This window comes from Manduca sexta, chromosome 18 (genome assembly GCF_014839805.1).
Source record: "Manduca sexta isolate Smith_Timp_Sample1 chromosome 18, JHU_Msex_v1.0, whole genome shotgun sequence".
Classification (NCBI taxonomy): Eukaryota; Metazoa; Arthropoda; class Insecta; order Lepidoptera; family Sphingidae; genus Manduca; species Manduca sexta.
The window spans coordinates 11,542,422-11,663,542 of NC_051132.1; the positions used below are offsets into that span (position 1 = coordinate 11,542,422).

General features: G+C 35.7%; 3 protein-coding genes across 4 annotated transcripts; 2 read left to right on the top strand and 1 right to left on the bottom strand.

The window, feature by feature from the left end:
- The first annotated feature begins 8,348 nt into the window (after positions 1–8,348).
- On the top strand, positions 8,349–44,786 carry LOC115441620. Its single transcript, XM_037440198.1, has 20 exons — positions 8,349–8,726; positions 9,794–9,926; positions 10,312–13,337; positions 28,594–28,732; positions 30,464–30,804; positions 30,975–31,343; positions 31,928–32,066; positions 32,289–32,440; positions 33,348–33,486; positions 34,020–34,201; positions 34,574–34,709; positions 38,817–38,981; positions 39,053–39,153; positions 39,445–40,038; positions 40,249–40,365; positions 41,028–41,094; positions 41,477–41,577; positions 41,935–42,096; positions 42,323–42,467; positions 42,591–44,786. The coding sequence occupies exons 1-20, from the start codon at positions 8,609–8,611 to the stop codon at positions 43,642–43,644; spliced, it is 7,380 nt and encodes a 2,459-aa protein (XP_037296095.1). The 5' UTR covers positions 8,349–8,608; the 3' UTR covers positions 43,645–44,786.
- A 7,911-nt stretch (positions 44,787–52,697) lies between these two features.
- LOC115441648 (serine protease filzig) lies at positions 52,698–82,630 on the top strand. Its single transcript, XM_030166508.2, has 8 exons — positions 52,698–53,041; positions 75,079–77,219; positions 77,498–77,633; positions 77,920–78,106; positions 78,709–78,893; positions 79,696–79,811; positions 80,747–80,866; positions 81,299–82,630. Exons 1-8 carry the CDS (start codon positions 52,906–52,908, stop codon positions 81,464–81,466), a joined length of 3,189 nt encoding a protein of 1,062 aa, XP_030022368.2. The 5' UTR covers positions 52,698–52,905; the 3' UTR covers positions 81,467–82,630.
- A 619-nt stretch (positions 82,631–83,249) lies between these two features.
- Positions 83,250–106,635, bottom strand: LOC115441582 (histidine decarboxylase). Of its 2 annotated transcripts, none has more exons than XM_030166429.2 (19): positions 106,564–106,635; positions 101,977–102,025; positions 96,346–96,518; positions 95,761–95,874; positions 95,285–95,407; positions 94,678–94,846; positions 93,985–94,094; positions 89,916–90,055; positions 89,470–89,559; positions 89,091–89,161; positions 88,882–88,901; positions 88,452–88,745; positions 88,142–88,240; positions 87,808–87,886; positions 87,559–87,723; positions 87,212–87,319; positions 86,824–86,994; positions 86,150–86,290; positions 83,250–85,558 (listed from the first exon to the last, which is right to left on the bottom strand). In XM_030166429.2, the coding sequence occupies exons 2-19, from the start codon at positions 102,002–102,004 to the stop codon at positions 84,972–84,974; spliced, it is 2,682 nt and encodes an 893-aa protein (XP_030022289.2). In that variant the 5' UTR covers positions 102,005–102,025; positions 106,564–106,635; the 3' UTR covers positions 83,250–84,971. The 2 variants fall into 2 exon arrangements, with proteins under 2 accessions (XP_030022289.2, XP_030022290.2); XM_030166430.2 differs by lacking the exon at positions 86,150–86,290 and adding an exon at positions 85,846–85,884 and having other exon boundaries at positions 85,470–85,558.
- Positions 106,636–121,121: the final 14,486 nt, after the last annotated feature.

Sequence of the window (121,121 nt, forward strand, 5' to 3'; positions counted from 1 at the left end):
TAAAAATAGTCTTGGGAACAAATTCAAATACTTACATATTGAGTTCAAATACATTTGATCATAGGTCTCTTAGGATCTAGCAAATATTGCATAGTTAACTAAATACCTCGATGGCTTAGTAGACTATTGCGCTGAGGTCTCGGGTTTGAATCTGTCTGGCAGTGATATTGGGTTTTTCTGCTCAGTGTCAACCCGAAGTCAGTAATTTGTGCCCGATATGGCGATAGGCTCGCATCCTACTATGTGAGACCTCTCAAGCGTACCTATACCTAGCTACCTTTATACGCAGTCATATATATACTTCCTCCATTATAGCTCAGCCTAAACATTCCGGGAAAGAAAATTACTCCATCACGGATGCAATAAGTTGATGTTTCATTTAACTGAAACGATAATAATAGTAAATAGATCCGCAATATTTTATATCCAATGTTATGAATGCAAAAGTATGTGAACATGTTTACAAGTTTGTTTGAAGTAGCTTACTATGGTATGATACTATGCAATATTGAATGAAGGAATATACAGGGCTATCGAAATATGGCGTTTCTAACTGAAATCACATACTTATCTTGAAAATAACACTTTACAATTAGTTACATGGATCGTAGATGAAAAATAAAAATAAATATTCATAAAGAGTTCTTTTATTTCTACGCACCCTAATAGCACTACTACCCACTGCTCTAAGGGAAGTCGTCGCAGTGGCATTATCACACTTTTAATCAGATATAGAATCACGCACACGCCATGTTTGCCCTATGCTACAAAAGTCAAAATTATAAAGAAATCAGAAGAGTAAAACTGGGGTATTGGTGAAAATATTTGTTACCATCAATTATTTTTGGCAGAGGTAAAGAGTATGTGGTTTAATTTATTAAGTCATTGTCAAAATCACCCAGTATATTGACGAGATACAAATTTATACGAAAGGAATATGTATAAGTAGACTAAGTCGGCAAGCATAGTGTAGGATGCCTCTAGCTAGGTGGAGTGACGATTTGCGAATGGTCGCTGGCAGAAACTGGATAAAACAAGCCGACGACAGGGTGTAATGGCACGAATTGGAGTAAGTCTATGTCCAGCAATGGACTATAGGCTGATGATGATACTAAGTTATTTAACCCAGTATTTTTTATTGACCACTTCTTATCACGAAAATGTGCCATAGGTAGCTTTTATTCTTACAAAGGATTTCCAACCGAATGGAACCGGAGGTAAAACCTAGTCAGTAATAATAGCAAATATACGCCCACGGGTCCGTATGCGTCGATAAGTCTAGATATAGCTTCCGTTAACCGGAGCTATAATGTATACTGGTAATTCATTTAATGACATTTGTGAGTAGAAGGGTTAATAAAATGACATTGGCTGTGGCTGAAGAGCGAAGGTTTGAATCTCGTGTTATATTGGGATGACGTACCTAATTCTCATCTTATTGGTAGATCATGAAATCTAATTTGCAAAATTCAGCGTACCGTGATTGTTAATTCGTTTTAAAATTGCTTGCGTTAGTCGAATTCTGCAAGTTTACTTTGTAATATAAATTTCGTTGAAAATTTTGTAATCAATAGAAAGACCAACTGTATATTATACTCTTATTTGAGTAAAAAATCACGATTGTAGACCCAACAGTTTCAATTACAAATGTTAGTCATAAGTCGACTTTCATTAAATTTTAGATAAATTTATATCACTAATTACAAAATTTCGAGCAACATACATGGGGGTTAAATTGATGCACATTGAGATCCTCTTATCTATTTGCTTCGTTTAGACAGTCGATGGTGTTACACTCTGTATAGTGAATTTTACATTTCTTTCCTTGCGGATACATAATATAGATCATATCAACCACGAAATGTCCTATAGTTTTATAATGAATTTTAAGACCAGAAGCTTAGAATTACCAGTTAAATATCTTGTTTGTCGACATGGGCCGCTTTTCATGCGAACAATTTTTCGCACAACCGTTACGGGGTGTAATCATTAATTATCATTCTCAAGTATTTTAACCTGTACAGAGTTTTTATTGCATTTATATTGCGTACGAGATTTCCATAAAACAATTAAGAACAAACGGATTTCACGGTCGTTGACCTTTATCTCAATAAAGGGGCTGCCACACTCGAAGATTGTATTTTGCGTTCCTTGATTTAAATACGGGTGCTCACGCCTTATATCCTGAGGGAGTAGGTAGAGGCGCAACTGGAGCACCCACTTTCCACCATGTGTTTTGCGTCCCATGGGGCAAGCCTATCGCCATACTGGGCACTAATGCCAACCCCCAGTCTGATACTGCTTAGAACGACTTAATATGAATTTGCGCGACCGGAGGATTGAACCAAAGACCCCAGCACTGCAGTTGTACCGTAATACAACTACGCCACCAAGGCAGTTGACTACCTTATAAAGATTGATATAGAAAGAAGAAGAAAGAAAGGTTTTTATTGTTGCAACAAGACAAAAACAATATCGACCTCGTGTCCATATATTTACAACAGATCCATTTAAAATGTTCAGTTAACAATTCTCATGTACCTAATTAGATATTGAAAAGCGTTCTTTGGTGACGAAAAATTTGCTATAGTGATTGTTGACGTGGTCAACGAAGTTAAAAACTTCAAATATGATAGGTTATTCAGTAAGTAATATTTGTGATACACCTAGGCCTACAAAGTTGATCATCGACGTCATATTCGGGCTATACGGATTCAATTAGTGTAAGAACTATGATGTTTTATCCCTGAAGTCCTCAATTTAGTCCAATGATCAGTAACATTATTTTAAACATATTCATCGCAGAAACAATTTGACTTAGTTTTTACAACCGATCATCCATACTGGATGAGTATCTGAGTACGTATGTCTGTAGGTACTCACACAACTATAAAATTACTCAAAACTATATTTTCATTTTGTTTTTCTTATGTCAACTTTAATAATAAGTTTTATTTACTGTAAATTATGTTTACCACCCAATCTGGGGCCAATATTCTTTTTTTCTTTTTTCAGTTTAATGTCTACCCAAGTTGAGGATTAAGACTAAGCATCTGCTTAGTTACGTAAATAGTTACAAACTCATAGGAAGGATTGGATTGGTCTTTTCCCTCACTGGGCCAATGCGTGGTTGTTAAGGTGGTAGCTCAAGGTCCATTTTCATACATTTTGTTTCGGCTTTAATCTGGGTAACTAAACAAGTATTGGCAAGTAAAGAATTAAAATTCACGTCTAGTTAGTGATTAGTTCTCGCAGTTGAAAGAAAAATGTAAAAATAATTAATAATCATGGATATTTCTGCCTTTAAAATTTCGTCATATTAAATTTTAAAGGCCGAAATATCCATGATTATTAATTATTTTACGTTTTTCTTCAACTGCGAGAACTAATCACTAACTAGACGTGAATTTAAATTCTTTACTTGCCAATACTTGTTTAGTTACCCAGATTAAAGCCGAAACAAAATGTATGAAAATGGACCTTGAGCTACCACCTTAAAGTGAGTATAGTTACTAGGGATTGTGTGTTCGAATCCAGTATCCGAGTGACAAACGCAGAACCATGCAGATCCTTCTTCATATATAAAGTCCTCGATTCTGTCTCTATTAAGGTATAGATAGACAGGGATTAAGTTTTGATTGGTGTGTCTTAAAAGTTTAATAAGGATATTATAATACCTAGTATATTGTTTGTATGACTGAGCCTTAACATAAACAGGTGTTCAGCCATCTCCAGACACCTCTTCGCGGCTTGTTCGCGTTATCTTCTGATCGCGTGGCGGTCAGAATTCACGGGTCACCGTCTTCGGCTCTTGCGCTGGGATGTCCGCTTATCGATACTTTTAGATACTTCCGCATTCAGTTAATGAGTTTTATGGTTACGGAGATCCGGAATATGTGGTGGAATTCTTTCTTATCGCGTACTTAATATAAAAATGATAAATCACGAAGGCATTTAAAATATCTTTTAACATTAAAAAAATGCTGCACTAGTACTTGACAAAGAAAAGATTACTAGAAATGGTAAGATTTGATACTTTTGATGCGCTATACCTTATCCGCTTTCCAAATATTATTCTTGGAAAATACTATTCAACATCAGGGTATACGAAATGTTCATTGCCGATGAAACTAAGTGCAAAGCTTACAAGATAAATGATAAATATCGACACAGTTACATCACTAAACTAGAGCCATTATTAAATTAATCATATTAGCGGAATCACTTCGCAGATGTTACGATAGTGCCTTTATACTGGACTCCAATTATCTACACTTGCGATATTCCTTTGTCTTACACCAAAGAATAAAGAGGATTAGCTGTATGCATGGAATGTTCAGATAGATAATATAACATTTTAAAGTTAAAATTATTTAATGTAATGCTGTAAATGCTGCAAAGTCATCGAAACGTCGGGAGAAAACTAAAACATTAAAACCGCGATAAAATCCAAAAATAGTTTAATTTTAATGTCTAACATTTGCGTACACATAAGAAATCATTACATTTTAAAGGATTCGCTGATGCGAGTATGCTTGTGCAGCGACCAACATACACGAGATATAAAACCAACCATACTAGCTCACGTAAGTATCGAGTTCCGGGATCAGTCTGTATATATCCGGTGTTGAATGGGCCGGCATAATTGTATTAACTGGGAAATCATCTCTAGCTAGTCGCTCTATGTGGAGTGTGGACGGTATTCCACTTATGAGGTTGTGAAATGTCTGCCACAATGCCGTGTTTGTGTTAAAAATAATACTTAAATAGGGTGAAGGGCTCGGTTAGATCTTTCTACATCTTTTTAGTTGTCTTATCCCCCATTCAACGTGGAGTTACAGAAGTTTAACTTTTTATAAATTTGGTATAAAATTATTCCGTATTTAGAACTTGACTGCCTATAGAGCGTCTCTGTGGCTGTACATAAATAAATACAATGTTAGGATTATAAGACGAGTACCTATAACTATAGTAGGACCCAGTAACCTGTGAAAGACTTAGATCACTCTTGTGTAAAATATAACAATGCCCTAACGTTTTTCTCATTTTTTTTCTATTTTACCTTAGTTGTTGTAGTATGTACTCATGTTTATTTTAATTAACCTTATTATAACCTTACCTTATCTTATGCAAATGCCATCTATATAAATCCAAGCACCATGATGTGGGTACTTAAAAATAGACATTGCAGAACTTTATGGTTAGAATTATTTTATCTAAAGGATGAAAAAATAGGTATTTTCTCTTAATATATGCGCTATATCTTTTAAGACTGCCATGATCGCGTAGTTATAATGCGTAGGATGGTAAAGTACGACTATCGCGTTGAGGTCCTGGGTTTTAAACCTGAGTAGGGCCAAAAATGACCGTGCTTGGGTTTTACCATCTTAAAAATTACTCAGTCGCAGCTCGGAGTCCGGAAGTAGGCGGTGTCATACCATTTATTTCCGGTTCTGCCTGATCGCCGTCTCACGGGACTATGAGAGGGAAGGAACAGAGCGTGCACCTATGTATTGCGCAAACACTTGTACACTTAATATCCCCTGGCTGAGATTGGCCGTCGTAGTCAAAATTCTACTGGGAGGGATTCATTAATATTTTTTTCATATGTTACCGTCGAGAAATTTGAATAATAGGGTTTGTCATAAAAATGTATTACAAATTTCATATATCTACTAACGCCTGAAAGCTACATTTGCATTACCTTTATTGGTTCTTTGATGCTCTATGGATTATTACTTTAATTTTATAAGAGTCTGTAGACTTATAAAATCGACTAAAGATCTTGTAAAACATGAAATAATTAGTTACGGTTATCTATTGTACTTATTACTTTGCACGTGCGTGCAAGTATCAATAAAGGTTTTAAGTTTGTGTTTTTTTTACTTTTACTTTGAGAGACAAAAAAATATTTGGAATATTTATACAGACGGGAATATTTAGAGTTCTTCTGAAGAAAGTAAATTTAAAGTATTTTTTCACGCTGAGTTTTCTAATTTAAGTCTTTGTCTTTACATTATATCAAAGAATAATGAGGATTTTGCTTACATAATACTAGGTGTTATTAATTTAAAAAATCCTTAAACGCTATATGATTTTAAATAAGCACAAAAACTCTAATGAGTTTGTTATAAAAATAATTATATGCCAAATTAACTTGCATAATATATTTTATTTAAAATGTCTGGGTGTTTTATTTTGAACTAAGACTTTTAGTTTGATGAACTGCGCGGGTAATTACACATCTGATGCCGAATGATTTCTTATATTTACGCGAATATTAGATATTAAAATAAAATTAAACTATTTTTCGGATTTTATCGTGGTTTTAATATTTTACTTTTCTTGCGACGTTTCGAAGACTTTGCAGCCTTCGTGGTCACGGGGGGGACTGAGGTGTTGTTCATCCGTGAAGTCAAAGTTACAATATCTACCTACATTTTACAATTATACAACTTTTTAAACTTTTTGCTGTTGGTGGTCCGATCTACACAGAATGAGCTCATAGTGTCTTGAAGTCTATGATATGATGCCGTTTCGATATCCATAAAATTTTCACTGTCTTCTACAACTATCTTCTTGAGGACGATATGTGTAGGGATGCATCCAAATTAATTAATCAATACAATACAAATTATATTGTTTTTTCGTTTAATGTCTGATTAAACATCTAATTATATATGTATTAAACCATCTTATCCACACATAGCTCCTAACCTTCTAAAGTTCGTTCGTTAGCCTGCTCGATTTCAGACCAACAATATGTCAGGTTTCATAAAACAACCGTGAGAAAGTCTGCCTGAAATGAATCAGATTTCTTTTTCGTCAGAAAGTTAGCTCTTTGTACATTAATGAGTCATAATTACAAATTAACGTAGGTACTGTATTTTGTGTTAATGAGGTTTTTGAATGTAACTGCTGTGGAGACAAAGGATCCGAAAAGTTCTACAGCAAAACATTGGTAGTAATATTAAAATACGTTTTACTCGCGGTTTTAACCGCTTGAAGTTTATTTTGTGATCCTATGGTAACTTAGTAGTAAATTTAATTAAAATTGATTTAGTGAAAAATCGCAACTCTTCCACTATGACTATGCTTAAAAACGCGACAGACTGGCAGAGTTACTTTCTCATTTATTATTAACATGGATCGCATTGAGTACACCATTTACAACTATTTTCCTTATTTTGTGCTTTTATTGCTCTACTGTGTCAAACTTCACCAACGCCAAGTAGCTACGGATTTCTTCTATATGGGAAACCTAGTAGAAGAAGAAAGAAAATCAACGAAAGGCCTGCACACCAAGCGAGGCCTCTGTAATTGCAAGGCTTTTTTGAGGGCGTGTAAACACGTTCTTATAGTGGGCACCACCCACTCTTGTCTCCTCACTGTCTACGCTTATATTAATATGTTGTCTATTTATCACTCCACTAAAACCAAAGTAAGCTATTTTTGTGCCTAAGTGTACATTTCTGTCCATTCGAAAATAGCATACCTGATCACTACAGCATGATTTAAGTATCCCGTTTACATTTTACGGCCTCTGATTCATATAGTATATTTTTTGTTAGTCATTCATTTAATCTACATGGTCCAAGTAGCGGAGCGCAAACTTATGTTTTTTTTGTTTTTGTTAATTGTATTATTCGTTTTTTTTACACGTGACTAGGGTTATATCTATGATATCATCTTAAAGAGCATTTTATGGAACAATATGGTGAAACTTTCATACTTGAATATTTCAGATCCTTCCACTTATAAACTGGAATAGGGTTTAAACTTTAAAGCTTTCTATAAATTGTGTTTGCATGCTATACTTATTTTAAGTGTAGGATGTTGGTGTCGTCTCTGGGCTATGATGTAATGTTTTAAAGGTACATATAAACCATAGTTTACAAATTTTATATTTTTTCGGCTAAAGGCGTAGTCCCGAGTATTTGATATACATTTTAATTTGTTAGTTCTACGCTTTCCTGAAAAAGACTGACTTGATAGACAGAAAATGATCCTATAAGGGTTCCTTTTGACGCCTGGAAATATTGAAATACTACTGGTTTCCTATAACTTTAATTAAGCAAACATAGTTAAAGGATTTTTTTTTAAATAACGGTCACTTAACCGTTTTTGTTTGCATAACTGTTATTGTTATCTACAATAATCTAGAGTAGTTAAGGTAGACTCATCTCCCATCTTTGTATATATCTAAGCATCTTTTCCCGCGATTAACAAACTTCGGGTTCAAGACGCTAAGGAAGTGTGGTCGACAGCAACGGAGCGTGAAGTTGTTAGTCAGACACACCCAAGTAACATTTACGCCACATTTTATTTGAAAATACACCAGTGTGTGGACGTCTTTGCTAAAAGAGTGAAAAAAAAATAGTTCGAATTTCAAACGTTTTGGAACGAAGGAAAAAGCGCGCGAACATTAATGAACGTAAATTATTAAAAACATCAATATTAATATACCTGCAAAATATTAGTTCTAAATAATGTTTTTTAAGCATTTAATAATCGTGCTTGCTTGTTAATTTTTCCATAAAATAATCAATGTTTTTTCAAACATTATCAAACCTAGATTTTATTTAAACAAAATGGCGGGAATTTTGTAATGATGGTTGTTGGTTTGTTTATAAAGATGTATTTCATATTAGTTTTGTGCCCGGTTTTACTGGCAGCCGGTGTTCAAACACTCACAATCGACTCCCAATTGGGAACTTCGATTGAAGGTAAGTTAGTTGCATCTTGCAATACTTAGTTTTATAATGTGCCACTAGATGGCGTTGATGTAAGTAATGTCATTTATGAACATTGTTCTAAAATATATTTGGTGTTTATTACTCAGTGGAGTTGTATTACTTAAAAAATATACCCTGTGGGTTTTTGCGAATCCCATTTGTGTACTTTGTATAAAGAGTTCTTTTTAGCTAAGTCAAGAGATATAAGTTGTGCATTTCAAGACGAATGCCAATACATAGCACTGGAGATTGAATAATTCTATCATTTAGTTATTTTGCTGCTATTGAAAAATATTGCTAATATTATAAATGCGAAAGTTTGTGAAATTTTTTGGTTGATTTGTTAGTAGTAAACGCAATAACAAAGAAACTGATTTGGATAAAATTATGGCCGCATGAAGTAACTTAATGTTATACTTATACATATTAATATACTTCAATTCTTTTTGCATTTTGTGCTTATACTCTCGGCTCTGTAAAGGTTGATATTAAAATGGTTTGCAAGTTGATTTATTATGCGCAGTAGTGCCATCTCTCATTAGTGTATGTTGAAGGAATGTTGAAATTTCGATCTTCATAAGGCCATTGCAATTTGGACATAGGAAATTGGGTAACGGAATTGTATAATTTCAAAATTAATAACATAGTCCGAAAATTGTCGTAACAATGGAGTTTGATGAAATTATATTATTATAATTATACGGTTAATTTATCTTGGTGACATTGACTTATTGTTGTATAATTTGAAAATATTTTTAATGTCTTTCCTCAAATTCGAAATGGATTCGGAATAAATGGTCATAGATGGATATCTACGCTTATTTAACTTTGTACATCTTATAAGAAAAGCATTTCATTGGTAGTATTAGTCTCGATTTATCAATACATTGGGTTAGACAAATATTTGTTTGTCTTTTTATTATAATAGAAGACAAATTCCATGTTCTGTGTGTGTAGACTAGTTATGTGAAAAACATGGATAAGAAGTCATTAATAAAAAAATAAATAAGACTTGATAATTATAACATACTAATTATGTTACTTGTTTTCTATTGCAGATTGCTTTGAAAGAATATCTATCGGCGAACAAATTCCAGTAGACGCCATCTATCGTAATGTGACTGAACTAACGACTCGCGAGTGTGAGCAAATCTGCAAACAAGATAAACAGTGTCAAGCTTACGACTATGGGTGAGTATAGTATGATAATTATAATAGATGTCGCTAGTTGTTACAGTTGTGGCAAAGAGCATTACCATACTATGGAAAAGTTGTGGTCTTTGAGGGTTTTAAATTCAATAAGATATAAAAAACAAATTTGCCGTAAAGAAGGACTTTTCTGATAGCCCCTGAAAGCTTTTTAGATTATACGGCGCCATGCCTTAATATTATGTCAAGAAGAATAACCATCGCACTGTTTCATTAGTTGTGGACCAAACTTAATTGTCGGTTCCCCTTTTGTTGATTTTGCAAGTTTTTTTAATTAAAAGTTTTTGGCCATAAAAAATAAAAAAAATGTAATTTGTAGTAGGCAGTTATTTCATTTGAGTTATTAAATATATCTTTTTTATTTCAGTGTCGGAGCTAAAGGCAATGCCACGTGTGAACTGAGTAACCTAAGCGAAAAGGAAATAAAGGAAAAGAATGTGTTATCGCGTAATCCGGATTATGATGTCTACGTCCGAAGGTTCCAATGTGAACAATCACCTCCAACACCTATTCAACCGCAGTTCGATGATCCATCTCCAGATAATCCGGGAGGACCAAACAGACCACAAAGACCCGAGAGACCCGTAAGACCGGAAAGACCTGAAAGACCTGAAAGACCAGAAAGGCCAGAGCGACCAGATCGACCCTCACACAGACCGGTTTTCCGACCGGATACTGATAAGTTTTCTGATGATTACCTAGTCTCAGGTGATCTGAAGCCGTATGAACCCGGAAGACCGTCGCCGTATCGGCCTGACGATTACTCAAATAATAAGCCCGATGAAGATTATCCACCAAGTTACGGAGATCTTAAACCTCAAGACATTCCTTATAAACCAGAAAGACCGTCTCAAAATCAGTCGTATAATCAGAGGCCAGCAGATGAACTTAATTTTCAAGGTTATGGGTTAGCGGGAAAGCCACAAGATCCTTATAGTCTTGAAAAACCCGAGTACCAATACATAACTAGGCCAAACCGAAGACCTTATCAAATCGAAGAGGGCTACAGACCCGATCCATATGGTCAAAATGAACCGGCTGCCATAGGAGGGTACGGAGTAAATAGTAATCGTCCAGGGCCTATTGGACCTCCAGACCGACCTTCCAGACCCAGTAGACCTTACGATAGACCAGATGAAAGGCCAGGTTATTATAGTCACTATGCTAGTGCATACGGTCAAAATTCCCAAACTGAAAATTCGCTACATGTTGAAATTCACGACCCGCCTAGACCTTACAAACCGGTTGAAAAACCGTACGGTGTTCAGGGTTATGGGACATACTCTAGTCAAAATTCATATGCGAGCAACGCACAATATACTCAAGGAACAATTACAGAAATTAGTGGTTATGACCAAACCCGACCTGCAGACAGTCACAGACCCGATCCTATAAGTCAACGTCCTGGAAGACCTTACGGTGGTGACAGCGATGGAGGTGCAAGTTACGGACCCCAAAAACCCAGTAAACCTACTAAACCTTATGGTGAGAGTCAAAGTTCTCACATAAGCAGTCAAGGGTACGGTCAAAGTTCTAGCAGCCAAGGTTACTATGGTGGAAGTCACGGTTCTTACGGACAATCCCAAAGCCCCGTGTATGATAGACCGACATCTGGTAGTCAAAGTTCTTACAATTCTGGACAAAGCTCTGGAGGATATGGCAACCAAGATAACTATGGCAGTTCTGGTGGTGATCGCCCTTACGAAAATGGAGGTGGAAATAAACCTTATGAGCGACCAGGATACGGAAACAAACCACAAAAGCCAGCCAAACCCAGTTATGGAAGTCAAGCAGGATACGGAAGCCTTGAATATGAGAGTCAACATTCTTATTCTTCAAGTCAAAGTAACCAGGAAAGCTACAGCAGTCAGTCTTATGGTATTAGTCGACCATCACAAAGTGGTTATGGCCAAAAGCCGGAAAAGCCTTATGATAAGCCTGCTTCATATCCTAGCACTCAAGGTTACGGAGGCAGTCAAGGCTCTTATGGGAATAGTCAAGGAGCTTATGGAAGTAGCCAAGGCTCGTATGGAGAAAGTCAGTCTAGTTATGGTACAAGCCAAGGATCCTATGGATCAAGTCAGACTTCTGGTCAAGGTTCTTATGGAGGTCAATCAACTTCTGGTGGCAGTCAAGACTCGTATGGAGGAACACGTCCTTCATATGGCGGAAGTCAGAGCTCATACGGTAGTAAGCCGTCTTCTGGAAGTGGTCACGGCTCTTATGGAGGAAGTCTGTCTTCGTCTGGAACTAGCCAAGGATCATATGGTGGAAGTAAACCTTCCTACGGTAGCAGCCAGGGATCTTATGGTAGTAGTCAGGGATCCTATGGTAGTAGTCAATCTTCCTCTAGCCAGAGTTCTTATGGGGGTAGTCAGGGATCATATGGAGGAAGTCAGTCTTCTTCGGGTGGTTCTTATGGTGGTAGTCGGCCGGCATATATTGGTAACCAAGGCTCGTATGGGAGTGTTACCGAGGGTTCTTACGGGGGTAATCAAGGTTCTTATGGAAGCACGCAAGGGTCTTATGGTAGTTCTCAGGGATCATCATACGGGGGATCTCAAGGATCATATGGAAGCACCCAAGGCTCTTATGGCGGCGGTCAGGAATCATATGGTGGTAGTCAGTCAAATTATGGAAGCAGCCAAGGTTCCTATGGCAGTAGTCAATCATCATATGGTAATACAGAAAGTTCTTATGGAAGCAGCCAGTCTTCTACACAGGGATCATATGGTAGTCAAGTATCTTATGGAACTAGCCAAGGCTCCTATGGAGGTGGCCAAAATTCGTATGGGGGCCGCCCTAACGACAAATTTAGTTCAAAGCCAACTTATGGATCGGACAACTACGGTCAGACACCAGGATATAATGAACGGCCAGATTCGAACTACGGACAAAAACCTGGCTACGGAGAACGACCAGACAGTGGTTACGGCCAGAAACCAAGCGATAATGAACGGCCAGATTCAAACTACGGACAAAAACCTAACTACGGAGTACGACCAGACAGCGGCTATGGCCAGAAACCAAGCTATAATGAACGACCAAACACCGGCTATGGTCAAAAACCTAGCTATAATGAAAGGCCGAGCATTGGCTATGGACAGAAACCCGATTATAATGAGCGACCAGGCAATTACCAAAAACCCGGAAACAGTGACCGACCAGACGGTAGCTATGGTGCTAATGAAGATAAACCTATTTACGGAAGACCGGGTAATGGTTCCGAGTATCCTGGCGTTAAACCGGTCTATGAGTATGAATTAGAAAAACCGGTTGATACTCCAAGTTATATAGTTAGACCTGAAGGGGAGGTGGTGACTTCGAGACCGGTGGTGATCGGAGATTATGGCGAAAGACTCAATGATCCAGCTAGAGAAGACACCTATAAAGGTAAGTGATTAAGATTATATACTCTAGCTGATAATATTTCAAAAAGAACATGGCATCAATTTATAAAAACAATAAACTTCGTGTAGAAGACAAGCTTTAAAAATTAATGAAATAAATATTTCGTGATTAAACTTAATATTATGTCGTACACGAAGAAGTCGAACCAAAATTCTATTAAGCATATTGAGCGTTCATTGCTCATTGTGTACCGGTTTAGTTTTAATAATAAAGATGTCGCTTTTAAATTTTTTAGTTAGCTGTTCTTCTGTTTCTTACCACCAAACGACAAAATTCGACTTTTGAAAACTCACCCCTACTTCATTGTTTACGACTTGGTTGATTAAAACAAAAATAATTTCGCTATACCGAGGTCACTGTCTGGATTCGTAATGAATTACATTAAATTCACATATGACCACGATGCGTTAAAATTTGAAACAAAAGAACCACCGGTTCATGTACTGTGGCCGGTTATTAAAGGTCATTCGTTCGTAAATCCTTTTGTGTCACATTTCGATCTCTAAAGCGCTTTAAATATTCATGGTTGGATTAGAATATTTCACATATTTTCAATTAATTGGATTAAATTAGGAGCCTTTCAAGTATTATGTAACGCAATTTTTGAAGATTTTTGACAATGTAACGCGCCGTAACGTTTTCCTGTACGGCCCCGCCTCCCTCCAGAAGTTAGGTAACTCTAAATTGACATTTTTTTTTGCAATATTCTCAAGTATTTTACGCAAAATACCAGAAAGTCGCTAAAATACTTTCGTAATTGTTTTAAAACAAAAAAAAACAATGTTACGTAACGCTTTGTAAGAGACCCCGCTCCCGTCCCTGTAACGCATCGTAACGTTTTACAAGATCCTCCTGCCACTCAAATTGCGTTACGTAATACTTGAACGGCCCCTTAGGATATTCTAGTTTTGATAATTAGATTGTAATTAGTCACAAATTTCATACAATCTATCAACAAACTATTCTGTCACTGTTTCTGAATTGTCTTCTTTACGATCAACAATTTAAGAGGCTAAACAGTAAGCACTAATTTACTGATGGTAGGTCTCTCATATACGAGAGTCTGTCTGGGTAGGTAACACCGCAATGTATTTCTGCCGCCAAGCAGACTGCTGCTTGGCGGCAGAAATACATTGCGTAGTTACATACATACTATGGGTAGTTACTGTTCTGTTTCGGTTTGAAGGACATTGTAGCCAGTGTACTACGACATAATAAGACTTAACATCTCATGTCTGAGCATGGCGAGCGCAGTGGAATACCAAACAATACGTTGTAATTCAAGGTATTGTATGGGGTTTTTACTGTTTATGGGCGGTCGTATCGCTTACCATCAGGCGAACGGCAAGCTCGTCTCATCATTCAAAGCAATAAAAAAAGCACTAATTTATTGTTTAATGGCAAGAATCATAAAGTTTTAGATCTATCATGTAAGTGTTCCAATCGTACCCGAAGTCCCTTGTTGACTGCCAATGGGTAATCTACTGCGTCACAGAAGTGATCATGGATATCAAACAGTTATTGAAGGTAAAAAGTTCGGCCCAGTGAATCTTCAAAGGTTATCTAAGGGTCATCAATAAAACATTTGGATCTATGAAAAAACAATGTCAAATAGTTTTTGACGATTGTTCGGTGGGCACGGGCCGTGATGGCCGCGGCGAAGGTTGCCGTGTTATGTCATATAAGCTTTTGATATGAATAATCACCGTATTAATTTTTTGAGACTTTCGACCCCCATGTAACGCGCCGTAACGTTTTCCTATACGCCCCTGCCCCCGTCCGATAATTATTGAACTCTAAAGTGAAATTTTTTTTTGTAATATTCACAATTATTTTACGCAAAATACCGAAAAGTCGCTAAAATACCTTCGTGATTGTTTTAAAAAAAAAAAAACAATGTTACGTAACGCTTTGTAAGAGATCCCCCTCCCGTCCCTGTAACGCACCGTAACGTTTTACAAGACCCCCCCCTCCCCCCAAATTGAGTTACGTAATACTTGAACGGCCCCTTTGGTACTTTCATCATAGTCGTTTATTTCCATGTTTCATCATAATCTATAAGATATCTACTGAACAAAGGCTTTCACTAAAACTTATCAGAAATACTTGATGAAAGCAGCTAGCATCCAGTAACTTCTGTTTAGAATATTAAGAAGTAGAATTTTATAGAAATCATAGCCCATTGTTGCTTCAGTAAAGTAACTAAATATATATTAGCATTTTGTCGCGGTACTTGACGTTTCAGGGATGCAAGTCATTATGCTCATTAGGGAAGAAGTATTATATTTTTATTAGATGTACTTATTAGATTATATTTTAAATACATGGCTTGCTCAATTTGTTTACTGTGATTGCAATAATAGGTACAAATGGCGTACAACGTGAACACCAGTTTTATAAACATTTAAAAATTATAATCAAGGTCTCTTCACTCCCATGGAATGACCCATAAATCATCACGGTACCTTCAAAGGTTCCGCTCAGTAGCTTCATAATGGAAGGTCTAAGCAATTTGGCTCGGATGGGCCGTTTACTAGGCACTAAGTGTTTGTGTGTGGTCCGAGTGAGGATAGACTAGCGATATAGGTACTAAGTAGGCTTCCTGGTTCCGATACTAAATCTGTAGCTTTGCTTCGCCTTTCGTCTTGCTAAGTAGGGTGTAAAAATATTTTTGAGTTTCATGTGGCGTTTGTTTTACCCTTATTAGTTCAAAAAGTCCCTACCCAGCAGTGGGACAGTTTATTATAATACGGTAATACGGGGCTAATAAAAATATAAAAGTTATGTCTCTTTGTATAATTTTTAATTCCTATGTCACACTTGACTTTAGGAGTAACTTTTATCCGAAATAAAATAAAATTTTATCCCTTCGTTTAAAATGTCATTTTGCAAGCACATTTTATCTTAAATATACATGTTAGAAACGTGTTATCTCTGTAAAGGAGAAGCGGCGCAACAAACTCCCTTAACAACACGATCTATCAAAATAATATGATAACTAGAAATCATTCCTCAGTGACAGTTACAAGGTTCATTTTTGCATCGCTACAACTCACGCCCTACACCCTCTGGTATAGATAGTGATCTGGTATCAAGAATCTTTGATTCATTGTGTACGAAACTTATTGTTAATGTTATATCATACTTTGTTGCTATTTGTACGTGGCCTTCTTCATTGTTATTGGGAATTTACGATGTAGTGGAAAAATCTGAGCTATAAAGTAATTTGATAATAATGTACTGTAGTCAGACTTTATACTGGACTTTGTATTAAAATACTGGTATATAATTATGCACATAAAATTGTTGTCTTGAAAATACCATGATTTTTTTTAGATCATTATACTCTTAATAATAATAATATCAGCCCTATCCCACTGTTGGGTTCGGGCCTCCTCTACTACTGAGAGGGGAACAGGCCTTAGTCCACCACGCTGGCCTAGTGCGGGTTGGTAGACTTCACACACCCTCGAAAATTCCTAATAGAGAATTTCTCAGGTATTCAGGTTTCCTCACGATGTTTTCCTTCACCGTTAAAACAAGCGATAATTTACAAAGAATACACACATATTTTTTTAGAAAAGTCAGAGGTGTGTGCCCTTGGGATTTGAACCTGCGGAAAATCGTCTCTGCGGTCCGTTCCACAACCAACTAGGCTATCGCCGCTTTATACTTTATACTCTTAATAATTCATTGGTGCGACTGATGTTAATGAAAAAATACGTGATGATAATATTTACCTGGACTATATACCCCTATACCAGATCTATGTACCCTTTCTTAAATATTATATTGCGCGAGGATTATGAGATTAGGCTTGATTAGAGTTCATATATGGGAGTGCAAGAAAATAAAATTAATGTATAATATGTGTTACAAATATGGGGTAATTTTGAAATTGCGTTACTAAATGAAACCACATACTTATCTACTTGGAAAAAACATTTTACAATAGGTTACTTGACCCGTAGATGTAAAATAAAAAAGTGTTAGTTTCGAACAAAATAAAAATGAATAAAAAGTATTTTAATTTTATGCGCCCTAATACCACTACGACTCTAAGAGAATTCGTTGCAGTGGCAACATTATACTTTCAGTAAAAAATACACCCACGCACAAGCCATATTCGCATTAAATTACAAAATAACCAAAAAATTTGAAAACTAAAACCGGGATTTTTGGTGAAAATATTCGTTATTAATGGATGATTTTTGGCACAATGTTTTATGTAGTAATGCAATTTCAAAATGACCCTGTATATTAAATTCCACGGTCCAATTTCGGCCTCTGAACGACCAATAGTTTTTTATTAATATCCGACCAAATAAAGAATCGTGTAAAACATACACGTTTTGAACTGATGACCTAATTTCACAGTGCAAAAAATTAACGCAAAGAGATAATGAATATGCATGTAGTTTTGTGTAAAATCAAGGTGATTCACGAACAATGGAGAAGATGTATAGTCGTATTTTATTATGATCCACTTACGTCATTGTGACAAAATTGTTGCCGCATTAGTTCAGAATGTAAGAAAGGTTCCACATTTTTGTCATTTAGTGGATTTCCCTTATTCCCTATAACCCACCCTTGGTAGATCGCACTCTGGCATCATGGTTTTGCAAGGGAAAATGTTGCTTGCCCAGAGGCTTGAAATCCCTCTAGTTAAGTCCTGTATACATGATTATTTCCTACTGCTGGGCACGAGCTAAAAACTTGATATCCTTTTGTTTTAGTCCTATAAATTCCTGTACTTTCCATTGCTGGGCACGGGCTTGCACTTCGACTATGACAGGCCAATGTATAATATGAGTATATTGGAATTTATATTCTAGGTTGACATGTTTTCAAATTTAAGTTTAATACAGAGGATATTCACTTATGAAAGTACAAAAGATAATTAGGCAAATATGACATGTAAGACTGTCAGGTGCGTGTATAATTTTAGCGTCAAATTAATCTCTCTAGGATGATATATGAAAGAAGTCTTATTACTAGCAAAGATGATGTATAGATTAAAATGTTAACAACAGTGGACTAAGTAATAGTCGACAGTGTTCAGCAATTGAAAGTTTTGTAGAAATTGTATGAAAACGAAAATTGACAGCTCGTTGCCGCCATTTTGTGTCGCGTGTCTTATGCAACAGTTATCAATATCTATACTTTGGCCAAAATCCTAACTTAACTGAGAAGCTATCGCATATCACAATAATAGTGCGTTTAATATTGGGGACTTAACCAATTTTCTGCCCAAAATGGTTGCTTTAAATGCGCGGACGCACCAAGGCTACATGTATTGTTTCAATCCTATGAGTTTTAAATAAAAAACAGTAAAGATTTGTTTAGATTTTCAATATCATGGTTCCGTATATAAGACTAAAAAAGGTTGTTGAGAAATATGAAAGTCCAGCTATAGAGTTGTATTAGCAAATTATTTAGACATTATATCACGTATAGCGATACATTTTTGTGCCCTGATTCATGAGTTCATGGTAGTTGGTGAAAGGAAAGATCAGTCAGTTTACATACAAGTTGATGTGAAGACAATAATTGAAAATATAAAATTGCTGGGTTTTAATTTATATATGTAGAACATACAGCCTCGGTAGCATACGACTGTAGTACTGAGGTGTCGGGTTTGATAACAGACAAAATTATATTGTTTTTTTTTACTCAATATCAGCTCGGAGTCTGGAAAGTCCTATATGGCGATAGATTCGTCTATCACCTAATGGGACGAAATACGTTTGGCGGAAAGTGGGTGCACTAATTGGTGCTCTGCTTATCCCATAGAGTATAAAAGGTGTGACTGTGTGTATATATCATATAGTCACGTAGTTCTAGTTATCGGGACGATCACAATATTGCCGTAAAAATGAAATGCAATAAAAATAAACTTATGCCCCTAACGTATGGTTGTTATGTTAGCAGTTTTTTAAATTGTAGCAAGGATTTCTATTTTACAAAGCATTCTTTAAACACAAGCTCACGAGCGGCGAGCGCTGGCGGAACGCTGTAATTTGCCAAATTACCCGGAAGACTACTAAAAGATGGCAATTTTGAAGCCCACTTGTATGATACTTATGTTTTATGAACTTAGAGAAGGGATAATTAATATTATAAGTAATTTCCTTACGATACTTGAGTGAGTAATGGTTATTATTGAAATATATGCCATCGGTATATGTATGATTTTTTATACTAAATAGTTTTTCGATATGTTTTCCTTACGCAGAAAATTGATTTTATCAGACTTGATGTTATGTTCAGATTTGTTAAAAATAGGAATGTGTAAAACGGGAAGGTACGTTGCTTTTCATAACAGACCAAAATATACCACCCTTTACATTTTTCGGTTTCAATAGGCCGGCATAATTGTATTGACTGTCAGGGGTAATCATCTCTCGTCAGTCGACATTTTATTGGACGCCACTCATCTTACCATCAGGTGCAGTGAAGTCACTCTGCCGCGCCCGTATATAAAATAATCCCTTGCCTTACTGAATGTATGACTCTAGGATTGGGCTTCTCAGAATAAGTGAAGAGTGGATTTTCCTGCCCTGGTTTAATTGATTCTCTTTATTGTTTTTTAGCTGTTCAATATGGTAGTCGCTACTTAGTCGTGTTTACAATTTATTTAGACCCCATCGACCAGTAGCTTACACCTTGCGTGATTTTAGTCATTGTTTTATATAATATATAATAACTTCAATATTTTCGTGTGTAGAGTTTGTTTTTTATTGCTTTGAATGACGAGACGAGCTTACCGTTCGCCTGATGGTAAGCGATACGACCACCCATAAACAGTAGAAACACCATCCAACAAATCAAATCTGTGAATAAAGAAATGTTAGCATTCTTTCAGCAAAATTATTTGTATTTAGTATTGCATTAATTCTAAAATATACATCCAAACATACAGAGTTTTCTCCCGATGTTTTCATTTTTTGGTATCAAATCAATGGTTTCCATATAAATCAGGAGTACTCGTGTCAGTATAAATGTACGCACAATGGTCGGATACGTTAGTTTTTTTGCTTTAAATAATTTTTAACGTTGAGACAATAGGCCCAGCGGACTTATCTGTGTTAATCAACTAGCGTTGGTGTTGTGTGGATTCGCTATGATTAATGAAATAAAATTCTATGAATAAGGTTTTAACGATCAATTTTATTTTACAGAAAATCTTTTGATCATTTAATGATTAAAAATCCGAAACATAACCATGGGCTTTCTGTAAAATGATGTCTTCTGTTTAAGCGAATGTACGACATTAAAATCAAACTGTTTTGCGAATTTTATTTAAAAAATTAGCAAAATAGTTTTATTATTATGGGCATTCTGGATTGAGGTTCATACATTACAATAATTAGACTTGGAACTGATTTAAATTCATGCACTTAGTTATGCTTAAAGCGGAAGAGTTCATTATGTCTGTTTGGACTTGGTTTTTAGAGATTTATTAATAAAATCTATTCTAATATATAAAGCTGAAGAGTTTGTTTGTTTGAACGCACTATTCTAAGAAATTACTAAACCGATTTCATTTTTTTTCATAAATAGGAAACTACATTGCCCTTAAATGATAATAGGATATATACAGAAAAATATTTATCAAAACTCGGAAAAAGTTTTTCAAGCGGGTGGAGCTGCAAATAAATTCATAAAACTATTTTTAAAAATGCAAATTCTTTCACCAATGAAAATATGCAATGCCCTTGAATGCCAGTAAAGGTCGCTTTTTATTACGGGAACTGATATTAACCCGAGCGGAGCTGCGAATACAATCTATTAAACTTTAAAACTATTAAACTTTAATAAGATGTACTCACACGAAAAAACTTTGAATAATATTTCAATGAAGATAATGTCGATATTAGTATGATAATAAAAAATCTTTTGCGCTACGCTCCGCCTTGTATGCGCCGGCGCATAGGCGCAAAATCGCAAAACAGCACACGCTCTTAAATTATCTTTCATAGTCTAGCATAAAATATGTATACTAAGCCGTGCATTTTTTAAACATATCCACATAATATCAACGTATTTTTCCCACCCACATATAAGGTTATGTCGAATAATGCCACTGTTCAGTCGACTCGCGTTACACCTGACCCCGCGGACATACAAACAGACATTAGTGATATAAACATTATAAAAAATGTATAAAGTGTAATATTTATGTATGGAAAAAGTGTCCAATTTGCTTTTAAGGGCTTAAATAACTCATAGCTTTTTTGTCAATTACGTCTTATGTTTTTTATTTAAATCTTGTTTATTATGTAGTTTAAGTGATACACACTTTCATTGAGTTTTAGTTCTGAAATATTACGTATTTTTTATTGATATTGCTGCTTACAAATAAATAATTAATTACATTCAAATAAAAGTGAAGGCACTGTTCCGAATATGTACAAAATTCAATAAAATTTATTGGATTATTCTATTCACAAGACTTGTTTGTTTTATATACTTTGATTTGAATTTAGAATAAATATATATTTTGAATTAGCCAGCCAATAAATATAAACAGAATGAAATAAATTAACTATAATTAATTAACGTAAACTCAATGATTATCCAAATATGTTTAAAAAAGTGACAATGCTATTGTGCGGTGAATAATGCCAATGTTGTGTTGTGAAAATGCGTGTGTGTGTCACATTGTCGTTTTGTGTGTTTGTGCATATCGTAGTGGGATCTAGAGTTATACTCGTCGAAAATGCACCCAGTATGTACTTATTTTTGGATGATTTATTTTTTATTCATACAGCTTAAGAAAGAGGCCAGAGAGAAACATTTATTAGTGCAATATACTGACGCAAATAAATTTTAGTGAGAATTGTATTACAAGGCCTTGTTTTGTTCATCTTCTTAGTATAATGGCCGCGTATGTGGAACGAAGACTAGGTTCGGGGTTCAATTCCACCAACACCACTCCGGTTTTTCCACCATTTTGCTAGGGAACTATTTCACTGACGGTTTGACTTAGTAACATAGAACAAAACGATGCATTTAAAGCTCATAATATATGTAGTTACTCGTCCGAAAAGGATAATTCTTAACTTAATCTGAATGGTTATAATCAAATCATGCAGGTATAATAAGTACTAGTGGTGGCCCAATGGTCGAAATTCGACCGTTGAATTTAATACATAACTCATTTACATAAATTTTATTTTTCTACGCTCCTCCCTCCTGCCAAATCCCACACTCTGTGCGTGCAGTTTTTAAAAAGGGCTACAAGGGTTTATCTTATATAAATAAGCCGTCTTATTATAAATGCTTTGTGTTATTATTATAGATATATACGTTCGGTAACGTCATGTTGAGAGATATTTGACGTAAGAGGAAAAAAATCAAAAATATGTATAACTGACAGATGTGTATTTATTTTGTTTGTAAAATTAATGAAAGTTTACAGCCCTTGGCAACACTTACATCTAATTATATAATCTAACTCTAAATTTAACAATATTAAGTCAATAATAACAATCAAATAAACGCTTATCAGAGATGGTAAGTATCTATAGCAAAACTATGAATCTATTGACTATATTATTGTTACGGTGTCTTGTCATCAAGTTCTGCTGTCAAGATGTATGAGAATGCGCTCATTAGGTTGAAATCTCATGCTATGACGTTATCCACTATTGTTTGTCATTATTATTAGGTTTTTATATTCGCAGGGCAAAATGACCCCACTGTACCTGATTGCAAGGTCAGTGGGGTCCAATAGAATGTTGACTGACGAGAGATGATAACCCCTTGGCATTCGACACAATTATGCCGGTCTGTTGGAACCGGATATTCACAGACTGATCCCGGAAACTTCCACTTACGTGGGTCACTACTAGGGGTCGCAATACCGGACCATTTTTCAAAACCGGTATTTTCGGTATTGACCTAAAATAAATTCCGGTATTCCGGTATTTTCGGTATTTCCGGTATTTGAGGAAATATTAGAAAAATAGGAAATATACATTTAAGTTAGTAATTAAATGTCAAATTTTAATGACAGCCTAAGCTGTAATGGTTAGGTAACCACCAATAACCACTAATGGTTAGGTAAAGGCTGAATGAAAAGAGATTATTTTCGTAAGCCAACGTTCATGCCGTTCTGATTTCTGAGAGCTGGCTCAAACCTCACCTTCCTTCTACCCTTTACCCCCTCCCTGGTTTCATTTTGATTAGAAATGATCGAATTGACAGGAGAGGGGCGAAGTCGCTATATATTTACGTAGCGACCTGAAATATAAAACTGTAATATCTTCCTCTGCTTCTTATTCTGCTTATGCGAAATTTCTGTTTCTTTAGGTGTTATTTACTGTCCCCCATATCTTGATTACTTCTCCAGTCTGGAAACAGTTCTGGAATCTATAAGATCAGAATATGCTCATCACATCATCACGGGTGGATCATCATGGATCTCGTAAACTCCTTATTGTCCTTGATTCTGCTAAACTGCATGTCCTACCGCTGCAAGCCACCCACCATTATATGGATGGTCACGACACTTGGCTTGACATTATCCTCTCCTCTGCTCCTTCCCCTGTTTTCTCCAACGGTCAATTTCCCGCTCCTGGCTTCACTCACCATGATCTTATCTACATATCTTACGCCCTAAAACCTCCCAAGTTCCCCTCTAAGATATTGCACTTGCGTAGTTTTGGTCGCATTGATGCGGATAAGCTGAAAGGAGATGCTGCTAACTTTAACTGGGATCACCTATTGGCAGCCACCTCTGTTGACGATAAAGTCGCAATTTTTAACCGCGCTGTCACTGCACTCTTTGATACCCAGGCCCCTTTAAAGAAAATTAAATTAAAATTCCTCCTGCACCATGGATTACACATGGAGTTAGGATGGCGATGAGACGAAGGGATCGGGCTTTTCGCCAGCACAGAAGGGATCGTTCGGAGGAGAACTGGTGCCTTTTTAAGGCTGCAAAGAATCGGTGTAACCAGATGGTACGTAATGCTAAACGCCGACATATTCTCAGTAATATTTCTTCTTACTCGCCAGCCAGTATCTGGAGATTCCTCGGAACTCTGGGTATTGGCAAAGTTAAAAACATTGATGTCCACGGTGCGACTATTGGTTTGGATGACATTAATCAACATTTCACATCTGTTACCATGATTGATCACCAAACTAGGCGTCGTACCATGGATTTCTTAGCGGGTCTATCCAGGCCTAACATTAATACTTTTCATTTTTCTTCTGTGCCGTTGGGTGAAATTAGAAAAGTCATACTGTCCATTAAATCCAATGCTACTGGCTGTGACAACATCAGTCGTCGCATGATAATCTCTATCCTGGACCAACTTCTACCAATCAAGTCCCATGTCATTAACGCCTCCCTCAGCACTGGTATCTTTCCGTCTTTGTGGTGAAGAGCTATTGCTATCCCTCTTCCTAAAATCCCTAACCCATCACTTGCTAAGCATTTTCGTCCCATATCCATTCTCCTTTTCTCTTGAAAGTGCTCGAGGCCTGTGCTCGCAAGCAACTGTCTGAGCATGTGCACCGAAACAACCTACTGTGCCCACTCCAGTCTGGCTTCAGGCCTGGCCATAGTACTATTACTGCACTCCTCAAAGTGACTGGCGATATTAGGGCGGGCATGGAGGATTCCAATGTCACTGTTTTGGCTTTGGTTGATTTTTCCAATGCCTTTAATACAGTCAGTCACGACATTCTTCTTACAAATCTCTCCCACCTTATGATCTCGCCCACGGTACAGTTGGTGCGCCTAAACGATTCTTCGTCTAGCTGGCGTGATATAGACTGTGGCGTCCCTCAAGGCGGCACAATCTCCCCATTATCTTCATAAACCACTTAACACAAAATCTTCAATGTGCGTACCATCTGTGTGCTGATGACTTGCAAATTTATTCTCAGGAGCAAGTCGATTGTGTGTCCGCAGCTGTAGATAGGGTAAATAAGGACAATTTCGGCCTTTCGGTAAACCCCGCGAAATACCAGGCCATTATTGTAGGCATCTCAAGGCTTTTAAACAGGTTGTATTTTACATCAATTCCCCCTGTTATGTTTCTCAGCTTTGTTTATCTGACAGCTTGCTGTTTGTTCAGCTTTGATAATCTGACAGCCAACTAGATTCAAGTTGTATCACAATATTAGTCAATCACAACGGCCCTACGTCTACGCACTGCGAAGGCTGCCATGCCATCAGCACTAAGAAACAGACTTGTTATCGCAGCAATGCTCCGTCCTTAGATAAATAACGTGTATGAATAATGAGGATAGACTTTAAAGAACAAAAATATTTCTTATAAGTTCTATTAAAATAACAATTAACAGTTAACACTACTATGCTTAGAACAAAACAAAAGTAGCAATATAGCCATAAGCCATGTATTTTGCTCGCTCTTTATAGAATATACGCCTATACGAATGAATGAAATTGCAAGCAGCTTAAATTTTTGCGATTTAAAACTCGAAAAATTAATAATTTTACACACATTTTGTACTGAATTTTATAAAAATAAAATACCGAAAATACCGAAAATCCCGGTTTTTGTAAAATCAATACCGGTATTTTGAAGTTCTAAATTTGGTCCGGTATTCCGGTATTTTCGAAATCCGGGATACCGGTTTGCGACCCCTAGTCACTACGGAGGTTTTAACACTTTGTGTATGGTCGCTATCCGGGCGCATATAAAATATGTTCTACAAGCAGCAGCATTGGCGGGTGTAGGAAGCTGAGTTTATTTATTTATAAAGATACACTAAACAGATTACTGACAATAATTATCTAAATTACATTACAGTGGATCTAATGGCTAGTCAGAATCCAAATAGAAGTGTATACAACTTATTCAAATTAGGCGACACGTATATGTTATTTAGTTACAAAATAATAATAATAAATATAAAATATGTTGGCTAATGTAAGGCAGACGATGTGGGAGTTGTATTTGACTTGGGTATTTGAGTATTTGAGTTGCTTGTAGTTTCTGATATACAAAAAACTTTGTCGCCTGGAGTGAAATAAGAACTGTAAAAATGTCTAACTATTAGTAAAATTTATATTCCAACTCCTCCCTATCTTTCTATTTGATTAATTTCGTTGCGGGATAAAGACATATTAGTGTTCCCCGAGTCTCGCCGAGCTTTACTGCTTGGTGTCATAAAATACGTGCTACTACTGATCCTGGCATACAGAAGTTGTAGTGGTGGGTGTGCGGACGCGAAAGTCTCTATTAGTAAAATTATTTGTTTATATTTTTTTGATTGGGCTGTCTTTGGATGATGCCTCCATCCGTAGCGTGGTTCTTGCAGATTTTTTGTTATTGCTTGTAATCAACCATATTCCTAATAATATTTGTAATTGCTAAAGCTATCGTTAAGCTTATCGCTAAGATATGTCATTCTCATTCATTCAATTTGTTTTCTATTGGCGTTAATGACTGTAAGAAGGCATCTTGGATACGGGCTGCTCTGAATGTGGTAGGCTTTTTATTGCATTAGTTAACAAACTAACCGGTGGGTCATTCCCGTACCACAGATTATAAAATATAACCAAAGTATTTGTAAAGAGTACGTTAATGTTTAATTATAGTTCTACAGTTGTCAGTTGATACTATACGTCAATCAAAGATTCGTGCTGTCGACTCCCATACGTTTTGAGTTTTGTTTTGTCTTCTTTATGATTATTTTTCTTTTTTGCGATCACGACAAAGTCGCCTCACTGCACCTGATAGTAGTAAGAGAAACCCAAAAATATGTCGACCGTTGAGATATACATTCTCGGACGCTCGGCACAGTTATGCTAACTTGCTTAATTGCTCCTTCATGCTCCGCTTGCTAGAGTTATTTGAAGTTTATGAATTTTGAAAATATTAAGATCGGCATTCACAGAATTATTAATGTTGTTGTAAGAGACTAACAAGCGCGCTTAAGGAAAACGTCAAAATGTATAGATGGTGTATTGTTCAATATTTTTTTTATTCGTTAATATATTTTCTATAAAGTAGGTGCGACGATCTGTTTGGAAATACTTTCTATATTTATATTGGCCGCCTAGTAGCAGTGTGCTCTACGCGCGTCATCCTGCAATAGTTGTTATTTACATATTGTCTAGGTGTTGCTGTGTCCTCAATGCTAAAATAGCTGTAAGCTGCTGATGATAAAAAATTTAGATGAGGGACTTTTTAGAGGGAAATGAAAAATTAGTATTTCAACTCCTGTCTTGCTTCTTATTTGATTAATTGCTTTAGCGTATAAAGACAATTTAGTGTTCCCTGAGACTTGCCAAGCTTCATCGATTGGTGACGTATTAAGATGCCCTACCACTGCCGATATGGGCTTACAGGTTGCAGGGGCAGCTTTGGATGGGATAGTCCCTGAAGCATTTTAAAAAATCAATTAATAACATTTTTTTGAATATCTACGACATATACAGGTATGTTGTAGGTAGTCACCTACTAGCCAATCAGTACCCTCTCGGACCGTTCATTGAGTTTTTATATCCAAAGTCAGTGGGTCATATCTATTTCTGCTAACGGACGCTGATTCATCCGCTGTCAAGGTTTCATCCACGTTGTTCCTAATTTTTTACCGGAATCCGTTTTGTTATGTGATTCATGATTCAGAGATATGTGTGATTACTGAATTGTCTGATGAATAATTTAATTATCATATTTTATTTTAATATCCATACCTTTAATTTGATCCTATGCGTAATGAATTCACTTTTCAACTTAAGGCGATACCTCAAGGTCCATTTTCATACATTTTGTTTCGGCTTTAATCTGGGTAACTAAACAAGTATTGGCAAGTAAAGAATTTAAATTCACGTCTAGTTAGTGATTAGTTCTCGCAGTTGAAAGAAAAACGTAAAAATAATTAATAATCATGGATATTTCGGCCTTTAAAATTTAATATGACGAAATTTTAAAGGCAGAAATATCCATGATTATTAATTATTTTTACATTTTTCTTCAACTGCGAGAACTAATCACTAACTAGACGTGAATTTAAATTCTTTACTTGCCAATACTTGTTTAGTTACCCAGATTAAAGGCGAAACAAAATGTATGAAAATGGACCTTGAGGTATCGCCTTAATTTCTTTATTGATTGAAGCCAGAACTTTATACGATTCAAATAAGGAATTATTGCATATGGATTTTCATTTGTCTTTTAAATTTATATAACATTCCATATTTAAAAAAATGGTTTCTTTAAATCGACAATCTCGGGTTTTCTTACAGCTTGTTTCCGCCGAGTACTGGCTGGTAAACGAGCTCTCCGCAGCCATGTGCGGAAGGTGGTGCCGTGCGAGCGAGTGGAAGACTGCAGGCGGGAGTGTGCCACCGAAATCAGATTCCCTTGCGAGAGCTTCAACTATCGGTACTGTACTCAAATAAACATTATTTAACTCATATCACAACAATAGTCAAAAAGCGGCGATAGCCTAGTTGGGTGTGGAAAGGACTGCCAAGACCAATGTCCGCAGGTTCAAATCCCAAGGGCGCACACCTCTGACTTTTCTAAAATCATGTGTGTATTCTTTGTGAAATTATCGTTCGCTTTAACGATGAAGGAAAACATTGTGAGGAAACCTGCACATCTGAAAAGTTCTCTATAGGAATTTCGAAGGTGTGTGAAGTCTACCAATCCGCACTAGGCCAGCGTGGTGGACTAAGGCCTAATCCCTCTCAGTAGTAGAGGAGGCCCGTGCTCAGCAGTGGGCAAGTATATAATACAGGGCTGATATTATTATTATTTATTACAACAATAGTCCCATATTTTTTCATCTTTCAAATCATTATAACCTTATATTTTAGGAAGAAATAATAAAGATATATCTCCTAAGTTCGATTTCCGAAGTAATCACTAAACTCTACCATCAATTAATAACGTCCTCAAAGATAAATGTAATTACGTAGAGTTCTAAAATCCGGTAGAGTGAGGTACAACCTCGGGTCAGCGGTTATCGGCGCGTACCATCTCTATTGTGTAGAGATCACCTTGCGCCCGCTGATAGCACAGGGCCGGAGCCGGAACTGGGGGGCACAATAGTGGGAAAATGATTAAGGGTTGCGATGATTGGATATACGCACGGTTTTACGCGTGGGAAAATTGTAGAGTAATAGTGAGTGTGCCGTTGATTGTTTATGGCGGAAATATAGTTGTATTATTTAGTATGATTAAAATGGTAGCAGATTTTGGATGGATTAATGGTGTCAATATCTATGAAAATTAAGGTTTCATTAGAGGTAAATAAAACTAAACAAAAAACATGCATAATGATAAATAAAATACATTTTTGCTTTTGATTGGATTTTATGTCTTGTCCTTTCTCAGTATGTTACCAGAAATACACGTCTTTAAAGATATGTGTAGCACTATACACCATGCCTTGTCTTATTTTCCCATACCTTAAGTCCGCCCCTGCCGTCCACTAACCTAACAATAATTTACATGGAAGATGCGAATACCATAATGACCCCAATGTGACATAATTAGGCCAAACTGAAGGTTGTTCGTTGTGCATTGTGTGCCACGTTGTTTGTACTGTGCCTCTTACTAATCCAGTCTCTATTAAAAACGACTTGATTTAGTAAAAATATTATAATAAAAGGCGGCCTTCTGAACATTGGATTAAACGTGAAAGAGCACGTTAGATGTAATATTATATCCCCATAGTTGTCGTATTAAGCATTATGTATAACGAGCGTCTCAGCAAGTTCGGTTTTTGGTTAAGACGTTAACGCGCGCGGTAGGGATATTCATTTCCTCGTTGCAGAGTATAATGTGTACAGCTAGGAACCCTACCACTATTATTGTCTTAATAAACATCAGTAGCGCTAGACACCACTGAATAAAGAAAAGAGCACTAATAGTTTAACACAGTGAGTGGTTTACAGCGGAGACATCACTGTGTCATTTACGTACGTGTTCATCGTTGGACAGTTTTTTCACACCTAGAATTGTATTCATTTTTGTGGTTCGTACTAACATTTGTTTCCATATAAGAAACGTTAGGCTCTATACTATCAAAGATTTCCAAACTTCACTCACAACGTATATCGTAGTACATTAATTTAATTTATTTACTAATTCAATTCTATTTTACAGGCTTGACCGAACTTTCAGAGGGAAAGGTCTTTGTGAGCTGATGACGAAGCCAATAGAAGCTTTTGACGTACGACGCGACTTCGTCGAAGACAAAGACTACGATTTCTACGAACGCGACCGGAATAGCTTGGAACCCAACTGCCCGGAGACATTGAGAGGACCGGGGCTTTTACATTCTGGTTTTTTATCCTCAAAGCCAGGGAAGGCGGGGGAAGGTGATGGATGGAGGGATCGGAGTGACTGGCATAATAGGGAATACGGGTATAATAGATATGAGAGTGAGAGGAGAGGTTCCAGTAATAGAAGATACGAGGACCGTTTTTTTGTGCCGTATCAAATAGGTAAGTTGTGTTTGATTCGTTAAAAGATGGTGAATATTTTGTTTTCTTTTTACCTTGATAGATTTATAGACGTAAGCCTCTTAGGTTTTTGGATTAATTATAACTGGTCGAATTGAAATGACTGGACTCAAAAATTATAGTTAGGCTCTATAATCAGCAATATTTTTCAGGTGTCGGTAGAAGTAACGAGGACCAGCATAACTGGGGGCAATATGGTGGATCCTACGGAAACTTTAACTCTTACTACAAGGACTCAGAAGACTACCACAAATCCATTAACCATTGGAGACTAACAAACCAAGTAGATCGACCTTATGGTGTCAGACCTTTGGAAAATACCATAGACCAGCCTATCGGAAGACCGATAGAATCGTTCGATTATCAAAACCTGGTCAAGAGTCCTTGGACTCAGAGGTATGGGTATGGCAATTGGAAGAGGGGGAGGTGGAATAGTTCCGGAGGGTCCTGGAATAGTGTGGAGTATCGGGAGTATGAGAAGAATAAATTTGAGGGAAGAAGTGAGGAATCAGATGGGAGAGGTAAGTTGATACTAGAATATATTAGAGTGGCGAGTTTTAGTACAATTTGATTAATTATTTGTCGCTTCTTGCCTGATTGGTCTGTCGTCAATGGTTTGAGCTATGAACTAGGGCGTCCTGGATTTGAATTTCATTTCTAGAAATGTCTTTTTCATATTTGGCCAGAAATGTATTCCCCAAAGTATTTTGTCACTTGCATCTGCATCCGCTGAAAAGTGGAACTATACAATACACATATACTAAATTAAACAGGCCGATATTTTTAGGTACATTAGAAATATTGAAGAAAAACTAAAAAAACACTTTTTGGTTTTTATTCTGTCTGTATGTTTGTACACGCATCACACAAAAACTACTGTATGAAATTGAATGCAGTTTTCACTAATATATTGTTAGAGATCTAACATAAAATATGGATTCGTTTTATACCGGAAAATGCAAAGAAATATTTTTATAACCGAAAAACTTTTCACCGCGGGCGGAGCCGTGACCAAAAGTTACGGATCTATAAAAGTCTCGGACATAATATATTGTTTCCTCTTAAACAGTAACTGGTGCCTGTATAGAGTTATTATTATTTCTAGATTGTTCATCCCGTCGTCGCCCGGGAATGTCGTTGAGTTCTGGAGCAATAAGGAGGTCGTTGCTAGCCGAAAATGTTGTGGAGTGTGAAGCGGCGTGCTTCGGAGAGAGGGAGTTCAAATGTGTTTCTTATAGCTTCAGGTGAGATGTTCTTTATTTATTAGCATGTTCATTTGTCTTTACAAGCATCTGTAGATATGCAATTCCATATTGATTAAAAATAGAACTGCTTAAAATGTTTTAACTACCTAATGGGACATCATCAACTAGGCCCAAGTCAACATTGAACATAAGGAATGTCTAAAATGTTGGTATGTATTGTTCAAAAAGATTTGGTCACATGCTTATTTCATATTGTTTCAGGTATTCAAACTCCCGTGGCTCTGATAACTGCTTCTTGAGTGAGCGTCCTTACAGAGGGTTAGAGTTATCTGCCGATAGTGGTTCTGATGTATACGCCATGCCTCAAGATCACGGCTGTGTCACAATCAATTATAGACCTTGGGTTGAGAGTGGTAAGATCAATTATCGTAATTTCATAACAACTATCTGGCAATCAATACGTACTAGGTTCTTTGTATACTTGTTTGTCTCTTCGCTGATATAAATCACCTTGCTATCTTACTATGCCAGGCGTTTGCCACTGACAATGGCTAATTGACATAATCTGATAAACTCTCTTACAACTGTACAATGGGTTTACATTCCACCGATTACTTTGTGCTATTCGTAGTAGTTTATTTGTTTACCTGTTACTATTAATGATTCTCAGAGAATGAGTACTAAAGAGAAGTTATTTCTTTAATTTTTATCTTATCTCAGTTTACTGGAAATTCAACATTTATTTTCCCCGCCGAATTCTCCTTATTTTCTTTTAAAAAGTTGAAGTTAGAAGACAGAATGTACAACACCCAAGTAAAGACAAGATATTTGTTGTATCACTTTTTGAAGACACATTCTCTTTACCTAATTGAATTGAAGTAATAGTGTTCGAAAAGTAACTGTGGGCTCATTTGAAGTTACTTGACCAATTTTTTTTTGCATCGCATAGTTTCATGTGAATTCTACCAATCCGCACTAGGCCAGCGTGGTGGACGTGAAACCTGTTAGTTGTAGACGGGGCCCGTGCTTAACAGTGGCCAGTATATAATACTGGGCTGGGATTTTTATTAAATGTTTAGTTTCATTTCAACTTGTAGTTTAACTTTATTTTGATTCTTATCATCATTTTATTTTATTCAAAGGAACAGAAAACAGTTACACATTAAGTAAAGGGTAAAATTACCCATATACTACATTGATAAACATGTAACCAACACCAGTTCACAGTTTACAAAGAAGCAACAAACGTCTATAGGTCATAAGTATGACGTGACTTTACAAGATTGTTCCCAAATCTTTCTAAAACATGCTTGTTCCCAGAGTGTTTCTGGCACGTGCGCTCCGACGCGGCGGTGGGCGGCGCGGCGGCGCGCGCGGCGCTCACCGTGGCGGGGCTCGGCGCCTGCGAGGCCGAATGTATAAGGGCTACTGGATTCTTCTGTAGGGGGTTCAGTTTTAGGTACGTATAGTGTCACGGTAACATACATTGAAGTAATAAACTAAGGAATATGTTAACAAGTATATTGAAGAATTAGTAACTAGACACGATACGAAGGATGCACTTAGACTAGATTATAAGATCATGCTACTATGGTGGAACGCGACTGACGCGTGTGGTGAGGGAAATCAGCCCCGGCGTCGACGCGCGGTTCAAATAGTCGATAAAATTATTGATTTAATAAAAAAAACAAATGATTAAAACGTTATTTAAAAAAGGTATTCTAAACGCTTCGTTACAACAGCAACTTATTTTCAGTAGTAACTTCGTATCCTATCAATAGTAGGAAATAAACTAATCATTCGAATCGTTTTGTGCATATTGTGGTGTTCCTTATTATGTGGTAAAATAACTAAAGATTTGCTTTTTGCAATTAGTGTTCTACGTTAGTCTAATATTAACCTAATAAATGCTTTTGACGTAAGTTCCAAGGTATTTTTCTTACTCTTTACTTCGTTAACGTTTCGGTACTTACTGTTCTTATGACATTCCAGGTTTGACTCGCCAACAATAGGAGATGAGTTGGAAAACTGCATTTTGACATCATCCCCTCCCACATCACTAGAGGCAGGTCATGGACTCCGGCCAACCTCTGGCCATGAGCTGTATGCTAGAGGAAACTATGGCAGAGGCTGTGAACCAGCTTTGTATGATGATACCCAACACAAAGATTCACGTGAGTATGCATATTCAATTACCTGAGCGGTACCCATTGCTTCAAGGAAAAGTGGCATGAAGTTTTGTTTTTGCGTTTACTACAATCATGTTAGTGAGAATACTGACATGTAGGACCGAAAATGTACGATTTCAAAATGTAGTAGTTCCGTAATATATCAGCATTCCTTTGATAGTGTAGCGATAATCCCATGCAATACTTTTTTTAGCATTGTCAATCTAATGCAAAAGAAATACATCCAAAAATATTTTTTCCCTCGCGTAGGAGTGGTATAAAAGGCATTTCTCAGAAAGTCCATGAAGTTGGCTCAGTTACTATTAGTAAAAAGAAAGCAAAAGAATAATATAAATTGGCAATGATGTCATGTTGTAGAGTGCTACCTGCAGTACGACAGCGCGGCGAAGCTGACGAGCGCGGCCGTGCGCGGACAGCTCCGCGTGCGCGACGAGCGCGCGTGCGGCGCCGCCTGCACGCACGCGCCCTTCCGCTGTCTCAGCTTCTCCTACAGGTAGGTGAACAACATGCCAAGCCGCCGAGCGCGCGTGCGGCGCCGCCTGCACACGCGCCCTTCCGCTGTCTCAGCTTCTCCTACAGGTAGGTGAACAACATGCCAAGCCGCCGAGCGCGCGTGCGGCGCCGCCTGCACGCACGCGCCCTTCCGCTGTCTCAGCTTCTCCTACAGGTAGGTGAACAACATGCCAAGCCGCCGAGCGCGCGTGCGGCGCCGCCTGCACGCACGCGCCCTTCCGCTGTCTCAGCTTCTCCTACAGGTAGGTGAACAACATGCCAAGCCGCCGAGCGCGCGTGAGGCGCCGCCTGCACGCACGCGCCCTTCCGCTGTCTCAGCTTCTCCTACAGGTAGGTGAACAACATGCCAAGCCGCCGAGCGCGCGTGCGGCGCCGCCTGCACGCACGCGCCCTTCCGCTGTCTCAGCTTCTCCACACAGGTAGGTGAACAACATGCCAAGCCGCCGAGCGCGCGTGCGGCGCCGCCTACACGCGCCCTTCCGCTGTCTCAGCTTCTCCTACAGGTAGGTGAACAACATGCCAAGCCGCCGAGCGCGCGTGCGGCCCCGCCTGCACGCACGCGCCCTTCCGCTGTCTCAGCTTCTCCTACAGGTAGGTGAACAACATGCCAAGCCGCCGAGCGCGCGTGCGGCGCCGCCTGCACGCACGCGCCCTTCCGCTGTCTCAGCTTCTCCTACAGGTAGGTGAACAACATGCCAAGCCGCCGAGCGCGCGTGCGGCGCCGCCTGCACGCACGCGCCCTTCCGCTGTCTCAGCTTCTCCTACAGGTAGGTGAACAACATGCCAAGCCGCCGAGCGCGCGTGCGGCACCACCTACACACACGCGCCCTTCCGCTGTCTCAGCTTCTCCTACAGGTAGGTGAACAACATGCCAAACCGCCGAGCGCGCGTGCGGCGCCGCCTGCACGCACGCGCCCTTCCGCTGTCTCAGCTTCTCCTACAGGTAGGTGAACAACATGCCAAGCCGCCGAGCGCGCGTGCGGCACCACCTGCACACACGCGCCCTTCCGCTGTCTCAGCTTCTCCTACAGGTAGGTGAACAACATGCCAAACCGCCGAGCGCGCGTGCGGCGCCGCCTACACACACGCGCCCTTCCGCTGTCTCAGCTTCTCCTACAGGTAGGTGAACAACATGCCAAGCCGCCGAGCGTGCGGCGCCGCGTGCACGCGCCCTTCCGCTGTCTCAGCTTCTCCTACAGGTAGGTGAACAACATGCCAAGCCGCCGAGCGCGCGTGCGGCGCCGCCTGCACGCACGCGCCCTTCCGCTGTCTCAGCTTCTCCTACAGGTAGGTGAACAACATGCCAAGCCGCCGAGCGCGCGTGCGGCGCCGCCTGCACACACGCGCCCTTCCGCTGTCTCAGCTTCTCCTACAGGTAGGTGAACAACATGCCAACCCGCCGAGCGCGCGTGCGGCGCCGCCTGCACCCACGCGCCCTTCCGCTGTCTCAGCTTCTCCTACAGGTAGGTGAACAACATGCCAAGCCGCCGAGCGCGCGTGCGGCGCCGCCTGCACGCACGCGCCCTTCCGCTGTCTCAGCTTCTCCTACAGGTAGGTGAACAACATGCCAAGCCGCCGAGCGCGCGTGCGGCGCCGCCTACACACACGCGCCCTTCCGCTGTCTCAGCTTCTCCTACAGGTAGGTGAACAACATGCCAAGCCGCCGAGCGCGCGTGCGGCGCCGCCTACACACACGCGCCCTTCCGCTGTCTCAGCTTCTCCTACAGGTAGGTGAACAACATGCCAAACCGCCGAGCGCGCGTGCGGCGCCACCTACACACACACGCGCCATTCCGCTGTCTCAGCTTCTCCTACAGGTAGGTGAACAACATGCCAAGCCGCCGAGCGCGCGTGCGGCGCCTGCACACGCGCCCTTCCGCTGTCTCAGCTTCTCCTACAGGTAGGTGAACAACATGCCAAGCCGCCGAGCGCGCGTGCGGCGCCGCCTACACACGCGCCCTTCCGCTGTCTCAGCTTCTCCTACAGGTAGGTGAACAACATGCCAAGCCGCCGAGCGCGCGTGCGGCGCCGCCTGCACTCACGCGCCCTTCCGCTGTCTCAGCTTCTCCTACAGGTAGGTGAACAACATGCCAAGCCGCCGAGCGCGCGTGAGGCGCCGCCTGCACGCACGCGCCCTTCCGCTGTCTCAGCTTCTCCTACAGGTAGGTGAACAACATGCCAAGCCGCCGAGCGCGCGTGCGGCGCCGCCTGCACGCACGCGCCCTTCCGCTGTCTCAGCTTCTCCTACAGGTAGGTGAACAACATGCCAAAGCCGCCGAGCGCGCGTGCGGCGCCGCCTGCACGCACGCGCCCTTCCGCTGTCTCAGCTTCTCCTACAGGTAGGTGAACAACATGCCAAGCCGCCGAGCGCGCGTGCTGCGCCGCCTGCCCCCACGCGCCCTTCCGCTGTCTCAGCTTCTCCTACAGGTAGGTGAACAACATGCCAAGCCGCCGAGCGCGCGTGCGGCGCCGCCTGCACGCACGCGCCCTTCCGCTGTCTCAGCTTCTCCTACAGGTAGGTGAACAACATGCCAAGCCGCCGAGCGCGCGTGCGGCGCCGCCTGCACGCACGCGCCCTTCCGCTGTCTCAGCTTCTCCTACAGGTAGGTGAACAACATGCCAAGCCGCCGAGCGCGCGTGCGGCGCCGCCTGCACGCACGCGCCCTTCCGCTGTCTCAGCTTCTCCTACAGGTAGGTGAACAACATGCCAAGCCGCCGAGCGCGCGTGCGGCGCCTGCACACGCGCCCTTCCGCTGTCTCAGCTTCTCCTACAGGTAGGTGAACAACATGCCAAACCGCCGAGCGCGCGTGCGTGGCGCCGCCTGCACGCACGCGCCCTTCCGCTGTCTCAGCTTCTCCTACAGGTAGGTGAACAACATGCCAAGCCGCCGAGCGCGCGTGCGGCGCCGCCTGCACACGCGCCCTTCCGCTGTCTCAGCTTCTCCTACAGGTAGGTGAACAACATGCCAAACCGCCGAGCGCGCGTGAGGCGCCGCCTACACACACGCGCCCTTCCGCTGTCTCAGCTTCTCCTACAGGTAGGTGAACAACATGCCAAGCCGCCGAGCGCGCGTGCGGCGCCACCACACACGCGCCCTTCCGCTGTCTCAGCTTCTCCTACAGGTAGGTGAACAACATGCCAAGCCGCCGAGCGCGCGTGCGGCGCCTGCCTACGCAAGCGCCCTTCCGCTGTCTCAGCTTCTCCTACAGGTAGGTGAACAACATGCCAAGCCGCCGAGCGCGCGTGCGGCGCCGCCTGCACGCACGCGCCCTTCCGCTGTCTCAGCTTCTCCTACAGGTAGGTGAACAACATGCCAAGCCGCCGAGCGCGCGTGCGGCGCCGCCTGCACGCACGCGCCCTTCCGCTGTCTCAGCTTCTCCTACAGGTAGGTGAACAACATGCCAAGCCGCCGAGCGCGCGTGCGGCGCCGCCTGCACACACGCGCCCTTCCGCTGTCTCAGCTTCTCCTACAGGTAGGTGAACAACATGCCAAGCCGCCGAGCGCGCGTGCGGCACCGCCTACACACACGCGCCCTTCCGCTGTCTCAGCTTCTCCTACAGGTAGGTGAACAACATGCCAAGCCGCCGAGCGCGCGTGCGGCGCCGCCTACACACACGCGCCCTTCCGCTGTCTCAGCTTCTCCTACAGGTAGGTGAACAACATGCCAAGCCGCCGAGCGCGCGTGCGGCGCCGCCTGCACGCACGCGCCCTTCCGCTGTCTCAGCTTCTCCTACAGGTGAGGCAACACCATACCAGGACGGGATGATGAAGACGCAAATGGAAAACTTGTTACTGCGACTTCACCATAATACGAATCTTGTTTCATTTTATTATTAAAATCTCCGAAAATAAAATTCAAAATGCGTACCCAAATTAATAAGGTTTGTTCAAAACGTTGAATGACAACGCACTGAACTGAATTCAATAACAATGACTATAAAAGCCTTTAAACAGAAAAACTGAGTTAGTATGAGGTTACCGGTATTAAATTCCATAGTATCTAAATACAGGCTTAATGATATCTCGCATATAATGATAGACCATATCTATTTCAAACATTTACCAACAACCATATTCTTTTTCAGTAACAACGCTGGACCGGATGTTGACAACTGCTTCTTATCAGAGATCCGCCTGTTCGACCTGCAGAGAGGAGTGGATTACGTTCACTCACTCGACGACTGGTTGTTTGCCTTCGACCTTTTCAATGGGCAATGCTGGAGGAAGGTCCATGGAAAGGGAGATTACGAGTGAGTTAATACCTTTTTGTTTAAATCTATTATCTATTGTCTATTTAGTATTTTTAATGCTATGTTTTTAGGGAACCGTCACACGAATTGCCTCATCCGATCGCTGTATCAGGCCCTGATGAAACGTTCCCGTCTGGACCTTCAGGTCCTGGATACATACCTGATCATCCAGGTAATATTAATCTCATTATATTGTTTGTTTAAAATATGTTTATTGCATATTTTATTTTATTTATTTATTTATTTACAGTATAATTGCTAATGGCTCCCAAACTAAGCTACGCTTGTATCTTGGGCTGCTATATTAAAGTTCCATTATAAGTATTTAGACGCAAGCAGAAAAAAATGCAATTTATAGTACTTAACTATGAGCTTAATAATAAAAACAATAAAATAATTAAAATAAAGAGAATTGACCAAATAATTAATAATATTTTTTTGTGTTTATTACATTTTTTTTCAGATCATCCTTACATCCCAGCATCAGGACCACCAAGCGGGCCAGATTTTAAACCCTATCCACCTGGTCCTGAACCACCAAACTTTAAACCTGGATATTCTGGTCCAAGTGGACCTGGATATAGACCGTACCCAGTTGAGCCCAGCGGACCTGGTCCAAAACCTTTCGATCCTAGCAGCCCCGGATTTAAACCAGGGTATCCTCCTGGCTTTAAACCCTCATACCCTCCTGAACCTAGTGGTCCTGACTTTAAACCTGGCTATCCTCCTGGCTTTAAGCCCTCATACTCACCTGAACCCAGTGGTCCTGAATTTAAACCTGGGTATCCTGCTCCAAGCCGCCCCAATGGACCTAGTGGCCCTAGCGCACCAGTGGGACCCATTGGTCCCAGTGGACCTATTGGAGCCAGTGGCCCTGGTTATGGGCCGGGAGATTTTAAACCCGCATATCGACCACCACCAGCTGATTTTGGAAACAGACCTGCTTATAAACCAGGGTATCCTGAAAAGCCCGGTTTTATGGATAGACCAACAATCGGGTCAGGGAGACCAGGTCCTCAGAAACCCGTGTATCATGGAGACAGAGAAGATAATGAGAGTAAGTACTCTTAAATTTGGTCATGATTTCTAAGCATTGATAACGATTATAAATATCAAGATGGGAATAGTCCTATGATTTGTTGTTGTGTAAATAAATGAAGTCTATATATTTTTTTGTCTAAGGAAAACATTAACGAATCCAATAAAAAACAATGTATAATATAATATCTTGTTACTTTTGTGCAAGCTCATTAAGGATTTTTTTTAGTCGCAGTGTCATGGCGGCATTACACTGTGTCTGGGTTCCCGTGTCGCGCGGGGACTTCCTGTGCCCAGAACCAGGTCGCAGGACACTGGGCCTGTGAACCAGAGGGAGGAGAAATAGGTAAGGTTAATTTACTGAACATATCACTGAAGTTTATGGTAAGTATAGTACTTGGTAGGTATGATACATTAAGGCTTGAGCTATGTAAGAAGAGATACGAAGATACAGTCCTCGACAGTTAATATGAGATTTAATCTTTCGGAAGAGATAACCTGATAGCTTCATAAAACGTTGTCTTTATTGCTCTCATCCATTTTTAACCCCCGAAGGAAAAAGAGGGTTATAAGTTTAAGGTGTCTCATCTTGGTATCCGTTTATATGTGTATCTGTATATATACATACATTGATACTCGGATACATCCAATTGTCTGTTTGTGACATCGTGGCTCCCAAACGAATGGAAAGATTTTGAGGCGTTTTATTTTGGTTTTGAAATTTTTATATAGCTTGATGTTACAATATTTAATTTCGAGTAATATAAACAATAGTCAGTATCTATGGGAATCAACGTCGGGGCAAATGATCTTAGAAAAACTGTTGAAAAATGAAAATGCAAAGTATTGCTTGGCCTGGGATTTAAATTTTTTTTCACGGGAAAAAAACACGTTGTCACTCTCCCTACAGGGATTTGAACCTAAGCCCTTTCAGTCCAGCTCCAGAGATAACATAATGCATTTTTTTTATTCTGACTTAAATTACATAATCGATGTATAATTGTCCAGGATCATGGGACTACTGCTGCGCTCCAACTCATAGATGCGGTTATAGCGAAGGTTTTCATAAACCTTGGTAAGCATGTAATTTTTTTTTTTTTGTGTCTAATTTTTGATGAAAAGTAAAATATTCCAAATTTCGTTAACATAATAATAAGGACTCTGCATTATACTGCTTCATTACTAGGAATTCTGATAACTTTGGTATATTAATAATTATAATGATTCGTATTTTGGGTCTTCATTTTAATTTAAGAAAGAAACTAGTAATTATATCTCCCGACGTTTCGACGACTTTGCTGCCTTCATGGTCACGGGAATAACTGAGGTGTTGGTAGTCCACAATTATTGTAAAAAAAGATAGAATCACAATTTTTCTATAGAAATTATAATATAAATAACCACGACAAAATCCAAAAAAGATTTTTATAATTTTTTTCTCATTTGTAACATTGCAGGTGTTACGTCGGCCCAACGGAGGATCAGTGGCGTCCCTGTAGTGAGAAATATTACCCTTATCACCAACATAACGTGCCTCATCCCTCGCAAGGACATAGAGGTGAGAAGTATAATTTATAAATTCACTCCTATTTTTATTTCAAATTGTATGTTTATGTCATTTACTATAGTAAAATCTCATGAGACTACACCCTGAATTCCTTACTAGTTTTGGAAAGTATTTTAAGAATTAGGTTCTAGCTGGAATTCGGTAATACCAAAACCAAATTACGAAAAATACACGAGTTACTTATTTCTTCTTATTTAGTAGATGTGAATAAATATATACTAGGATAACATAGGTAATATGGATCTTAAGGTCTTTTTAATATTTAATTTGAGGTATGATTTCATCAAAACGCTATGAAAATGGACTCGATAATCGAGATGTAACCCAATTGTACATTTGATTTATCAGACGAACGACCTTCTCAACCACGACCTTGGGCTGACAGACCAGGATATAACCAGGAGAGGCCGCAAGGTCCGTATTTATCTGACGCGGATAGGAAATACTGGGACGAGCTGTACAAAAATGGACCTAGAGCGTATTATGATAAGTACGGGAATCCATTGCCAGGTAAGATGACAAAGGTTAAGATGATTTAAGTATGTATTTCGACTTGTATCTGTGTTTAACTCACGTAATCTATTGATAGACTATCTTATTCACTTGTATAGTGAACTATATGCTTAATGGAAAGCCTTTTAAAGCATATACAAATCACGTTATGAGATCAACAACCGAATATATAACAACTTTCTATGACTTATGCCTTGAATTTTCAAGTATATTATTTTCCCAGGCTACACCAGAGTACCTACGGAGGATCGTCCCTATATAAAATATAGTCACAATCCGCCTCGTCCAGGAAGTGGTCACTGGGTCCCGGTGTCGACAGACGACTCGGATTACAGATCTTCTGTGCCCGGTGGACTTGGAGCTCCCAGGTATGACGTAGATCCTGTGGTTGCTTACGAAACTTGACTCAAATTTACCTTTGCTATGCACGAATATTTTATAGTGGTCTTATTTTATTCAAATTTGTATATATTTTCTATTTTATTTTCAAGGTATTGGCCAGTAGCTTATCTCCACAAAGGTCCACCACCCAACATGACATACTTTAGATACAACGAAACCACCACTACCACCGAAAAACCCACTCCCTTGTCTAGAGAACTGCCAGACTCCATCAGTACAGATATCCTTACAAGCAGTGATAAACCGAAAAATATCGAAAAACATAGAGATGAGAAGAAGCGAAATATAAGCGATTTCGATAGAGATATTTTTAAAACTGATGAAAAAACTACAGTTAAGCCAATAATTACCGAAGTTCCAATAGTTAAAGACAATGATACTAAAAGACTTAATTTAAGTGAAATAGCAACACCTCAAGGATTTAAATTTACTAAAGTAGATACTATAGATGGCATAGATGACAAGCTAGATGACTTTACTACGATTGAAGTATTAGACCTGGAAGACGCAAAAAAAGAAGACAAAAAGGCGGATCTAAAAACATTAGAAGCAGAAGAGAGACAGATTGAAGAGATAGGAAGACTTTTGGCTTCACGGCGTGGAGGAAAATTAGTCTTAGAAAAACGATCGCAAAAGAATCTAGAAGCAAAAAATATAGCAGTAGATGAAGATTTAGCGGATTTTAACTTTGGCAACCGATTTCCAACAACTGAAAGGAGAGGTATTATCCAAAAAATAAGTAAAGACGAAATAGAAAGAGACAAGAATACAGACAGGAGCCTGGAACTGAGTGAGACGACATTCGTGAGACCTCCTAGAGTATTATCTACTACAGATAATATACGAAAGGCAATTGTTAATGGAAAAGTATTTTACGATGCTACAATAAGAGAACAGAGGGATATATTTTCAAATACCACACGAAAGGCAAAAAGTTTGAGACCACTGGAAGAAAGAGCTCCTACAGTTATACCTCAAGCAGCTTTTGGGAAAAAGAAAGTTGTTAGAGCAAGGAACGTAAACCCTGTCAGAAGAGTACGAAGGGTTTATCGCAAGAAGTACAACCCAGAAGAAGTTAGAAGGAGGTTGCTGGAGAGAGAAAGAAGTAAGGAGAATAGTACAGATTCCAGCAGGAAATTATAAGTTAAATACTCGTAAGCATTATGGTGCTAATAAGATAAATACCCACAAAAAAAGTTGTAAAGTTATGCACATCTATTACATTTATATTAGTTTCTATTCTTTTACGACTAAAATACATTCTTATAATACTCTTAATTAAATCTCTGATCTGATGTAATAATATTTCTTATTGCAATATGCAAGGAAAGGGTTTATTTATACGGAATAAATGAGAATGGGTTGGAGATGAATTATGCGGGTATTTGCAATAAAAATATAGGCAACAATGATTTTAACATGCCTTGAGCGAATTAGTGTTTATATTTCCAATTTTATTTGAATAAAAAGATATTGCAAAAATATATTAATAGAAATAACTTACAGATGCAATATTTTTATAATTCTATACGCATACGACTCGCCGCAAGACCTACTAGCTTCAAATTTGAAGTAGTCTTCATACAAGCTTGTAGTGACTGCATGGAGAAGATAACTTCTGCAAGCTTTCTGGTTAATCTAAACCCCTCTTTAGGTTTATTTTTTGAGTTTATAAGTGGTCGTCACATAAATATTGAACTACAAGTATTATGTCAAACAAGTTGACCCTTCGTTTGTAGATGGGGATGAGCACGCGATAGATTATGCAACTATTGCTTTCTGCACCCCACCTACTAGGTCAAGTTGTTTGACATGTATATATATATTTCACTTATAAAATTACTTATTGCAAGGTTTGAATTTGGTTCATAATAATTAACAAGACAATAACTTACTGTGCAAGTTTGATTCGTAAAAAAGAGGAGTGTGTCCAACCATTTATTTATGTCGCTAGATATATAACTTATAGCTACTACTAGTACTATTTTTTTTACAATTTAATACTATAACGCTTTCAAGAATTGTCAGTTTGACTCAAACATATTTTGGGTTAAAATGACGATGCAATTAAATCATATTAATCTATATAATTTAATAGTTATATAAGGGTATACTCATTCATATCCGTAGTACAATAGTTTATTTAGAGATAAGTCATAATTAATCTAAGATCGAAATATATGTGATTGTGTTATAACCAAAATAAAAGTTACCGAATTTTTCAGATTTATTATAAGAAACGATTTTGTATCGTAATTTTTATATAATAAAACGCATTTTAGAAACTTGACAATTTTATTCTACACCGCTCAAATTTAACACAAAGGAACCAAATGCACACTACACGATCCGGATTTCCCATCAAATTCTGGGTTTTAGATCTAGTCCTGGTTTAAAAATACGAATATCAGGTCTCAAGTTACATCGCATACAAATAGCAAGCAAACAGGTAAGAGTGAACACAGGTTGCTACGGCAAAGTTTACCTACTATCACCTTATTTAAATTGCAGAAAAGTGACATGACAAAGTCACTTCGCTTGAAGAAAGTGTGTTAGTCATGAAACTTGATATAAAGACCTCGCGAACTTGTCGGGGTAAAGTTTTATAGTCAAGTTTATGACTTTTTTTAACATAGAGCGATAAACGTTAAGTCACTTGATAATATTTGTCACACACATATGTATTATTCTAGAAGAATAGCAGCTGTCCTGTTGGGGTTATGCTTTATTAGGCTTAAAGAGAGGAAAAACGGTTAATATTTATCACTTACGTATATTATTCGAGAAGAATCGCGGATGTCCTGCTAGGGTTACGCTTTACAGGGCTTAAAGGGAAAAAAAATATATCTAAGAGCTAACAATTCCCTACTCAGACTCTACATTGCAAATTATAAACAGCAATGGAATCTGCGACCTCTCGGCTTACATCTAACTTCGCCCGCTTGGTCGGAAAGGCCTTTTCTTAGGATTTTCAATAGCACGCAATGGAATTATAAAATATAATACGGTAATATAAAAATATAAAATTATTTATTACCCATTTTGGAAAGTACAGGAGACCAAAAAAAAAAATACAATGCATTCTAATTTTGCAAAGATAACTTATATTTTATAACTCGCATGTACAATTGTAAAACAAGTGCCAGTATGCTTATCAGCCTTGATCAAATTCCTAGGTATGATCTTCTCACGAACCTCTTCCATGCGCATGCGCGGTGACTGCAATTCACATCACAATAGAAAGCAAGGTGACCTTGTCGCGACGTTCGCAAAATCGCACATGTATACAGTTTATTGCAATGCATTTCACTTTTGAAAGTGACAACGAGAGAAAACAGTAAAAGTGGTCGCTCCCTTGGGCTTAGCTTTGAATGGGCGGAAGCTGAAGTGTGAAAACATACGTGATAAACATTTGTCAATATTATTGTATCAAGATAATGTTAAGAGGGGGTTGGGGCGATGACCTATAGACACTCATCGCCCATATTTATCCTTCTTCCTAGTTCAACACATCTTCTGATCCTCTTTTACAACAAAACGAAGTTATTAATTTAGCATTAATGTTTTCAAGCACCTGAAGCTTATTATTGAGAGCCTCGAGCGTTATACAGTTGCATAATAATAATGCCTCTTTCTTGGACGATTATAATTTGGTTGATTTAGGAGTTGGCCACGACTTCTAGTATTATAGGCTACTGTAGATCTTAACTCTATGAGTTGTTGAAAAAAGTAATCAAATCAACATAAAATAGCTTATGCAGAGCTAGATCAAAGACATGATGCCTTCTGTTAATGATTTTTTTTCGGTTCAATGGGTCTTAATATATCTGTCTATAAACAATTTAAAAAGTCGTATAGCACTTTATTTCAGTATGTATGCACATGAGATGTAATCATTTGTGGAATCGTAAACCAGCCACAATAACCATTATAAAACGAATGGCGAAAGAACGAAAACATTGTTAAAAAAATATCGTTTATGAACGGTCATAAACGGTGAAAGTTTCGTAAAAAAATGTCATTCCCGAGTTACGAATTGACCACAAACAATTTAAATAAATGCACTTGAAAACACTTTCATTTTTTCTTTAATACCATGCAGTGCTGTTATTGCTACGCAATGCTTTGTAATTTGAAGTTTGGTTTCAGTTGGAATCTTAATGTGGTTGGTTTTCCTAAGATGATAGTTTTGAAGCACTACTATCATTTAGTAGAAAGAACTGACTGTCTTACAATACTAGGGAGGCTTAAAGAAGGTTGTTACTTATACCGTCTACGGCCAGACGGCTTCTAATTAGGCGAGTAATTAAAGTTTATACATTTCAATCAAGGTGTAATGTACACGTTCAAGCCACGCTCATATTACTTCAAACCGAAACATTAAACGAATCGGCGTTTATAAGTTGCTAAGCGACAGTAAGCTAAAACGTGATAGATAACTAGTTAGATTCTCGTAAACTGAAGCTTACTTCGTTAATCTGCGTTCAGCGTATCTAAATATTACACATAAATTGAGTAAGTGCAAGGTTCATTGCACTGAGATTAAGCACTCTTACCCGTATCGGATTATGGCGAAAGTAGCTTTCGCTACAATTTGATATGGCGCGGATTTTTTCATCTCTCCGCTGGATTGAGTTGCAAATCAGCTGGATTGGCGAAATCGCTTGGTATCAAATTTTATTACATGAACATCTGGTGTAGAGGTCGGTTTAGTAGAAGCTAACTTCACAACACGCTGAATTATAAGGTTTATTATGAAATATATAAAGATGACAAATACTATTCAGTGCCAAGTAAAGCTTATTAATTGCTTCTTATGAACTGAATTGTAACTTAAAATCAGATGACATAATTTTTGATCACTAACTAGTTGAATATATAAAAAACTTCATACAAGAAGTTCATCGAAACCACAAACTCGTACAATCGTTTTTAATAGGAATTCAATATAACCCCATCTGCCGGTACTACATCGAACTACTGTCGCTCAATTATAGCGTTTAGAAATCCAGTATAATGGCGCACCTCAATTCCCATCTTCGGCACGTGATTCACGCAAGATGAATGGCTAATCAGTGTCAAAACGTACCCGTTGTCTTGTTACTTGAACACTCGGTAAGGCTTCATACACGCCGGTAAAGATTTGTATCGTTGTTGACAGGTTTGCCCCGAATACCTGAATTCTTAATTAAATAAAGTTTATAGTGACTTATTTACACTGAACTTGTGTGTATTTTTCGTAAGTATTTATAACTTTATTTGTTTAGTGATAGTGTATTCACGTGTGAGGCTAATGAGGTATGGATTTAAATTCCCAGGGGAGGAAGCATGGAATTGGAAAAAATAATTTTATGCACCGTAAATTGATATTTGTAATGTATGTGTGGTTTCAAGGCTGACACCATATATAGAGTACAAATTACAATTATGGGTCATCAGTCGGTCAATTGCTTATACACTGAAATACTCCTTCTTGATTTTATGATTTTTTTTTATTTGAACAACATTACAAACATCATTAAAATATTTTTTTTCTCACTCAAAACGATAGCCAAAGTTCAACGATAGTTTACTTTTATCCTCAGATAAAAGCAAACAAACGCAGTGGTAACATGATCTCCGTTGTTACACGCCAACCTAAGAGTTGCCTGTTCATTCTTGCTTTAAGTTAATCTAAAGGTGCCAACAACGAAAAAAATATAATCACTGTCCACCATTCAGCGAGACGGCGCGATGTCAATGTAATGTGGAGGCGCCTTAAGAGCAGGAGATGCGACCTCTCAGGCCGATACCTTGCGACCAACACTGAATTACTATTATGTACCGTAAGAAAAAAAGATAATATAAATAAATACAATTTACAATACTCATACTTATAAGTTTGATAAGATTACCATCAGCAGATTGCTTTTAATTTAACGTCATGTTTCTAGTAAAATTTGGATAATTTAACGATTAAGAAATATAATATTCAATTAATTATGGAAGGATATAAACACATTAATAACATGATATTATTAAAAGATCAAATAATTCATTAAATATGTTTTTTCATACAAAAGATTTCAACGAAAGACCTCTACGACGAAGTCTGGTATAAAGTATTGATCATAATATTTTATAAAATTATGTCTTTTTATATTATCATTTATTATTTGAGTGCGAAAATAAAAAGTAACATGAAATAACTTAAAACCGTAACAAATATTTTGTATGCTGTCCGTACGTCCAGTGACCACAAATAAACTTTCTATTGTGTCGAGCCGTGTCGAATACGTTATAGATAATTGTTAGTGATGGGCCATTATAGATGACTTACTATCGATAGATTGTAAATATATAATTTATTTATCTTTTGTTCTGAACAGTCTAATGTTCTTTGCCAACTTTGTTTTCACTAAATATCACCATTGAAGTAATGTAAAGTTTCTCTACTTTTTACTAGAAACTAGAAAATAGTACTTTACTGAACGAATTAAAAATGACTAATTTTATTAAAAAAAATAAAATAAGTGATAAGTTTAAACTTATTATTTTTATTAAAGAATAGTAGTGCGCCCACTAAAAAACACTAAGATGCTACTCTACTAGCGCTAAAAAGTATTTTAGTGTGAAAATTCGTTTTACCTATGGTCTATATATCATTTTGTGTATTACATCCTGTTTTACTTTCTAGGTCGACGAAAAAATTTCAATTTTTACTGGTTTTAGTTATATTTTGCTTGTACAAAAAATAACTGTCACAAAAAAAAATTCCGATATCTACTATCGATAACTTTCACAGTACCATTACCTAGACGTGACCCTGAAGCGAAAGTCCATCGTTTGTGCCGCGGAGGAATTTACCGATGCCTTCTTCATTAATATTACTACGAAGAAGTAAAAGTTGGAGATGGTATTTTTTCCTACTTCTTCCTAGCAGCTATCTTGGTAGGTGACCTGTATCTTGGAGTCCTATCATATCACGTTAATCATGGTTGCTCAAAACATTTTCCAAATGGCAAATAGCCAACGTGAGATGCGTGGCTTGACAATCCTGCAATAAGATTGATCCAGTTACCTGTCCAGCATTGGTTATATATTCAAAATTATTTAACTGGCATTCTATATTAATATTATAAAGCTGAAGAGTTTGTTTGTTTGAACGCGCTTATCTCAGGGACTACTAAACCTATTATATTTTTCTTTACAAACAGAAAGCTACAACACTCCTTAATCCTATACACTTATTTTTTATCCCGGTAAAATATTTATCCCGGAAAACTTTTATACTCAGCTGAAACAGCAGGTAAAAACTAATATGATATAAATCGATTGAAAAAAAAACGAAGAAAAATAATTGATGAGGGAGTGAAGCTTTTCATATGTGAGTAAATTAACCATTAATAAAATTATGGAGATGTCTTGCAATAACGTGGGAAGGTTAGAAAACGTGCAAAGTGAATATACCTTATATTAAGTACTTGACTTAATGACTGGTGGTAATCAATTAAGTCCCGACGCAGACGCTTTCAATTCATGCTTAAGTTAACAAACTAACCAACTGTTTGTTGATATAAAAATGAATAGTAAAGTATTGGTTTCATAGTAATTATTTAAACGGCGAAATATTAATAGCCGGTTAAATTCCTTCCGTGTTAGGTGTACAACAAAAACACTGCGTCTGTGTGGGGCCTTAACTAGTAAGTTGATTTGATAAATTTTGTATCGAGATGCTATATTTTAATACATTGATTATTCCATGGTTGTCCATTGGTAGTAGCAGGACGCCATGCCCCAGAAGTGAAATTAAAGTGAAATGGACGAAGAATAATAACTTATATGGAGCCCGAAGAACTGGCGCGGCGGAGTACACGCTACTTCGCAGTCGTAAAGCCCACGTGAGAGTCTCCCAAGTTTAGGCCCCATTTAATCACAAGATAGATTGGGCCATGGGCTGGTTGGAGCGATAGTCCATGGGTAGTATAGTGTTTGTTGTCTTTGTAAATTAGGTGTTCACAATAAAATGCACTAAAAGCTATTATTCACTGGCTCACTTCTATACAGTTCCAAATGCAGACGCTCGTTTTAAGTCGAACTGATTGACGGTCCCGATTTGACAGATAGATAGCTACCCCCTCTACTGTTGTACGTGAGGCAATACATAGTATCTATTAAATAGATACAAACACTAAAGCATTTAAGCTTTCAATTTCATCAACATTTTGTGTTTTGACCATAACCCGCCTCACTGTCTTATAGTGTACTTCTATCAATGAATATAAGCAGAGCAGTACACTCACTTAATTCCTATGAATATCAAACAGTATCGTATCCAGTTCAGCCTCATTGACCACTCACCATATTGAATAAATTAATTGGCCTTTATTGAAATGCCGTGATATTATGGTGCGCGGATAACTTTCGATTTTACATGTAGGTCAAATAGTTTTTTGACCTCTACGGTACGCGGCACGTCAAGACTTGACGCGTTGAAATTATTTAATGAACGATAATTTTTTTAGCAATACCATTTATCATAAAGTGGTTTTGGGTTTTAGTAATGCAAATCAAATTATAAAATCTCATACAATTTTAAAAAATAAAATGCTGAAAAATTGTTTTATTTCAAAGTCTAACGTTCGCGTTAACAAAATAAATCATTTTGAAAACATTTTTGTATTTAAAATGTTTTCGAAAATATTCCTCACTAAATGATGTGTTTATAATTATACGAATCGACACATGTGTATTAACAAATATTTGTATTCGCGTCAAACAAAAATTCGAATTCTATAACTGTATTATTCTACTTTTTTGTAGGTCAACTGAATACGCACATTATTTGTTTTGTCTGTTTAACGCATTTGTTTTAACATAGTTTATAATGATGCGTAATTATTTTAGGTATTATGGTTAATTTTAATATTATGTTGAAACAACAAAAATGTCGGGATTTTAGGTTGCTAATGACATTAAAGAAAGGAAATCAACAATAATTAATTTACCGTTCCAATAAGTTTAAATTAACGTTCAATTAACGTTCGATATTTAAAGTGCGTGCGAGAATTGAATCAACAAGTTGTAAAGTCTATAGTTGTCTCACTCGCACCTATGTATTACGTAGTATCAGGAGTTCCAAAAAATTTGCGTTGATCTGTTTCTTTTTTGAAAATTATGTCATTTTTATTAGAAAATGATGCGGGTTCTGGCCGTTAGTGAAATATTTGAATAAAAACCACAAAGACATCGGACTTAGAACATTAAAATGCCTATTAAATTGTGATTGAACGATAAATTCAAATATTATTTATGCTGTGGTGCTGTGGAGATGTCAGAAGGTAATTAGATTGTGTAATCCAATTAAATTGTATAGTACTTTTTTGCTTGGGGGGGGGGGGGGACGAATTTCAATATAAATAATATATTTGAAATATTAAAATATTATATAGATTAGTTGTTATTTATTGACTGTAACTAATAACTATAGACCGTAAATATCATCAACGCATCGTATCTGTTATTTTATTTGATTATATTATATTGCGTCGGCTAACTCGACTTATTTTTCAATGGATAATAAATTATATCACTGTACAAAAACATGGGCTATATACTTGAATGTATCAGAAAGACTTCTCGTGTTGAACTCTATCTAGAGTTCTGTGTTTAGGAGATGGTCTTTATCATATTATAAAAGTCAGTTCTATGTCGGGTACAAGATCTAGATAGATCCCATACAATGCTACCAGGTTATCGTGACGTATTTTCTATATTTGTAATATAAAAAAATTGTAAAAAAAATTCACAAATTGTAAAAATCTGTATAAATGCATTCATCATTATCTGTATCATGTGTTAAAATTTATATAAATACAGATAAATATGTAGGCCTGGCAGCATTGCTCTCATCAAAAATGTTTAAGTTCACAGTTTTCGTGGCAGTTTTATAAAAAGAAAAGACTTTCTATCTCGTTCTGACATACGTCCGTCTCTCACAATTTCACCGTTCACTTGTTTAGCAAGTCGAAGCTGCGTACACACAGGCTTTCAACGGCAAATCCATGATACCGTTTTGAAGTTTATCACGTTGTTATAAGAGTTACTTTTACTCACTTGAAGAAAGCAAGGTAGGACCATGTCAAAGTAAAAGTTGTGTCAGTAATATGTATGTTTCTTATTTTACAGCATTAAGTTGGTCAGTCGGCTAGTAGGTTTTGTGGTGTGACAGCGGACGCACGTCTTTACAGACAATTAAAAAATTGATCGATAAATTTTTGTGTGGAAAAAAAATGTCGAGGAAACCGTTTCGGTGTCGTTAAAAATATTTAAATAAAATAAAATGTGAATGTGTGTTTTATAAAAAAATACGAAGTTTATTCTGATTATTTTAAGTTTTTAATTTTCGCGGGCTTTGTAGTCAAGATGACAATTCGAATGTGTTTTATATTCCAAAAATCCATGTGCCGCAGTGATGTGCGCCATTTATTTTTATTTTTGGTGTTGCTAGCGATTTTGGACAGATTCCCTTCTATGTGTAATGGCCAAGACTATGACAGAGGTAAGATAGATTTTATAACCTGCCACTTTATTTGCTTAAGGAATTGTCCCTTTTTTGTCATCGTACAAAAAAAATCTGGATATTCAAATGATATTTCTGATTTATTACATAAATTCCAATATAAAATTGAGATGTTTTTTTTTTATCTCAATGAGATATTAGGATGGTCAGAAATTAATTAAAATATTCCAATTTTGTAACAATAAAGACTGAGGACGACAGGATGACGACAAAGAGACAGGAGTGTGATATTATTCTCACCAAAATTGTAGAGATATGGTTAGAATCATAAAAGGAGATAATATTCCACATGCAAATGTCTGTAAAGATGTTTTAATAGTTCGATGTTTGTAATAGTGAACGCAGAAACGTCTAATCAAATTTTCATGAAATCTATACATATTATAAAAGAAAGTCCTCCGTCTGTATGTTATAGATTTTCTCTAAATCTAGTGAACAGATTTTTATGGAATTTGGTATAAAGATAGATTAAGACCATGGGAAGGTTATAGTCCGGCACTTTTTATCCAGGGATAATATAGCATAGCGGGACTTTTATCCCGGAAAACTCAGTCACGCGGGCGAAGTCGCGAGCAAAAGCTAGTTTATCATAAAGATAGATGACTTCTTGGATAATCATATCGGATTTTATGTCAGAAAAGTACGCAATGGGAGCTTCATTCCGGAAAGTCTGACTAGGGCGAAAATCTATTTATGCACAGACTCCTCTGTTTCATCCTAAATATTTTTTTATGATGTTACTGAACTCAATCAATAGTTGAATTATATTAAGATGGGTCGTTGCGAATATAAATACATTTTGTTTATTTGCCTTCGATGTATTTAAGAATGTAGCGGTAAACCGCAACGAGATTTGATGTATGGACAATTGTGACCACACCTTTGTAAATACAAGCTTTCCATTTAGTATGTGGTCAAATGTTTACGTTCATTGTGTAAGGCGGCGCGCAGACGCCTGATAGTTACTGAAGATGCTGAAGGACCTAACTGATTTCACAGCGCATAAATCCTCAAAATAGACTAAGGAGCTGACGCAATGATATATAAATATGATATTATAATGAAGAAGAGACTATACCTATGTTTTTCGTCAACACTTTTTGTCAGATAATGGTCTTAATCCGAAGCAGGCTAGATACCAATAACGTAGTAAAGATTAAAAAGGAGACATAGCAGCTTTGAAAAGGCATATGGCCAAATGTAAAAAAAATCATAAAGACCAAGGAAAATGTTTATTTTTCAAGTTACATAAAGCTAATATAATGTTAAGCTTTTATGATAATACCCTCAATCAGGAATTGTAAATATTGGTCACTAGATGGCGTGCATTCGATTCCTCGTGTTCTCAGAACGGTAACGGCAGTAAATATCAGCATGCATCGTACAGTCAGACACAAAAGAAGCTGAACAAATTTAAAACTTTAGAACGCTTGTCTACATATACTTCAATCGAAATATTATTTTTTCTTCATCTAAAATAAAATAAACGCTTTGAAATTTATTTATTTTAGAAAAAATGATTTCTGATAGGGAGCCAAAAACTTGATGGCGATTGAAATTTTGAATTTGTTAGGCTACTTTTGTGGCTGACTGTACGCGCAAAGTAAAAAGGCGGGTATAATTTGGCTACAAAATAAAAAACCCCTACCATTTCCGGCATCATTTGAACGACTGGGAACCTTAATAACACATAATAAGAGCGAGTACGAAAAATTATAATAATTAATGTCCTTTTTGATCTTTCTTTTCGGTACTTAATTTTTTTTTGCATATTTTATTTCCTAAGCTACATTGGTGTTTCACTGTTGTGTGAAGACCTCCTTGATATGAGGGTTGGACGCTGCCCTAAAGGGGGGGGGGGGGTGGCTTTATGTAGGATCATTATGTAGGATATTTATTTGTTTTTTAATTTATTAATATTATGGATAAAGCACATACCTGAATGGGCTTAGGAAACCATTCTAATTAGACCCATTACCGATGCCAATAAAATTTTATAAAATATGAATATATTTCACAAAACTTCTCGTTTCGAATAATAATTAATTTCTTCGAAACCCGTATTAAAGTGAGCGCAACATTAGAACTTTTTATATCTCCTATTGCATATTTAGTTATAACCGTTCGTAACTGTTTATCTATAAACTGCTTCGTAAGTTACCATTTTGTTTTTATCATATTTTATTTAGTACTAGCTGATTTAACACCCGTTGTTCTGTATTAATTATGAATATTTAATTTGAACTGCGGTTTTTCGTTTATTTTTTACATATTTTGGAAACTAAAGTGATATTATGACTGCCTCGGTGGCGTAGTTGTATTGCACGTCCGGTACAATAGCGCTCTGAGGTCCTGGGTTCGAATCCCGGGTCGGGCAAAGTGATATTTGGGTTTTTCTGCTCAGTATCAGCCCGGAGTCTGGAATTTGTGCCCGATATGGCGATAGGCTCGCCCCCTATCACATCATGGGACGGAACATACTTGGCGAAAAGTGGGTGCCCTAGTTGCGCCTCTGCATACCCCTTCGGGGATAAAATGCGTGATTTATGTTTAAAGTGATATTTCAAAATTTACATTCGTCAAACGCGCGAAATCAAAATATTCGTTGTTATTTTGTTTATTTTTTAATTAATTAAGAGAATTACAATTACATTAAGAATCTTCTACAAAGTATTAGAAAGCTTGAATAAAGATTAATCAATCGATTTTCATTGTCAAGTTATGCCGTGACCAAAGAAAATAGGGTTTTATATATATGTATATAGATTTGATCAATTTAAGCGGCAATACTTATATGTGTATATGAACCAAAGTTTTTTTTTATAAGTGGAGTATGACTGTAAGTGGAGTGACCAATGTTGACAATTTTTTTTTTATTGAAATTTCAAACTAATTCTCACCTGCACAACTATTTTGTATGCATATGAACGGTGTGCATTTCTGCCACCAAGCGGTGTCAGTATGAAAACGCTGTTCTGGTTTGAATGTTTGATGAATTGTTTGACAAGTTGCCTGACACTTATGATTCATGAGAATTACTGTCTACTGACCGGATATATAAGATGCGAATTTTCATAATGTCCAATAATTATACTTGCTACATTCTACAAAGTCTTTCAAATAGGTTTACAACAGTATCCGAACACTATAATTTGGTAGAAATAGATCATGCGGAAACTAACCGGAATGATCTTACCATTTGGTTAGCAATAGTTATTTAGTAATTGTATTTTTGGACTGAATATTTTTTTTTTCTATAATGACATTGTAGTGGCCTCATTCAATGATAAATATAAGTCCAAATACAATTAGAAAAACTAGTCGTTATTTCTCGGTGGTCGGGAGATCTATACTGGCCTGTGTTAAACAGATTTAGTTTGAACTAGTAAATTATTTGAGAGTTACATTTTGCAAAAAAATTCCAGATGCATTTTCACTTGCGACAATATTTTATAATTCTATAAACATGCAAGTCCTTCAAGTTTCTAAATTTGCAGAAATTATCCTACTGTGATTGTTTGTAGAGTGAAAAACGCTTGAAGATAGCAACCACTGCAATTTTTTTGTTGACAATCTATACTTTGCTATACTTCACGAACGCAATAACGAAGACGAAATTTTTAATACGTACCTACGTCTTTACGTTATCAGATATGAAACACATCTGACACTCTCAACAATTAATACATAGCATTATAATTTGATCCTTAACCTCACGGGTTATTGGTTAATGCGTCGCTTTTAAACCTTAGCAGGTGATCGGCGGACTTTCTCTATACTTCTCGGAACTTGGAGTTATGGCTCGGTGTATGAGATTTCTGTGTGATATGGCTCTGTTAGGTTGTTGGGTTCGTTATTTAATTGAGTATTAAAATGTTTAAGGAATAATGAATACAGCATGTTTGTTTTTTTATTTCTTACACGTTCTAATAAATAGCTGTAAATGAATTTTATTAATGCATCATTTTTTAGCATTTGCAACAATAATTATTTTATTATTTTATATTGTATATAATGTAGGAGACTTAATACTTCATTATGATAAGGTCCTGCTTCAGAAATTCTGAGTAAATGCTACTCGTCATATAAATGTGTAAGCCGACAAATAAAAAACTAACACTCTAATCTAGGCTCTCAAATGGTAACAAAATGAGCTTATCTACATTAGCTGTTTAATACGATAACTGTCAAATAAAGTTTACTTGAAACTTGTAAAATAGGTTCATAACCTTTAAGTTACTTAATGGATTACAATTAAAATATCAGTATAATATGTTAAATTATGACATAAAGGGTTCAATAAACATCATTTGTTTATTACTCAGCGAAATTAATTATATTACATAAATATGGATATATTTTGCGGTTCATAAAAGAACAGCAAAATGTGGGGATTTTTTTTATATATATCATATATCTTTTCACATTTAATTGAATGTGCAATCGTTACTATGCACACTTTTAAGAATGAACAAAATCATTTATTAGTCATGTCAATGATAAATTAATGACCAATGACTCAACTAAGCAGTCATTGATATTTAATACATTTCAATCAACAACTTTCTTTCTGCCTGGGGGTATGTCGACCTAGTACCAAAGTCTGAATGCACCCGTGCACGAGGAGACTGATTGCGGCCGAAGGTGCACAATACACTGTGTATACCGCTTGGTTATTGTTATATATACGGCTGGCAGGTTTAGACCTGTCACAATAAAGACGTCAGGGCCCTTATTCTGTATGATAGTGTAAACGCGTTGCGCGGCCGTGTCATGTTATCTTCGAGAAATGTGCGTGGAACGGTATTCTGTAAGCCAAATGTCTATAGTCCTAAACATGACGCGTTGTGTTACGTGCTTGTTAGGCACTGTTAAAATATCGTGCGGGATAGAGAACAAGGCCCCCGTGCGTTATTGACTGTCAACGAGTTTGCATTAAATAATTACATATTTAACAGTTATAAAACACATTGATGCCTAGAAAAGCCTGTGAACATTTCCTCTCCCTTTCCTGGGAAGCTACCGTCCTTCCCCACTCTCCACCGGGCCTCTACCATCGCAAAAGGATTCCAGTATCCTGTTTGCAGATTTCTCCCGGTGTTCACTGTAGAGACGTCTACCAAAAAAAACCTCGTACATTTAAGCTTATATGTTTCTGCTTCTCACGTCTCAAGCCTTTGCATTAAACTAATTTTGTCAGTCTCATAATGTAACACGAATTATCGCCCGAACTCTTACATTCCGCGCACAGGCAAAAATCTAATACCAATATATTTACTATCAAATCTTGTATCATGAGCTCGTCCCACCAAATCTGTAATTGTAACTAGAAGATTGTACTTGTCTTCTTAATCTTCAGTTTAGTTAATTGGTCATTTGTATGTACCTTACTATTCATTAGTAACTAGTAGGTTTTACTTTATTGTAACTATTTTACATCATTGTATAAGTTACGTGATTCTAAATAAAATAAATAAATAACCACAGGTCTTCACGTCTGATAAACATCAATCTGATTTTTGGGTTGTCTTCTGAACTACGCCCTGGTAGAGTTTGGCACAGGCATTTGGACCTGAACACTTATAGGGTTTCCTTAAAGGATTAATCACTATTATCTTTACTGAATCAAAACAGTTAGAGATTTTTAGGACTATCATCAGTAAAGGACATATATTGCGCTAGCGCACTCCTGCAGATTTCTTAAAGCGCTTTAATCAATATATTTTAAGTAACCAGGCGTGACCTCGTAACAGCCGTTCAAAGCAATGATAACATCTGATCGCACTTTCTCCGAGCAGGTTGGAGTTTATGGCGCGCCTCACCGGCCAAGATTTTTGGCTGATATGACACACATTGAGTAACGCTTCCGTACAACCGGTAGCTAATTTAGATATCTGAATTGTGTGACTGATTAATCAGAAAATATAAAAGCATGAGTAATATTTAATTCAATTGCAGATAATAAATATTATTTAATTGCAGATAATAAATACTATTTAATTGCAGATAATAAATAATAATTTGACGTTTGACGACTTGTAAAATTAAATAAAAAAAAACTTATTAAACCTAATACAATCTGACATATAATTACGTAACGGTGTATGAAAACATCAACGGATAATTATATTGAACGTAATATGTGTGTGTAATTTGTGTCAGATAGTGATACATCGGGACCGCCGCGGCGCGGGAAAGTTGACGGACTCAAAGGTCGTGGAATCTATTCCTACAGTGGACATATAGCTGCATATAGCTGTTAACGACGTTTTAAAAAGGTTGTCCGATAGGATATACATCTATTTATTGTGTAGTTCCACTGAGATTTTATAGTATAACTCTGTACGGGATGCTGTTTATTAAATGACAATCCTAGTGACTAAGGATTAATAAACTTTATATAGAACAGTTCAATGAAAAAGGAGTCTAAAAAGTTTGCGTAATTTCCATGTAAGTGCATTTTATTCAATATACTAGCTGACCCGACAGACGTTGTCCCGTCTTAACTATGAATTTGTAGCGCGCATTCTGTCAATCGCTGACAGTTATTTCAAACAATGGACAGTTATATAAAATTAATATCTTCGTTAAGTTTTTTAAAATTTTCTAATTTTCCGCCCAATTTTTTGAATTATTTCTTTCATAAGAACCTTCTCCTGACAATAACAAACACAAAAAAAATATTTGGGAAATCGGTCCAGCCGTTCACGCGTGATAGCGTGACCAAGGAAAATAGGGATTCATTTTTATATATATAGATAGATTATTAAAACAAATAGTAAGACATTATGACCCCAATTCTTTATTTTCGATCCTGTTAAATGTGGAATAGTTATTCCTCAAGATCAAAGACACAATTCTTTCTATCTTCCTGCTACCATAATTCCTAAAGATACGCGAGCTGTCTCTAGTCGTCCTGTCGATGTTTTCGTTTTCCAAAATTCGTGAGGCGTTTATATTTTTATTTATATACCTACCTATTTGGCAAATTATTTAAAAAAATATGATATGAGTTTCTCTGGATTTTATATGGTTAATAATATTCATTTTCTCAGCTGAGGTGTAAGTAATTGTAACTTTTATTATATAATATGACTCCAAACTTTTGTTAATATTTATAATAAATAATGATAATAATATCAGCCCTGTATTATATACTTGCCCACTGCTGAGCACGGGCCTCCTCTACTACTGAGAAGGTTAAAATTTATATTATGTTTCAATTGGGATAAAATCTGTATGTGTTCATTTGTAGATATTTCTTTTGTGTAACTTACTTAACTCAAACTCGTTTTGTCCCTGCTCTCTGCCGGCCTTCCGTCACGCACAATCAAGCGACTCAATGTAATTTATTAATTAATACCAGAGTCCTTAATGTCCCGGTATTCGGGTGTCGGCGACCTGATCAACCAGGTCGCAGTTTCGGCGAACCTGCCAAACGGGCTCCTTATACGGTTGGTTAACTTAAATCATTCTTACATGGTTGTTTAAATTGAAATCTTTGCGTTATTGGAATCTTTTCTGTTTTTTCTATGTTGTATGGGGTCATTTTTGCTTGGCAAATTGTTTCTGTCTTGATTGTGGGTTATATCAAAGTTGTTATAGAGGTAAGTATAGTATTCCATTAATGAACAGCAAGATCTTTGGACAGAAGGTCTGCTAGATCACACACGACTTGTTTGAGTTAATATTTGGAGGTGCCATAATCAATGTGAAGGTTATGGATGACGGCATTCGATTAATTGACATTCAAGTTGGCTTTGTAATTAAAAGTTCTGGCCTATGTCTTATATTTACTATCACACGTGCAATTTGCTAATTTTCTTATACAATTGCATGTAAAAAGAACTTTTAATTACTTAAAAACTAATTGTAACTCCAAACAATGAGGTATCATTTTTAAAAAGTTCATGAATCCCTACTACTCTTAATAAATAAAATGAACATTATTAATAATTGAATAAATTTAATTGAAAACTAATATATACATCATACCTTCAAATATTGTAAAACAATACCACACAACACAGTAAATTCTCATGCAGTGATACAACTTAAATGCCACTGTTATCGTCGCATCTCGTGAGTCAGAAGCGAGCCTAATGAGCTGTCACCAACACAAGGCTCCGTTATGCCTTGTTGATATTTGGTGACTCGATGCATGATTGATGGATGCACTCAGTTTTATGCATAAAAAAAAGTTATATTTCACCGTTTATAGGTAGTCGTCTTGTTTTTTATCGGGCGAGTACTTTCTCTCGTCATTTTGGGTTTGTTTTACGATGTTTGTCTAATCGTCGAATATAATATAAAGCTGGTCAGTGACTTAGTTGTATTGTAATACGACTCCAGTGCTGGAGCCTGGGGTTCGATACCCCGATAGTGAAAGTGATATTGGGTTTTTCTACCCGATATGGCGGTAGGTTCGCCCCTTGTCACATCATGGGACGGAATACCCACGGCGGAAAGTGCGCCCTGCCTACCCCTTCGGGGATAAAAGGCGTGAGTGTGTGTATAGTATAAGTCAATCAAACATGTAAGCTCTGAAATAATTGGTAAACGAAAGAGTGAATTAAACAATATTTCTCTTATGCGTTAACTATCGGATAACATTTACTTGAACACTGTAAAACGGGCCCTTAGTATACTTTCTATAAAGCAAAGATTTATGTTGTAAATTTGTCCGCGTAAGTAGTTTTGTTGGCATTTCGGGCCCGGTCGGAATTGGACCATTACGGGAGAGACATAAAGTATACATAGGGCATATCACAACTTCGGAGTAAATGCAACTCGTCACATAAATACATATATAAGCAAATATGAAAGTCACTCCAATATATGCTCAGAAATAAATGGTAATAAAATGAGCACTATCTACATTAGTTGTTTAATACGATCTGCCAAATAAAATTTACTCGAAACTTTTGCAACAAGTCCTTACAGGAAGTTAGGTTATGATAAATTTAAATCACTAGAAATCAGGAAATCGAAAAATAAATCGGATCACTTTCGATGTAAAAATTGTTTTCCTTTTACCATTTAGAAAGTTCGCGAAATACTTATCGTGATGACTGCAACTGAAGGTACGAAATTGAACGTTATTGGGTATAAAAATTGTTCCGTTTCTTAAAGGTATTTAAATTCGGGTTTTGTGAAACACTCAAACTCAGTTAATATAGTAGTTTTATCTTTTTAGTCAACAGTGGCCTGCAGTGGCGAAAGATGAAATTTTCCAAAAGGGAACTCGACACAACATAAAGGTACTAATATGCATGAATGTGGTTGCCAATCGTTCTAATGATTATAATTGATTATAAAGGGAAATTGACAAGAATCGGGTTATATTGACCCTCGCCATAGGTAACGTGGCATCTACGTCTAATGGATGTTTTCAATAACTGATTTGAATTTGAATTTTTGACCCGATCCCGAGATTAAACCATGTAAATTTTTTGTAAGCTTGTCAAATAATACTTTGTTCTGATTGGTCCATTTCTACGATGGATCGAAAAAGCGATTGGGATCCTTTATTGAAAAAGCGGTAAATTGTCACAAAGTGACTACTGCATTGTCAATTTTTGTCGCTAAGTAACGTGTAAGCACTGTTTAACGTGTAACACATTTCAGTTTGATGGAAAATCTAGACAATGTAAATACTGGACATTGTGAGATTATATTTAATAAATCAATGTGAAGCATGTGAAGAAACCTGCATGCTTGAGAAGTTCTCTATAAGAATTTTGAGGGTATGTGAAATCTACTAATCCGCACAAGGCCAGCGTGGTAGACAAAGACCTAATCCGTCTTAGTAGTTGAGGAGGCCCGTGCCCAGCAGTGGGGCAGTAAATAATATAGGGCTGATATTCGTATTATATTATATTATTACCAAGATTACTAAGTACAAATGTGTTTTATTACATGTTTAAGATGCATAATAATTATGTATAGCGAAAAATTTAAATTCTCACTTATGTAATCACGATGAAAGCTGAAATGTTATGCAGCATTAAATTTATTTTTAGTCGTAATAAAAGCAGTAGATAATATGTATTATATTTTAGTAACATTTATTATGTAGAAAATATGTTTATATAACCTAGCAGTGAGTGAAACTGATTGTCTAGGCCAAGGCCGCGAGTTTGAGTCCATTCTTAGGCCTTTTTTCCCTTACGTGTGTTCATTTTTAATTAAAGCATGACTGATAAAAAAGGGTCATAAGAAGATTATACTAAAAATCCTTAATAAAAGTTTCGAATAACATGGAGGGTTATTTGACTTTGCGTTACTAAATCAAATCATAAACTTCAGTTCGTGCCAAAACCATCCATGCGCAAAGAATGTTTTCTTTAAAAATCCCGGTTTTAGCTTTTTGATTTATTGACCACTTTGTTGTTTACTGCAAATATAATATGTGCGTAGGTGTATTTCTGATCGGAACCGTCATGTTGCTGTTCCAACGAATTCTCATAGAGTAGCAGCATTAGCATTTAATATCAAAATCACTTTTTGTTTGAAAATTACCTTGTGATCATGAACGCTGCCAAGTCTTCGAAACGTTGGAAGAAAATCATAATGTAATCCGCGATAAATCCGAAAAATAGTATTTTAGTAAAGTATTATTACCAAATAGATAAGTGTGTGGCTTAATTTAGTAACTCAAAGTCAAAATTCCCCCTATAAAGTCTACAAAAATTGCGTGGACTAGCAAAAGATAAATTATTTCTCGTCAAGCGATACTCCATTTGAGAGTATGTCTACAACTTGCAAGTTGCTATTGTTCTGTTAGTTGATCCATAAAGAACAACTAGTTAATAATAGTCGCCACTAGTCCAGTTTGACCCAAAGCTAGTAAATTTTTGGTACAAAATGACGATGCATTTACTTTCCTAACTGCATTCGAAGCCGGCCCAAAACTTGTTTATACGGAATCCGGTTGTATCCGGAAATAACTGGATTTTAACACAAATTTACACAACCTACAAACCTTGTTGGCCCTATTAAACTTTTTTCCATGTTAATGAGAAACTAATACGTTTATTTTTTATATAAATTAAATACGAAACGAAATGATACTAAACGATACACTATAGAAATGACGTTGACGATACGAACTATAGGAACTTTGAGGGTGTATGAAGTCTACCAACCCGCAATAGGCGAGCGTGGTGGTCTAATGCCTAATCCCTCTTAGTAGTAGAGGAAGCCCGTGTCCAGCAGTGGAACAGTATATAGTACAGGGCTGATATTATAAATACGAAACGTGCGAGCTGCTCGCCTAAGCGACATTACTGCTCGTTAACAGTAACAATATAATTTGATCTTTCAATTGGACCCAGTTATGTGTAATGTAACAACCTACAAATTATCCAAAAATAAATTAATTAATCTAAATGTAATACTTTACCGTTCAAGTAAACACGTCAAGGCCTATTTATATTTCATACAAAAACTATGTCTAAATTACTCTAAACATTTTTTATATATAGAAATATCCAGCTGCAACAAATAATAATCCAGAGATGTTGTTTAAAAGTAGTTGGTAGAATTCGATATAAGTCAGTACAACTATTAAATAGACAATATTATAAGGAATGTTTTATTATTTTAAATTTAATGATTTTTCAAAGAAATAATTTTTATTGTATATCTTTCCATATTCCCGCCGAAACTCGTGCGCCGAAAATGTATGAAGCGAAGGCTCAAGGCCGTTTGCTTGGGAAAGGGTCTTAACATCTGGGTACAAACAGTGCAATGCCATGTGGTATTTGAAGGCGGAGTAGACATTGTGGTGTTACCTAGCCAGACTCATATTGCTACTCAATTTATCTGGTGACTTTTCCCTATTTTCCCTGTTCAAGGGTAGGCAGAAGTGTAACATACCCAGTGATCCATTAATCATAAACGTTCAATGAACTGCAATTAAAACTTTCAACGATAACACTTGTTCAAATATAAAATGTATACGTATTTTCTATTCTAACAGTTTTCACTTTCATTGACCGGCGCGCCCACTTTCTACTTATTGGCTTCGATAGCATCTGATTGTTCGTTGTACCTTACTTGCATAGTATTCGGTGCTGTCTTGTAATTTAGTATTGTACAAGCAATGGAACTGCGTCATATTGTATGCTTAAATTTCTCTTTTAAAGGGCAGAGCTTTTATGCCTTTATCAAGTTCCCGCGAAGTGATACTCGATTTTGGACAGGTATTATGCTAAAGATTAAAGAGAGAAATCGAGTTGTATTTAAACAAAACTATAGTGTACCCGCAGCTGTGCCTATGTGAAAGTTCTTTCTTGGAATAAAACTTATTATTGCATATTTTCCAGGGATAAAATTAATTTAACCAGGTGTACCTAGTCAATATCCATCAACCTCCCAAATATTTATATAACTGTTTAAAAATTAAGAGCAGTTTAGAATGTTACCTAATTCAGAATAAAGTTATAACATTGGAGTGGAATAAGGGCAGTTTTATAGGAAATAGAAAAATACAAAATTTTAACAGCGAATTAACCATTTCTTTATATATTTATTTTATTATTATAACATATCTACAAGATGGTTACCAATTGTAAAAATCACTGCACTAGGATAGTTCTTTACCGCAGGATTTTTTATATAATATTAGGTACTTATCCTATATAAATTATTAAACACAAAGTATAGTATACAAGAAAAAATATATTTATTATTAGTAATTGCCTGGAAACAAGGTTAAATGAAAACATCAATTGGTGCTCAATGGCGTGATTCATCAAGACAGGATACGAATTGAATGATTTATTTATCTAATTAGTTATTTATGAGGTTACGGTGAAGGAAGCGCCGTGATGGCGTTCGCATTGATGTATTTAACATTTGCCTGGGAACTGGAAACTTCAACTGTTACCGAATACTTACTTAGCGAGTCTAAAATAATCTAAAATGCATAAAGTTATTAAATAATACTGTCATGTAAGCAAAGACTTTGAACAGTTTTTTTTTTATTGATTCGAATGACGAGACGAGCTTGCCGTTAGCCTGATGATAAGTGATATGACCGCCTTTAAACGGTAGAAACTCCACCCAAAACCTTGAATACAAAGTATTGCTTTGCGTTCCACTGCGCTCGCCATCCTGAGACATTTACTGATGTTACACTGGCTACAATATATCTGGCTAGTTATAATGTCAGGACTCTTTGAATGCAAGTATATAATGCTTGAACATGTAGATAAAAATCGGATTTTTATTGTACTTCAGGTATACTAGGAAGCTTTAATTTAATGTCAAATAGATACAATAAAATTTTACAAAAAAATTGAGATTTTGCAACTTCATTCACGAATTTTATAACACATGTTAAAATAAATAATTATAAATATTTTAAACAATTTAGATTATTAAATGCCGTTCTTACGCAGTTTATACAGTACCTCTATTCAACAACATTTAAATAGCACAATTTCGCACTAGAATCTAATATTATCGCATAACCCCGCTGATCACTCATAACCCGTAACATTCCGCATAACTCCACCATTTTACCGTATTAATATTATCTATTCCAAGATTGTACGCACGACACCGCTCTGTTCCGCGCCGCACCGCAATCCCAGAAAATGTATTATGTCAAGTGACACATAAATGATATAGAGCGTATTTAAAGCGAATTTTACTCACTTTTCGTCTCGTACAGTGAAAGTAGTGGTGAAATTATGCGGCCCGCGGCGGCGTGTAATCGTATCTCTTTTAGATTTGCGTTGCATCATTCTAACATTTCGTGTGAATGGTATTATGGCGTTTAGTCACACGTCAATAACGCATTTAATAAATTTTGTAGCGAGGTGAATTATTATGTGAGGTTTTTTCTTTTGCAATTTGCTTCGTAGCTTGGTTGGTTGGGAGCGCACTTTGATTACTCGAAGTAGAAAATAATGGAGTAGATGTTGCGCCGTGCTAGCTCCTTTAATTAAAGTCTTTAATTTTTTCTTCGTTAATATTTTTTTTTATATGGGCATGACACCTGCACCTGATAGTAAGTGGAGTGGGGTCCAATAGAATGTCGACTGGCGAGAGATGATTACGCCTCGGCAGTCGACAAAATTATACACAGGCTGATCCTGGAACTCGACACACTTACTATGGCGGTTTTTTTTTATTAGTAAGCTGTATTGCACTCTGCACCTGACTTCGGAAATCATCAGTCACTTTAAGAAAAGAGATTGTGCATGAAAGTGGAAAATGCTATAAAGCGATACGATTGGCATACAATGTAAGCATTTCCCGTGCGTGAGAAATTGATAGAATATCCATATATTACGAGGAATATCGGTTAAAAGGGTGGGAACTTAGTTTATGGGATAAAAAAGTTGAATCCCACAATTATCTATTTGCAAAAATAGTCGCTGTTTGTGCGTAGAGAAATTTATTGCTTTGAATACACATTTGTTTTATGCTGGGTAAAAATAATAGGTGAGGTAGATACACACTTTATCCCACCATTTGGAGTGTCAATTACATAAAGCCAACTCTACTGATCTAAAGACGAAAGTGTTCAACCAGTGCATCCTCCCCGTAATGACGTACGGAGCCAAGACGTCGACACTACGGGGCTAATCCATAAGCTTAAAGTCGCTTAACGAGCAATGGCAAGAGCTATGCTCGGAGCCTCTCTGTAGGACGAAATTCGGAACTTAGTGATCCATCAGAGAACCAAGTAGCAAACATAGTTTTGAAAATTAGTAGTTTGGAGTGGCAATGGGCTGACCTCATATGTCGTAGAACAGATAACCGCTAGAGTAATAGTGTTCTGGAGTGGAGACCGCGTCTTGGCAAATGTAGCGTGGGACGCCCTCTGGCCAGATGGCTGGACGACTTACACAAGAGGGCCGGCAAAAACTGGATGCATAAAGTAGTAGACCGGGCTCTATGACGTACCTTTGGAGATGCCTATATCCAGCAGTGGACTGTAACGGGGTGATGATGATGAGCTCTTTAGATTTAGACTTTAGGTAAATCATATTTGATTAAATTACACAAAGAACGCCTGACCTGGGAATTGAAATCTAAATTCATACTTTAATTACACCTAAGGTGTAATTAATTAGAAACTAGACTATCACGCAATCTGCAGCGAAACAGAAGATTAAAAAGTTAATTCAAGGTTAATTAATTTGACGACTCCGCGAACTGGAAAGGTCTAATTTCAGAAAATTACGTGAAAGTGTAACCGAGTTACTAACAATTGATCACAATTTTCATGAGAATTGAACTGGTTTTGTTTTAGGGTAATTATCTAATAAGCGTGACTATGGAAGCTTTAACATTGTATAGGATGCGCAGGCGCAGTTATTTTGTTTTCAATATTTGTAAAGACTTAAGCTTGCGCTTACGCATAGATCGCTTTACAGGATTCCATCAGTTTTCAATTAACTTCGAAAAAGGAGGTTCTGTATTCGACAGTGGCGAAGGGTGAAATTTTTCAAGAGGTAAGCCGAGGTAACTAGTATTTAGCCGTAGTTATCACATCGCTTCCAATTTAACACAAAACAAAAGACCATCGGATATAAACCTAGAAGGGAAGCCGGTAAGAATCCCGATTCTTCGACAACCCGTTGTATGGATACTTCGCTACTGGTATTCGACCCGTATATATGTATGTTTGAATGTCCGCGATTTTTATCACCATTGACATAGTGAGAGAACAGTGGTTCTGGAACTATACTCTGCAGGCATTTTTTTCTCACTAGGAAGAATGTTTCATTCAGTAACGTTTCTTTCAGTGTTATGTACTAAAAACTTCTGCCAGTTGTTTATACCTACCAGGGCCCTTATTCTATATGATAGTGTAAAATAGTAACGCGGCCGTGTCATGTTATCTTCGAGAAATGTGCGTGGAATGGTATTCTGTAAGCCAAATTTCTATAGTCCTAAACATGATGCGTTGTGTTAAGTGCTTGTTACGCACTGTCAAAATAACGTGCGAGATAGAGAATAAGGCCCCTGTGATACATATAGTGTATGTAGGATTAGAATGTTTCTATATGTTAAGTATGACTTTTATTATGTAAATAATTTATCGTCATATTTTTTATTGTAGTATACCTAAATTGGAATTTTTACGTTAATTAATTATTTATAATTCACTGAACTTAATGAAATGTAACAATATTGAAAAAGAAAATTAAATACTCTATCTCATCACTAATCACGGCGCAGCTCACAATGAATAAAATTACACACACAACGAACTGTGTTGTACTGATATTATATTTTAAAATACTTCTCTCAGTTGTAGATATGATTTAAATATTGACCTGGCTTTTACCTGCTGTGTATTACTCATTAGAAATCTGAGAGGGCATTAATGTTGCATAATATATAGAGAAAAATAAAGACAAAGTCTACATTGGAGACATCCAATTTTTTTTCGTAGAATATCAATCTTTTGTAAGCCACAGTTTATTTGAATATTGGGGGCAACCACAACTGATCGTCTTGTACTCTAAGGACAATCGTGCTGGTGTTTATTTTATTGCTTTGAATGACGAGATGAGCTTACCATTCGCCTGATGGTAAGCGATACGACCGCCCATAAACAGTAGTAACACCACCCAACCTTAAATTACAAAGTATTGTTTGGTATTCCATCGCGCTCACCATACTGAGACATGAGATGTTAAGTTTTATTATGACCAGTAGCTATTGGCTGCCATGTAATGTAAATTTAGAACATACCATTGAATCCTCCATCGGACACCATGAGATTCAGAGTATCCGATTCAAGAGTATGCAAGTATGCGTTTCTACAACGCTCTATTTGACAAGTGGCACCGTTTCCGCGAGCACTGTGCGCGCGATTACCACTCGTGTAGTCGATAATTAAATATTATATTCAATTTAGGGCTCATTTCTAATTGTATATATTTGATACCTTGACGATTTCACAGGTATTGAGAAGTCATTCGTCTGATATGTTTGCCCGATGTAAAATTGGCTCTTAAAGTTGATACCTTAAATGTCTTGCCTACACATATAATAAATAGCACAAATTGTGTCTGAACATCAAAGAAAAGTAAAAAAGAATAGAAGAAGAAGTAGTAGAACACAAATCAGCGCTTGGAATTCTGTTTTGTCTTTCTGTTTTTTAGTTAGCGCATCTCCGAAATTACTGGACGGATTTTTATGTAGTTTTTATATTTGGAAAGTGTATAATTCGGAGCAGTATATAGACTTTGTTTCATTAAAATTACATATAGGGAAAGGTTATCCCCGCATACGAAGTCGCGGGCAGAGTGCCTTATAAATCAAATATACCCATAAAAAAACAAAGGCTGTAAAATGAGTTTGTATGTTTGTGAGTTTAGCGTGTCGGCATTACCTCTTTATAAATATCTATGTAGAAAAATAACTATTAAAACTATCTGCATTAGCTTCATATATATATCTAAATAGAAAAAAATTAAAACATTTATTCTAAATCATAGTTTTTCTTGAGTCTCACAGTGGTAAACGAATCATTACGGAATGCAATGTAACGCACATAACTCTAAGAAAAGTTTAATAACAACATTGCAAAATCAGTCCCGCCATTTCGGGTAATCGCTCAGACGCAAAGATTGTAAAATGCGTCTTTGTTTTTATAATGTGCGAATAATACAACCGTAAGAAAAATCCTTTAGTTAGAAATCACAAGAACCATTTCTATGTATATTTTGTGATTTAGATAATATTAAATATAGAATTCTGTTCAACAAATTGACATGTTTTAAAGAGAAAACTGATCATTTAAATCAATTATTTTATAGCCTTTAAAAATTAATAATACAATATTGCCTAATTCATAAAGAAATCGCCAAAGAAAGTCGTGCACGAATTTCTCTCTGACTCATATATGTCAAAAAAACATTACAAATAAGAGAAAATGACTGCCGTTCCGGTTGATTCATGCATTTATTATGCAACTTGGTAGGACATCAAAAATCATATATTATGATAACGTAAACATTAGAGAGTTGAATTCTTTTGTATTAATTATTGCAGAAGGTAGGTCCTTTTTTCGTATGGAAAAGATTAGGCAGGTGTTATCGCTTTGTAAATTTATGGAGCCTATCAACATTGCATAGTTCAACTAAGATCGCTATGTTAAATTTCGTTACAGAGCAGCACCGTAAAAGCATATCTAGAGGATATGCAACCAGTAATTACTAGGCATTATGCGACTCATTACGGATCATGAATAGAGTAGGATGACCAATTCAAAGCTCTGGATAGAATCCTCATTGGTTATCGATAGTAGTATTACTTATAAAGGACGTCTTATTTATCATCATTGTTTTATTTATTTACACTTCATAATATACAGAGAAGTATATAGGTGGACTTAATGCCAATGGCATTTTCTACCAGCCGACCTTAAGGTGGTGTAGAGATAAACAAGATAAGATCTTCTCCAAATATCTCTATACAGTCGAGTATAAAATCTATGCAGTTGAACTAAGGTCCTGTTCACCCTGTTTTTCTGTATAAAAATTCCTCTCCCGTCACTGGTTATTTACTAACCCTCTAACACAGATTCAGTTTGAAACATTCGGTTTTGGAAAGCAAAGCAAGTTCATTTGATACGATTTGTATTCGTCCGACGTGCCGTCCGGCACACATTGTCCATCCTGCTCAATTTGTTAGTCTTCCGGCTTGGTCGTGATAGAATTTCGCGAAATTAGACCGCGTTTTCGGGTTAATACATTAAAAGTGAAAAAAGTCGGTCAAGAGCGTTGTGTGAAATTTGATGATCTTTTATATTGGTATTGCTATGTTTTTTTTTATTGTCTAGTAAACGACTTTTAACTTTCATTGTCGTTTAAGTTGGTAGTATTACTCTCGGTGTCGTTTAAAATACTTTTGGGTAATAAGCATTTTTGTTGAGAAAGATGTTTCCTAGCCAAGATAACTGTTATGTGTGGAATTACTTTTACTTGCTGTGTTGAATAAACGTATACAGACTAAAAATAATCTTGATTGATACCTCCAAATGTATTGTAGAATAGAATAATATTATCGCTGCATTCACATTACATAAGTAATTTGATTGGTATAAGATATTAAAATAAATTAAGTATTAAAGTTAATCAGTCTGAAGATTTCGAACTTATTTATTTTCAGATTTAAAAATCGAATGTAGTGGCCATTCTATACTATTAAAAAGTATATTTATCTGCAAAATCTGGTTGTTCTCTGGGAAGACCAAATATCACACTACTTTTGGTCAGTTAGATTAATTATCATGGACATATTAAGTAATACCCACGCGCATAGTAACACTAACAATGAGGTCGCTTTAATGAATCAAAATTAAGGTCGACCCTTTGTATTGCGCGGAAGCGGGAGCGGATTTAATTATACGCAGATATGAAAAGGTGAAGTAGTAGAAAGATGGTAAAAAATCATAATATAATTATTAGAACAATACTGACAATCCACAAGACTATTTAAAAAGCATTATGCTACCGTAATTCCTAAAACATAATGCAACTATATTCTGCACGACCGGAGTACTGGAATGCTTATTTAAAAAAAAGATAAAAGATGAAGTGCAGAATCTACTGACAAAACATAAAACAATAAATTGTTCCTTTTCTAAAGGCAAAAGCGGTATCATGATTATATACTAAAGTATTATATAAACATGGTCCGTAAGTATTGACTAAATATCCTTACATATTATAAAAGAAAGTCCTGCGCCCTGTCTGTCTGAACGTTTTAATGCGCACAAACTCTTTCATTCGGACGAAGCCCCGAGCAAAGCTTGTTGTTATATATAACTTCGTTAAGGTTAGATAACTCTATTATAGATTAATAAAAAAATTATAATAATAAAACAATTTCATTGTTACTACGAAAATCTACCAATATTCTTTTCTAATATTAATTTTGAATTTAGAAGCCTATCCCACCTTGAACATGTAATATCAAATAGCTAATGATCTGATTATTATGCTCTCCGCTCAGTCTATCGCTCCGCTTATGTGTAAATTGTGGTTTTACAATCCAAATTCGCGAGGATATGGAGGGCGTACCGTTACCCGAGCCTTTTGCGTAACATATTTATACGCGCTAACTTCGTCGCGTCACGATTTTCGACGTTTTTTGACACATTTTTGTCGCAAGTTGATGTCCCATAGCAAGTTCTTGTTCTATCTCGGTCTAATTTACATTGATAGATTAGTTAAAATTACAACTAAATTATAAACACTTAAAAACTTCAGGCATTTGAAGCTATTTGGCCGTTACAAACTTTTTGATTTTGATTTTGAAGGAAAGAGTCTGTTCTTACCTTATTACAGTGTTGTGATGTTTATTAGCGATGATGTTTACTTAATAACAGTTTCGTTCGTTTGTAATATAATTTAAACCATTATTCATATTATTACAGTCATTATCATAATTTAAAGTGTTAAATTTTTCATTACCGTTTTATGCTTTCATAATGATTGTTCTAATACCGATCATGTAATTTCTAAGGTGAAATTTTATAGAGATCATCTAGTATATCAATTAGTATTCATTTTACCTATTCAAGAGTAATATAAAAATAAATTACAGTGAAAATCTAATTACTTAGAAATCTAAGATATCACATTCGCTTTGTATTACAAATTGTAGATACAAAGCGAATCTGTATAACTCTCACTGCACCATATCGGTATTAGTAAAACCATTTACTGCATAATGAAAATGAAAACCAGTGTTTGTGACGTGAAAATTTAATTTCAAAATAATCGCTGGAAAAGTAGCAGTAGTTTTCCGAATTAGAAACGTTACTTTCCACGCAACAATCTGACCAGATGACTCGGCGGTACGCTGGCCGAGTTAGACAAGGTAAATATTAACATCACAGTGTGAATTTTCACCGTACATGAATGAGTTTTTATTGTGGGTGGCACTCGCGTGAGAAAGTCGTTTCGTGAAATTATCTGGACAATTGTTTTGTTAGTCTTTGCTGATGGTATTTTAAGCACTGCTATCTGTATTTAGATGTTGTTTTGATGATCGCAAACTCGTCAAAGTTAATCATTACAATTACCACATATATATCATTTTAATATAGCTACAAGTATTGTCATTTAAATTTTGTTTCAAAATGACAGTCGTTTATATACTAAACACATCACACATTAATACCCGAAGAGGTATGCAGAGGCGCAACCAGGGCAACCACTTTTCGCCAAGTATGTTCCGTCCCATGATGTGATAGGTGGCGAGCTTATCGCCATATCGGGCACAAATTCTGGACTCCGGGCTAATACTGAGCAGAAAAATCCAAATATCACTTTGCCCGAACTGGGATTCGAACCCAAAACCGCAGATCGCTAACGTACCGCGCATGCAGTACAACTACGCCACCGAAGCACTCACTAAACAGTTGAACGAAAATATATAAATCTAAAAAAGTAGTGAAATATATATTTTTTGTTTTCATGCATAACAACGTCCATTTATCGTTATGTCTTCCTTCATTATTATATTTGAACACCATCGCAATCTCTCGCGCAGGATAAAGCTTATTAATCGAACCCTTCAACATATAATAAAGATCTGTTAACTTATTTTAAATAGAATTAATGATAAACTGTCCAGATATCAGGATGTCAATTAGGTTGAAAATTGAAGAGAAACTTTAGTGAAACTGGACTATATAGACAGTAAGCATGTTTGCTTTTACGAGCGAGTTGTAAACGAGATTATTATTTTTAATGACGCCAAATGGTAATTTTTGCGGTGCTTCGTAATAGATAATTTAGTAGAAATTGAACGTAAACTTATCTTTCATGATTTGGATGAGATGAAGTTCGATATTAACTGAATCATTTCTAGGTTTTATTATTATTAAAAAAAACATTGATAAATATAAGCAATTATTTCAAACAAATTTGTATGCTCGAAGATAAAATAAACTTCTATATTTAACAAACAAATCTTGTTTTCGCAGAAATTTATGAAGAAATACTCATAAACTACATTTTTCTTTGCAGATTCAAGAAAACTCTTCGGAGGTTACAGAATAACGCCATCCTACTGCAAAGCGAGTCGAGCTGCTAAATTCAACAGAGGGAATACAATCTGCATGTTCAACCATGAATGCGTCCAAAGAGGAGGCGAAGTCGTGGGATCCTGCATGGACGGATTCCTCTTCGGAGCGTGCTGCCAACTCAAATCCGATAGCCAATCTCATATACCTAAAGGTCCTGGTATCGTAATGACCAGCTACTTGGATTATCCTGATGCAGAACCCACTGACGATTATGATGCAGAGCAGCTAAATGCCTGGCATAACAGCTTCAAGCCAGTAGTCACTCCAGGCTATAAACCATCAGATAAAACTACAACAGCAAAACCAGCTGAATATACGTCTGGAAGTGTATCTTCTGAGATTATATCTGAAGGCTTCAGTCAGATAACTAATACGTTATTAAACAGCCCACCTAGTGATAGTAATTACGCTTATATCAAACCCAAACCTGACTATACACACAGTACTATAAATCATGCTGGAGCAGATACTATACTGATCCATGCAAATGGAACTATTGTTGATGATGTTGCTAGACCTTCAGATTTCAGTGTACAAATATCGTCTATGCAAACAAAGCCGACAGTTGCGCCATTGACAAGTTCATCTCCCCCACCTAAAGTAGGCTCAACACATCGTCCAATGAAACCTGTATTCAAACCTAAACCAATTAAGACGTCGACGGAAAATTACGTCATGGTTTCAACAATTACTAAAGACACTCAAAAGCCAGATTTACCACCCATCGTCGAAACGTCACCAAATATAAAAGATGTGACTTCTCCCGCAACATTTGAAGTTTTAGAGACAAAGTCATCACCGTATCCAGATTCGACATCATCACCTGTATCACTCAGCACGCACTATATGTCTACAGGGCATTACGTTACCTTGAAACCTTCTTCATACTCTAGCAGTCCAGTGTACTCTTCTACTGTAGGTTATTCAAGTTTAAAACCTTACAGTACTAAAAAGCCTCACTTTACAACAGCAAATAGCATACTAGAGGAAGATAAAGTAACTTTCAAACCATTCTATTCGTCTAGTCCCTCATCCACCAGCCAAGCTATAGAAGCGTTTAACAAATATCCCACAGACCCCAATGATTTTGGTGATAAGATAACCACGTTTAGCTATGTTACTTCAACTACGACTTCAAAGCCGACTACCACGACTAAGAAGCCGCCATCAACTAGTTACGTAACAGCTTCTAAGCCCATGCAAAGGCCCGCGTCACCAAATATACCAAGCTATGATCCTCAAGACACATTCTCCAGTGTGACACCAACAGTGATAGTTTTAGGCAACGTGCAACCATCAAAACCTGAATCTGACGAAATCAAGGAACCCCAGTTTGTTGAAATATCTCAGGAGCCATTCAAAAAGCCAGTTAGTCAGATAACGGTTAACAACCACATAGAATCAACAAACAATATTTATATGGGTAAACCACCGCCATCACCACCTCAAACTTACGAGAGACCATCTTCCCCTACCGTTATTATTACACCAAAACCGGCACCAACGACACCTTTCCCTAATAAGGGATCGACACGACCAGTTCCAACTACTACGACTGGCTTTGATCCCGAATATTACTTCCCGACGACTTCAAAGCCGGAGATTCAAACTTCGCCTGATGACTTGATTAATTTCCCACCGGTGAGAAATCCTATGCTTAACGCCACTGGGTCTAATACAGCTTTGTATAATACAAGTATAGCTCTGTCCGACAACGAATTAGATCTTCTCCATGACGTAGAATTTACAACTCCGACTTGGCATGAAGATGATAAACTTAAAGACAAAATGAATATTTTCGTCAACAAAATCGTCAGCAGTCTCCAAGGTACTTTCCAGGAATTGCACGACATTGTGATCTTGGACAAAAAGCAAAATGTAACCGTTAATTCTGCGACCACGCAAAAGCCAAAACGGACTTTGGCAACGACTAGAAGACCAGCTGTGACGACAAAAAAGCCGACAAGATTGACGACTACGACTAGAAAGCCGCCGGTAAGGACGACGAAGAAACCAACCAGGCTGACTACTCCAGCTAAAAGAACAACCACCCCAGCTCCTACTACAACAACAAAAAAGCCAGTTAGTAGAGAACATGATATTTTTTTAATTTCTCAGAATAAGCTATAACTTTAAATTTTTATTCGTGTACGATTTTAACACTTGTACTATATTATACAAATCAAAAGGTATTGTACTCTTTAGTTAGCAGAAAAGTTAAGTAGCACGAAATCAGATTAGCATTATCCAAAATTAAAGTAGCTAATTCAAGTACATTTCAGCAAATGAAATGAAACTAAAATTGTGCAGGATTTATTACATAGGACATGTACTCCGGCCTTTACTGTGTCCCGTTTCAGGTGACGACTACAAAGAAACCAAAGCCCCCAAAAAGGACGACTACTACCACCCCGACGCCGACTTCAACGGTCCTAGCTGATGAAATAACCACGGAGAACTTTAATGACGAAGTTATTGATTATGAAGATAAAAACTGTGAGTTCAAATCATTGTTTTAAGTATTTGCCAATATAAAAAAAAGGCTTTTGGCAATTGGTATCTACAGCATTTATATCCGTTGGCAAGATAAAAAAGTATACTGTAAGCACTACGCGAGAACCCAGCTTCTCAATTGTGAATGAATTTTTAGTATCTGGCTGGTAAGCTCATTCAATCCATAAAAGCCCTTCAATATAATAAAATATGTAATATTGATTTAAACAAACTGAACTCAATAACAGTTAACATAAATAGATCTAATTTAAACATTTAATGTTTCCAGTGTGCGGAGTTCGGCCGTTTATAAAATCCAGTCGTATAGTGGGAGGGAAGAATGCTCGCTTTGCCGAGTGGCCCTGGCAGGTGTTGGTGAGGGAGTCGACGTGGCTTGGCCTCTTCATCAAGAACAAGTGCGGCGGAGTGCTGATTACTAACAGATATGTCACCACGGCCGCTCATTGCCAACCCGGGTAAACCCATACGTAATATTATAAAACAAAGTTCCCAAAAGCTGTCTGTTTATATGTGATCAATTTTTATGAAATTTGATACAGAGATAGTTTAAGACCCTGAGTAGGTTATAAACTACTTTCTATTTCGGGAAAATATATAGTGGCGCCTTTATCCCGGAAAACTCTTTCACAGGCGAAGCCACGAGCAAAAGCTAGTATATATTAATTTTATAATGATAATAAAGATTATTCAATAAGCACTAGAAGATTTAGTGATGAAAATGTCGTGAATTGTGTGGTGTTTGAACAGTCGCTTCTCGTTTTATCATTTATTATTGTGAAAAATAAAAGTGGTCTGAAATCAAAGATACTCATCAGAATAATTAAAACATAATAAACTAGTTTAAGAGAATGTCAAGCATTTCTGTTTCGTATTTAATCACTCGCGTGTATTTAACATTAAGTATGTAGAGTTCGAACCACGTAGTGAACGAAATAAGTGCATATGGGACTTCCAATAAATAGGTAGTTAAATATGTACTTGGTTTTATTATTTCTCTAATTTACAGCAGATTAAAAAAATTAATCAATAAATCTAATTTAGATGTTCCTCATTCCAGATTCCTGGCCTCCCTAGTAGTGGTGTTCGGAGAGAACGATATTTCGACCGACAAGGAGCCGAAGCACCCTGTGTCCAGGAACGTGCGCCGCGTAATAGTCCACCAAGACTACAACGTCAAGACCTTCGAGAATGATCTAGCGCTGTTGGAGTTGGAATCCCCTATTAAATTTGACGCACATATTGGTAAGTTGTTATTGACTCAACAAATAGACGCTTGATAGGTTTATTGTTTCTGCCGGAGTTAGCTATCTCGGCAAAAACAATTGACGCCTTTTGCTGGAGAATTTTATTATGCTCGCAAAAGTTATTTTGAACACTGATTGACATTTAAGTCTGAACACACGCATCCAGTTTGAGCCTGTGGCGGCTCCTGGGACCTATGTCACGTTCCCTAGCATTTAGCTTCACGGATGACTGCTCGGATACTTTTAAATGCGATCGGAAGACCATTTGTTAGTAAGTCAACGGGTGTACCGTATTGATAGCCTTTATTATGGTACCGTTTCATATATTATCGCCTCTAATCCGTGGCAGCGTACTTTATGTGACTGAAAAAACACATACTAGTTGCGTAGAATTTAATTTGATCATGAGCTCAACTTTATCATGGAAAAGAGGTTGGGCTAGTAGTACTACTGACATCCATGCTTCATAGTTATAGACTTATGCTTACATAAGAGTCTTCCAGAGTTATTTTCTAAAGTCTCAAAGTCGATCAATGTCCTAACTTTGTCATAAGCTGCCTGGATTTAAATTCATAAATACAATAATTAAAGAAATAAATAGAACGGTTCATAGTGCACTGTTCTTATTTCTAGCTATTTAATATATTTTCATTATAATTAATATCAATCTAACTTTATAAAATGTTTCACTAATTTCATCATGATTATCATCATCATTTATCAATCTAACCCCATCAAAGTTCTCAAATCTTGTGTTTTTTATTTCTTGCTCTTTAATGTTTGCCTTATTTATTTTGCAGTGCCTATCTGTATGCCGCCGGACTCGGCGGACTTCACTGGCCGCGTCGCTACCGTCACTGGATGGGGACGAATCAAATACGGTGGTGGAGTACCGACTGTCCTACAAGAAGTACAGGTGAGTAATGGAATTCCTGGAGAGGCAGAAGCGTTATTATTCATCATCATCATTTCAGTTGAAAATCGTCCACTGCTGGACATAGGTCTCCTGCATTGAGCGTCATAGGGCCGGTTCTGGTCCGCCCTCATCCATCGGACTCCGGCGACCCTCACCAGGTCGTTGGTCCATCTCGCAGGAGGCCTACCTACACTGCGTCTCTAGTGTTATTACTGTAATAATATCGTGTTATAGGCCTGTTTTGTTCTCTTGAATGCCTTAGATAAGGTTTGAAGTAGCCAGCAGTTGAAAAAGATTTTTGAATATTATAAAGGCGAGCTGATGTTAGGTTAATGATAAGTCGAGGATCTGTATTTATTTCTAATAATATTTGGTGTTGATTACATTTTTCGATAGGACTTACTAAACTTGGTATATTTAGTACTACACAGGCCAAGATTCTTGATTGTGAAATAAGCTATGGAATGTCGTCAGATCTGATTAAACCAAATACAAACGGAATCATTCTCATCCTATTTCATTTTGAAGAATTCGCTGCTGTATCTTCGTAATTCAAGGTCAACCATTAATATTTTAGTATGATGATGCTACACCAAACTCAAATAAAGGATTTATCAAAAACCTATTTGATTTTGCGGGCTTCCCCTCTGCATTTTCGAAGTTTAAGGGCCTATACCAATTAGATTCAAATGCGAACAAACCGAAGTTATACGAAATCGAGCTTGAAAGTAATAATTTAAATCAGATAATAGGGTAAAAAATGATCAGTGGCAAATAGATATAGTCTAGGAGTCACTTTAAAAAATAAAATTATTACAAATTAGAAGACATTTTGATATTTTCAATTGATCCATAAACAAATATAAAAAGGAATGAATGAGAAATATTTTTGTTTTTCATGCATGTAATAACTCATTTTGTCACAATGTTCATAGGTACCGGTTATAGAAAACGAGGCGTGTCAAGAGATGTTCTTCACGGCAGGACATAAGAAGGACATCCTGCCGTCCTTCCTCTGCGCTGGATATGCGAACGGAGAGAAAGACTCCTGTGAGGTAAATGTTAAAACAGCTCTTAATTGGTATCTATAAAATCAATAAATACATTTAAAGTATGTCGGTACCTATATGAAACAATGCACAATGTTCTTATCGTTTTAAGCTATTACTTTTGGACAATCCGATCTTGAAGAGATCTTAGAGTTTTGGATTTAACATGTGTTAGAAAACAAATTGAGAGTTTACTTGAAATATAATGATATTGAAAATAAATTAAAACCGTACCTACATAAACATTGCACACTCCTGTAGGGGTAGGCATAGATATAAATTTCGTCTATATTATTATTAGCCTTTTTATATTCTATGTTGTTCATTATGTGTATGTAGTAAAATAAATGGCTTATGTTAGGTCGCCTGTAAAGGAGACGAAAGTAAACCACAATTACACAAATTCTGATACTGTCAATTAATCACTTTTTTTCTCAGGGTGACAGTGGCGGTCCGCTAGTGATGCAAAGGGGTGACGGGAAGTGGGAACTTGTAGGAACAGTGTCTCACGGTATAAAATGTGCTGCACCCTTCATGCCTGGAATCTATATGAGGACCACCTTCTACAAACCCTGGCTGAAAAAGATAACTGGAGTTAAGGGATAGATAGAATATTCGGAGTAGTGGTAAATATTACAAAATGGCGGACAAAGTAAAACGATTTTGGAATTGGCAGATATACACATGGTGGTGTATATTTTTTTTTTAAATTGTGTATAAAAAGATAGAATGTTATAAAATTATCTGATATGTTAATATTTTGGGATAGGAATTGAAAACCAAGATAAGTACTAATAAGTAATTAAAGGAAATACCAATTTATTTAGATTTTTATGGACTTGTAATTTGAATAACTGACTTTTATGACAATGTCATCTTTCATATTCTTCGTTTAAATGTAAGATTTGGAGTTGATACTGTAACTAAAAGAATTATTTTAATGTAAAAAAAATGTTACACTATGTTAATTTTATTAAAAAAATATAACAGCTCTCTATACATAAAATAAGTCTCCGATTCCAAGCGATAAATTTCACGCATAAAATAACCGCAGCGTTAAACTGCTCAAATGAATATAAACGCATTTAAAAATCTTAAAATATAGTCTTAATCGTTTAAAATACACATTTACATTAATAATTTTGTAATTTATGAAATATTTAATAGTTTAGTCGAGATTGTATGTTTCTTTAAATACGAAAATATTGTACCAATTAATGCACAAATCCGACAATTAAAATAAATATTCCCTAATTCATTTACCTAGCCAACAGACTCCGGTTATTATGCTGCTCTTATTTAATTAGCAATGATTTTTATTTATTTATGGTTAAGACTGTATCTTGTAATATACAAAAATGTATATTTGTTAGTGTTAAAATTTTGTAAATGAGATGCATTTATTTATTTATAATTAATACTTAGTTTTTAAGACTGAATTGTAGAAATTGTTTGCTATTTGTATGAGAGAATACTTATTTATTTTACTTAATAAGTACAGATTAAACGGATCGAATAATAAAATCTAGCCATTATTTTAGGCTTAACGAATTGAAAATTAATACAACTTATCTTATTGTAAATAATAAACGAGTTTTAAAAAACGCAGCGTTTGTAATGATGTGGTATCGCAACCTAATGTAAATTTATTGCTCAACTGCACATAGTTACTGACACAAATACCAGCTGATATCGGCTCAATTAAGATTAATATAAAAAAAATTGTTAAAAGTTATGCATTTATTAAATGTTTTAAGGAATTCTTGTTTATTTATTGTTTTTCTATGACCTTTGGTGACACAATGCGAGTATTTGAAGTTGCAGTAGTATTTGGTTCATAATACTTGGATTATATCGAAATATGAAGGGGCGAAAAATATTATGGATATTGTATTGTTGCTTTATTTTACGTCCACGGCATAGTGCCCCTAATGCGACTGATAGTAAGCGGAGTGGGGTTCAGTTAGAATCTCGACTGACGAGAGATAATTAACTCTCAAAATAACACAATTATGTCGGCCTGTTTAAATCGGGTAATTATAAGCTGATGCCGGAACGCAACACACTTATATGGGCCACTATGGCGGGTAATAATTATGTAAGATAGTTCTCTGGGGGGATATAAAATATGTTCCGCTAACTGCATCCATTTTAAGTTTTTGGTAGTCTATTTGAATGATATAGGAGACAAACGAGCATACGGTTCACCTGATGGTAAGATGGAACATCTGCAATGCGAGGGGGTATACAGGTGCGTGGCCGCGCCTTAGCCAGACGGAACATAACTTATTTTTAATCTGAATTATAACTCAAGCAAGCTATCTTGATGGTCAGCGATACGACCGGCCATAAACAGGAGAAATATATCGGTTAAAATATAAATAATGAATTGCCTCATTGAATACAATTTATTGCATAACAGTTCTAAAACTAATAACATTTGATTACATATTTGAAACGTAACATATTTAATACAAGATATGTTGAGGGTAACAAAGCATTATAAACACTATGCATTGATACATTGAATATATTTTTCTGTGTACTTATGTGTTAAACGAAACGTACTATGTATATTTGTAGATATATGTAGTAAAAATATAGCTGTGATAATAAAAATATAATTCCTGAATATTCCATTCTATTGTTTAAAATGCATTTAAGTTTTAAAGGAATGTCTAGTATATTCCATTTAACCAAAACAAATGAATTTTCCATTATGAAGTACACATTACATAACCCTGACGTCATATTTTGAGATTATATTTTTTAACTTAAATATTTGATTACAATGCTAAGATTACATTTTTTTTTTCGATTACAACAACTAACCTAGAAAGCACTTACATAATACGATATAATACTTTAATATTTTTTACATTTTTTATTGATAGAGCACAGCAGTTTTATATTTGCTTACATCAATTGAAATATTTAGATGTTCAATAAAGTTGTATGCAGTTATAATGCTTTTGAAATCAGAAACACGGTTAATTGGTTATAAAATCAAGTTTATAAAAGTGGTGGCCGCACTGGAAACATATAAGTGTTCAACATTCAACAATTTTTCTAATTATTCCGTATCTAAATATTTCAATCTATGTTTGCTTGACTACTATCTACTATTTCGGATTTTATGCCGAGAATACAACTATACTACCTATCACAATTATGTATACACTTTTTTTTAAGATATTTGACTATCGAACAAATTATTACGTATTTTCCAGAAAATTTTATATCAGAATTTGATGTAAAACCTGTATACGAATTTACCCTTAAAATATAATTAAAAACTCCATGAAATTAACTAATAAGTTAATCATCAAATATCGCTAGAATGCATTAAATTTGTAACCTAATATCATTTGGAAAAGTCAAATATCGTAGATTAATGTTCAACTACAATTCAAATTATATTTTGGCAAATATTATGCGCCTAGTACGCTCAGTATACCCAGCTAAAATAACATAAGCGATAATTGTGCATAACTCAACTAAACATTAACTTATTGCCAAAACTTTTACAATACCATAATATATTTTTTAACACGAATACTTTAAAAATATGCAGTTAAATCTAGACAAATACTTGGCTCAAGTGTAAAATAATAATAGAGTACATTTTATTCATCATCAAGATGCAATAAGACTGTCTAGAGTCCATTTTTTTAAAGAACGCTACGTACACCTCTACTTTGTTATTTCTGTATTCGCGTAAGGGCTGTTTTTTTCATTAGATATAAGTCATCCATCAATTATTTCATAACCAGACAAAATGGAGAAGCCAAACAATCTACCTATTTAATCTATGCAACTGCAATTTCTAATTTTTTCGTATTATATTTTATCCTATGAATATATTTTTTCTTATCATTGAAAAATCAACCCTATATATAGGGCAAGCCTGCTACATACCTACAACTAATAACTAGTATAATATAGGTACATGAAGTAGGTAGAAGACATTCTAAATTTATATCGTTATATTTTTGGTAAAAGCCTATATTGCAGATTATCGAGAACAAAGAGTTACTAGTATTGAGAGTCAATGATCTGAAGTATGCAGAAGAGACTAATGGACGTTGAACCAGCTAGTACCGAAAGCACACTACTTCGACATCTTTCCTTTGTAATGTAAGCATTTTTTGCAAATCGCATCAGCTTTATCTTTAATAGTTTGCGTCGACATGGCTCTTTCGGCTTCTGGTTTAGGGTCCTCTGCTTCAAAGGGGCCTTCGCTAAACTGTTGGATCAGTTTCTTAATATAACTACCGGGTCCCCTTATGGTCAATTTTGTATTAACTTCCTCTGGTTTCTCAACTCTGTCATCATTACTACGATACTCGCTCAGCATCTGCAAACCATCTTGGAAATTTTCAAACGCTTGCGTTATTCTATCGCCAATATTTAGTTTTTCTTCTATGTCACTCAGATTTACTTTTGGATCAACATCGTCTACAATATTTTTGGAGCCGGTAGGGGTGATTATTATTTCGCTATTTTTCATGTCAATTGTAATTTTAGCGTCATCGAGCTTTAGTCCTGAGAGTGATACGTCAACGGATTTTGATCTGTATTGCCTGGATGGGGCAGGTATCTGGAGCTGGTTGGATTCTATGGTGGTGTCTTGCTTAATTGTGCTGGTTGATGTCACTGGAGATGATGACAGTGACGATCTTTCACCGGGGCTCGATCCTGGAGAGGTATTAATGTTTATTTCAGACAAGTCTATGAGAAAAGTAATTAAAAAAGCTATTATATTTTTTAGCAAAGCTATGGTTAGACTTATTACATTATCAAATATTTTTTATATTTGTGCAATCTTTAATATGCTTAATATCTCTTTGTAAATTAATTTGCTATTTTGTATCAGCACTTGGTTAACATGTTCGTTATGTGTTTTTAATTAACTATAATAATACTGCTCAAAGCAGATGCCATAATATTATTTGTAACCGCCACCTTGTTTAAATTATTTTTACCTCAAAATGTATTGGCGCCAATTGTTTCTGTATTCGATCCTAAAATTATACGAATATTATTAATATACGAAATAGTATATCAAACCACATATGATTAATTGTAATTTGATTTCAAAATATTGAATTAGCATATAAAAATAAGTAGGTATGCACGTAAAAAGTTGTGATATGAAACGTATTGCAGATTGGCAAGCATGCACATGAAGTGATTTGTAGTTAGTTTAGTAGTTAGTTTCAAGATGGCGGTGGCAGATGGTGAAAGTCTTAATTGAATCTAGAAATCCTCTTGAGTCTAACCACCCACCATTAGAAACGTCCTCCCTGTCCTCCTCACAGCACTGCGGCAGCGGCTGCTCCATCATCAGACCCTGGACCATGTCCATGCAGGAGTCCAGGGAGAATTTCTTCCCACACATCTTGATGCCACGGATGCGACGGCGCATCTCTGATTAGTAGCGTTAGTATCTTATTAAGCTGGTTAGTAGACTTCACTGAACTTGATGGTAAGCTCAGTAAAGTCAAAGAATTATGGTCAATAATATATGATAGCGATTATTTTATTAATGTAGTTATAATTATTGTTATTTCTGTTAGTAACAATGGGTAAGTTATGTAGGTATTACGCGAACGGAAAAAACAAGTAACATAATTTTGGACACAGCGTGAGTTGGTTGGCACGAATAGAATAGTATAAATGTCTCATAGAAAATGTAGTGACAAATTGCTGTCAAGCTTCATATGTTGCGTAAGATTTCTGGAAGTCCTAGCACTCTTGTGCTAGTCTCTATATCTACATTTAAGGCTGGCAATGCATTCATAATATAATGTTTACTTTAATGTTGTTTTTTATTTACGGTATAGATCAGTTTTATATTCCCTTTATGTAACCTAATTGCTCATTTGCTCACCAAGACTTTCACAATCACAGATTTTGTGACCATGTTTTATGATACCCGATTATAGGATTTAAGTACCCACCAGGACTGTCCTTCGGCTCCATCTTCAACTGCGCGAAGGTCTGAGCACAAGAAGTTAGCACTTGTTCATAGTCGCATATAGCAGCGTGGGTTCCGTTGACAATTTTTGGGCTCATCGGGCTATTAGCCAGGAGAAGACTTGTTCCAAATGTGGCATTTAGTTCACGAGTTTCTGTAAAACAATGGCCGTTTACAAGCTAAGCTATTTAGTTAGCATTTTAGTTTGAACCGTTAGAAGTTTTTAAATTCATTGCATTGCAAATGATTTGTATGGCGATTTAGGTTACTGAAAACCAGTCTACCAAAGATCATGAAATTTCTGAGTATATTGTTAAGTATTGTAAACAACATTAAAATGACTTATTTTTAGAAGATTTAATATTAATCACCTTTCAGAGAGATCCTTGGTTTCTTGGGAACAACGATGTTTCCATTTTCAGAGCCGAAGACGTCCATCAAGATTTCCTTGGCGACGGTCTTTATTTCGTCCCAGTCATCTATAAACAAGAAAATATTTATACAATTAAAAGAATAATCAATAAAAGTATATAAAATTAATCATTTTCTCACGTTTAGTTGATATTTAATTTCTCCAGAAAAGATTTACACATATTTGTATTAGTTCCCTTAAATCTCCCTCTCATTATTATTCTCAATACATTTAGGATCATTATACTACAGCGCGGAAATTTGCTGCAAATTGCCATAGAAGCTGAAGAGTATTATAGATACAAACCCAGTATATCCTGGTTAGTGGTCCTCTGCGAGGTGATGGGGAACCTGATGACGTAAACGCCTTTGAAGCAAGCTGGAACTGCGTGCATATAGCCGCGGGCGTTAAGTCGCTTTAGCAGCCGCTCGGTGAGCGCGTTGTCACCGCGCAGACGGAATGCTACCATTCCTACAAGTAGAATAACAAAGATTAATGTGTTATTAAGGTTGATATGCTTAAGTAAATCTATCTCTATGCGTATACGACACATACCAAGATTCCTTGGCTGCGGGATTTCAAATCTCTGATCGGCCAGCACCAATGCTTCAAATTTTTGAGCAAGACGTATACCCTGAAATAGCAAAGGAATTAATTAGTAATAGTTCCATATATTTAGACCAGCTTTACAGAAGCCTTAAGAAAACATGTGCTAAGAATTGAATATACAGAGAGCTTTAATCAAAATGGGTTTTATTAAGTAACAAATTTGAAAGGCTTTTCATTGATTCGATAAATCTTATTTTGATTCATATTTTTTATTAAAAGTTTGTGGACATCATTTTTATTTCGAAAGTATATATACATCGAATATTTCGGTAAACCTTACCTCACGAATGTGTTTTTGGATTCCACTAACACCATAATTCCTCAGCACGAACCAGAGCTTCAGTGCTCTGAAACGACGACTTAGAGGGATTTGCCAATGCTGGAAAATGAATTAAATGTATTGTAATTACAGTGATCCTAAATAATTGAAATATTAAAACCCAAACCACCACCAAAATAACAAAGAATGCAATTACTATGATAACATAAATTTGCAAAGATTCTCCTGTAAGCAGTGAGCATGTTTGTCAGTGATAATGCATAGTTAGTTCCAACACCCACTAAAACCATCACCGAGACAAAATTCTTACAAGCATCTCCTTTTTATTAGGATCTTCTAGTTGTATATCTTCACCGCATCCGTGGGACATTTTGTTGTATCCAGCAAGATTGTTCGGTTCGATATCATCGTATAAGTCATCATCGTCACCGTTGACGTTTCCATTTATATCTTTCTTTCCCTTTTCTTTTATATCACCATTCATCAGTTTTTCGTCTTTCAGTTTAGTTTCATTACCGTTTGTAATTATCTGATTGGACACTGCGTTGATCATGTTAATTTTTTTTAATGATTTCTTTTTTATATTTGGGTTTTGAGAGCCGACCTAATTGTTAAAATGTAAATAAAATACCTTGTATATAGTACATAAAGGATAATATTTAAGTAATAATACATTTAGGTACCGAAATGTAGTAATGAAGACAAACAGATTAATTTAAAATAAGTATAATAGAACTTACCATATAGTCAATAGCTTTTCCTGTAACAAAATGTCTTAATTAGTTATGAAAGATACTTAATTTGGACGTATCCAACTGCTCTCCTTCTTTAACTAACAAAAATTAAAATAGAGTATGAGGTAAACAAATATCTACCTAATTCATAAGGACTTAACAACAACTAATTTTAATTATAGTTAGCGTAAAGAGTTATTAAAAATAATAGTCACCTGAATTCTCGTGTCTCAAGTAAATCGGGTTCACGTTGAAGGTGCGGTGGAGAGCCGTGCTGTCCTTCACCCTGGAATTGAAGCTTCAGATTAATATTGCATTTCCAGATTCCTCAATTATAATATAACTTCAATTAATTTTGGTACGTAATAAAAAAAAAGTTTTTGCACCATATAAATCGATCTTCAAAGATTAGCAACAACTATATGGGAAGACCAGCTTGTATTAAAATATTAAATTTACATGTTGATACGTGTTTCAAAATAAATTTACATAAAAAAAAACTTGAATCTACGTTAATACGATCACATTATTTTGTAAGTTTACAGTTCTTAGAAAACAGATTCGAATAAAATAATTATTTCAAATGTAACATACCACATAGCAGTGCAGTCGAAGCTGACCATGAGCCACTTGGAAGGGTTGAAAGCGAAGGAATCCGCCAGCTCGACTCCATCTAACCAGTGTCTGAAATCATACAAATTAAATAAATAATCTAGTCTAAAACACTTTCGAAAAAGTAATTGCAGTTACGCGAAAATATACTGTATTTGATTACGATTAATGTATTAATAATTTTACACTAATAATATATAAATATTAAGTACGTTACATAAGCTAGTTTATACAATTGTAATTATCAAAACTTCTCAACAATAGTTAATATAAATTCAGGAATCATAGACGAATGCAAAATAGAAATTCCACTCATAAAAAGGTTATTTTAAATGCCCTGTTCGGGAATGCATCCAGGTATAACCCTAGTTAGCAGCATCTGCTTATCATATTCATAAATTATATCATCTAAAAAACTGTCAACTTACCTATATTCCGGACAGACGAAGGCACTGCCGGCATAGGCCGCGTCCACATGCAGCCACGCAGCGTGTTTCTCACAGACCTGTCCGATCTCGCGCAGGTTGTCAAAAGCTACCGACCCCGTAGTGCCAAGAGTGGCACACACCTGTAATTCATAAATATACTTTACACTAGCTTTTGCCCGCGACTCCGCCCACATGAGAAACTTTTTCTGTTAAAAATCCCGCTTTATATTTTCCTAGGATAAAAAGCCTATAGCACTCAAGACTAATATAGGTATTAGTGCAAGAATTTTCAAATCGGTCCAGTAGTTCCAGAGATTATCCTCTACAAACAAAGAAAGTTAGAAATTCTACTTCATTAAAATATTAGCATAGAAATACTAATTATATATATTTTTGCACATGGAACGAGTCTTTTTAGCATTCGAAACTAGAGTAGCGTGCTAATTATTGTATTCCGATTTAAACATTTTATTTAGTGTAATTAATGAGTCATAACACCTATTTCGGGATGACTAACATCAAATCGCAGACCAGCATTAAATTAACCCTTTGCTTCTCGTTACATCAAGTAATATAGAAAGTCTACGGATCAATAACTAAATGAACCTTTTCTTTAAGAATTTCGAAGTTATTATCAAGATCAAGAAAACCTATAATGACATTATGGATTAGAGTTAAGTGCCTTTGATAAAAAAAAAATGTTTATTAACAAGAATATGCGGAAATGTAACCAAACATAATAAAATATCACTTAAATAAACTACGTATTAATACATGTAACTCTATTACACACTACTACTACTAATCTACTGGTGGTAGGTCTTTCGTATGCAAGAGTCCGGCTGGTTATTTACAACCTCAATGTCTATTTCTGCCGCCAAGCATCAGTGTGTAGTCATTGTTGTGTTCCGGTTTGAAGAACATTGTAGCCAGAGTAACTACTGGACAATAAGACTTAATATCTCATGTCTGTTTAAGAGCGGTCGTATCGCTTACCATCAGGCGAACGGCTAGTTTGTCTCATCATTCCAAGCAATAAAAATAATAAAAAAAAAACTCAGTCAGCTCTGAAGTGCGAAATCAGCTGAGACGCTGTTAAGTAAAGATCACCACCTTAAGATACTAGCTACTCAATAAATCCATATTAACACCAGCTCAAATGATATCTTAAGTTACAATTTATGACGTATTTGAAATGTGAGTTTTGTTTAACTACGACGGCCTATTTAAAAACAAGCTCTTAAATTACAGCTTAAGCTTGGATTATTAAATAGTGCAATATATTAAGTGACTATGTGATATCCTACTCAAAGATGATATTGATTTATTAATATGGTCCTAAGACAGAAAAAATTGGTTATATTCCATCGCCGGATCATTAGTACGTTTCTATATTCCATGGTTTTATTATAATTTAAATGAGTGCTTAATAAATCTAACATAAAACGCTTTAATAGTGAATTAAACAAACGAATTAAATGAGGACCAAATAATAATATCAAAGCTATAAAGCCATTTGCACACCAAGGGCTAAGTTACTTTAGGTTAGATCGAATAGGTGATCGTAGACAGCTTAAGGTTATAGCTTAAGGTCCATTTTTCATACAGTTTCAAATTTCGTCGTATTAAATTTTCAAGGCCGAAATATCCATGCATATTAATTATTTTTACGTTTTTCTTTCAACTGCGAGAACTAATCACTAACTAGACGTGAATTTAAATTCTTTACTTGTCAATACTTATTTAGTTACCCAGATTAAAGGTGAAACAAAAAGTAAGAAAAATGGACCTTAAGCTATAACCTTAACTGACATAGTTTTCAGTGCACACAAGAGTGAAAAAATACCTCAGCTATAAGAGTGAAGTTTTAATTAAGTTATAGACATAAAAATCATGTCGATCGTCATGCATCATGTAATATTCATAGAGCAACGATTTTTTTAAGATTGGCAATAATCCGATGGATAGACGGTGTTTTAAATTATCTTATATACGTATTTCTAAAAATATATAACAAGAATGTATTTATTTAAATTTTATATACAGTAAATGTATGGTGTAGCAGAGATTTAACAAAGTGGGTATATATAAGACATTAAACGAGAATATATATACATTACACACAAATAATACAAATAAACCAAATCCATAGTAACTTATTGTTATTAATATATTTTGAACATTATAATAGAGCTTATAAGTCAGTAATTCTATAGTTACCTAAGTATCTCGATGGTACAAGAAAGCTGTTCTTGTAAAACGTATGAAGAGTTAATGAGTCGAAGCGAGGAAAACAATCAAATTATTATAAAGGGTAATCATAGCTCGTGTATCGACGCGAGAGTAATTAAGAAGCATGTATCAGAATTGAGAGAGAAGCTGTCGCTGCATCAATTTTATTATTGCATTAGAAAAGACATACAAATTTTTGCTAACTAGATTTTAATAAAAAAATGTTATAATAAAGTATTTCTTGAGGTTGAGACATTTGTAAATGAATTATGGAAATTAGTAAAAACATCGATAAAAAAATATTTTGTAAATGCCTGTCATTGAGGACTTTACAATATTGAAATACCAAGGTATGTGTGTTTAATCAAAAATGTTAAATTTATAATTTTTTTCAGACGGTCTTTATTTAGTATTTAAGATAAATAACATTTTAAAATTTCTTACGTCATTATAATAACGATAATGCCGTTCCACTCTACATTTTCTAAATTTAAACTGATAATCCCACAGCCCAATCAAATGAAGCTGAATTTATACGCCTTTTCCCGCCTCCGGATATCTACGTTTATTTATAAACCGTCACGTTGCGAGGTAATTATTTGTTTATTAACTTACACAACGTCTAATGACGTATTATGAGCTTTTTAATAAGCTCACTTGAATTTGACGCGGATCGATTGCTTCCTTGTCGGTTATCGTGTTTAATTTTGGATTGAAGTGTTATAAGTATTTATATATTGTGGTTTTATTTAAAAATATGTTTTGAAATATTGCGTATTCGAATTGACTTTAACTTTGCTGTCATAATAGGAACTTATGTTTTTTCATAGAAGTTATCTATTTTAAGCAAACGTATAAAATTGATGTATGAACCTCACAAGTAATCCAATAATATAAAAAAGACGAATATAAAAAACTTGAATGTAACATACACGAAATATTATAATTCTCAGAGTAAAGAAAATTATTAAATCTAATTTTAAATTAAGAACACTAATAAACTCAAAAGCTCTACGCCTGCACAGAGGCTTATTACAAGCGTATTTGTTAACTGCAAATCGGATTATTTCCCACGAGCTCGATATTTTTAAAGTTAAAAGCATTGCTCATTATACGGTATTCATTTTTAAAGTTGTCATATTCCCATTGGGACCAATTTGTATTGTTCCCACCAGATTGGAGACGTCGGGAAGTTATTGTTTCCCCGAGGTTTAAGTAACAAGACGTTGGCGTATTTGTTATGAAAAATGAGTCGACAGGGAAATTGATTTAAAAATGTCTCAGCTGTAAGTAGACTTGGAATATTGAGAACAATTTTCCGTTCTTTATTATATCGTACTTTTGTACGTCTGTTATTTTAATATATATTTATAAAAGTACCCACTTTCTTATTGCGGAATGCGTTCAATGATAATTTTGCAATATACTTTAAAAATCCTGAAATTTTATGGACAAAACATCTCCAAACTGTAATTTATAAATATATTGGCAATTATTAATTTACAAATACATTTTTCTGCCTGAGATGAGAGGAAAACGCTTTTAACTTGTACTTCGGTAACACAGTTTAGTTTAGAAGGGAGCTTATGATAAAATTGTAATATTTGTTAATAACTTTGATTAATATGTTGAGCATAAGATATTTTAAATATACGAAACGACTTCAAATGAATGTATTTATCAGCAAAATAGATAGATAAATACATTCATTTTACGATTAAACATTAACACGACCTTGTGCAAAATACTAAAGATTGATAATTCTACTTATTATATTAGTTTAATTTGCGTAGTTCAACGTCGATTTGAAAGTAATAATTGTTTTCAATAAACTCACCCAGAAAGGCACGAGCCCCTTCTCTTTGTCGCCCAGAATGGCCTCCTCCAGTTTATCGCCGCGCATGCTTTGGTTTTCGTCTGATTCGATGTATCGCGTCCTCACCAAACCTACAGTGAAATAACTCCATAGTTCACAAGACATACTTTACACACTGTAGTCTATTCGGTTTCTAACTGTCTCGTCAGTGATATATTTGGACGTTATTCCCCTCCCTATGAAGATTTTGCAGTATGAAATTATTTTTATATACCAAGAATGTAGTAAAAATACGATTCACAACTTTGTGTCGTATATTAGGGTTGGTTGGGAGACTAACACGTGACTGACGTATTGGTCTCTCGATTAACCACAAACATCAAAATTCAACGACATTGAGTTATAACTAATTTTTTTGTACATGTTAAGTGCATTGACACTTAATTTTGTGAAATATATTTTAATAACATAGATTAACATGTGTCTGTTGTTTTTGTCTCTTTATCAATCACAAACATCAAAATTAAACAACATCGACTTATGAGCATTTTTTTTTATATTTTAAGGGGCTGACGGCTGAGAAGAGTTGCAATTTAATTTTAACTGTATTGTATTGTAACACACACGTATTGGACAGTATCGATAATCTTGTTAACTTCGCGAAAACATGGTGCAACACTTTACCTTGTCAGTATAACAAAGTAATCCACTAACCAATCAATCCAGCTTTCTCCACTGAAGAGTGAGCTTGATCGGAACAGTAGCAGATCAAGTGGCCGAGCAGTTCAGAAGCCTGGAGTTCTGGGTTCAATTTCGACAGTTCCATGAGGGCTCTGGTGCGGGCAGCTAGCAGACTGACTAAGGTTGCTTCGCTTGCTGTAGTCTGTTTTAAATTATTTAAATTACAAAATATAATGATTTTTTATGTGTTAGACATTGAAATAAAATTATTTTATGGATTTTATCTCGGTTAATTATTATTTTCTCCCGATGTTAAAAGATATATTGAGTTTATGAGGTGAAGTAGGTAATATAAAATAATGTAACACGTAAATATACTAATTTCTGTTATCTTGCTCCTTAACAAAGGCGTACCGCCACGGACACTACGGAGTAACTTAACTTGGTAAGCCTTATGGGAGAACAAAATATAATATAGGCCCATGTTCAGCAGTGGGCATCCTGCAGCTGATGATGATGATGATAATAATAATGATGATGATGATTATAATGATGATGATGATGATGATCATGATCATGATGATGAAACTAAATTACTATTATCTCTATTTGTGTATAATTATACAAATGGATATAATACCTGTATGACTCCGCCGCCTGGGCTATCGTTCTTCTCGTTGAGGAAGCAGTCGGGCAGACCAATCAGCTTGCCCAACCAGTTCATGGCTATAGTCTCTAACTCGGTGCCAGCCGGCGATGACGCCTGGTGACGGTATTATATACTCTTAGGTCATATAACAACAAAAAAGAACTCTATGTACCATAAATAAGGTCGAGAAGATACGTGTGATTTGTTTCACAACCTACCTTCGCTATATATTTTTTTATCTTACTTAAAAAAATCTTCGCAAATGTAGTTGCATTATATATTGTGTTAGTCAATATTAAAATTGTAGATTACTATTTTATGAAGAACCAAATAAATTCATGACAGCAAAATATCAACTTTAAACAACAAAATTTGAGTTTATAATCGCTTTCTTAATAAATTAAAATTATTTCGAAACTTATCTCTGTTGTTGCTAAGTTAGCAATAGTTCAAGATGTTCCACTTACCCAGGTAAAGCAAAGTACGTTGAGAGCGCTGGACAGCATCTCGCCCATGATGGAAGGGTACGAGGTGAGAGCCGGGAAGTAAGCGTGCATGTGAGGACTCTGCCAATGGACCAGCTGCGAACAATCGTTAAAGATAAGCAATCGAACATATTCGAAGATGATATTCGCGACTATAGTTAAGTTACTGTTATGTTTTTTGCTGTATAAGAGATGACAGTATACCGATCTGTTAGCATAACAAATTTAGTAGACCTAAACATTTTAAATAATTGTACATTAGAAGAGACCGTAATACATCAGTACATAAACAGAATATTTAGAAACTAAACTACACCAGCGACTACTAAAAGTGAAAATAAACAGTGGCATGCAATTTATGACACCCGGTGGTAAAGATCGGCGAGTCGCTGGGATCACTAATCTGTCTTTACCCGGCCACAAAATAAAAAAAATATTAATAGACTACATAGTAAAAATTATATAAATATATTTTTTTTGAAGTTGAATAATCTGTGAAATCATTATATAAATTATCTCTTCAAATCATTTTTAATATTAATACTGTAGGTTAATAAAATTACCTACCCCAGGCATAATATGCTCATCGACGTCTCTGAAGATTTCATCCCATTTCTCGGGAAGCTGTGGAGCCTCTTTTGGCAATAGCTTGTGCAGATACCCGGGCTGAACTCCAGGATATACACGGCGATCTCGGATATTCTCCAGGTAGTCCGCTATGTAGTCCACCATTTCCTTAGCTGAATATAATCATAACTCTATATATATTTGGAAATATATGACCTCTACATAATAATAAACATACAGTGTATTAGCATATAATAATGTACAAGTAGTGATAGCCTAGTTGGGAGTAAAACAGACTGCCTATACGAATGTCTGCAAATTCAAAACCCAAGGGCACGCACCGTGACTTATTTCAAATTATGTGAGCATTCTTTGCGATGTATCACTTGCTTTAACGATAAAGGAAATCATGGCAAGGAAACCTGCATACCTGAAAAGTTTTCTAAAAGAATTCTGAGGGTATGTGAAGTCTGTCAATCTCTACTAGGCTATCGTCTAAGGCCTTTTCCCTCTCACTAGTTGAGGTGACCTGTGCCCAGCAGCAAGACAGTATATAATACAGGGCTGATATTATTATATTTTTATTATACACAATGTATTTTACGGTGTTACTCTCTTGTACAGATTTTCACACGACCTAATATAATATTAACTAATTTATGAAACAAGATTATTTGAAATAAAACAATTTTTCGAACTTTATCGCGGTTTTTTATATTACAATTTTTGCCCTACGTTTCGAAGACTTTGCAGCCTTCATGGGCACGTTGGGGACCGAGGTAACAATAAGTTAGAATTAAAATATCTACCTACATTTTACAATTATACAATATTTTTGTTAATAAATTTCATTGCAATACATTAATTTTGTCGCCAAATATAAGCCATAAAACTAGGCCACTACATTCACAAACTTGCTGATTGGTAACATAATTAAAAGATAAGCGCGGATCGAACAAGGAAAATGAATGATTGGCTTCTATGTCCCTTCGTGGCATTTTCAGAGAGTTTTGATAATATTAACGTTGATACTGGAACTTTGCAGACTTGGACCGCCAACTTGTATTAAACTAGCTTGTATCAGTAAGTATATATAGTCAGTAACAGCCGAAATTAAAGAATAAACTCACAAAAAAGCAGGAGAGGCTTGTTTCCAGTAGTGAGTATATTATATTATATGATATATGGATGGTGTTATTGACTGTGTCGGTGAAGTAGTTCGATTACGGTACAACTGTAGCTGAAGTCTCGGGTTCAATCCTCGGGAAAACTGTTACTATGTTTTTTCAGTATCAGCTCAGTGTTTGAAATTTGTGCCCGATATGGCGATAAGCTCACCTCTTATCACATAATCTGACGTTATAAACACGGTGGAAAGTGGGTACACCAGTTGCGCCTCTTCCTGTCCCTTCAAGGACAAAGGGCGTGAGAGTGTATGTGTGTGTATTATAATTACTGAACTTTAGTCCAGCTACGCAAATCCATTCAAAAACATTGAAGAATAAAATTTCCTGCTTTATATAAGTGGAAGAAATCAGAACGTCGCTAATAAACAATAAACAATTAATTAATCAATGAGCTATTGTAAGCAATTTCTTATTTCATTTACCCAAGTGCAACATGGCAATGGTAGGTATTCAGAGGTTAAAATAAAATAATATTACGCGAATAATTGCAGTACATCATAGCTTTTAACTATTCGATCATTAAGAATATTATTGAACTATCCTTAGTTATGAAAAATACAATCTATAAATCATTCAGGTGTTACTGATTCTTATTATATCGATATTATAAATGAAAATTTTGTTTATTATAATAAAACTGCGTAGCCGCTGACCATAGCTTACATTAACACAGAGTAAATTTTTATCCCTGTAATCGTTTTCGTGAGATTAAATATTATTTTTAATCCGTTATTTGAAGTATATAATGATAATATTCTACAGGTAGCTCTATAAAGTGAGTTAGGTATGTTTGTAGCTAGAAAGGGTTTTTAAAAGATAACATCTAGTAAGTTTAAATTAAGCTTGCTCTATCATGGAGCTTATTATTACTTATCAATTATAATGAATATAATAAATAAATTATAATATACACTTCTATTTGGGTTGTGACTAGCCATTAGATCCACTGTAATGTAATTTAGATTATTATTGTCACTAATCTGTTTAATTTATCTTTATAAATAAATAAATTATTAATAGTATTAGAAGTATAATTAAAAATATCATTAAGTGTTTCATTGAATAAATACCTTGAAAATTACATTTGTAAGGTTTTACTGTAGTTTGTTGTGACGGTATGTAGCATGAAGCTTCTAGAACTATAAAACTCAAGGGAGATCTATAAAATATTACACGATAATATTTATAATGTAGTAAATTCCATATTCAAAAAATAATAACTTTAATGGGATAATATATGTTTATAACTCAGCATTAATTTATTTTCTGAACGGGGGGTTTAAAACCAACATTGGCTAACTCTAATCCACCCCTGTACAACGACGAGTACCAAGTGCGTTCCCATTTGTCGCGTTTGTCCGTTTTCTTTAACTCAAAGGACTCTTTGAATGAGTGCCGGTTGATTGAATTCAACAAATGGAGTTGCAACTTTTTTAACTTAAAAAAAAACACAAAGAGACCATTTATATGTAAATATAGTACGTATAGTGGGAGAAGTGTAGGCAAAGGTATTGTTCATTAATGTTGTAAGATTTGTGATAAAATTAAAAATAATATATTTAAACCTTTTTCATTTTTAACCGACTTCAGGAAAGGAGGAGGTTTCCCTCCAACTCCGACTCCAAAATTGGTAACCAGTATATAGGTAATGTTAAATTATTTTTTGGTTTTTAGTGGTTTTTGAAGGCGGTTTTATTTTTTGTTATAAAGATTTTATTTAAGTGTAATGTTATGGTCTAATGCGATAGGGACCTGGAGCCTAGTGCAGTGACAGTCTTAAACTGTTGTAAAAATTAAATTGATGTATCTGGGAATAAATGAAAATTCATTTATTCAACGATAAAAATTCATGACGTCAAATATATTCCAGCACCGAAATATTTGATACCAACGCGTCAATTTTATAAAAAGATGTATACATAACTGTAAAATGACTGATGTACTAATTTAAGGAAAAGATCGGGGAACGCCATTTTTCACTCTTTAGCAATCTCTCCACCTATACGTCCAAAAAATTTCAAATAAAACACCTCAGTACTATTTCAAATACCATATCCAATCGAAGCTTTATTAAATAATCTTCGTGTATCTAAAAATAAACTACAAAAAGGATCAGTGGAATAAATCTGTCTAAATATTCACAATTGAAACATACAGCCAATAAACAGTGAGGCGAGATGAAGCGATAAAGATCCTCGTTGAGCCACGATAAGGCTCAATGTCCAATATAGCACAAATCCCGTACACTGATTTTATTTTATTGTCTCAATATTGACACATTTGCATCGCATTGTCGACCTTCTGGATATTGGGGACTGTTGCATACCATCATCCTTGTTCATAGATTAAGTTTGTTTATAAAAGAGATTTATAAGCAGGGGTGTTTGCATTCTACCATCCCCGTATTAAAAGTGAACGCATAGAAATGTTATTAATAAATCCAATGCATAGAATGTATTGCATTTAAGTAAGTTAGTAATTTGAAATGAAACGGAAATTACGTCGTATATGATGGCCATTTAAATTAATACCCAAAAAATATTTTGCCTTTAACGAAGAGTAGAAAACATAGGATAGGAACTTTAGTAAGTTTTAAAATTCTTTATACACATATTTTATTATTGTAGGATTTAGTTAAAGGGAGCAGGAAACGACCACGTGACTCTGGTGTTCGGTAAAACGAGCAAAAACAGGTGGTTACCACCGCCCGTAAACACCAACTAATCATGAACGGAATTGTAGATGCCTAGCTAACATAATATTGTTAAGCACTAAATATTCGGTCGATTTGTATATTGATATGACTACCAATTGATCATTTCTTGGATAAAATACAAACCAACTTATTGGTGCCACATCTTTTTAAAAGAGAACTAGAATTCATCATTAGAACACGGGTCAAATAGACCATATTTTTGGCAGAATAGCTATTAAAAGCATTTAAGTGTTTCGGGAACCAAAAGCATGTGACGATGCTCATTGTGATGCATTCATAAATATGAATGAGGACTAATTTTGGTGCACTTAATGTAAAGGGAGAGAGGAGCTAAACACCTGGGCATTTATCGCGTATTACATACGAAGCATCACGGTTTGCTTTTCAGAAGTAGGCAGAGATGTTATCACTTATCACACCTGCATTTCACCTGCTATGATAATCTTATATAGTAGGGAGCAAGCCTATCGCCATATCGGATACAATTCCAGAGTCCAGCCTACTCACCAGAAACGAAAGTCACCGCCCCACCTGGGAATCGAACCCCCAACCTCAGCCACTACGCCATCAAGGCAGTTCTCTGAAGGTACAATATAGATCAAATATTACTCTACTAGGTAGTCTTTGCTCCTCTTCATGACTACCAGAAGCGGTAGGAAGCCTCGAGTCCAGACGTAAATTAGTTCCTATGAGATTAACCTGTCAATTTGCTATCTAATATTGGCATTTAATTTGACTGACTTTACGTTCATTTTAAAACTACGACTCCAAAATATTCCTAATATACTCAATACCAGTTTATACCAGCTATATCATATCCAACAACTAAGGTATCATGGCCTTCTAGAAGTTTCCATATAGTTGATCCGATGGAAATAATAAAACTAGATCATCATTAATATTCCGCAAACGTATGAAATAAACTAATACACTAGTATTAATTCGAGCAGTTTTGTCTAATTGTTTTGTAATTTACTCGTAATTGTGGATTATTGAAGGTTTGTTTTGCTTATTGGACGTAAATATGGTGGAGTGGTAACGGTCAAGTTAAGCATTGAAGTATTGGATGATAGCGATGGTGACCACCGTATACCACTATACTAAAATCACCTTTATATTAATGTATTTAAGAGTTTAATTTCAGAAAATATTCTAATTCAGTTTTAGTACATTTATATTAATTGTCATTGCTAAAAACGGACAAGTGCGGGTTGGACTCGCGCGAGGGTTCCGTATTAACGATTTTTTTTTTATCAAAGTACATATTTACGCTTTTCATATTTTTTCCTTTTTGTGTGCTGTAGATATTGTTTCTTGACGAATTTCATGGTTCTAATTCAATGAAAAATACGGTATAGGGTTTGATTCCATTGTGAAATCGCAAAATATCTATAAATATGTAACATAAATATATCTTTTGATCGTGACTCACTTACAAGTTTTAGTTTTTATACAGTTGAAAGAGACATACCCGAGTATTTGATATAAATTTCAATTTGATACCTATACGCGTTTCTGAGAAAATGTGTTCACAGACAGAGAGACGGGCAGACCATCCACAAAATAGTCCTGCAAAGGTTCCTTTTAGGGTACGGAACCCCAAAATTGGTATGGAATGTATTTATTCTTTTTCTATTTCCTCTTATATCAGTCTCGTATAGGATTGACACAATTTACTTTTTCAAAAATGTGATATTAAACCTAATTTATTTAAAGAAAATTACTTACCCTTCACACGAAACTCGGTATGCTCCATTCTTTATTAACGATATGTAATCTGTAACAACAAAAATAATTCAATACTGATTGATTAAAATTAAAATGCTTTTGTACCTTCAAAAACAATAATTGAACAATAATTACACCATAATGCAATTATAACTTATTTTTCAATGATTTAGAAAAGAATTAAATATTAAGCTATTTTTATAAAATATAACGTTTACACAAAGGATATTTGTAGCAAAAGATAATAATAGATTTAAGTAAATAGTTAACGTTGTGTTCGGGAAATAGAATTGTGGAGACATTATTTGACAGATTATGATGTATCATTCCCTTATTGACTTAACAACCTTAGCGCACTATAAAAAAGTCACATCTTAAATGTATAAAGTTATATTTTTTTTATACTGAGTTAGATTTTTTTGCTTTCAATGACGCGACGAGCTTGCCGTTCGCGTGATAGTAAGCGATACGACCACCCATAAACAGTAGAAACACCATCCGACACCTTGGATTACAAAGTATTGTTTGGTATTTCACTGCGCTCGCCATCCTGAGACATGAGATGTTAAGTCTTATTACGTCCAGTAGTTACACTGGTTACAATGTCCTTCAAACCGGTACACAAAAGTGACTACACACTGCTACTTGGTGGCCGAAATAGACATTGCGGTGGCACATACCCAGGTGGAATCTCACATATGAGAGACGTACCTCCAGTACATACAAAATAGTACATATATAGAAGATACAAAGAAGATATCAATAAAATAATTAATAAAGAATGAAAAGGAAGGATAATTAGATTCCAATGATTACCAGTTAAAATTATACATGAAAGAATCAGTAAGGCAAGTGTGACCTCGAAAAAATTTAAAAGTATTCACAAATTCGGTTGTAAAGCGAGCCGCGTACCGCGTAATTCCTTAATCCGTTAAAACCGATACATAGATGTGTATACGAAGCCGTAGCAAGTCGGAAAACGTCTACAACGGTGCTCCGCTAGCGTACTGTATCTTACTCTAGTAAAAATGTGTTGGAAATTGATTATTTTTAGCCATCGCAAGAATTAGATCAGAGGGCCCTTACTAAAAATCTTTGTATATATCACCTATATACAATATTTTGTCCTGCTTCTTCTGATGTTAACAATTAATCTGATCTGACAAAACATTATCAGACGTATAAAATGTTCTCAACAAAAATGTAGGTAATAACCCGCCCATAATCTCTTACCCAGTATAATTTGGGTTTTGGTAATATTTTTCCAGGAGATCGCAACAATGCATTTAGATCAATGTCATAACACCGCTTTCCTTACGTCAATATCCTCTTTAAAATACTGTGTCAGGTAACAATTAATCGTTTCAGAAAAGAACCCGAGGCCCATGTCCACGAACCTTATAAACTTCTTTAAAATGGCGGCCTTCCGTTGTCACTTACAATACCAGAAGTGTTGGTACTTCATTGACCTTTAGGTAAATTATGGAGGGTTTGAAAAGTCTTATAAATACCAGTAATGTAGTACAAGATGTACAACTCCAGCTGCGGTTATTCATAACAACAATAATAACTTTGATAATTGACGCCCTATCACAATACATCGATGCTTTTGTTGCATATAAAGTTTGAAGCTATATAAGTATACAAAATGAAATAATATCTACTCTTTCTCTAAACTAGACGATTATTAGCATTAGATTATGAAAAATAGGACCAGAATTATGTAAAATCAAGAATTATTGAAACAAAATATAAAATAAGATATAATCGAAGACCTAATGACCTATAGATCTAAATTTAGACAATCTAGACATTCTATAAAGTTAAATTAATAAATCTAGATCAAGATAAAAATCCGGTAAATAGTGTTTATCCTAAACAACTGGTTCAGGAAAATCGGGTCACTGATTATAAATAAAAGGAAACTTGAAGCTGAAATTTTTCGCCAAACTTTTCAGTCATTATTCATTTGTTAGAGACAAGATAATACAAAATACGCAAAATAGTATGTTAAATGAAATCTACTTATTTTGTAAAAGTTTGCTTGGATAGATGCTTATTAAAAGAAAACTCAATGTTTATTTATTTATTTACAACTTTATTGTACACCATAAGTATTAAAAAACCAAAACAAATATGTATACATATGTTGGAAATGTTCCACTTATTATGGCTTAAACAGGTAGAACATTTTTTCTCACTCTAGTGGAGTTGTGCGTAAGGGACTAGACAATGGGTTTAGTTTTGAACCGTGGGAGTATTATATATTATTTTATTATCTCTTTCTATTATTAATTGTAGACTCCAAGTATGTTCAGGATAGTCTACGAAACTAAAACGATTTTAACAGAATTTTCGTAGACACGGAAATTAATTTTCAGAGAGTAATTTATCTTAAATACGTGAATAACTTTTTTTGTACCTCTTTTTAAGCACATTGCATGCACGAAGTTGGAAAATTTGCCTTGATTAAAGTTCATATAGTGGATTGTAGAAACAGAAAAAAATTGTGTGTTATAAATATATTATATTCGACGGTTGAATTTCTACCACAGGACAATTACTAATATGATTTAATTGATCAAAATACCGTATCATATACCTAAAGTTCGATATTCTGGTTTTCACATGAAAAAACCTATGATTAGGTTTACAGTACATGCAAGGTATACAAAGGTACACGACAAAATCAAGAAACATCTAATTACTGAATGAATTGGATAAGTACAACCTAAAGTTCGATATTCTGGTTTTCAAATGAGAAAAATTATGATTAGGTTTACAGTAGTAAATTACGTATCAGCAAGGTATCAAAGGTTCATGATATATACAAGAAACAATATAATAATGGAATTAATCGGGTGAATACAATTTAGATGGTGTGAAGAAACAAGACCCAGTGAACCAACTGACTGAACTACACTCATCATCAGCAGCAGGATGTCCATTGCGGAACACGGGCAATAATACTCATTTTTTAAATTTTTGGGATGTATTTGTTTTTATATTACTATAAAATAATCGTATTTGTTTCGTGTCTTGAATTCTTAATTCTCTATTTAATAACTGATACTTAATTTATATAAAGATAAATACATTTTTAACTTTAAATGCTGCTCGTGATGCCAAAATAATTTCTGATGTAAGAAAGTACAATAGAACTTCCTCCGTCTGCCGTATGCTATTGAAATGTGAAGCAATCTTCCGGCACTATTTCTCAGTAATTATACAAATCATAAACGGGTCAAAAAGTATCATTAAAAGAGTATTAGTTTTAGTTTCTTGGTCTGTTCATAAATATTAAGAAAACAATTTTCCAATTTTTTCGTGGTTTTTGCAAAATATTTTAATTTCAGTGTGTAATATTCGCGAAAACATAAGAAATCATTAAACTTAATCAAAATATCAAGAAGGTGATTATTGTATAGGAATTATGAGATTTAACATCGAAGTCTGATGGGTCCTTTTTTACTTATACTTTTGAATTGTATGTTGAAGGATTTGGTATTACTCGCTAACGGCAAATGAAAATACGCTATCCATGGCCATCTGGGAATATTATTGAAAAATTTTAGAGATTTAAACTTGACGAAAGCCTCACGACTGATATAATTTATAAAAATTATATTGTTATATTACTGATCTTTATTTGAAAAGTCATCCAATAGCCTAGATCTTCGTTTCTAAGTACTGAGAGAGTCTTTTCAAATGGGTCAATTGTTTACATTTCTGCTTACCGCAGTAAAGTAAACTTTGGTATCTAGAAATCGGGTATTCACAAGTAATGGAGACTGTACAAAATATATAAAAGTATTAAAACTTTTAGTACCTAATCGTAACTTCAATGAATTTATGAATGATTATTTTACTATTTGTGCTGTCTTACTCTACAGAGATGAAACTGATAAATATTTAATTAATATTAACTATTTTACGCTCTTGAAATAGTCACTATTTGGATGGAGAGAGTGGAGTTTCTGCAACACTTTTGGGTAATTTATTTGGTATTGTTTATTCATAGATTTTGGTTTTAAAAGGTTTGTGTAAAGTTCAATTTCAACGATTGGATATTTCAAGTTCCAAATATCTAGTACAATTCACAAAAACAAGTGTATTAATATCCTTTAGATTTCATTTCTAAATTTATATCCAATAGGTAATTAACTTTTCCTTAATAGACAAAGGGCGAAGGTGATTTTGAAATAATAGAAATATTAATAATGTCAAAGGTAATGTAGATGTCACTTTATTACTTTTTGTTTCGTTTCAGGCGTTTATTGCCGTAATGGATGCGAAATCAACTTTAATAGTACTGAAAATTGTGAAATACGTAAAAGTGTAATATAAATATTTGATATCATCATGTTAAAGTAGAATAAAAATTATTTTAATGTCAAATCGAAATATCGCGCCATCGATATTTTGAATTCACTAAAAAAATTACATCGTTTTTTATATTCATGCGTATCTTAAACAACATTTTTGATGCACCAATTTTAAATTTACAATGGGAATAAAAACTTCTGCCAATCTATACTATAACAAAAAAGTTCAAAAAGGATTTTTAGGGTCAAGGTTAAAACTTACCTAACAACACTTCACACAACAATCACAGTTAAAAAAAACTTTTTCTAAATATTCATGTACAGGATGTCCAAGCGATACTGTAGCAGCGAGAGCTACAGTTAGCCTTATATAGGGGGAAGGTATTACGCGACAAAATCGTAGACTAGTCGACGGACAGATCGGGCGAAGCGGGCATGCTGTATAAGCGACAGCGGGTAGTAATGATAATAAAAGTAATGATAAAAAGTAACTAAACAACATCAGCGAACAATAATGGATTAAAAAGGTATTTAGTACAACGTAATATAGGAAATTCATTCACGTTTTGTAGTATACTAGCTTATGCTTGCGGTTTCGAGCGCGTGAAGTAGTTTTCCGCAATAAAAGTCCCGCTATATATTTGCCCGGGATAGAAAGTGGGGTGGTGGTAGAAAACCTTCCCAGGGGCTTAAAGTATCGCCATAACAAATTTCATAAATCCGTTCATGAAATTTTGAGAAAATCGATAACATATAAGGTCAGTCGGGGGAAGTGCGCCATAAAATTTTCATAGCTGGATTCAATGCAAAATAATTTCTTTTTGTGCTGACTTAAGAATGTAATTTTATTAATTTAAGAATATTTGGTATTTTGTGATAACAACCTATAGCCATTCAAGGAAATCGGACCATAAATTAATAATATTTTGCTCAAAGTAAAAAATGGTAGTAGGCGCACTTGCCTCCGGAAATGGGGTAAGTGCGCCTGTGTAAAAACCGCCAATATGAAACATTATAAAGAAAACACACACTTTAGTCCATAGAGAAATAAGTTTTACTCGCATTGCTCTTGGATAATTTTTAATCACTCAATATTATAACAAACTATGGCTGTCAAATCAAATTCGGGGCAAGTGCGCCATATATATGTAAATCAGGGCTTGAAAACATTTTAGATTTTTTTTTATATATAATTTTTTGCTATGTTAGAGTTTTGTGTGCGGATATGTTGGAATAAAAAAATGGTAGCCCTAATATAAAATCCATTTTATTTCTAAAAATTAAAAAAAACATACAAAAATGTAGAAATTAACAATTTTGAATGCGTTATAACTCAATTACTTAGAATTTGGCCTTATGACATTTGATATGTTTTAGCTGCATTATACCCAGATAACGTGCCTGATCGAACAATTGCAACCTATTCACGTAAAGTTGCTCTACACTAAGGTATTTCAGTTTTTTCTTTTGTAAAAACGAATTAACTAATACGCCCTTTTATTTAAGTCGGCTCAAAACAAAAATACCTTGAGTACAAAAAAATCTGCTGTTAAGTATAACATTTTAATAACAATAATTCATATTAGTAAAACTTATTCTCAAAAAAGGTTGGTTATATATGGATCAGGGGCAAGTGCGCCATACGACTACTAACTGTGGCGCACTTGCCCTACTCACAATTTTAAGGTACAATTTTTCGGATTGCTAAAAAAATCCTTTATTTTAGTATATATAAATAAAATTCAGGCAGGAAGTTAAAATAAAAGGTTTAAACTATGTATTCACCTTACTGGTTTACAGAAATATGTTAAATATCTTGAAATATTTGATGTTATCTTTCACGGGGTCATCTCGGTTTACAGGTCTAAATGACACTTAAAATAAAATGGCGAATAAATCGTATTAAAATGAACATAGCCATTTATGTTTTTTAGTGGAACTGTATTTCAGTTAGTGGCATAGATTGCGGTAATTGTATAACATCAATAGTTCTCGATTTTTTTAGGGTAGGTGCACTTACCCCGTCGGCGCACTTGCCCCACCTGACCTTAGAAAGGTAGGAAAGGGGATTTTGTTTTATAATAATATGTATAAATGAATAATTGTTAAAGGCCTGTGTTATTGTTCAAATGCTGGCCTTAGTCTTCTACTGCTGAGATGGTTTGGTCTCCTACGTTGCACTAGTGCTAGTATACGTTACCTACCTTCAAAATTCTTATATGGATAATTATTAGGTTCACGAATCAAGCAATAAAATAAGTGCTTTAGGGACTTGTTTCGTTTATGATCCCCATCTTGACATTGGGGACTTGCTCCCGAACTCATGATTTTCGTCTTGACAGACTTATTCCCAGTTAGGTTACCAACACTTATCAAAAACCTAGATTAATTGTTCATGACAAAATGTTCATTAGAAAATATATAAATACGTTCCATATTGCGGTGACTAATTGTAATGATATAAATTTATATTAATATACAAAGCTAAAGACATTGTTTATTTGAACGCGTTAATCTCAGGAAATACTAAACTGATTTTGATTTTTTTTCACTAATAGGAAGCTCCGTTACTTCTGTGTGCTATAGGCTACTTTTTATCCTCCTATATAAAGTATAAAAGTGTTTTATGCAGACGGAGCCGCAGGTAAATAGTCTTAAAATCCTGGTGCTAGTAATAATAGACATTTAGCACCTACCGAAGAATCTATCTAGAACTTTAAACTTAAAAAAATGAGTTTCCATTTCCACAATTTCATCAACAAAAATCCTACAAATCAGCATATATTAAACCATGCACTGTTGGTAGCAGTAATAGAAAAAGCGGTACCCTAGCCAGAGACATCTTGTATGTGTATTAAAATCGCTTCCGCCTCAACACGCACGCGCACAAAACGCTTGAGGACACTATAAACTAGAAAAATGTTTGCGTAGTATACTTTTAATAGATTTTCCGGGTGAACTTCAAATGTAGATCATTATCTTTATATCGAAGACGATGATCTCTATCTGTAAACTATTTATGAGTTCATTATTTTATTAATAATCCCATGTTAACTGTTTTGTTTTTTTATGCAATAGATTTCAAGTAGACTTTTTTTTTCTTTTTTTTATATATCAACCAGTTTTGATTTATTCAGATTATGCTGAATTGTCATTTGTTCTTTTTTCAATTTGATTCCAGTGTCTGTCGTTGAAGTTTACTTTTCTTTTCATATTTTTTTGTTTACGGTTTCTGTGGTCTAAGATGTGATAGGTCGGCTATCAAATGAGGGATTGCAGGTTCGATTCTGTAATGAGACAAATGTGAGTGATCTGATTTTTTTCTTATAGTTTAAGTAATCTGGGTTCCATAGTCACTCATAGTTTTTAGTACTCTCAATATAACCTTATTTATCAAGAGATAGGGCTATGGACGTAACTGTATATTTACAAGAAAATATTTGATTAACCGATTTTTTTTAAAACATAAATTATATGGTTATGTTATATTATTTCTCGTAATATTAGATATGCAATTCATTTATGAACAATAATATAATATTTTCTATCGTTAAAGAGGAAGTAAAATTATTTAAAAATATGCCAGATTTGCATGATGGTAGGTCTAGGAAATAATTTGAATGACTCTTAGAGCTCAATATAACACACGTAATATTATGTGAAATATTAAGAAATTAGATTTATTAACATTGGAAATAATTTAAAAGAGTCAAATAGCAATTAGCGAAGGTAAATGATCAATACCATCTATAAAACTTTATAATATCATTAAAATCATCCTTTTATTGCCAGCTTAAAGACAGACTCTTTGTATCGTATCATATCTTGTATTTATATCTTGGATTCGTTTAAAAATCCAAAAAGATGTGTGAAAAACGAGAACATACGAGTTTCCTGAAATATCACACAATTGACGCAATAGAAAGGCTGTTACTTGTCACAAGTTCCTTTATAGACAGTAAACAAAACTAGCCAAAATATACGATCAATAAACTTCGAACAGGCCGGCATAATTGTAGCGACTGTCGAGTTATCTCTAGTCAGGCGATACTCCATGTGGATACCACTTCACTTGCCATCAGGTGCAGCGAGTCTCTTCTCCGTGTTTATATAAAAAATACAAATTTATAAACACATGTTAAAACACGTGGCGAAAACACATTTTCATACTGCTGTTTTTAATATCAATTCATGCAAAAGATCAAAATATACAACTGGTTTACATTTATTACATTTTACGAATTACATCATATTTTTGTATTAAGGATCAGAGGTTTTTAATAAAGATGGGCATTGCCTTGAAGCTACAATAGTGGATTCAATTCTCTAATACTCAGTCCAATTAGCATCTCACTTTTTTTTCTTTCGTTTTATGTTACAATTGGATAGATTTTAGACAACTTATTTTTTTTTTCGATATACTCACATATTTTTATTACTTTCCCTGTGATTTGAACTAAAATCTATATGAGTATGAGATATTGTAGCGACACTCGAATGCGAACATTAAGTGTTTGGCTCTATGATCTATTATATTTATTCAGTGCTGAACATGACTTTTTGCTAGCATTCTTTCCAACCCTACGCTAGTCTCATCAAAGTTCAACCCTGAACCCGATTTATCTTTAAATTATTTGCCTACCGCTAAATGCCCCAGTGGTGTAGTTGGTCTGCTCTGGGGTTTTGGGTTCGATTCCCTGGTCGGACAAACTACATTGGCTTTTTCTTCTTAGTTTCAACCAGGAGTCTGATATTTGTGACCGATATGACGACAGGCTCGCCATCTATCACACTATGGGACGGAAGACACGGCGTAAAGTAGGTCCCCTGCTTGTACCTCTGCCTACCTTTGAGGATAAATCCGTGAGGTGTGTTCGTATTGTTTAATTTATTTGTATCGATACTGTCTTTTACTATATCGTAGCAAACAGTAATTAATGATTTCGATGGTTTTGTGTAATGAAAATCCCTAAATAACTAATTACAATTGAAAAATCTATGTGTCATTGTAAAAAAAATAAACGAGATTTACTTTTGTGGTCAATGAATTCAGCAATTTTGTTACATAATCCACTTAATCTTCAGTCTAATGTCTGTTTCCATATATTAGTAACGATATGCAAAAATATACATTTGATTTGATGTACATAAATCTGTAAAAAAAATAATGTAATACCTAATAGTAAGTGATAAGATTGAAATAAACTTTCTTTGGTCAATCTCAACGGAGATCAGACAGGTATGCAGAAGCTAGTAGATAGATAGATAGATAGATAGATACGGCAAAAGTGTATGCTTGTTCAACAGGTGTACTCTGTTCCTTCACTCTCATAGTCCTGTGAGACGGCAATCCGAGATTACCAGACAGAGATCAGACGCAGGACCAACGGCGTTACGTGATATCCGATGACGGTATAACACCGCCAACTTCCTGACTCCAAACTGCGACTGAGTAATTAAAAGAAAAAACCTAGACTCTCGAATAGGACAACCAAACTTACCCCGAGTATATCACGGATGTAAGAGATAATCGATTTGATACAAAACTAGATTAATTCGTATCAACATTCCCACATAATTTACGTTATTTTCGTGCCAGACATATTCTTATCAGTGAATCTCACACGCGTTTATATTATACTCATGTTTTGTTGTATGACTGCCTTGGTGACGTGGTTGTATTAAGTACGACTGCAGCACTGATGTCGCGGGTTCGATCTCCAGGTTGAGCAAAGTGTGTTTTTCTAGTATTAGCCCGGAATCTGGAATATGTGTCAGATATGGCGATAGTGTTTTTTTTAACCTGACTATATATTTGTTAGTCTGGTAAGGCCGGCTTATACAAACACACTGGAGTATCAGGTGAGAGCTTTAGGCACTCGTAACTTTTGAAAATTGAGGGACCATGCTGAGGACCCACTAACGGGTTACGAACCTCGGCTCAGGACGGTCACGGGGAGAGGATGACATATTAATGAGTATGTATGCCGATAGGCTCGTTCTCTATTACATCAAGGGACGGCATACACAAAGTGGGTGCACGAGTACCGCCTCTGCCTACCTGTTCGATGATAAAAGTTCGAGGAGTTATAAACCTATAAGTAATCTTAATTATATTGCTCACTTGTTTATTATCACAGCTAATATTTTAATATTATTTTGGATATTAGAAAATTCTTAATCCATGTTTAGGCTAACATATACTCGCAGCAATTTATTCCGCAAGCACTTCCTAATACGTTAACACTAGTGGCAATATTTAAATAATTTTATACATATGCGATTTGCTACAAGTCCAGCAAGTTTAAAATAATTATGGGAGTCGACTTCTGCAAGTTTTTTTGCTTATCTAAACCTTGCTTTAGTGGTAAAGCCACTGTATCTATAACATAAGCTAGTTCGTCCCCGCCACATTTCCCACCCCCAAAATATTCCCTCCCAACTCTCGTTCGGGCTTCTGGAGTCGATAAGTACTTCCAGGTTTAACCCATTGTTGACTGCCTGTAAAAAAAAACAATTGCTTTCTAAGACGAAAGAAGGGAACCATGCCAGAAGTTTTTAAGATTATTTACTGCCGATGAAGATCACGTCACAAATGACTAACCTAAGTAGGTATGTTTAGATTAAGATAGAGTTTATTACAAATTTATGCTACATAAAAAAAAAAATTCGTAGAAATGCGAGTTGGACTTGCGCACTGAGTTCCATACAAACAAAAAAGTACCTAAGTATATATTATGTAAGTTTACACTTGACAAACTTAACTTTGCCGTTCGATCCCTAGTCACGGTTGTTGCACTCACTGCAAATAGTAATTTTGTAATAGTAAATTGACATTTTATTGTTATTTAAGTACATACATTCGCTTTTCAGAGGTTTTCCTTTACTTGTGCTGTAAAACATTGTTTTTTTTTCCCAAATTTCATAAATTAGTGGGAAGTACCCTTTAGATTTTAAGGAATCACAGCTCAATGAGATTGTAGACCCGAGCGCTTGTTATAAATTTCAAGTTCATACCTCTACGCATTCCTGAAAAAAAGGGTTTTGTCACACAGGGAGACGAACAAACGGACAACAAAGTTATCGTAGAAGATCGACTGACGAAAAATGATTATTCCTCGGCAATCGACACAATTATGTCGGCCTGTTCAAACCGACTATACATACGCTGATCCCGGAAAGCTTTCATAGGCCGCTATAACGAGTTTTAACACCTTGTGTACGGTGGTTACTATCTGGGCGAATGTAAAATATATCCTACTACACAAACCTTCACATAGCAAGGATTTATCTGTAGAATTTTTCTCTCAATAATTTCACGTAAGATCAATCCATTCATTGGGTAACTACATCCTCGTGTAATGATTCTAACAGTTAACAGTGAAAATCGGTTGAGTTATAAAAACACACAAAAATGTTATCATCCAAGGTCATCGGAACAATTTTAAACGTGGCATATAATAATTAATGATCAGAATAATGTCCCGTGTTTTGGACCAACTTACGTAATGGTGAAATATTTTTGTTGTGCAACATTTGTTTTTGATCCCGAAAGAGTACCTATCGCGTATATGGACTTTCAACTATAGGAGACCCAGTTACCGTTGTCCTTTATGGCTGAAGATGGCGTTACTAGAACAATTTTATTTTGTTTTTGTTTTACTGTACTTCAAAGTTCAAAAGCAACCCTTATAGATCACCTTGTTGTCAGTCTATCTATTTACCTGTCAAGACATAAATAATGAGTAAAGGTATAAAGTTAAAATTTATATTAAATATTTGGTTCCACAGTCTCTTTCAGCTGTGAAAAAATCAAACTTGTAAGTCAATGCGAATAAAATATATGTCTGCTTATTTTGCGATTTCACAAAGGAATCAAAACCTATAGAGTCGTTGATCTAAAATCATTAAATTTGGAAAGAAGTTACGTCTTACCGTATTGAAAATCATAAATATGTATTTGAATACCAAAAAAAAACCTAATTTACGATTACAAACTTAACAATAGCGGTTGGTGCAATAATCTGGTCTATGATTATTGCACCATTATTAAGTTTGTCAAGTTTGAACATAAATATTTAAATATCTTACCTACAAGTTTGTAAGGAACCCTCGGTGTGTGACTCTAACTTGCACTTCTCCGATTTTTGGAAAATAAAGCAATCAATTTATAAGCTACAACTAGGCGGTATGTCATTTCAAAGCTAGTCATAAATGTTTTATTTAAATATCGTAGACAGAGGAAACGAATACGTTTCCAATGCTCTTTCGATCTTTCATGAACGTGTTATCATTGCGAAAAGACGGCGCAAGTAAGTCCCTCAGCAACATGGTTTGTCAATATAATAAAATTACAAAATCATAATAAACTTATATTCCTGGAGATCAGGTGACCTTTGTTTGACGACCCATGCTGCTACTCCCCTCTCCTATGAACCTGACCCCCTAAAGCTAATGGTAAGTAGTGTTCAGATAGACTGTCGACTGGTAAGAGTCTGTTCGGATGCCACTGATGTTCAAAGCTTTCCATCTCGATCGAACTTCTCGATAATAATTCAAAGTCAAAAGGATTATTTATGTAAATTTAAAGATCAACGCAACGCCGCGTCGTGATGGCTTGTTGATAATTAAGTCACAGATGCTGGACACTGATAAAGATGTTTATACGTTTGATAACAGATTTTTATTAATTATAATAATATTTTTTCTAACTAATTAGTGTGCAGAGGTTGGGCACGTTTGGTTTGTTTTTTAAAGAATATAAAAAATAAGTCAAATGGCCTCGGATCAAGGCGTAGTTGTGTCCTGGCAAGGGGAAGTGACAATAGTGCACCTGGTAAATATTGGGTCGAATCCTACTAACCTACATTATGAGTATCTCTAAGCCGAAATTCGGCTAAGTCGTCCAATCTCAACGAAGATCGGCCAGGTCTGCAGGATATAATAGTGCACAAGTGTGTGCGCTCTACACAGGCGGACTCCCTGTTCCTTCACTTTCATAGTCCTGTGAGAGGGCAACTCGCGTGACTGGAGAGAGTTCAGGCGTAGGACCGACCTTGCTCTCCGGGGCATGAAGGTATCACACCGCCGACTTCCTGACTCCGATCTGCGATGAGCAATTTTCAAGATAGAAAAACCCACACAATTATCTTGCCCTGACTTGGGAATCGAACCAAGAACTTCAGCCCAGTAGTCGTTCCCGTAACGCGTATGCATTACAGTTACCTGCTTTGGGGGTGCCACGTTTTATTTTATTCGGTTTAAATTTGACGTTGTCAGTACAAGAAATTAGTTCCTATTTTACCACAACATTGCGAAGTTTTTTATTTTCATGGTCAGTTGATACTGTCAAAATTTTGATAGAATTAACAGTAAAGTCTTTCGATAGATTTTACGATTGTTAAGTTACCTCTAGATCCGTCAAACACTCTTACAAAGTATCTTTGGTTTAGCACTAACTTTACAGGTTAATTGAAACAGCCTCTCATTAATTCGATTTCTAAATACATTTTCTTTGTTTTGCAAATCACGAATCTAAAGAATTAATAATGAGACAATGACATTTAAGAAGTTATTTTATAAATTGGCAATTACAATTTAGTTCCAGATGTGTGATGGAGTCGTATTTCAATTACAATTAAAGGTTGATTGCCCGCCATTTTAACACTTCATTATAGGTAAACTCCCTTATTAACAATTCTACGAAATATACGCAATAAGCTTACGTCAGAATCGTATCAAAGATAGGCAGACGTACAATTATTGCAACTATTTTTCGAGCATAGACATATATTCTATAGACACAAACGTCCATATAAAAATATTTGTTCAAAATCTGAACTAAAATGGCTACCAAAACGTCATAGGTTTATAACCTATTTGTGTACTTGAACAATAATAATTTTACTTATTTGACTAATATTTTTTATTCAAATCCAGTCTTACACTTAGACCCAAGTTCTTATATCGTGAGCGCCACTCCGTACACAACCACAAGCTGTCAATACTGACCACACTAAAGTCAGTTTGATTCGATTGCAATTCAATTCAGTTGAACACAGTAAATGTTCGGAAAGCCAAATCTACTACGTAGTACATATATATTGATGTTTTCGGGCTATTTTAAGTCCTAGGATAAAAATAAGAGTATAACCTTTTTAGACATAGTACAATCCTACGCACTTCAAGCCTCTTTGATATATTTTTTAAGAAGGAGGTAGCTAAGAACGTAATGTTGCCTCGTTCTTTGAATTATCAACTACTTTTTTAAGGGCCAGTTTCACAAGTTTAAAGTAAACGTAATTTGACAGTTGTAGTATTAATCAGCTAATAAAGATGAATAGTATTGATTTTATTGCCATTTATTTGGGAGCATAGCATTTTATCCCATGAAAACATAAAGTAGCGCTTTTATCCAGAAAAAAATTTTTTATACGGGCGGAGCCGCGAGCAATAGCTAAATACATAAAGTAAATATCTGTGGGGATGTTGAAATTAAAAAAATTGCTTACTTCTTCTGGACAATTTTATTATTAATCGTTAAACATCTTATTTATCTTATTTTCCTTATAGTCCGCATATTCACCTGACATATTTCTGTCATCCAAAATATTTTATAACTAGCTAGCAACTCAAAGAGACTATAACCTTAGATTAACTATTAATATCTGTTAATCAGTTTGAAAGAAAATGTTGACCACCCCCGCTTATTCAATAGAATGCATACTAGGAAACTCAATAAATACATATCACATGTTTATTACAATACCGTTGACGTTTTTATGCTGGCATATTACGTAGGAAGGTTAAGCACGTAGGCCATCTTCATATTATAGATATATTTTGTGGTAGAGCCATGCTTTAGGGGCCGTGTTTAACCGTAACACTCAGAAATAATAAAAAGATGAGATAATTATCTCTTCTGATACGATACTCTGCCTGGACGACATTCAATTTAATCAGGTGCAACAGTCAATTTCTTTGGACATTATTATTTATACTATATTATCAAGAGTAAAAGTTAGTGAGTCTGTTCGTTTGTAGGGGCTAATATCTGGATATACTGAACTGATTTTGAATTTTTTTTCACTAATAGGAAGCTACATGGCTTTTGAGTGCTATAATTTGTATTCGGAGTGAATATTTATTCCGGAAAAATTTATTCACGCAGGCGAAACCGCGAGAAAACGTAGTAATTTAATAAAAACAGACGTGATGTGACTTTCCTGTAGCCTTTTGTATGGTCAGAGTGATTACTAAATTCCAGATTTTAAATATTTCCTCTTTCCTGGCAGACTTTACTATCCGGGATAGTAAATGTTGAGGGACGGCAAAGATCATTAGATATTTAATAGCACATTCGTTTATTTGTTCATTTTTTACATTTAATTAAAATCCATCGAGCGATTTATTAATAAATGTTTGGTGAATAACTATTTTAATCATATTTATCAATATTTAGTGCGATCAGAATAGCGATAAGTTGAATCCACGATTTCATAGAAACGAGTCTTCAAGAATTAGTTCGTTGGGACGAAGCGACATCTGTTGTTGAAAGCAAATAATATGTGTAGAACACAAAAGACTATGTTACGCGAAACACAATCACGTTAATGGCAGTGGCTAGTTCATCATCTAATGTGTAGATGGCGTTAAATTAAAACGGGAAAAGATTTTAATATTAGAATTATATTAGCTCGGTAGCGTAATTCTATGCTAATGACTGCATTACGAAAATCTCGGGTTCGCTGCCCGGGCCGGGCAAAGTGATATTGGTTTTTTTTTACTAAGTATCAATCCGAAATCCGGAATCAGTGCTCGATATAGCGATAGGTTGAACCCGTTTCACATCAGAATACAAACGGTGGAAAGTGATTGCAGCTGTAGCGCCTCCGCCTTGCCTATGAGGGATAATGGGCGTGAATGATTGCGCGTAAAACTAAACTATAATATTCTGGATATGTATTAAAATACTTAACGATCGTCTAAATGGTGAAAAGCGCTGGAGACATATTGTGATTAATGCCCCTTTTTCGTGCAGGCACTCCTTAACACAGATCTCTTCTAAAACTTTCCAGACCTACTTTTTTATTGGTACAATGAGTAAGATTTTTGTGATGCCATAAAATCCTCAAACTGTTTTCATATACTTTCTTTTGCATTGGAGGGGCCGGAACCCAAATCTTTTTCTACAATCGATATCAATAATGTTATGTATCAAAATGACAATTGACAATTTTTATTAGTGTTCTAATGGTAATAAAAGTTGATTGGTGATTTTACATTTGAATCGGTGTTGCCTTATTTTTATCCCGAACCTAAGCACGTGACATTTGGTGTCGGAAATGAGATAGACAATGCCGATATAATTGAAAGAAGACGAATCTTAGAGAACTCGCACCGTCAACGCCCCCGATCCATATCTTGGTGGCGTTAATTATTGTAGAAAGTCATTTTGACTGCAGCCTTTGCAGCCTTAGGCATACACGTACGTTTGACGTCGCATGACCATCTAGACATCTGACATTTACAGCATATTTATTACAAACTAGCTGATCAGACAGACGTTGTACTGTCTTAAACAGTTATCCCCTTATTCATAGGCGTTTTTTTATCTAAGGAGTAAAGTTGTGATAACGAGCCTGTTTCTCATGAGGTTTCTCAGTGGTGACGGCATGGCAGCCTTCTTAGTGCGTAGCCATAGGGCCGTTGTGATTGGCTAATATTGAGGTACATACAACTTATTGAAGACGTCTCCCAGTCTTCTCTCTCACTTGCACCCTCACTTTTCTGAGATTTTTAAATATTTACTATTAGTTTTTTTATATTTTTCGTAGAAGGCTTCTCCTGATACTAACGAACACATAAAAGAAAGATTTATTTCATTTGGTGCAGTGGCTTGGAAGTTATGCGCGTACAAACATTTCGGTGATTCATTTTTCTTTATGTAGATTTATTTATACATATTTAAAGCTATAAAATATATGTCTAGATGGTCATGAGGTATATATTTTAGTATGTATACTAGTTGTAATAAGCATAGTGTATATATTAATAACATTCCACATAGCAATCCTAGTATTTATATGCTAATTGTTTGTAAAAACATAGTGATGTACCGGTTTTCCCTAAATATTCATTTCCCGCATCAATTTGTTTAAGACACGCGTAATAGAAATCTTCCAAAGCCTTCAAATCTCTATATACGGCATTTGATGTAACCTGTGCCCCCAACAAAACTCGGCCTAGAGCCTAGTGAAGAGATCGCCGTTAAATGAAAACATATCTCCTTTGTGAATAATTTTATTATTATTTTATATTCTGTCATTGTAAACTTATAGCAAATAAATGAAAATAATTATAAAATTATTAAAATGTAATTTTAGAAGCTGTCCATTGGAAATTTATAATACGTGTTTTCGTTTAGCATCAGTTAGTCAGATGTTAAATCATGCGGCATCGCGTCTCAGCCCTACTACTTGATAATGTGGAATTCAGCGGGAATCGTGATGTTTTATTTACTCCTCTACGTAAATCATAATGGTTATTCGCATACTTATTCAATCCTTTAATACTGCAAATCTAGAGACCTTAGATGTAATAATTTCTGTCATAATCAATGTATGTATGTATGAAGTGCTTTCGTATATTTTGATTCTTTCTTCTTTTTGATTAATTAATAACTACCATATACGCCATACTAGCCTTTTTGCTACTTCTCTCATCTCGATCCCATGGCTGTAAGAGATTGCCTCGAGCGATAAGATTTTCAATTGTACCACCAGTGTTAAATACAGTATCTTTTGGTGTACAATATAGTAATAAAGCAATAAAATTAAAATAATATGGTTAGAAAAATCTTTGTCACCCTTTTTACGCAATGAATAATAATATGCCTCTGTGCTGGGGAGTGTGCGATATGGTATAATTAAAGTTCAAATAAAGGATTACAGAAATATAAAATGTAGGTATGTATTAAATTCGACGGCTGAATTTCGACTATTAGACAACCACTAGTTTATTATAAAATAATGTAATAGGTGATTAATCGACACCAATCAAGTAAGCAACGCATATTACATAAAATTACAGAGTATTACAGTAATAATTGTGACCATAGACACGCGCTAACGACTCTCCTTGGCCGGCTGGCGATAATCAACCTTCAACTGTATGGTTAAATCATATAACACGAGGTCGCATGTCTTTCCGTTCACCTATTGTTACTAATTATAATTATCTGAATGTTTAGCCTACAGATGGCGCGACGATAGACTAGTTTGACTATGAATAGTTGGAAATAATTAAACATATGCGTAATTTGAAGAAGCTTAGATGTTTATTAAATGGTATAAAATTATTATTATTGACATACTAGATGTTGCTCGCGGCTTTTCATGCGTGATAGATTTTTCTCGATAGAACAGGGAATTGTATACTTTTTTAGAATGAAAATTAGCTTATAAGTTAGTCGAGGAAAGTACCGGACCCGACCACGGTTCCGCAAACGTAGTGTAGGACATCATCCAGCTAGGTGGAGTGAAGATCTGTGAACGGTCACTGGCAAGAACTGGATGCAACGAAGACTGGGTAAAATGGCGCATATTGGAGGAGGGCTATGTCCAGCAGTGGACAAAGATATAGGCTGATAATGAAGAAGATGATGATGATGAAATGTACGATCGGTGTGCTAAATTTTATGCATATTCATATAGAGTTTTCTACGTCTACTTACCACAAACATGCATACATCCAAATATCTTCACAAAGGTTTGATGTTATAATATTATTTAATAGATATATTATAATATTAAATAACCT

Excerpts from the sequence above, each read along its gene's own strand:
- LOC115441620 (XM_037440198.1), top strand. The coding sequence starts at position 8,609 with ATGATGGTTGTTGGTTTGTTTATAAAGATGTATTTCATATTAGTTTTG. Across the intron at positions 34,202-34,573 it reads TACCCAACACAAAGATTCAC|AGTGCTACCTGCAGTACGAC; the intron begins GTGAGTATGCAT and ends GTCATGTTGTAG. Across the intron at positions 42,468-42,590 it reads GGTGGACTTGGAGCTCCCAG|GTATTGGCCAGTAGCTTATC; the intron begins GTATGACGTAGA and ends TTTATTTTCAAG.
- LOC115441648 (XM_030166508.2), top strand. The coding sequence starts at position 52,906 with ATGACAATTCGAATGTGTTTTATATTCCAAAAATCCATGTGCCGCAGT. Across the intron at positions 53,042-75,078 it reads TGGCCAAGACTATGACAGAG|ATTCAAGAAAACTCTTCGGA; the intron begins GTAAGATAGATT and ends TTTTCTTTGCAG. Across the intron at positions 77,634-77,919 it reads TGATTATGAAGATAAAAACT|TGTGCGGAGTTCGGCCGTTT; the intron begins GTGAGTTCAAAT and ends TAATGTTTCCAG.
- LOC115441582 (XM_030166429.2), bottom strand. The coding sequence starts at position 102,004 with ATGGAGCATACCGAGTTTCGTGTGAAGG. Across the intron at positions 89,162-89,469 it reads TTCGACTGCACTGCTATGTG|GGTGAAGGACAGCACGGCTC; the intron begins GTATGTTACATT and ends CTTCAATTCCAG. Across the intron at positions 86,995-87,211 it reads ACCAAGGATCTCTCTGAAAG|AAACTCGTGAACTAAATGCC; the intron begins GTGATTAATATT and ends ATTGTTTTACAG.